The 119735-nt window shown below is 46.4% G+C and overlaps 4 protein-coding genes across 6 annotated transcripts; 3 read left to right on the top strand and 1 right to left on the bottom strand.

Annotated features, from left to right (window-relative positions):
* The first annotated feature begins 39146 nt into the window (after window positions 1–39146).
* Window positions 39147–47408, top strand: Aqp2 (aquaporin 2). The gene is made up of 4 exons (XM_048364782.1): window positions 39147–39619; window positions 42174–42338; window positions 42713–42793; window positions 44186–47408. The coding sequence occupies exons 1-4, from the start codon at window positions 39260–39262 to the stop codon at window positions 44393–44395; spliced, it is 816 nt and encodes a 271-aa protein (XP_048220739.1). The 5' UTR covers window positions 39147–39259; the 3' UTR covers window positions 44396–47408.
* Window positions 47409–50383: 2975 nt separating this feature from the next.
* On the top strand, window positions 50384–54115 carry Aqp5 (aquaporin 5). The gene is made up of 4 exons (XM_048364797.1): window positions 50384–50891; window positions 52013–52177; window positions 52603–52686; window positions 53395–54115. The coding sequence occupies exons 1-4, from the start codon at window positions 50529–50531 to the stop codon at window positions 53578–53580; spliced, it is 798 nt and encodes a 265-aa protein (XP_048220754.1). The 5' UTR covers window positions 50384–50528; the 3' UTR covers window positions 53581–54115.
* Window positions 54116–62316: 8201 nt separating this feature from the next.
* Window positions 62317–66019, top strand: Aqp6 (aquaporin 6). 2 transcript variants are annotated; one of them, XM_048364760.1, is made up of 4 exons: window positions 62318–62908; window positions 63542–63700; window positions 63951–64031; window positions 65651–66019. In XM_048364760.1, exons 1-4 carry the CDS (start codon window positions 62519–62521, stop codon window positions 65846–65848), a joined length of 828 nt encoding a protein of 275 aa, XP_048220717.1. In that variant the 5' UTR covers window positions 62318–62518; the 3' UTR covers window positions 65849–66019. The 2 variants fall into 2 exon arrangements, with proteins under 2 accessions (XP_048220728.1, XP_048220717.1); XM_048364771.1 differs by lacking the exon at window positions 63542–63700 and having other exon boundaries at window positions 62317–62908.
* Window positions 66020–79920: 13901 nt separating this feature from the next.
* On the bottom strand, window positions 79921–110674 carry Racgap1 (Rac GTPase activating protein 1). Of its 2 annotated transcripts, none has more exons than XM_048364747.1 (17): window positions 110534–110674; window positions 102621–102705; window positions 98247–98449; window positions 97215–97351; window positions 95799–95868; window positions 93793–93846; window positions 92851–92931; window positions 92365–92482; window positions 91764–91894; window positions 89799–89963; window positions 86941–87036; window positions 86656–86854; window positions 84788–84893; window positions 84510–84642; window positions 84213–84348; window positions 82347–82452; window positions 79921–80577 (listed from the first exon to the last, which is right to left on the bottom strand). In XM_048364747.1, the coding sequence occupies exons 2-17, from the start codon at window positions 102703–102705 to the stop codon at window positions 80502–80504; spliced, it is 1896 nt and encodes a 631-aa protein (XP_048220704.1). In that variant the 5' UTR covers window positions 110534–110674; the 3' UTR covers window positions 79921–80501. The 2 variants fall into 2 exon arrangements, with proteins under 2 accessions (XP_048220704.1, XP_048220695.1); XM_048364738.1 differs by having other exon boundaries at window positions 102621–102709; window positions 110534–110662.
* Between the last annotated feature and the right edge of the window lie 9061 nt (window positions 110675–119735).

The raw sequence follows: 119735 nt of genomic DNA, 5'->3' as shown, positions 1-119735 counted from the left end.
GAAGCCACAGCCAATGCTTGACAGCCTTCCAGGGCTTCTCCCCATGTACATGCACACCCTACCTGTAGTGCACACCCTACCTGTAGTGCACACCCTACCGGTATGTGCACACCCTGCCGGTATATGCATACACTACCTGTATGTGCACACCCTACCTGTACACTGTGTCCAGCATCCTGTCATACTAGGGATCACAGAAGTCTGTGGAATGCCCAGAAAAGAAAACTGAGGGCCAGGCACCAATGGCTCATACCAGTAATTCTAGCTACTCAGGAGGCTGAGATCTGAGGATCATGGTTCAAAGACAATCCCAGCAGAAAAATCCATGAGATATTTTATCTCCTATTAACCAACCAAGTAATTTTTATCTCCAGTTAACTTCTGGCTTTGTTGCCAGAATGGAGGCGTGACACAAGGGGTAGAATGTCAGCCTTGAGCAAAAAAAGCCAAGCAAGAGTGCAAGGCCCTGAGTTCAAGCCCCAGTACTGGCACCAAAATAGTAGTAATAGTAGTAATAATAATAATAAATTGAGGAGGAGGAGGAGGAGGAGGAGGAGGAGGAGGAGGAGGAGGAGGAGGAGGAGGAGGAGGAGGAGGAGGAAAAACAGCAGAACTGGAGAATCCTGAGAGCGTTTGGGCTCTAGTTTGCCTCAGGCATCTGGACCACATATGAATCCCTATGGGATGACAGACACTGTGCCAGGCTCCAGGAGAATGTTGAAATGCAGACATAACCTCCCTCCATGCCCCCAAGACACTAGGGAGGAGGTAAAACAGGCCTGTATCTAATTCAGCCCTGAGCACTATATAGCAATGCAGGCAGAGCCCCCCCCCCCCCCCATAGCCCTCAAGGGAGCTGTCTAAATTACTGGTCTCTGAAGAACAGGTGGGATTTAAAATATATCTACAGCTCTATGGAGTACTTTTTCTAATCACAGAAGAAATGAAGTACATTTATAATTTTAGGAAGTTTAAAGAGGCTGGAGGTATAGCTCAAAGCATGTGAAAAACCCTGAGTTTAATCTATGGTACCAAGTGGAAAAAAAAAAAAAAGGATTTAAAAGAACACAGAAATGTAGAAAGAAAAGCTGGGTGTGGTGGTACACAATTGTAAGTCCAGCACTCAAAAGTCTGAGGAAGAAGGATTGTAAATTTGGGGCCAGCCTGAGCTACATAGTGAGTTACAGCATAGCCTGGGTTGCAGAGAGACCTTGTCTTACAAAGAGAATGAGAGAGGAAGGAAGGAAGGAAGGAAGGTAGGTAGGTACTCAGTTCCAAAACCCAGGAAAAAGCATAGTTAAAACCCAGGCAAAAGCATAATGGAAGTACAGGTGTGTTTTCTTCTTGTCTTTTCTTTATGTGGTACTGACTTCTTTGTTGTTCACTGAGTTTTGTTTGTTAGTTTGTTTGTTTTTTGGCCACTCCTGGGGCTTGTACTCAGGGTCTGGGTACTGTCCCTGAGCTTCTTTTTCTCCAGGATAGCACTCTACCACTTGAGCCACATTCCCAGCCCTGTTCACTGAGTTTTGTAGCAAAAACATTTTGCAAGGTAGCCCTTTGGCAGATTCTGTTGAAGGAGGGGTAGAAAGGCACTCCAAATGAAGGTGACTGAAGAACAAGGTGGAGGTCTCTGGGCTCTACCTGTGCCCACATCAGGAGTGGCTAAGGAAACCGTGTATACAGGTATTAGAACTAGGAAACTGAAAGGGAATACCAAAATCAAGAGACACAGGGTAAAGAAGACAAACTATTACAAAAGCAATACTTGCAAAACTGTTTAGTGTAAATCTACTGAACAACTCATGGGGGGAAAGGGAAAGGGGGAGAGGGAGGGGATAATGATGGAGGAGGTAACAAACAGTACAAGAAATGTATCCAATGCCTAATGTATGAAACTGTAACTGCTCTGTATATCAGTTTGACAATAAAAATAAAAAATAAATAAAAAAGAAAGAGCTTTAACAAAAAAAAAAAAAAAAAGAGTGGCTAAGCCTTCAGGCATGAAGGGACCCTTGAGCCCCCTGGGCTTTCAGCCCTTCAACTCTGATTGGTCAATAGTCCCCAGCTTTAGTGTCAGTGAGCCTCTGACTGCTTGATGGTCCACACACTTAATTGAGCACTATGTCCAAAGAAAGCCTTGTGCTGGTGGCTCATGCCTGTAATTCTAGCTACTCCTGGAGCTTGGGGAGGAAGAAAGTATTCAGCTTGACATCCTCTGCCCCTACTTCCAGCCTGGGCCCCACCCTTACTCAGTTCATGGGTCAGCAACTCTCAAGAACACTCTCTTCACACACCTTGAGTCTCAAGGTGGGGTCCCATCGACAAGTTCCCACAGTCCTCACCTTCAACGAGCTTTTTCTGACCCAGTATCAGGGCAAGGCAGTGATGCAGCAAGATCAGGGAGGGCCTGTGAATACAGAAAGGATACCAGCATGGCTCAGATGGGTGGATGGTCAGCTCTGCACACCGACAAGCAATATGGAAGTAATATGAAAGTACCCAGCAATATGGCAGGCCAAATACCTACATTCAAATCTCAGCTCTTGCCAGACCCTGATGGCTCGAGTCTATAATCCTAGCTATTCAGGAGGCTGAGATAGGAGGATCTTGTTTTGAAGCCAGCCCAGGCAGACAAACCCGAGACTCTTATCTCCAATTAACCACCAAAAAAAAAAAAAAAAAAAGCCAGAAGTTGGCAGGTGTTGTTGGCTCATGCCTGTAATTCTAGGTACTCAAGAAGCTGAGATTTGAGGAGCACGATTTGAAGCTAGGCCAGGCAAGAAAGTTTGTGAAACTTTTTTCTCCAATTAACCACTGAAAAGTCAAAAGTGGAGATGTGGCTCAAGTGACAGAGCATTAGGCTTGAACAAAAAAGCTAAGGGAGAGTGCCTAGGCCCTGAGTTCAACCCCAGGACTGGTAGATACACATACACACAGGAAAGCCAGAAGTAGAGTTGTGGCTGAAGTGATAGAGTGCTAGCCTTGAGTGAAAAAGCTAAGAGACAGTTAGTTACCGGGCTTGAACTTAGGTTCAAGCCCAAATACTGGCACAAAAAGAAAAATCACAAAATATTATTACATTAATCATGCCAAGTACAATGGCTCAAGTTTGTAATTCTAGCAATTTAGGAGGCAGATATTGGAGAATCACAGGTTTAAAGCCATACCAGTCATAAATGTTTGTGAGACTCCATCTTAACCAATGTCTGGAAATAGTGGTGCTTTCTGTCATTCCATAGACAAAGGGAAGCATAAATAGGAGGATTGAAATCCAGGCCACCTAGGTATAAAATGAGACTGTATCTTGGAAATAACTAAGGGATTGATAAATGGTTCAAGTGGTAGAACACTTACTTAGCAAACATAAGGCCCTGAGTTCAATCCCCAGTAACACCAAAAAATAAACTTATACTATCATGATTATACCCCCCAAACGAACAATGGTTTGTTAATATCAAAATACCTTTCACTGTCCCAATTCATACCTTTTCTCGTTTCTAAAATTATTTGTTTAAATTGGATTCCAAATAAAGTCCATAGGTTGCTAATGACTGATGTCTCTAAGTCTTTTTTTCTTTTTCTTTTTGTGCCAGTCTTGGGGCTTAAACTCAGGGCCTAGGCACTGTTCCTGAGCTTGTTTGCTCAAGGTTAGAACTTTACCACTTGAGCTCCAGCTCCACTTTCAGCTTTTTCATGAGATAAGAGTCTCACAGACTTTCCTGCTGGGGCTGGCTTTGAACCATGATCCTTAGAACTCAGTCTCCCACATAGCTAGGTTACAGGTGTGAGCCACCAGCACCCAGCTTCTGTAAGTCTTTCTAATGCAAGTTTCTGTTTTAGGGTGTTTTTTTTCTCATTTCTTTCCCCCTATGATTTATTGAGTGAAGAAAGCAGGTCATTTTCCCTGTAGTTTTCCCCAGACTAGAGTCCATGGGGTGCCTGGACGCTGCCTTTGGGGTGAGCCCTCTATAGGGAAGTGGTGTTCTTCTGTCACAAGATATTTGTAAGCAGTGTTTGAGACTGAATGTGGGTGTCCATCGTTTCCTTAGATTCTGCCACTCCCCCGAGTATGGTCATCAAGAGAAACTTCCTCTCTCACTGATTTAACTTGTGTGACTTAACATTTTAAAGTTATACAGGAAAAGACCAAGTCAACACTCCTTCTCCTTTATTTAGTTTTCTGATTAATGAGTCATTTTTCTGGCTAATTGCAGATGGAATCTCAAGGTGTTTTTTTTTGTTTTGTTTTTTTCTTTTTGCCCAGGGTGGCTTCAAATCTCAATCCTTCCATTCTCAGCCTCCTAAGTAGCTAGGATTATAGGCGTGAACCACTGGTGCTTAGCAGATAGAATGTTTTTATTTTTTTTTTTAAATGGCTCATGCTTTTAACCCTAGCTACTCAGGAGGCTGAGATTTGCTGAGGATCACAGAGTGAAATGAAGTGTAAGCATGGGACCCTAATTTGCTTTAAGGCAAGGATGCCTGGAGTTTCCCGGTCCTTAGGTCACAGTTGCCTCTAAACTTAAACAGTTCTCAGAATGTCCCATACCTACCCTACCCATGTCTCAGTTTCAGGAAATTTTGCAACTCCTGTGGATTCTGGGCAGGACCTCATTATGACCCCCTGATCTATCACCAAGTGGCCTGCCTGGAACCCATCCCCAAAATGGTTGATAGATTTCGGCTGCACAACAAAAGGAGAAAAACAGGTTATGACTACACACGTTCTATGTCAGGATAAAGTTAATCACAACCTCTGGCTTCTCTATGCTTGCTTGCTTGCTTGAAAAATTACTGCTAAGTTCTTCTGTAAATTAGCTTGCTTGTACCTGTTTGTGATTTTTGCCTTTATAAACCCCCTGCAACTGAAGCTCAGGGCTACTCACTCCCAAGCTGAGTTAGCCCTCGGCTGGTCATTTTCTCTTAATAAATGAACCTTGGGCTGAAACAAAGCTTAGTCTTGCTCTGTTCCAGGGGTGTGTGTGGGGGGGGGTCGCTCCATTTCAATGGTTCAAAGCTAGCCTGGCAGGAAAATCTGTGACTCTTATCTCCAATTAACCACCAAAAAGCTAGAAGTGGAACTATGGCTCAAGTAGTAGAATGCTAGCCTTGAGCAAAAAAAGTTCAGGGACAGTGTCCAGGTCCTGAGTTCAAGCCTCAGGACTGGTGCGTGCACAGACAGACAGACAGACTTTCTCCAGCCTTACATTTAGGGAATGAAGGTAATAAAAATAAGGAGCAGCACCCAGAAGCCAGAAGTCTGACTTTGCATTGACCCAGTCCCAGGTGGGAACCCAACTCTGCCTCTCACAAGCTACGTGGCCTAAGTCAACGAACTTCTCTGTCCTTCTGTTCCCTTATCTCTCAAATAGAGAAACAGTTTATAATAACTGAGGCTTTAAAGATAGGATGGCATTTAATCAGCTCCATGAAGAAGGAGCTATTATTATTTTATTTTCAGTAGTAGGGTTTGAACGCAGGGCCTGGGCGCTGTCCCTGAGCTCTTTGTGCTCAAGGCTAGACTCCATCACTAGTCACCACAACCCCACTTCTGGTTTTCTGGTGGTTAATTTGAGATAAGAGTCTCTTGGGGACTTTATTGCCCCAGTTGGCTTCAAACCATGATCCTCAGATGTCAGATCCTGAGTAATTAGGATTTCAGTCATGAGCCACCCATGCCTGGATTTTTACACTTTTTATGAGTGCTGGAGCAGGGACTTGAATGGTCGGTGGTTTCATTCCAAGGCCCACGGTTCTCTTGAGGTGACTATGATTCAAAAGAGTGCTGATAATCACTTGTCATGTGCCTGATGGGCACTTGCCAGGCCCATGGCCTAACTCCATACCCTATACATGCTTCACCAATACTGGGTGAACAGAGCATCAGCCCATAGCTGGGGCACAATTATATACCAGTTAGTTGTAGAGGAAGCACTATGCAAGTGAGGGCTGGGACAAGTGGACTGACTGAGGGGATGAGCAGAACAGGGCCCAGGGCCCCTCAGGATAGACTATGGTTAGACTAGGCTGTCACCCATGGCATGCATATAACAAGCCCATGAAATGCAGCCTCCTGCCCTCCCCACACAACTCTTTCACCTGCTATGACTCTGTCTCACCTGTCATAGATCCCTGTTTCTGCAGGAATTTAAGGCTATTTCCATTATTGTTCCATCCTAGCAACCCTGGCCCAGTAGGGCTGATTGTAACAAAGTTCCTCTGCTTTCCTGGTTAGTTGAGAAGAATTCTTTGGATGGTTTTACAGGGCAGAGATACTGGTGCCCAGGGGAGGTACTGAGAGGAATCCCTAGAGCAGCAGAACAGCCATGATATTCCTCAGCCCTTCCCGGGGTCCTCAGCAGCAAAGCCCCTTCTTTCCTTCCTTTCTTCCTTCCTTCCTTCCTTCCTTCCTTCCTTCCTTCCTTCCTTCCTTCCTTCCTTCCTTCCTTCCTTCTTTCCTCCTTATGTCCCTCCTTCCCTCCCCCTTCCCTCTCCCCTCCCTCCCTCCCTCCCTGCTCTTTCTTTCTTTCTTTCTTTCTTTCTTTCTTTCTTTCTTTCTTTCTTTCTTTCTTTCTTTCTTTCTTTCTTTCTTTCTTTCTTTCTTTTTCTTTCTTTCTTTCTTTCTTTCTTTCTTGTTGATTTATGGAGCTTGAACTCAGGGCCTGGGCGCTGTCCCTAAGCTCTTTTGCTCAAGGCTAGCACTCTACCACTTTGAGCCACAGCCACACTTCCAGTTTTCTGGTGGATTAAGTAGAGATAAGAGTCACCCAGACTTTCCTGCTCAGGCTAGCTTTGAACCACAATCCTTAGCTCTCAACCTCTTGAATAGCTAGGATTACAAGCTTGAGCCACCAGTGCCTGGCTAGCCACTGCCCCCCCCCCCCGCCTTAATCTGTCTTTATCCTCTCCATACTCCTAAGAAGTGAGCGTTGGCATGTTACCTTCTCCAAATTGCAGATGAGAAAACAGACTTGAGAGGGGTTGAGCAAATGTGCTTGATGCACTCAACCAGGAGGTGGCAGGCAGGGGTCTAAAGCAGCTGTCCAGCTTCAGATCAAGTACTGACAAGAGTAAGGTGGTGGTAGCTCACACCTGTAATCCTGGCTGTTCAGGAGGCTGAGATAGGAGAATTGAGGTTCAAAGCCAGCCAAGGCAGGAAAGTCTGTGAGACTCTTATCTAATTCATTACCAAAAAACCCAAAAGTGGAACTATGGCTGAGGTGATAGAGCACTAGCCTTGAACAAAAGAGCCCAGGGACAATGCCCTAGCCCTGAGTTCAAGCCCTAAAACTGACACACACACACACACACACACACACACACACACACACACACACCACACACAAACAAGAAAGCAGGGTCTGAGGCTGTGGGGTGAATCTGGGTTCTGCAGCAGCGGGAGGGAGGACAATCACAGCCCAGACAGAGGGAACGGTTTGTGCAAAGGTATAAGGTGTGGGTGGTGACTAATTGCAGCTGCAAGGAAGGGTGTGGGCAGAGGAGTGGCAGCAGATTTGAGGAGTGGCTGTGGCCAAGGAGCAAGAACCTGGAGTTCCAGGCCCAAGAGCTAGAACTTTGTCCTTGAGTAGAGGAGCATTAGGTAAGTGGTCGGCTGACAGTGGGATGTGGATGTAGGGAACATCCAGAGCTACACCACAGGGCTGAGAGGGTGGGGAATCCTCCTGCCCACCCGTCTCTAAGGTTAGCAAACTGATTCCCCGTGCTCATGAGCCTTGTTTGCCTCACAGAGCCATAAACAGCTCTAGACATAGCAGGACATTGCTTCAGAACTCAGGACATCTTTTAGTAATTTCTCCAGCCCTGCTCAGGCTCAGCCTTAAGAGAGGGAGGGGGATGGAGCCACCCAGCCCCTCTGTTCACCAAGAACAATAAGTCATAAGCAGGCTGAAACCTGAGGATTGAGCTTGGAAGCTAACATTCATGAGACTCTTCAGTTAACCAGGAAAAAAGTCAGAAGTAGAGCCAATTGCTCAAGTAATAGAATACCACCAGCCTTAAGTAGATAAAGCAGGGTTGAAGGGATGGCTCAGTTGGTAGCATGCTAGCCAGTGAGCAAATCATCAGGTACCAAGTTCGAGTCCTGATCTTGAACAATTCTTTTTTTAAAGGAAGAAAGCAAAATAGCTAGGAGAGAGCATGAGGCCTTGAGTTCAAGCCCCTAGTACTAGCACAGAAAACAAAAAACAACCAACAGGAGCTGGGCATGTGGCTTAGTAGTAGAGTGCTTGCCTAGTATGCATGAAGCTCTGGGTTTGACTCCTCAGCACCACATAAACAGAAAAAGCTGGAAGTGGTGCTGTGGCTCAAGTGGTAGAGTGCTAGCCTTGAGTAAACAGAAGCCAGGGATAGTACTAGGCCCTGAGTTCAAGCCCCAGGACTGGCAAACACACACACACACACACACACACACACGCACGCACGCACACACACACACACACACACACAGCAGTGAGGAATGAGAAGGAACATGCATTGAGTTGCAACTGTATACTAGGCCCTGGATTAAGAAAAAAAATCAGGGGCTGGGGATATAGCCTAGTGGCAGGAGTGCCTGCCTCGGATACACGAGGCCCTAGGTTCGATTCCCCAGCACCACATATACAGAAAACGGCCAGAAGCGGCGCTGTGTCTCAAGTGGCGGAGTGCTAGCCTTGAGCGGGAAGAAGCCAGGGACAGTGCTCAGGCCCTGAGTCCAAGGCCCAGGACTGGCCAAAAAAAAAAAAAAAAAGAAAAAAAAAAGAAAAAAAATCAGACAGGTCAACAGCCTGGGTGCTGTCTGTTATCTACTATTATGAAAGGAGAGTTCTTCCCAGGCTGGAACAGAAGGTGCCCCCCCACATCTGACTGAGGAGTTAGAACAGGCTCCAGTTGGAGAGAAGCCGAGGATTGCTGGCTGGATCCTGAATAGGCTGTGACCCTAAATGGGACAGGCCCTGCTGGGATGCTTGGCTAGTGAGGCCACTGTCCTAAGCCAGGGGCCTCAATATCGGACATCTGGGAGAGCTAGTGCAGGAGAGCTGACTCAGGTGGCCTATGGGAGGGACTCTTGTTAGCTTGTCTTTTTGTTGTTGTTTTGTGCCATCTTGGAGCTTGAATTTAGGACCTGGGCACTGGCCCTGAGGGTTTTTGTGCTCAAGGCTAGGGCTCTACCACTTAAGCCACATCTCCACTTCCAGCTTTTTAGTAGTTAATTGGAATAAAAGTCTCACAGACTTTCCTGCCTGGGCTGGCTTTGAACCACCATCCGCAGATCTCCGTTTCCTAGGATTATAGGTGTAAGCCACTGGCACCTGGCTGGCTTGTATTTTAACAAACCCCAAAGAAAACTCTGGAAACACACTGATTAGAAACAGCTGGATTACCTAGGTTCTTTCACATTCAGTTCAACGAGTCCAATACACAGTCAGCAAACAAACAAGAGGATAAATAAAGTTTCTAGTAGTTAAAGGTGGTGTGGAAAGAGGAAAGTGGTATGGGGTCAGGTGATTCTAAGTGCAGGGTGGGGATAGCTTGGTACTCAGGTGATGGGGCAGGGTGAGGGAGGTAGCTGAGTGGACATAGAGGGGAGAAGCGGTCCAAGCAGTCAAGGACAAGGACAAAGGTCCTGACAGACACATACACATAGGTGGCCATTAGGACTAGAGCCAAGTGGCCTAGAGTTGGGGAGGGTTAAGAGGAAGGGACCAGCTTGGAAATGAGAGCAACATGCTTTGGTTTGAGACTACCTTGAAAATATTTTATTATTATTTTTTAAAATCTGAGACTGGGACTCTAACTCCACATCTGATGCTTGCTTCCCCTCATTGGCTGGCACTCAAAGGCCTGAGCCACACCCCTGACTCCTGCCTTGAAAATGACTCTTGACTATGACTCTGTTCCTGTGCTTGGCCCTTCTCTGTCCCCTCCCCCGCTTCACCTTTCATTTTAAGGACCCACCCATCACAGTAAATGCTAGAACAGTCTGTGTCAAAACAATGTTTGTAAAGGTATGTCTGTTACCTCCTTAATCCTTGGAGTCTTCTGCCTCTCTTAGTCTTCTGACCTACCCAAGTATCTGCCCTGCCCTTCCGGGTTCCTTCAAGGGGGATGGGGGACGGGTACTTGGGACCTGGAGGAAGAGGAGTAAGCAGCTAGAGAATAGGTGGCTGGTGTCTCCCCTTTATCTCAGGTTGGCAGTGCCTCATGCTGTAGCACAAAGCAAAGTAGGTGTCTGTCCATGACTCTCCCTGTAAGTGCGCTCCCTCTCAGACTGTCCTTGTCCTCTGGAGCTCCCAGCCGAAGATGAAGGAGTGAAGGAGGTAAACACACATCCAGAAAATTTCATACGCCCAATGTCTTGTGTGGGATTTTTGAGCATTGATATGGTGGAGTACATCACACACACACACACACACACACACACATGCACACCTGCCTAGGGTTGTTGTAGGACCTCTCTACAGGTTGCTGGGCCCTGTTGGGATCCGTGGACTGTGAGACCTTGAAATCACTGACTCAATACACAGTTGCTAAATGAATGCACTACAGTGTCTTTGCCTGTCAGATGGGAATCATGATCCTGATAATGTCACGTGCTGGTGGCTCACACTTGTAATCCTGGCTACTCAGAAGGCTGAGATCTGAGGATCACCAGCCTAGTCAGAAAGATCCATGAGACTTTTATCTCCAATAATCATCACAACCCCCCCCCCCAAAAAAAACCCCAAAAAGCTCGAAGTGGAGCTGTGGCTCAAGTGGTAGAACACCAGCATCGAGCCCAAAAAAGCTAAGGAAGTGCTCACACACACATACATTCCCATAACACACACCAGTAATGATAATGCTGAGTGAGGGACTCTCAGAGCCCACCCACCCCTCCTCATCTTCCGATGTTCCCCCCAGCCAGCTCACACATCCCCTCTCCATTTGCTGTGATGCCAAGTATTGCTGTCAGGCCACACCTGTTGAAGGAGCATCATGCCAGCTAGCAGCCATGACCTTGCCTGCAAAGGACACACAGCTGATGTAATGACCAGTTAAGTGTTCCATAAATGTCCTCTCTTAATTTGTGATGGATAATCAATGGTTAGGGCTGCCAACTTTAATGAATAAATACAAAAGACTCAGTTACATTTGAATTTCAGACATACAGCAGATAACTTTTAGGGTAAGTATGTCCTTTGCAATATTTGGGACATACTTTTGCTACCAAAGTACTCAGTGTACATCTGAAATTCAGATATAACCATGTCCTAGATTTTATCTAGCAACCTATTGATGGGATCATATTGATTGGCTGGGGGATGACAAGGCTTCGATGCCAGAAATGGCTCTGCTAAGGCTGACTGTCTGGAGCTGAATCGAATGGGAGGGTAAATCAGGGTCAAAACTCCACTGGGAGCCAGGCACTGGTGGCTTATACCTATAATCCTAGTTACTCACGAGACTGAGATCTGAGGACCATGGTTCTTAGTTAGTCCAGGTAGAAAAGTCCACTGGAAATCTTATCTTCAATTAATCAGCAAAAAACAAAGAAAACAAACAAACAAACAAAAACACATAACAGTAGGTGAAGGTGTGTCTCAAGTGGTAGATCACCACCCTGGAGCAGAAAAAGCTAACAGAGAGGGCCCTTGCCCTGAGTTCAAGCCCCAGTTCCAACATATAAAACCAGCCAGCAAAACCTCCATGGGGGCCTGGTTTTATGTGCTAGTAAACACACTTTGACCTTCCCCCTTCTAGGTTTGAACAGTCTGTCCTGTAAAAATCTACCTGCATGCTGTCCACAATGAGGTCTCAGTCACATCAAGAATGTACTGAGTGTTGACGGCCACACCATTTCCTGTATGTTCACCATTAGCATCATAGGTGTGAGCCCAAAGCCAAGATCTCTTTCCATCACTTAATTTCCACTGTCGCACAGAGAACGAACTTGACAGGATTTTTATGATAACCAAATGAATCCTTTTATTTTATTTTGGGGGAAGAGGCATCCAAGATTTGGGCTCACGGCCTCTTGCATGAACTCTACCACTTGAACAAAGCCCCCAGCCCTTTTTGCACTCCTTTTCAGATGGGATCTTGCTAACCTTTTGTCTGGACTGGCCAGGAACCATCAACCACAATCCTCCAGATCTCCACTGCCCTAGTATCTGTGATCTTGGATGTGAGACATCAGATGGTCTATTTGATAAATTCTTTCAAAAGGGTGGGCTTAGTGGTAGAGTGTTTGCCTAGCATGCGTGAAGCCCTGGGTTCCATTCCTCAGTACCACATACATAGAAAAAGCTGCCAGAAGTGGTGCTGTGGCTCAAGTGGTAGAGTGCTAGCCTGGAGTAAAAAAAGCTCAGGAATGGAACCCAGGCCCTGAGTTCAAGCTCCAGGACTGCGGGGAGGGGGGGGGGGGGGGCTGTGCAGAGAAAACTGTCTAGCCAGGGAGGCGCTGGTGGCTCATGCCTGTAATCCTAGCTACTCAGGAAGCTGAAATCTGAAGATAGTGGTTCAAAGCCAGCCTGGATAGGAAAATCTAAGCTTCCAATGGAGCTGTGGCTCAAGTGGTAGAATGCCTGCCTTGAGTGAAAAAGCTCAGGGACAGCCCGCAGTACCTGACTTCAAGCCCCAGGACTGGCACCAAAAAAAAAAAAAAAAAAAAAAGTGGTGTCTAGAACTCCATAGGATGTCTACTTATCAGGAATTTTTTTCTCTCCTGAAGACTTCATGTGTTTAGTTTTTCCACATTATGATACTCACATAAAGCATTCTATTTTTCTTTTCTTCCTTGTCAGGAAGCTCACAACCATATTTGGTGATCCTCTATTGTAACACATAACTAGAATAGCATCTGACTTCTCAACTCAATCTAACCTCATCTTAGCTCTCTTGTTTATTTGTTTGTTTTCTTTTCTCTTCCCCCCTTCAGTATTTTCCTTCCTTCCATTTATTTAGTTGTTTGTTGTGCTGGTACTGTGGCGTGAACTCAGGTCCTGGGCACTGTCCCTTAGCTTTTCACTCCAGACTGGTGCTCTACCACTTGAGCCACACCTCCACTTATGAATTTTTTGTGGTTAATCAGAGATAAAAGTCTCATAGACAGTCATGCCCAAGCTGGCTTCAAACCATGATCCTCAGATCTCAGCCTCCTAAGTAGCGAGGATTACAGTGTGAGCCACCCGTGTACACTTTCCACTTGCTTCGTAGTATTCTAATTCTTATCAAACATTATTATTGGAAATGTGTGTTTTATGGAAACTCTTTCAAAAGGTTTTGGAGGCAGGTGAGGAATAAGTCATAAATAAATGGTCAACTCCCCTTATTTTGTACATGAGAAAACTCAAGTCCTCTAGAAGCTAAATGATTTACTCCAATCTGTTAATTAGCACTTAATCTGTATGCACATGTCATGCTCCAGCTATATTTTAAGCTACTTAGAATCATATTTACCTCTGAGACTCTGGCAGTCAGTTCTGAGCGAGGTATGCAGTAGATGCTCAATAAATGTACATTGGCTGAAAACCTTGTAAGAACTAGAAGGAGAGAGACACTTTTGCATGATAGGACAAGGTCTGGTAGGAACTGGTGTCCATGAAACCAAATTAGCAGCTGGACCTGACTTCATTCAGCTTCTGGCCTCTTCCTACCACACCCTGGGCCACCAGCACCCAGGAGTGATGGGCCAGGCCCTGCACAGTCACAGGCCCTGCCTTTGTCTTTACTCTTCTACCCCAGCCTTCTTGCCTGGTCCAATCAGTTCCTAAATATTTTGGAGTTTCACACTGAGATGCCTGGAGGCCAGGGAATGGCCTCACCTTTTGACCCCGGTGCAGTACGTAGTGAGGGCTGCTCCATCGTGATGAGGATGAGGATGATGAAAATGAGGATAGGAAGAGGAGATCTTGGGGTTCTCTATCCTGTGACCCTCCACTAGTGCAAGTTCCCATGCTCACGATTAGGTAGAGAACAGCAGAAATGGATAGGTTGCTCTTTGCCCCCACTTTCCTGCTCAGCCTCCTATGATGGGAGGAGAAAGAGGAAGACCTAGACAGAGAGAGGTCAAGCTGGACACAGAGAAGGGGGTGGGGCTTCCTCAGCCTTTTCCTACCACACCAGACATTAAAATGGCCTTCTATTGGCTTCATTTCCCCTCTCTATCCTAGCTCTTCTCTCCCTCTTCTCCTAGGCAGCTTCTAGAAGGAAAATGAAAACCCAGGCAAGGCTTTCTGACCCAGATTTCCTCGACTTCTGGGCAGCCAGGGTTGGGAAACTGACCAGGCAAGGCAAGCTTGGTTGCCACACCTGCCAAGCCATAGGAAACCTCAGGCTCCAGAAGTTTCCTGAGCAGACACGGCCTGGAACATTAACCTCTTGATTTGGATGAGCCGCTTCCAAGATGATCCTGCCCAAGAGACATGCTCTGCTCATCTCTCACGCACAGGACTTCAAGTTCACCTCTGCAACCTCCCGTGATGTTGCTGGATAAGAATGGTCCTGCTGTTGGCATGCTTCTGGGATCCACGAGAGAAGGCTTTGAGGCAGGTGCTGCTGGCTCATGCCTGTAACCTAGTTATTCAAGAGACCGAGATCTGAGGGGTGTGATTCAAAACTAGCCTAGGCAGGAAAGTCTGTGAGACTCTAATTAACTACTAAAAAGCCAGTAGTGGAGCTGTGGCTCAAGTGGTAGAGCACCAGTTGTGAGAGAAAAAGCTCAGACTGCCCAGTCCCTGAGTTTAAGCCCTAGTACTAGCACACAAAAAAAGAAAAAAAGAAAGAAATGATGATTGTGGCCACAGGTGTAGATACAGCCTTAATTTCTGTAGGACCCAGGCAAGTTCTCATACATGTGATTGGATATCGAATGGTTATTAACCACAAAGTGTTAAATAAAAGATATCCTATGTATCTACCTTTGCTAATTTCCTTGTTTGTTTGTCAGAGTCTCACTAGGTAGCCCAGGCTGTCCTCAAACTCACAACCCTCCTGACTCCCCTGCTTACTTCTATCTTCTTTCCTTATCAATATACTTTCTATTATTTTTTTCTTTAAGTAGCTAAGGGACTTCAATTAAACAAATCAGTTTATAATTACAATACATTTTAATCAATGTCACCCCTTCCTTTGTTTCCCCCTATCTTTGCCACTAGTCCCCTCAGGTTTCTTGGCCCTATTTTCACTTATGTACATTGAATGTAATAACTACATTTGCCCATCCTTTATCCATCTGTCTGCCCTTCTTCTCTTTGACCTACCCCCTCCCCCAACAAAACATGTTTCAACTTCCTGGTATTCATTTTGTTAAATGATTCCTTAGTTGTTCACAGGAGTTACACCATTGGAACCTCCCCTGAGTAAATCATCCTTTAGTCAATTTGTTTGTGTATGTGACCCTGTGTTTGTTTATATTTTAGATCTGACTTCCACATAATGAGAGAAAGCATGCACTTTTGTCTCCCTGAACCTAACTTACTTTTGCCTCTCTGAACCTAATGTACCTTTGCTTAACATACTTTTTTCCCAGGTCTATCCATTTTCCTGCAAAAGATATAATATTAATATTATGGTTTTGTTATGCCAGTCCTGAAGCTTGAACTCAGGGCCTGGTCTCTATCAATGAGCTTCCTTGTTCAAGGCTAGTGCTCTACCATTTGAGCCATGACTCCACTACTGGCTTTTTGGTATTTAATTGGAGATAAGAGTCTCATAGACTTTTCTGCCTGGGCTGGCTTTGAACGAGCAATCTTCAGATCTCAGTTTGCTTAGTAGCTAAGATTACAGATGTGAGCCATTGGTACTTAGATTGTTTTTTGTTTTTATTTTTATTTTTTGGTGGCTGTGGGGCTTGCACTCAGGGCTTGGGCGCTGTTCCTGTGTTCTTTTGTTCAGGCTAGCACTCTACCACTTTGAGCCACAGCATCACTGCCCATTTTTGAGTGGTTAATTCAAGATAAGAGTCTCACAGACTTTTCTGCCCAGGCTGGCTTTGAACCATGATCCTCAGATCTCAGCCTCCTGAGTAGCTAGGATTACAGGCATGAGACACCAGCACCTGGCCCCAGATGATTTTTGTTATTTTTTTTCTCTTTGATGGTGCAGAGGTGATTGAATCCAGCCCTTGTGTTTTTTTTAATTATTTGTTTGTTTTTGAGACAAGGTCTCAGTGGTCTTGAACTCTCTGTCATCCTATCTCTGCCTCCCAAGTATGTCACCATGGCTGGCATCCACTATACATTCTTGAGAGAATTAGTATGAAAAGGGCAAAAGATGGCTTTGAAAATGGCTTTGACTCTCAGATCCTGTGGAAGGGCTCAAGAACCGCCAGGAATTCCCACACCAGTACTTAGAGCACCGCAAAGGACTGGTAAGGTGCTTTTGTTATGTCTAGACTGTAGACACACAAACGTAAGAATTATAAGAATTCATCTTATGAAACATTCCTCAACTGCCACACACAACTGTGAATACTGCACTATAATTCATGATTAGAGCCAGGAGCATGAATTAGAACTGAAGAGAAAACTATGAACATTTGGCATCTCTGAAAGATGATAATTAGGACGAAGTCGATAGCATTCATAGCCATGGGAGGAAGGCTTGAATGGATGCAGTAGTGGGAGGCCCTGGGTTCCAGCCTCAGCAATGAAAAAATGAAACACAACAGTAAACTAGTGTTTCAAAGGACATCATTCAAACCCAGGATAGCTAGTTTCACTGGCTACTCAGGCTGACCTCAGAGCCCCAAACTCCTGGAGCTCAAGTAACTCTCCTGTCTCAGCCTGAGGAGCTAATATTCAGGTTCTTAAAACAAAAGAGCTCCCCTCAAATTGAAGAAGTATCAGGGCCCTTGTTACCTAACCCTCTGTTACATGGTCTGCACAGTAGAGTTTTCTTCTACTCAAACTCTGAAAGGAACATTAACCTTGGAGCCTAAGAGCTGAGTTTGAGTGTAAGGTTGTTTGTTTTGGTTGGTTTGGCTGTTGTTGGTTTTGGGGTGTGTGTGTGTGTGTATGTGTGTGTGTGTACTTTTGTGCATGCATGTGCCAGTAGTGGGGCTTGAACTCAGAGTCTCTACTTTCCCTTGGCTTTTCTGGTCAAAGCTGGGGTTCTACCACTTGAGACACATCTCTATTTGTGGCTTTTTCATGTGTATGTGCCTGTCCTGGGACTTGAACTCAGGGCCTGAGTGCTTGAGCCACAGTTCTACTTTGGGCTTTTTTTGGGTAGTTTCTTGGAGGTAATAGTCTCAGACTTTCTTCCCCTGGTTGATTGGCTTTGAACTACGATTCTCAGATCTCAACCTCCTTAGTAGCTATCTCTGGACTTTGAGCTCTGGTGTGCTAGGCTCAGACATCAGGAACTGGGTGTTTCAAAACAAGAAGAGAAAGCAGTGGGAAGATATTACAGATAGTGGGAGGCTGGGGTGCGTGTTGCCAGTTTTAGGGTGCTAGCAGACCTTTAAGGGCCCAAAGACCATTTGAGGCCACGCACAGGACAAGGAGAGCTGTGAAGAGATCTGGCTTTAGATGAAAGCCGCTATGGGGAGGATGCAAGTAAGGCACAGTCCTTCACTGGCCAAGCCAGAACTTGATTTGTAATAAATCTATCTGTCCATAGGCGAAGCTGCATGCCCAGCACTGTGAGTAATAGTTAACATCAAGCAAACACTCTCTATGTACTGTGTGTTAAGTGCTTCACTTAAATGATCCTACTGAATCCCCTGAGTAGTGCTAGGAGAGCCATTGCTTCCGGATTGGGAAACGGCGGCATTTCCACCCTTACGGCTGACCTCCAAAGCGCAGATCAGCCCCGCCATGAGGCATGTGCTCACCTACTCCACACTTGAGCTGCGGGCCAGGCAATGGGCTGGGCGCTTCGGACACAGGTGACTAAGGCAGGCCCGCCCTCCAGCAGGTACACAACCCAGGTGGGGAGAAGAGCTGAATGTCAACCTTTGCTGCACCCAAGGGAAAACTTGAAGAGGCCAAGAGGCAATCTTGAATTTTCTACAGGATAAAGCATGTCAGAGCCCACAACAGTGCCTGACCCGTGGGAAAGTGGCTCAGGGCTAGCTGCTGTTAAAAGCTAATCTCAGAGGCACAGGTGCTCTACCACTTGAGCCACACCTCCACTTGAGAACTCCTCTAGGAAAGCTCCCTGACTTTCCATTCAGGCTCTGCCTTTCTCTGGACATCTGGTTAGTAGTTCTTTTACAAAGTGTTGTGTTCAAGTTAGGCTGCTGGGATTACCAGTCTCAGCAAGAGATAAACTCTGAGCTCGGGGATTTCATCTTATTGGAAATTATTTCCCATGGCCCAGGGCATGGTGCCTGGAGCTGTGACACAGTGGAGAATATACTGAATGAATGACTGAGTGGATAAATAAATGAATGCCATTGAGTCATTCATACAGTTCATATTCTGATCAGAACTTGGGCAGACATCCTTAACAAAGAAAGACTTGGGAAACACATTCATTAAACTCATGGTTACACCTCTATTGACAAATAATAATCATGGGTTGTTTCACCTTAGGTTTCTTTAGTTTATTGTCATCATTATGCTCATCAATACGGGGAAAATCGTGTGCAAATAACTTGAGGAATTAGGTATGAATTGCACAGTCAGGCATTCTATGGGCAGGGCCCAGCCTCAATCAATATTGTAATCCAATGACAATGCTCATCCAAGCGTTGGATTTTGCTTAAGCTGAAAGATTATTCACCTTCGATTTAGCACTCCAGACAGAACCCCCAATTAATCTGCTAATGATTTTCTTCGTGTTAAGTTCTAGGCACAATGCTAGTATATGTTCCCAGAGCTAGATGCACACATTTGTCCCTTAGACAGTTCTGAATGGGGAGCTGGGGTAACAACACACATGCTCTAGTAAGTAGACAGAGCTCACATTTAACCACCCTTCAGAGTCATTGGGCTGACTGCTTGTTCACTGTGGTTTAGGGAGGAGGGGGATTTGCCTGAGCAGTGGGGGGAGAGAATGGGGGGAGAAGGAGGTGTCAGTCCCATCACACCTGTAAACTGAGCCTTCAGGCAAGTCCAGGATTTTGCTGGGAGTCCAGAACTGGAGGCCAAGGCAGAAGGAACAACCAGATCAAGGGTGAGCACATGAGAACAAGATAGCACCAGCACACATCCACACACTCAGGAGCTTCTGCTGGGAACTGGACCAGTCTGTCAAAAGAAAGATGTCAGTATCCACCCCCATGTTGCCAGGCCCATCAGTCCTGGGGTCCAGGAGACTTTTTCTCAGGAGAAAAGGAGCCTGGGCTCTGTCCCAGGCTCCAGTCCAGAAACCCCCCTAGTGCCCTTCCACACTGCAGATTCACGTGGGCTCCAGTCCTGGGTGCCCCCAGTGAACTGAGCTGGAGCTCACTGAACCCGATGAAGCCTGGCTTGTGACACAGGCAGAATTTTCCACCTGCCCCACAAAGGCCTTTGGCTAACAGGGAAAGCCTCAAGGAAACAGAGGGCCCACCCAGCCCTGTGGACTGCTGATGGCAATGCCACTGTGTGCAGAATTTAAGTCTTTGCTTACAAACATCCCCAAGGCCAGGTGCCAGTGACTCACACCTGTAATCCTAGCTACTCAGGAGGCTGAGATCTGAGGATCTCAGTTTAGTTCAAAGCCAGCCTGGGCAGGAAAGTCTATGAGACTCTTATCTCCAATGAATCTCCAAAAAGCTAGAAATGGAGCTGTGGCTCAAATGGTAGAGTACCAGTCTTGAGTGAAAAAGTTCAGACTGCCAAGTCCCTGAGTTCAAGTCCCAATATTGGCACACAAAAAAAGGAAGAAAAGGAAAGGAAGGAAGAGCTCTAAGATGCTTTCTTCCATCAATCAATAGTTTATTTATCACTTCAACTTAGAATTTTTACTTTGGGCTTTTTTTGCAAGTACTGTTTTGTTTGGGCATTATTTGTGTTTGAATTATAGGGTCTTGTGCTTATCAGGCAAGTGCTCTATGACTTGAACCACATCCTTAGTCAGGAATTAGGAGTGTGTATATGTGTGTGCTAGTATTGGGGCTGAACTCCAGGGCCTTTAGCTTTTTTGCTCAAGGCTTGTGCTCTGTCACTTAAGCCACAGCTCCATTTCTAGTCTTTTGCTGGTTAATTGGAACTAAGAATCTCATGGACTTTCCTTCCTGGGCTGACTTTGAATTGTGATCCTCAGATCTCAGCCTCTTGAGTAGCTAGGATTATTATTGGTGTGAGCCACCAACACCAGGGTTGGAATTTGAAATTTTACTTGAAGTATACAAACATTTATTGCAATACACTTACCATTAGTATCACACTGAATACAACTGAGTAACCAGAGGCTCAACCCAAAACTAAAACATGACCAGTACCCCAGACTTAATCTCCTCTCTGCCACTACTGCCCCCCCCCCAAAAGGGTAGGTAATATTGTTCTGTTTTATGACATAGAACAGTTGCATTGAGGGTTTTTTGTTGTTGTTTTTGTTTTTTGTTGTTGGTTATGGGGCTTGAACTTAGGGTCTGGGTGCTATCTCTGAGCTCTTTTGCTCAAGGCTAGTATTCTACCACTTTGAGCCACAGCTCCACTTCTGGTTTTCTGGTGGTTAACTGTTTCACAGACTTTCTTACCTGGGTTGGCTTCGAACCGTGATCCTCAGATCTCAGACTCCTGAGTAGCTAGGGTTACAGGCATGAGCTTCCAGCCTTTGGCTTTCATTACGTCTTTTTTTTTTTGCCAGTCCTAGGGCTTGGACTCAGGGTCTGAGCACTGTCCCTGGCTTCTTTTTTGCTCAAGGCTAACACTCTACCACTTGAGCCACAGTGCCACTTCTGGCCATTTTCTATATATGTGGTGCTGGGGAATCGAACCCAGGGCTTCATGTATAGGAGGCAAGCACTCTTGCCACTAGGCCATATTCCCAGCCCATCAATGAGTCTTATATGAGCAGATTCTTGACCGTCCTCCTCTTCTTTTTTGAGACAGGGTCTTGCTATGTAGCCCACACTGGTCTCAAACTCATAAGTATCCTGCCTCCACCCTAGTGCTGGGATTAAAGATATGCACTACCATGCTTGGCTTTGACATTTACATTTCTTTGACAAGATAGATGAGGGAGATTGCTCTCATGAGAAAAAGGGACTTACAAATGTAAAATGCAATCACCCACCTGTCTTGAAATCTTGGTGGTTCCAGGGAAACTGGAGAGAGAAGATGGCCTGGTGAAAAGTGCTATAGTCAAGGACTGTGTTCAGATTTCCTATTTATCCACAATACCACCTTGGGAAAATTTCTTTCCCTCTCTGAACCTTAGTTGCATCCTCTGCTGGGTTTTCTCTGTCTTCACCACCAAAGACTCCTGTGACTTATCCCCACTTGCTGCCACGAATACCATTCTGCTACCTGCGCAATCCCTTTCCTCTGAGCTCTACAGACCACCCAGCCCAGCACTATGCAATAGACAGCTAGTTCATTCAACACATTGGGGCGTGTGTGTGTGTGTGTGTGTGTGTGTGTGTGTGTGTATGTGTGTGTTGGTGTGTGCCAGTCCTGGGCTTGAACTCAGGGCCTGGGCACTGTTGCTGAGAATTTTTATTCAAGGCTAGTGCTCTATTATTTGAGCCACAGCTCCACTTCCAGCTTTTTGGTGGTTAATTGGAGGTAAGAGTCTCGTGAACTTTCCTGGCCAGGCTGGCTTCAAATCTCAATCCTCAGATCTCAGCCTCCTAAGTAGCTAGAATTGCAGGTGTGAGCTAGCTGTGCCCACAGCAGGAAGGCCAGGGAGCAGAGATGGGTGCAGTGCCAGGGTAGCCTTGTAATAGAGAAGTGGAGAGCACACCAGGAAATGGTCAGTTTACAGGACAGTAGGCACTCGCACATGGTAAGACCAAAGGAGGATACTCTTAGGAGAGGAACACCACACGCAAAGGTGCAATGCCTACATGCATCTAATCATATAAAATGATATTTATGGAAATGAACTCTAGGAAATGGAAATGAGTTTTTCTTTCTTTGTTGCTGCTTTTGTTTTCTTTTCTTTTTGTCTTATATGTTTGTTTAGCTGTCCTGGGAGGATAAAGGAGGCGTAGAAATGGAGGGACAAAGGGTAAACCAATGCAGCAGTGGTACTCACTAGACACTATGGTGAAAATGAACTATACAACTTGTGGGTGGGGATGAGAGGGAAAAGGTGGGAGAAAGGGAGGAAGGAGTGACATTATCCAAAAAGAAATGTACTGTTTACCTGACTTATGTAACTGTAACCCCTCTGTACATTACCTTGAAAATAACAATTTCAAACAATTTACAAAGAAGAAGGAGAAGAAAAAGAAGGAGGAGGAGAAGAAGAAGAGGTAGAGAGCACTCTAGGAACATCCAGGAGGTTCTAACCTGATTCAACTGGGGAGGCTTCCTGGAGGAAGAGTAGGCTAGGGCAGGGAGCCAGCCAGAGGGTGGAGCAGGCCTCCCAGGAAGGAGCAGTCACCACCCGTGCACAGCTTGGGGGCAGGAGAGAGCAGGAACCGAAGGGGGGAGTAGAAGAGGAGGCTGAAAGGAAGGACAGGAGTCTGAAGAAGAGGTGGACCTATTGGGGCACTTGTAATTCTAGGTACTAAGGAGGTTGAGATGTGAGGATTGTGGTTCAAAACCAGCCCAGGCAGGAAGCCCATGAGACTCTCATTTCCAAATAACCGTGAAAAAGCCAGAGGTGAAAGTATGGATCAAGCACTAGATTAGTCTTGACTGAAAAAGCTAAGGGACTAGGCCTAGGTCCTGAGTTTGAGCCCCAATATGGTCACAAAAACAAAAACACATAGAGAAGAGAAGAGAGAAGTCCCCTTGCATTTGTTCTGGAAACCTTATTTCCAGTTAGCAGCACTGCTCCACTTGTGCACCTGCATGACTTTTTCCTGCTCTGCTTCCGGCCATCTCTCATGTGAGTCCTGAGAGCAGCCTTCCTTCCCTGTGTCATTACGGGACTTCCTCTCCACCTCCCGGCTATACACAAAGCCTTGCTGTCCTCCTGCTGGGGAACTTCCAGACTTTTCTCTGTTCTAATGGCCGATCCTTGGCACCCTAGTCAGGGTCTCCATGGTTTTTGTCCTGGAGCTCCTCTTGCCTAAAATGCCTGTGCAAAGCTCCAACTCCCCAGCCACGTCCTTCTGCTTCCTCATCCTCCCCACTGCCAGCCTGCCAGTCCCCACTCTGCCACACCCACAGGCCCCTGGACACCTTCTCTACACCCCCAATCCCTTCTGCCCACCTCCTGTTCCCTGGGGGCCACCCCTTGTCCAGCTGCCCACTCTCCCCCAGTGTCCACTGAGTCCACCTCACCCCTGCCCTGGGCACGACAAGCTACTCTGCAGGTACCGCTGTTCTGCCTTCCCTAGGAAGGCCTCTCCCAGCCTCTCTCTGACATGACAGCTGACCCTCTTCCTCACTCACAAAGAAAACAGAAGCCCAAACACGGAAGTCCCCTCCATGTTCTGCAACCCCACCTTCCCATTTCACCATCACGCACACACCTGCTTTTCCTCGTTCCTCCCCAGGCACAGGCCTCCTTCTTCCTCTTCCTCTTCCTGCCTATGGTGTGGAGCTCTCAGCTCCTGTGTCCTCCCTCTCTCCTCTCTCCTGCTAGCACCCTTCTCCTGCTGCCCCTCCCCTGTCTCATCTCTTCTCTCCCACTGCCTTTCAGCTCTCCCTCCCCTTCCCCCACTATCTCTCCCTCCCCCCTCCTCTCTCTCTCTCTCTCTCTCTCTCTCTCTCTGTGCCAGTACTAGGACTTGAACTCAGGGCCTACGTGGTGTTCCTGAGCTTTTTCACTCACTCAAGGCTAGTGCTTTGCCACTTGAGCCACAGCTCTACTTCTGGCTTTTTGGTGTTTTGTTTTGTTTTTGTTTTTGTTTTAGTTAATTGGAGATAAGAATGTCACAGGGGCTGGGAATGTGGCTTACTGGTAGAGTGCTTGCCTAGCATGCATGAAGCCCTGGGTTCGATTCTTCAGCTCTACATAAACAGAAAAAGCCGGAAGTGGCGCTGTGGCTCAAGTGGCAGAGTGCTAGCCTTGAGCAAAAAGAAGCCAGGGACAGTGCTCAGGTCCTGAGTCCAAGCCCCAGGACAGGCAAAAAAACAAAAAAAGAAGAGTCTCACAGACTTTCCTGCCCAGGCTGACTTTAAACTATGGTCCCCATATCTCAGCCTCTGAGTAGCTAGGATTATAGGCGTGAGCCTCCACAGCCTGGCTCAGAGTCTTCTCTTGCCTGTCCCAGAAACACATCAACATTAGGACATGCAGAATTTGTCTCCTTACTTCTCGCCCAGGCCTCTCCCTAGGCTTCCCATCTCATCCAGCGCTCCCCACTCTCCCTCCAGCTCAGTCTAAATTCCCTTCCGGTCCCCACATCCTCATTATTGTCCCCAGAATCCATTGCTGTGCTTCTGATGTGGTCCAGGCGTTACCCCATGTCATACTGACTCCAGTATTCGCTCAGTAGGCATTCACTGGACAGCCCTCCTGGACGGTGCTGGTGTAATCGCCGACACAGTTCTGGCTCACACCTTTGCTCCACTTGGTACTTGATGTCGCTCATCCTGATTCCCTTCATTGCCCTGGATTTTACCCTTCAACTCTGTCTCAACTCCTAAACTGCTCCTCTTCATTGCCATCTCCACTCTCTCAAGTGAGGTCTGATGGTGGTGAATTTGTGTGTGTGTGTGTGTGTGCACGCGCGTGCATATGCATGCACAGGTCAGTACTGGGGCTTGAACTCAAGGCTTGGCCCTGTCCCTTAGCTTTTTTGCTCAAGGCTGGCACTCTACCACTTGAGCCACACAGCTCCACGTCTAGCCTTCTGGTGGTTAATTGGAGATAAGACTCTCATGGACCTCTCTGCCTTGGCTGGATTTGAACTGTGATCCTCAGGTCTCAGCCTTCAGAGTAGCTAGGAGCTAGCATCTGGCTTGATGGCTTCACCATGAGGAGAAGTCACAGTGAAGGATCTCCGGTGACATGGTGGTGGGGGAAGCCGCTAGGAAGAGCCTGCAGTGAGGAGGAAGTCTATTAGAATTCCTTTAGAGAAGGCGATTTATGTGTTGAGGAGGAGACATTTATTGAGCATCTACAATGTTACCAGATGCTGAGTTAGGCCCTCAGGATACATCAGGGAGCAAAGCATGCAAGGTTTGTCCTGGAGCTCACAGTGGAGGGAGGGGTCATGCACCATATAAATACCATAATCATGACTGCACTCTGCTGGGTGCTGCGTGGTGCTCTGAGTGTAATACTGGAACGAGGTCCTCCCTGAGGAAGTGAAGGTCACGTTCAGGTCTGACTAAGAGATGAGATGAAGGACAAGGGCCCTAGGGAGAAGGACCAGCACGTGCAAAGGCCTTTGGGAGAAGCAGAAGCAAATACACAGGGCAGGAAATCCAGTGTGGGTAGAGCCAGCATTGGACACACTTAAAAAATAATGCTAGGGCTTGAACTCAGGGCCTCATACTTGCTAGACAAGCACTCTGTCACTACCAAGCACCCCTAACCTTTAGTGTTTTGGTTATTTTTCAGATAGGGTCTCCCATTTTTCCCAGGGCTGGTCTCAGATTATGATCCTCCTATTTCTGACCTCCTGCACAGTTGGGAAGAAAGGCATATACCACAATGCCCCCACTTGTCGGTTGAGATGGAGGGTCTCATTAAATTTTTGCATGGACTGACCTCAACCTGCCATCCTCCTGGTTTATGCCTCCTGAGTAGCTGGGATTACAGATTACAGGCACAAGCCACTGTGCAGCAGCTGCTGCTGTTCCTCCCCCTCCTCCTCCCCCTCCTCTTCCTCCTCCTCCTCCTCTTCTTCTTCCTCCCTCTCCCTCTTCCCCTTCTCCCTCCTCCTCCTCTTCTTCCACCTTCTTCTTTTAACTCTAAGGTTAGTACAACACAATTTTCACCATTTCAACTACCTCAAAGTACACCACTCAGTGAAATTCAGTAAATTCACAACTTGTGTAATCATCACCCTTACTTAGATCAGTACCCCAAAAAGGAAGTCCTGTGCTGGGTACTGGTGGCTCACATCTGTAATCCTAGCTACTCAGAAGGCTGAGATCTAAAGCCAGCATGGGCAGGAAAGTGTGAAATGCTTATCTTCAACTAACCACCAAAAAGCCAGAAGTAGAAGTCTGGTTCAAGTAGTATAACACCAGCCTTGAGCAAAAAAGAAAATGCCATGCAAGGGCATGAGACTCTGAGTTCAAGCCCCCAGAACCATCACAAAAATAAAAACTAAAGAAAGGCCTGTGCCTGTTATGCACTCGCTCTCCTTTCCCCTCAGCTGTGGCCACCACTCATCTATTTTATGTCTCTGTGGACTTACCTATTCTGAACTCTCCATCTAAATGGCATCATATGAATCTGGTTTCTTTCTCCCAACATAATGTTTTTAAGGTTCCTCCATGTTGCACCTTGTATTAGTACTTGATATTTATTTATTTATTTATTTATTTATTTATTTATTTATTTATTTATTTATTGCCAGTCCTGGGGCTTGAACTCAGGGCCTGAGCACTGTCCCTGGCTTCTTTTTGCTCAAGGCTAGCACTCTGCCACTTGAGCCACAGTGCCACTTCTGGCCATTTTCTGTATATGTGGTGCTGGGGAATTGAACCCAGGGCCTCATATATATGATGGAAGCACTCTTGCCACTAGGCCATATTCCCAGCCCTAGTACTTCATTTTTTTTAGCTGAATAATATTCCATTGTGTGGAGCTAGCATGCTCATACTCATCTATTCATGTACCAATGGACATTTGGACATACTGACCCTTGACTATTGTGAATAGTGTTGCTATGACTATGTGTATGTGTACGAGTTATTGTTTGAATACTTGATTTCAAGTCTTTCCATGTCTACCTAAGAATAGAAATATGGGCATGCATACTAACTCTGTGATTATCGTGTGTGTGTGTGTGTGTGTGTGTGTATGTGCGCGCGCGCACGCGCGCTGGTCAGAGCCTGGCCACTGTGCCTGAGCGCTTTTGCTCAAGGCTAGCACTCAACCACTTGAGCCACAGCTTCACTTGCAGCTTTTTGGTGGTCAATTGGAGATAGAATTGTCTCACAGACTTTCCTGCGCAGGCAGGCTCCAAACCTCAGTTTTCAGATCTCAGCCTCCTGCATAGCTAGGTTTATAAGATGAGCAACGGGCACCCAGCTTTGTGATGATCTTTTCCAAGTGCAGCACTCACTTTGAATTAGATTACTTGAATGTAAGCTGTAATTGTAAAGCAGGAGTGAAGGTTAGCAATGTCTGAGAATAAACATGGTTATTTCCCATTTCCCTTCCATCTCTTTTTCACTCTGGCTATTCAAAAGGAAAAAGAAGAGGCTGAGAGGAGCCATCTGAGCACCTGCTCCATACACTGACTCTGAACTTACTGTACCAACCCACGGCCTAGTACCCTGAATATGGACCTACTGTAAAGTGCCACTAAGCCAGGGAGCTGTCAATTTTGTTCCCTGGTGGGTCTCAGCCAGGAATAAATAGTTCTTGGCATATGATTAGTGTGCAGTAACTATTTGTCACAAGGATAAATAAACATAATAAACTGTTTTATTGCCCTAAGAAAAACAGGAAAACAGGCATCCACTAAGTAGAAACAGTGAGAATGAGCCAACATTGCTACCAGAACTTGGTGGTTAGGTATGTTAAAGGACTTCACAGAGCCACGGGGCCCTCAGCCCTTGGGAAAGCCTCAACTCACTTTTGTTTTTTCTTTCTTTGGTTATTGTTATTTTCTTTTTTCTTTCTGTTTGTCTTTGAGACAGGGTCTCTCAAGGTAGCCCAGGATGGTTTAGAATTCTCATTCCTCTTGCCTCAGCCTCCAGAGTGCGGGGGTTATAGGTATGTACTGCCACACCCAGTTCACTTGCAGTTTTTAGCACCTGCCATGTGTGGGGACTTCATCATCTATTTACACAGAAGCTGGCAGAGCCTGAGTGGCTTTGGTCCCACAGCCAGGACTCTGGGGAGGTGGGACCAGATCTCCCCCCAGCCTCAGGCATGGCCAGGCCTTGATCTGATGAGGAGGACAGTAGCCCCTGCATCCCAAGGCCAGTGCTCGACCCTGAGCAAGCCTGCGGGATGAGGGCATCCCAGAGATGCCTCCGTGTTGCTATAGGAATATAAAGCTCCTCAGGCCCCCAGTAGCAGGAAGAGCAGCAGCAGAGCATGAAAATTGGAAGCTGATATTGAATTTCCACAAAAGGTGCAAAGGATTACAAGTGCCCCACCTGGACCTATCCTGGGAGAACACCAAGGGCTGGGCTGGCGGGCCAGTACCCAGGGAAACCAGGACTAGCCGAGTGAGGACAGGCAGGGGAGAGGTGGGCTCTCAAGCACAGTTCACCCTTACTGTATCTGAGGCTTTGCGTTCCCAGCCTCCTTAGCCTCCTGTCCCATCATTACAGAGTTAGGGGAAGGTATTCAGAGCTCAGGGTTCTGAGGGGCGGGGAAGGGATGCTGTAATGTAAGTCAAGGATGGCTTACTGGAGGAGGGTGAAGGGAGGATGCTGGTTTGGGATCCAGGAAGGTCTAGGTTTGAGTTACAGCTACTTCCTAGCTATTTGACCCTGGGAAAACATGTAGTCCATTCTTGATGCAGCAGGGTGTGGTGGCACACACCTGTAATCTCAGCACTAGAGAGGCAGAGGCAAGAGGAGTTCAAGTTTAGTCAGACCTATATAGTGAGATCCTATCTCAAAACAAAAATATGTAACTGTAACCCCTCTGTACATAACCTTTAGAACAACAATTAAAAGAGGAAACAAAACCTCTGGGTGCAGTGGCTCACACTTATAACCCAAATTACTTAGCAAGTAGAAATTCTGAAGCCATGTGGAGCAAAAGAAAACAGAAGAAGAAAAAGAAAAGCTTGCAAGACCTCCATCTTAACCATTAAAGACAGCTGGGCACAGTGGTGTGTAGCTGTATACCTGTCATCTCAACTATGTGGGAAAGGCGAATAGGGCAGAGTCCAGGCCAATCCCAGCATAAACATGACACTGATTATATGAAAAATAACCAAAGCACAAAATGGCTGGGGACAACATGGCTCAATGATACAGTACGTGTCTGGCAAGGGTCTATATAGTAGACAGTCCATTTCATGCTGGTCATGTGGGACATCTTAGGTGAATTTGACATGACTCCTGTCCTCAGAGCTCAGAGCACGAGGTCCTCACTATGGCAGAAGGTAGACAGGCTGTTTGGGTCAAGGCAGAGGAGGAGCTGGTTTCCTCAACTTCCCTTTCCCTAATCCCTAAAGTGGCATTTATAGTCACTTCATCCTAAACTGAGAGGACAGAGTGAACAGAGCTCAGTGCCTCACCTAAGGAAGGGAGCAGGCCCAGGAAGGGCTGAGGCCATGGTGGCTGAGGCCAGATAGGAAGCGAGGCTAGGGTGGTGATTTGGGGTGGCATAGTGGGTAGAGAGGCCCTGGCTGAGTCTGAGCAGATCTTTCAAAGATGCTGAGGCCTTTGAACCCACTGATGCTGGAGTCAGACCCTGGGGAGGGGAGGCAGGGGAGCCCAGCCACCGCTGTGCTGAGGGTGAACCCCGCTTTGGCCATGACCTTGGCGCTGCCTGGCTCTGACATTCACAGCTCACTTCTTCCCCTATAGAGTAAATGCTGGTGAGTGCCCCTCCCCCTCTTGCCTGGAGGGGAGGATCCCCAACGGACACCCAGATCAGAGGGGTAGGCAGAGGCTACCTCAGCCCATTGGGGTTCCCAGCCAGTCTAGCTTCCCCAGATTCAATGGTGAAGGAAGCAAGGGACTAGGAAGAGTTTCAACAGTCCAGGAAGGAAGTGACTAGGAAACCGGCCCTCCTGCAGCTGCTTCGTCTCCCCTCCTGCTGGTGTTCGCCTTGGCTCCAGTGATCCCACCCTCACCTGGTGCTCAGCCTCCTGCCACAACGCACCCTGAGTTTGCTCAGCCTGTCTAGACTCCTCCTAGCCAATAGCTCATTACTTCGCAAGGCAAGGGTAGTCCAAAAACTAAGCCCCTTGCTCATGCCTGATCTCTGCCATCTGTGAGCAAACTTGTCCCTAGTCCCTCCCTCACCCCACCAAAGCACATGCATGTGTGCTCATGTGCACATGTGCACCCTCCCCACACACACATGCACACACACACTCACTGTCTAGCTCAAGCTCCAAGAATCAAGTTCTTCCTCTGAATCAGGTCCCTGAGGACCACTACAAGGTGTCTATATAACGGACAGGGGTCATGGTGGGAGGGACTTGATGGAAGAAAAGGCTGTTGATTTGCTCATTCATTCACTCACTCATTTATTCATTCCATCAGGCATTGTGCTAGGCACAGAGGTACGATGGTGAGCAAATGAGATACGGTCCCCACCCTCCAGGAAGTCGTAATGCCAAGGGGAAGCCAGGGGCTGAACAAATCTCTGACAGCACAGAGGGGCAGAATGAACCGACTACTGGGCAAGTGTGTGTGTGTGTGTGTGTGTGTGTGTGTGTGTGTGTGTGTGTGTGTGATTGAGGCTACAGGTCACCCCACCTCCACCTCCACCTCCAGGGAGAACGCGCTTTTTCAGCCAGGATGTTGAGCAACATTTTCAAGCTCTGAGTGACAACCCATCAGTGGGTCATTAAATCCATTTAGTCACGACCTTTTCAGTGAAACAGAATTTAAAATAGGACACTTAGGAAACACTGTTTGGTGGAATGTTAGTTTAACTTCTGTCTACATCTTGTCTGAGGATTGTGCTTATGGGTTAGGATAGTTAATGGATTTCTTATGACAGGTCCCAATCGAAATGGTATGTGCTGAGCACTGGTGGCTCACCCCTGTAATCCTAGCTACTCAGGAAACAGATCAGAAGATCAGAGTGCAAAACTAGCCTGAGCAGAATAGCCCATGAGACTCTTATTTCCAGTGAAGCAGCCAAAAGCTCAAGTAGTAGAGCACCAACCAACCTTGAGTAAAAAGGGCCAAGTGAGGGCATGAGGCCGTAAGTTCAAGTCCTAGTACTGAAACACACACACACACACACACACACACACACACACACACACACACACACACACACGATGTGAAAATCCCTAACTTTGAGTTTGAGGAAGATTCTGCCAAGAGAAGATGGTAAAGACACATGTTCCAGGCTTGGAGATGAAAGTAGAAACACTGAGTCTAAGGTCTAGCCTAGACCAGGGGGCACTGAGGAGGTAGGTGAGTCCCACTGGTCTCCTTCCCTCTTCCACTGGCCTCACTGCGGGGATCCTGAGCTTCTCTAGGTAGGGAATGAAGAAGTCACCAGTCAGGGAGAAAACCTGACTTTCAAGATTTGTCTCTTGTCTCAGCCACTTCAGCCTCACAGACTGTGATAATCTGGAACAAAAGAAGACTACCCCCCCCCCCAAATCCTTGTGAATTTAGGAGAAATACAGCTTAAATAAATATTGCTTTGAAGACTCACAAGTTTTTTGTTTGATTTTTTTTTAAAACCCTCACTCATTGGTTCAACAAAATGAATACCAGAAAGCTGGAACTTGTGTGGGAGCAGAGAGAGGTCGAGGGGAGAGGGGTGGATGGATGGTGAGAGGGAGGATGGGCAAAGAGGGGTGTAATAGCCAGTGCACATATGTGAGCATGGAATCAGGCAAGTGGAGGGGAGGAGTAGGCAAGTGGTCGAGTGGGGAAAATGGGGGAGAATGATTGAGAGAGGTGACAGTGATCAAGATGACATTGTACCCACAAACTGACATATTGAATTAAAACCCTATCATATAACTATTTAAAAAAATAGTTTGTTGTTCACCCGAAGTTCAAATGAACCTGATGTGCTGTATTTTATCTGGAAATGTTTTACAGACATCGAATTATTATACCCTGCAGGGGGCCCATCTTTACAATAGGTCCGAAGCTTCCTGTGGTCCTAGCTCTTTGGGAGGCTAAGATCCAGAGGATCTGGGGTTTGAGGCTAGCCCAGGCAGAAAAGTCAGAGGGACTCCATGTCCAAAATAACCAGCAAAAAAGCTAGCTTGAGATATAGCTCCAGGGGTAGAGTGCCAGCTGAGAAAGCAAGCCCAGAAAGTGAGAATCCTAAATTCAAACCCAGGCATCAATCAAAAACAAAAAACAATGGTGGTGCCACATCTATAATCCTAGAGATAAGAGCATTGCAAGTTCCAAGCCAGCTTGGGCTGCCTAATGCATCCCTATAAACAAACAAACAAACAAGCCAGCCAGGTTCTAGTGGCTAACACCTGTAATCCTAATTACTCAAGAGGCTGAGATCTGAGGATGAAGGTTTGAAGCCAGCATGGACAAAAATGTCTGTGAGGCTATTTATCTCCAATTAATCAGTAAAAAGCCAAAAGTGAAGATATGGCTAAGGCAGTAGAGTGCCAGCTTTGAGCAAACTAACCAAATAAGAACATGAGGCCATAAGTTCAAGCCCCAGTACCTGCTCAAACATAAGTTCAAAAAACAACTAAAAATTTAAAACTGGCCTGATAACTTCTGGTTTGTAGGATGGCTATAGGATTTGAGAGAACTAAATCTTGCTGGAATATTTAGAACAGTGTATGTTTAATATAGTACCTGCTGTACTCCATCATTCTTAAGGTGTATCTGTTTTCATTGTGATGTCTCTTACAATTATGGCATCCTCTAACAGCTGGGAGTGGCTGCTATGTCTTGTACAAACTTAACCTTGCTCAGGTGAGTTTCAAGTGCCTTCTCTTTCCTGGGTAGGTTCAGTTTAATTGCCATTTCAAATATCTTCAATTTGGGTGTGACAGTGCAGGCCTGTAATCCCAGCATTATGGAGGCTGAGGCAGAAAGATTGAGAGTTCAAGGCAAGCCTGGACTACAGACAGACAGACAGACAGAGACAGACAGATGATAGATAGATAGACAGATAGATAGATAGACAGACAGACAGACAGACAAACAGACAGACAGACAGATAGATAGATAGATAGATAGATAGATAGATAGATAGATAGATAGATAGATAGATAGATAGACAGACAGACATGATAGAGATAAATAATGAGACTCTATTTCAAAAATGAAGTAAAATCAATGAAATGAAATATCTTCTAAAAGGTTACACTGTGGTTTAACATTTAAACAGTTATTGTGTTTCCAGGAAGGTAGGAAACAGAGCACAGAAGGAATTTGAGATTGGTGAAGCAAGAAGTTGTCATTAAACAAAACTAACAATTCCATATCTTCTTGCAAAACAGCAGCCAAGGGTTTCTGGGAGCTGTAAAAGGAGGAACCCACGGAGTGATGAAATGGATGTGCTGTGTTTTATTACAGGAAAAAATGAACTCTGATCACACATGATTCGGAAAGACACCTTTAAAACAGCTTACAGGATCTTATGCTGGGAAAGAATAGTGGGAAATACTTTAAATACTCACCTGGGAGCTGGTGGCTCACACCTGTAATTCTCGCTGAGCTCTGAGGTTCAAAGCCAGCCTGAACAGACAAATCAGAGAGACTTCTCTCCCAAAACCTGGAACTAGATCTATGGCTCAAGTTGTAGAGTACTAGTGTTGAGGGGGAAAAGCCAAGTGAGAGCATGAGGCTTTGAGTTCAAGCCCTTGCCCCCACACACACGTGGGGGGATGGCAGGGGATTCAAGTCCTGCACAGGATGGGGCCACGTGAGGAATTGCTCCCAACCCTTCCAAGGCTGGGTGCAGGGCTGAGGTGTTCGCAGACCCTGTGGAGAAAGGTGTCATCCGTGAAGAATAAGAAATATGGAAGAACACACCTTTTCTATATGACCTGGTTATGACCTCTGCTCTTCAGTTTTACCATTCAATGGCTTCCTTAAGTGACAAATGGAAGGAGAGGACTGGGCCCTTCCTTGGCCTTCATGGTTGCTCCAGTTCAATTCCCAATTATGATGCACACTTTGATGGTTTGTGGCAATGACATGGGTGGGTTCGGGTTCTGTAACAAAAAAAGATTGAATGTGAAATTACAATGAATCATGAAGAATTAAGCCATGCCTGTTAAATGCTTCAGAATTCTTACATTATTGCTACAAAGCCACCATCTTCTGTTGTGTTTGGTTTGGGATACACAAAACATCCTGCTAAACCTGAATGGAATCTCAATCTTACATTAAGTTATAACTAATAGGGAAACTCTGGTCTTCCTTCCTACCTTTCTCTCCCTCCCTCCCTCCCTCCCTCTCTCCCTCCTTCCCTCCCTCCCTCCCTCTCTTCCTTCCTTCTTTCCTTCTCCTTCTTCTTCTTCCTCCTTCTCCTCCTCCTCCTTCCTTCCTTCCTTTCTTTTTTTCTTCTTTCTTTGTTTTGCCAGTCCTGGGGCTTGAACTCAGGGCCTGAGCACTGTCCCTGGCTTCTTTTTGCTCAAGGCTAGCACCTTACCACTTGAGCCACAGCGCCACTTCTGACTTTTTCTATATATGTGGTGCTGAGGAATCGAACCCAGGGCTTCATGTATACGAGGCAAGCACTTTACCACTTGGCCATATTCCCAGCCCTCTTTCTTCTTTCTTATTTGTTCCAAGACCAGGACTCAAACTTGCTACCTGATGCTTTGCTCATTGGCTGGCATTTTACCAACTGAGCTATGTGCCTTTAACCCCTTTTCTGTGCTGGTCCTGGGGTTTGAACTCAGGGCCTGGGTGCTGCCTCTGAGCATTTGTGCTCAAGGCTAGCACTCTACTATTTGAACCACAGCTCCACTTCTAGTTTTATGGTGGTTAATTAGGGATTAGGAGTTTCACAGGCTTTCCTGACCAGGCTTTCAACCCCAATCCTCAAATCTCAGCTTCCTGAGTAGCTAGGATTATAGGCATAAGCCACCAGGGCCCAGGCTGTGCTAAGAACTTTATAAACATTGTTTCATTTTCTCTGCCAGTGGCCTTTTACCATTTTCTGTTAATTATCAATCCCACTTAATAGAGAATTGGAGGCACAGTTGCCCTTCACACAGGTCATAAATGATGGAAGTAGATCTTGCACCAGGCACCTGCTTCCTTCTCTGATTTTCAAATATATATTTATTTTGTTTTATTTTTGTCAGCCATGGGGCTTGAACTCAGGGCCTGGGTGCTGTCCATGAGTGTTTTCACTCAAAGCTAGCACTCTATCACTCTGAGCCACAGCTCTACTTCCAGTTTCCTGTTGGTCAATTGAAGATAAGAGTCTCATGGACTTTCCTATCTGGACTGGCTTTAAACCACAATCCTCGGATCTCAGTCTCCTGAGTAGCTAGATTTACAGGCACGAGCCACTGGCATCCAGTGAGATATTATTTTACTTGTAGTAAAATATATTTCACATAAAACTTATTATCACAGCCGTGTTTAAAAACACAGTTGCAGGGGCTGGGGATATGGCCTAGTGGCAAGAGTGCCTGCCTCATATACATGAGGCCCTGGGTTCGATTCCCCAGCACCACATATACGGAAAATGGCCAGAAGTGGCGCTGTGGCTCAAGTGGCAGAGTGCTAGCCTTGAGCAAAAAAAAAAAAAAAAAAGCCAGGGACAGTGCTCAGGCCCTGAGTCTAAGCCCCAGGACTGGCCAAAAAAAAAAAAAAAAAAAAAAAAAAACACCAAAAAAAACCAAAAAACAAAAAACACAGTTGCAGGGGACTGGGTACTTGGCTGTTGGTGTGAATCCATGTCCAATAAAATGTTTCTTTTTCTTGGCAGTACTTGGGTTTGAACACAAGGTCTCAGGCTTGCTAGGCACTCTACCACTTGAGCCATACCCCCATCGGTTTGTTTTTTTTTCCTCTGATCATTTTTGAGGTATGTTCTCACTTTTTTCTTGGGCCAGCCTGGACCACGATTCCCTATTTTCCTTTTCCACTCTAGCTAGGATGAACACCACTCTACCCAATTTTATCTATTGACATGGAATTTCTTTTTTTTTATTTATTTAGTCTTTTTTTTTTTTTTTTTTTTTTTTTTGCCAGTCCTGGGCCTTGGACTCAGGGCCTGAGCACTGTCCCTGGCTTCTTCTTGCTCAAGGCTAGCACTCTGCCACTTGAGCCACAGCGCCACTTCTGGCCGTTTTCTATATATGTGGTGCTGGGGAATCGAACCCAGGGCTTCATGTATACGAGGCAAGCACTCTTGCCACTAGGCCATATTCCCAGCCCATGACATGGAATTTCTTGAACTTTTTACTCAGGCTGTTTGGAAACCATGATCCTCTCCATCTTACCTTCCCTCACAGCTGGGATGGCGTTTACAAATCACTGCATCCAGCTCGCAGAAACCATTTCTGTCATATTCTAGTGAGCAGTACAACAAAGACAAGTAGTTGGCACCTTGGATTTCCTAAGCCCTGAGCAGTAGTGGGTGTAGACAAAATGCAGCCATCCCTTCAGGGAAGGGCTGCTGCCCACCCAGACCCACAGCCGGTGCCCTGGGTACTGGGACAGGAACACCTTCTTCCTCCTTGGCACAAAGAGAACACCAAGTGGAAAGCCCAAGCATGAGTGGGACGCAGTCATGGTTGACCTCCACCTCCTTCCTGGCTCACAGCAGGGCCAGAATGTCGAGCTGTGTGACCCTGAAAGTCATAATCTCTTTGGGTACCATGTTCTTGTCTGTATACTGAGACCTACAGCTGGATGATCTCTAGGGTCCCATAAGACCCTTTCTTTCCCTTTCCTTTCCTCTCCTTTCTTTTCCTTTCCTTTCTTCTCCACCTCTACCTCTTCCTCCTCCTCCTCTTCCTTCTTCCTTCTTCTTCTTCTTCTTCTCCTTCATCTTCTTCTATTTTTGGTGGGACTGGGGATGGAACCCAGGTCCTCATGTGTGTTAGGCAAATGCTCTGCCACGGAGCTATCCCCCTCTCCATGGTTCTAAATGTACAACACACACACACACACACACACACACACACACACACACACACACATCTTGGGTTGGGACTAGAAAGAAAAGCCATAACACCTCTTCTGGGGTTACTAGAATACTCAACTGGTTGAAGGACAATTGCACTCAGAATCAAAGGTCAGGGAGCCACTCTCTCAAGACCACACAACTTGGACCAAAAAGGCAACAACCACCAAGTGCACACATCAACTCAGCAAGGGACCATGGAACCCCTGTCCCAGCTTCACTCATGGAAGGCATGATGGGAGTGTCTTCCAAGGATTTCTGAGGCTCAGGCTGGAGCATGGCGTGCTAGTGTGCACAGCACAGGGAAGGATCAGAGGTGACATGTGGACACTAAAGGAGGGAGTAGGAGACACACACTCCCTGGATGGTGCAGAGACATAGCTCAGCTGGACAGTTTTGAGTCCTTGTTTCTTGCTGTGATTGGAGCCCCAAACTCTGGCATAAACCCACAGGAATCCCTGCTCTATTTTGTGTTTTTGTTTGTTTGTTTTTGTACAGTCCTGGAGCTTGACCTCAGGGCCTGGGCACTATCTCTGAGCTGTTCTGCTCAAGGCTAGCACTCTACCATTTGAACCACAGCTCCACTGCCAACTTTTTGGTGGTTAACTGGATATAAGAGTCTCATGGACTTCCCTGCTTGGGCTGGCTTTGAACTGTGATCTTCAGATCTCAGTCTCCTGAGTAGCTAGGATTGTAAGTATGAGCTGCTAGTATCTGGCTCTTCTTTGTTATTTTCTTCCTCTTCATTCTCTTTCACAGCAAGAGCCTAAGTCGGTGTGTGTACATGTGCATGTGTGTATGTGTGTGTGTGATGCATTCTTAGTTGCACAATACTTTCCCATCTATTATCCTACTGCATTGTGAGGATAGTTTTGTGGAGAAGGAATTATTACTTCTATTGTCCAGAATAGGGGCCATAGAAAGCTCGACAGACCAATTTCCAGTCCCTACTCAGCCGCTAACTTGCTGGGTTCACCTTAACTAAGTCACTTGCCCTATGTGGGTTTCTCTGTTTCCCCTTACAATGCAGACATGTGGGAGCTCTACTCCACAGTCTCTGACCCCTCCCAGAATTCCCTTGCTGGTACTATGACCTGCCTAGGGTTGCATTCGCCAAAGCCCCTCCTTCCTCCTGACCGCTCATGGACCCCAGCAGCTGCAGCAATACAGACAGCAGGGGAGGGGGTGGGGTTTCCTGGACATTGGCCAGTCCATGGCATGAAGGCTAGAGAATTACTTATCTGGCATCATGGCCTTTCTGAACCTACACAGCTCACTGCCCCACAGAAATGTGTTCCCCCTGTGACAAAGTGGCTCCAGGGGGTGCCTAAAGCCTGTTGAAGTTTCTAGAACCCTGATGTGTGTGTGGAACTGTTCTCCTCAGAGCATAAGCAATACAGTGAGTGGGCTGATGGAAGTGACCACTTTCTGTGGGCCAGGGGCTGCTCGGAGGGCTTTACGACATGATTTCATGTCGTCCAAACCCCAAGCCTATGAGGTAAGTTCTGTTATCACCACCTACAGAGATGGACAGAGGAAGTCCCATCTCTGAGGTGGAGCAGGGGGATGCTAAGTGGGAAGAAGCCCTCAGTTTCCTCTTTGACCCCAGTGACTCCATCACCCGGTGCCATGAAAGCTACCGCTGACTCTAGTATATGGAAGCTGCTATCTGGACAGGGTTCCAGAGGGGAGGGGAAACTTAATGACTTATGGGTGATTAACTGCAATAAAAACAAGCATGGAACACAAGAGCTTTATGTGTTGGAAATTTGTGACAAGCCAACCAGTTGTTTTCCATTCCCCTTCAAGAAGGAATCATGGCAGATCAGACAGCAGAAAGAACTTCCCAGTCCCTGAAAGGAGAGCTATGACATCTTCTCTCATGGTTCATGGGAGGCGAGGTGTGACCCCCTTTATCCACCAGCAGCTTGAGCCAGAGAGAGGGGGCTCTGAATGCCATCCCCTGCTTCACCATGGGGTTTGGAGGAGGCCCTGGGGTGGCTGCCCTGGGGGACCTGGGGGAACAAACACGTCAATCCTTATCTGGAGCCCATTAATGGGGAACATTAGTCAGCTGTGAACGCTAAGATGGGGTGATAGGCATGCAGGTGGGCAGGGAAGGGCGGAGGGGAGGAGAGGCAAGGCCGCCATGGAGAGAAGAGGTATTGGCGGAATTGGTTAAAACTCCACCTCTAACCCACGTGCCTAAATCCATCCGGGACCCTATAAGTATCCATGGCCCAACCTCCCCCAGAGGTCCAGAAAAGAGGGAGGGAGAGAGAAAGCGAGAGACAGCAAGCCACAGCCTCCTGGCCCCAGACGGCTGGGCCAGGGCGCCAGGGCTGCACGCAGCATGTGGGAGCTCCGCTCCATAGCTTTCTCCAGGGCTGTGTTCGCAGAGTTCCTGGCCACTCTCCTCTTCGTCTTCTTTGGCCTGGGCTCAGCTCTCAACTGGACTCAGGCCCAGCCCTCTGTGCTACAGATCGCCATGGCCTTTGGTTTGGGCATTGGCACCTTGGTGCAAGCTCTGGGCCATGTCAGCGGGGCCCATATCAACCCCGCCGTGACGGTGGCCTGCCTGGTGGGCTGCCATGTTTCCTTCCTTCGAGCCATCTTTTATGTGGCTGCCCAGCTGCTGGGGGCTGTGGCCGGGGCTGCTCTGCTCCATGAGATCACTCCAGCAGAAATCAGAGGGAATCTGGCCGTCAATGCCGTAAGTAGCCAGAGCTTCTCCCTTCTGTGGGAGTAGAGACTCCATGGAAGTCCTCTTGGAGGATGAGATACATGGAAGGACTGGACCTAGCTGGGGGCCTAGGCAGAGTCAGGGACAGAGATGAGAGGTTGGTACCAGGAACATGCAAGAGTCAGGGTAGAGGGGCCACGATGCCAAAAGAGGGGCAACACAAGAACAGGGCTGCAGGGCCTCCCAGCCTCATGAAAGAAGCAGACTCAGATTTCTGTTGAGCTCAATGCCAGTGTCACAGTGAGGACTGGGCTAGATCTCTACAGGAGTCAGCATCTCAGGGATGAAGGCCTCAGAGCACAGTCACAAGAGCCTTCTGAAGGAAGAGGGACCAAACTTTGTCAGTGTGTGTGTGTGTGTGGTGTGGTGTGTGTGGGGGGGGTGGTACTGGAGCTTGAACTCAGGGACCATGTACTGTCCTTGATCTTTTTCCGCTCAAAGCTGGCACTCTACCACTTGAGCCACAGCTTTTTGCTTCTAGTTTCCTGCTGGTTAATTGGAGATAAGAGTCTCACAGACTTTCCTGCCTGAGCTGGTTTTGAATCTTGAATTCTCAGATCTCAGCCTTCTGAGTAGCTAGGATTACAGGTGTGAGGCATTAGCACCAGGCCACACATTTCTCCAGCATCCTTTGTATGAGAATCCATGACAGTTGCTCTTCCCAAACCCCGTGAGGGACAGAAGGGTGAGCCAGGCTCCTTTCTTCAGGATGTGAGAACTGAGGGAAGTGCCCAGTCCTCAAACCCAGGCTTGACTATAAAACCTATGCTCCTTCTTCCTGACCAATGGTCCCGAGCCACCATGTAAACTTTGTCTTACAAACCAAGAGCCTTGGGGAAGAAAAGAGATGGCCCAAACGTTTTACAGTTTGTTGATAGCAAAGAAAGCATCAGTACCTAGAAGAAGGCTGCAGGAGCAAGATATCTCCAGACCTAAAGAAGGTGTTCTCATAGTGTGATTGGCTAGCTGAACTCCTGGGCCATTTTGAGACTCGTGATGTCATGGTTCTTTCCCTCTCTGGGTTGGTGCAGACCTAGGGATCAAGAGGTATAGGTGGGGGGCTGGGGATATGGCCTAGTGGCAAGAGAGCTTGCTTCGTATACATGAGGCCCTGGGTTCGATTCCCCAGCACCACATATACAGAAAACGGCCAGAAGTGGCGCTGTGGCTCAAGTGGCAGAGTGCTAGCCTTGAGCAAAAGGAAGCCAGGGACAGTGCTCAGGCCCTGAGTCCAAGGCCCAGGACTGGCCAAAAAAAAAAAAGAGGTATAGGTGGGGCATGTCTTCTCCATACATTTGCACTCTGCTATTCTTATTCATTATTATTTGGTGGTACTGAGGGTTTGAACTCAGGCTCAGGGCCTCACCACTTCCTCAGCTTGCTTACTTGGCTGGCAATCTATCACTTGAGCCACATCTCCAGTCCTTGATTTGTACTCTGTACTTCCACATCAAGCCAAAAGAGCAATTCTAGTCCTCTCACAGTCCTCCATAGTCTGCTTTGTCACCCTCATTTTCCAGAAGGAAAAACTAAACCAGAATAATAAATAGGGCTCCCCAGCAAGTCAGAAGCCTCCAAAGTGCATGCCTACTGGAGACTGTCACTAGGTAACAACTGGAGAGACTGAGGCTCGAGGCTAGAAAGACATGGGGATGCGAGCCCTGCTATGCAGAACCCAAGGCTGGGGGGATTCAGAGGCTGGAGAAGGAGTGTGGGAGTTGAGAGCTATCACAGCTCCACCCAGAACAGGTCAGTCCCAGAGGGCAGGGTATAGGGTACGGGATGACAAAACCTGGGGAGAAATCCAGTGCTGTGTGGGGCCCAGTTGTGAAACTGCTTCTTTGCTCAGCCTCAAGTTCTCTCCTTACCCAGAGCAGGCTCTGGAGGGTCTAAGCGCAGCCCATATGGGTATGGGAGAATTACACTCCAGTGCTCCTATGCCCCCACCCCAGACTTTACATGATGTGCAGGGCAGAAGAGAACCTGGAGTTGCAGTAGGGGCAGGCAAAGGGGAGGACAGCTGCCATAGGCTGGCCTCCTGGGTGGGGGAGGGGGAGCACTATAGGATCATCTTAAACCCAAGTCTCTAGACTCCGTCCCTGGGAGCCATTTACTAAAAGGAAAGACAGACACCCAACTTCTTGTTGCATCCATAGCATGCAAACTAGAGAGAAAAAGCGTCACCTAGGCTCAAAGCTCCCGGCTGCAGTAGGACTGCTTTCATATGTACTCTCAGGACCAGAATTCGGGACCTCAGCATCCACATGTAGCAGGCTATGGTGGATTCCATTCCTACCTCTGGCTGAGGGCCCTGGGCAGTCCTGAGGTCAGGCCCCCGCTCTGGGGCCAGCCTCAGAAAGAAAGTGGCAGGACTCTCAGCTAAGGTATCAGATGAGCCCAGGTGTTCTGGCTCCTGGCCCAGAGGTTTCCCTGAAGCCAACTGCAGGTGGGCAGAAAGATGGAGACAAAGAGGGGAGTACGATCAATACTCACTCCCCTTCACTTATTCCTTCGCTGTTTCCAGCTCAACAACAATGCAACCGCTGGCCAGGCCGTGACGGTGGAGCTCTTCCTGACCCTGCAGCTGGTCCTCTGCATCTTTGCCTCCACTGATGAGCGCCGTGGGGACTGCCTGGGCAGCCCTGCCCTCTCCATTGGTTTCTCTGTGACTCTGGGCCACCTTCTTGGGGTAGGTCATGTCCACAGGTTCTGCCTCCCTGGAGGAATCAACCAAGGCTTAGACTTTCCCCCAAAGAAACACATACACAGATCACTCTACATCCTTAAAAAACGATAGACACAAAGCCACATAGAGGACAGATACACAGAGCACCCAAGGGGGACATGCAACCCAGAGACTTCTCCCAGACACCCCAGAGTAGCAAACCCATTACACCAGTCCCAAGAGGATACAAAGCCCAACGATGAAAGCATGAAGACACGTGTTCACTGAGTGATTCTCCTGAGGCTGAGCATTGGGGGGTGGCGGGGACAAGGACTCCCTGTCCCTCCTCACCTCCTCTTTCCTTATCACCCGCTCCCTGCTCCATGCTTTTTATGCAGATCTACTACACTGGTTGCTCCATGAATCCTGCCCGGTCCCTGGCTCCAGCCGTCGTCGTTGGCAAGTTTGATGATCACTGGGTAATGGCTGAGCCCCCCCCCCCAGGCCCCTCCCCATCCCTTTCTTCCCCTTCCTTAGAAACCATCTGAGAAGCAGAAAAGGGGCTACAATAGACTCCGGTGGGGGCTGAGCAGTGATGCCCCAAACCACTCCATTTCTCTTCCTGAGGCCCTGGGTTCCACCCTTCAGAGCTTGTACTAAAGACTCAGTTTCCTCCTCCTTGTAAATGAAGCTAACAACAGCTCTTACGTTCTTGGGAGAATGAAGTGAGGTTACCTGTTTAAGACAGGTAACACAATTCTGGCACTTAGAACTCAGTAAATGGCACTGTTTACACCAGCTAACACATACTTTTATGATGTAGAGCTTGCTATGTAAGGCTAGGCTTACAATTTATTCTGACTGCTTCACAAATATTAATTCATTTAGTTTCCACAACAACCTGTCAAAGTAGGCATTTTGTGTATGTGTAATGTGTGTATGTGCTGGTCCTGGGGTTTGAACTCAGAGCCTGAACACTGTCCCTAAGTTGTTTTGTTGTTGTTGTTGTTGTTGTTGTTGTTGTTGTTGAAGGCTAATGCTTTACCACTTGAACCGTAGCTCCATTTCTGGCTTTGTTGGTGATTAATTGGAGATAAGAGTCTCACCAACTTTACCTACTTAGTTTCTTTCTGAACCACCCTTTGGCTCAAAAGTTCCTCAGATCACAGCCACCTGAGTAGCTAGGATTACAGGTATGAGCCATCAGCACCTCATTGTTATAGGCCTTTTTTTTTTTTCTTTTTGGTGCCAGTCCAGGGGCTTGAACTCAGGGCCTGGGCACTGTCTCTGGGCTTTTTTGCTCAAGGTTAGCACTCTACCACATGAGCCACAGCACCATTTCTATCTGGAGATAAAAATCTCATGGACTTTCCTGCCTGGGCTGGCTTCAAACTGACCCTCAGATCTCAGCCTCCTGAGTAGCTAGGGTTACAAGCATGAGTTATTGGGCACCCGGCTATGGGTAGGCTTTTTTTTTTTTTGCCAGTCCTGGGCTTTGGACTCGGGGCCTGAGCACTGTCCCTGGCTTCTTTTTGTTCAAGTCTAGCACTCTACCACTTGAGTCACAGCGCCACTTCTGGCCATTTTCTATATATGTGGTGCTGGGGAATCAAACCCAGGGCTTCACGTGTATGAGGCAAGCACTCTTGCCACTAGGCCATGTTCCCAGCCCCTGGTAGGCATTTTTAGAGTGAAAGGAAACCCAGGCCTAGAGAAGGCGAATGGATTTGCAACCAGATGATGATCAGTTTGCTTCAGAATTTGTCTCCTTACCTCCCCCACCCCACCCCCCATATACCCAGGAACAAGGGATGGCTACCTGCATGGGTCAGTGTGCGGTGCCAGGCAGCGCTCTCTCCCCTCACCCCCAGGTCTTTTGGATCGGACCCCTGGTCGGCGCCATCCTGGGCTCCCTCATCTACAACTACGTGCTGTTCCCGTCGGCGAAGAGCCTGTCGGAGCGCCTGGCGGTGCTGAAGGGCCTGGAGCCCGACACCGACTGGGAGGAGCGCGAGGTGCGGCGGCGGCAGTCCGTGGAGCTGCACTCCCCGCAGAGTCTGCCGCGGGGCAGCAAGGCCTGAGCGCACGCGCTCCTGCCGCGGCCCCAGCGTTCCGGAACGCCCACCCGGCCCGTGCTTTCCCCTAGGCCCCAAGGTGGCCCCCAGTACAGAGTAGCTGCTTCCTGGACCAGCGCTGTGAGTGGCAGGATGAGGGGCACAAGAGGGTGGCCCCCACGCCCGTGATCCTGATAGATCCCCTGTCCTGAGGCTGGGGACCCAGGGCACCCCGGCTCCTGGCAGGGTCCTGGGGACCTGGGATGGGGAGGAGAGGAGCGGCTCAGTGGAAAGCCTGCCCCGGGGTATGTGGGTAACGTATACAGGCAAGTGGGTGTTTCCATCTGGGAATGATGCACCCCGTTCTGTGTTCATCCCCCTGCCCCCCACCCCCACCCCCGCCCGCATTGCCTGAGCCTGTGCAGGTTCACCTGGGGTGGCGTAGCTCGGGGGGACTTCTCACTTCCCTAGACGCCCCTCCTCTTGCACCTGCAATAAAGCCACTTATCTACAGCAGATGAGTCCACGGCAGCTAGCCCCAGGAGAAGGGGGAAAAAGATCTCCACACCCCCCTACCTTGTCCCTTCTAGAAAATCTCCCCCCCACCCCAAGCTGCCACCATGGGCCCCCAAAACTTGCCAGGACCCATTGCTGGAAGTAGAGAGGTGTCAGCCAGAGGACAGCTTCCTTAGAAATGGCCTCTGGAAAAAGGAGGACTGGGTGGCCAAGGGTTTCCTTTGTGCCCCGAGGGAGGCTCTTCAAAGGGGGAAGCAGGCATATGTAGGCACATGCATGCATATGTGTACAAGAACCTCCTTGGGGGGCAGGGGGGTTGGCAGACCCAGGGATTAATCTTCCACTTGAGTAGAGAAACCAAAAACCCTTTGTGGGCCCCCAGCTTTTGTCTTGGGGAAAGGGGGAGATTTGCAACTAGACACTTCTTGAAAGGAGACACTCAGTTTCGCAAGTGAGCCCTCTGGCCAAGCCCACACCTATGGCTGGCTGGGCAAGGCACTCAGGCATGCAGTCATGGACACCAGACAACACCCCTCCATCACCTGTTCCCCTCTCCTCCCCAGCAGCATTCCTCCCTCCCCCTTGTTCCTCCTCCTTGCTCTGCCCCCCCCCCATCAGCTCCCACCATCTAGAGTCATCCTGGACCTCACAGCCTGCTGCTTGTCAGGACCAGTAAAGGGAAATGGCTTGTCCAGGCAGAGGCAGATCTTAGCCTAGAACCCCCGCTTCTAAATTTCCAGCCTAGCACAATGATTCTCAAGTGAGATTAACTCAAGTGAGCTGAAACCATGCATTTTAAAGATGCTGTCATTCTTAATACCATTATATGCATCACTAGGATTTAAAAAAAAATTAATTCTGCTTCCTCAGAGGCTGGGAAGGGCAGCCTCTCCTCCTTCTTCCTTTTGTTGGTGGTCAAAGTAAAGGAGAATTCCCTGGGAGTCCCAAGGTCCAGGCAGAAGGAGATGGATTTTGAGGATGGCTTCATCCTGGTCTAGCCTCTGAACTTTTTTTACCCTAAATGCAAACTGGCAATTCTATTTCCTTCTTCCCCTATCACCCAGATCCATCCATTCCCTCCCTTCTGCTCTAACCTGCTGTATAACTAAGTTAGGGATCATGAGCCTTGTTCTCCATGCTTTCTGATGTCCTCTGGCTTTCAAGTCTTCTGTCTGTGTCTGTCCCCTACTATCCCAAGCTCCCAGGATATCAGGCACCAGGGCTCTAGCTTTTCCATCAGGCACCCCCACCCCAAACCCAATGCACTATGGCTGGAATATCTTTGTTAGTATGCTTCTTTCTTTGTCCTTGAACAAAACTCTTTTTAGAGGCAGGATAAAGCTGTAGGTTCTCCCCAGACCCAACAGCTGGTAACAGGTCTCACCGTTGGGGGAAAGATAGGGTCACAGACCCCAGTGACCTCTGAGGCCGTCCTTCTGGTAGCTGAGTGTTTTGTTCTGGAAGTTCAAAAGCAGCAAGGCACTCCATCTTCATTCCATTTCACCCCAACACATGGCTCTGGAAGGTGTCAATATTTCTGGTTGTATCTAGGCCACTTCCTGGATTTGTATCTTCTTCAAAACAAAATGTGAGATTCTCATCACTTCTAGCCCTTGTCCCATATTGGGGCCAGAGGTCAAAGCAAAATTCCAAGAGATGGAGTAGAGGGAAGTGGACAGTTTCTGGGCAAACCTGGGTATCAGAAACTGAGCTGGCTGTCTTACGTGCACGAGCTTATCTACTCTAAAACCTCACAGATTCAGGAAAAACAATGGCTTCCAGCTGTGCAAAGTTTTTACTATTTCCAAAGCACTTGCTTAGCATTCCTGCGACTGACCTCCCAATCTTGTGACAGAGAGCAAATATTATTCTCCCCACCTTACAGATTGAGAAAGTGAGGCTGAGCAATGGCCTACAGTCACATAGTTTGTATACAATGGAGCCAACCTTTAGACTTGAGTCTTCTCATGTTAAATCCATAATCTTTCCACTGTGGCAGGCTCTCAGCTCCTCCTGGAAGCCCCCGGTGAAACAGAACACTCAGCTGGGCTTATCTAGCCCACTCTAGTGTCTTGTGGTGGTCACAGAGCCTTGAAAAGGGTGGTGGCAAGGTAGAAAGGAAATGACAAAGAACACAGGCTGGTTTCTGCCCTTGAAGAGCACCCAGTCTGGAGGAAGGTGGAGATGAGACACACCCAGACCAAATAGTGGCAGAGCAACATGGGGGCAAGGTGGGGCTCTGAGCTGAGAGGAAGAGGTGACTGATCACCAGGACCCAGCAGCATCCATGTGCATACCCCTAAATTTGTAACAGATGACATTGTGCTTGCCAAAGTTACTTTGATGTTGCGTGTGCCTCTAAGCTGTGACTTACTGTATATACACACAATGCCGCAAGCCCTTTGGAAGTAGAGCTCCTTATAGTTTTTGGATGGCATCTCTCACCTACCTTTCCTTGTGAGTCTTAGCAAACACAATACTCTCCGCTTAGTAAGCACTCAATAAATGTTCATTTGTCAGTAAATTCTGTTTATTCTATAACTTGAGGTGGTCAATTCAGTCCAGGTGACCAAGACAGGTTGGTCTCCCTACATTTCTAGCCCAACCCTCAGCACTTCTCAGAAAATCTAGATACTCTAAATCAAGAGAAGAAGCTCTCTCCCAAGAGATTCTGCCTGCCATGAGACCCATCTTCTGGCCCAAAACATGCCGGGGACATGGAGCTGGCAGGATAGGACCTTGAATATGCAAGGGAAAGACATTCCTGAAGATCATGGCTCTGGTAGTTAACTGTAACAACCCGGAGACAAAGTGACTCTGGTAGTCAAAAGAAATGGAAGTATTCCAGACATGGGCCTGAGAAACAGAATCAACTGTCCTTGTGAGTGACCTTGGCAGATGAGGAGGCCTCCTTTGGCCTTATCAAGCCTACTATGTGGCTCTCATCTCTGGTTACTGTGTGTTCCTGAACATGTAACTTCTGAGTCTGTTTCCCACAAGGTTACTTGGAATTAAATCATACAGTGGAAGCCCATTGTGAAAAATGGATAGTTTTGTAGACTACCTTCTGAACCCATAAAATGCTAAGAACAAGCTCTTGAACTGTAGTCCTTATTAGCTGGAAGGGACCAAACTTAAATCTGCAAGCAGGAGCTTCCTCTGGTGGCTCCGTCTCCTGTGAGCACTTGTCCTGCCCTGTCCTCAAAGGTGGCTTATGAGACCTATGGATTCATGAAGACTAGATCTAGGGAGAGACCATGGGGAAGAGGGTGGTGGAAGGGTACAGACTAAAGCAAGTACGGAGTGAAGGTATCTGTCCTCAATGCTTCTAAGGTCATCAGGGTCATTGTCCAGTTAGTTCCAGGCCCAGAAGAAAATCTTGCCTATGGCTGCCATGGGAGAAAGGACTCTTGCATTAAAGGAGACAGGGGGGAGGAGCTGCTCCAGCAGGAAATGCCAGAGCAAAGCAGGGAACAAAGGTGGGGTTTCTTTGGCCCCTGTTTTCTTTGGCCTCTTAGCTGCCAGGGAGCCCAGAGCCTGCCCCTTCAGGTCTTAGATTTCCTATGGGCTCCTCCTCTCAGTCCCTGCTGGAGAAACTGGCTAGAGGCACCTGTTCTCTCCCTCTGCTACCCCTGAGGTCTCCAACCCTCAGGGGGCTTTAAGTTCATCACAGCAAGAGGGGACTTAGCCCAACACTGTGCTCAGTGTTTCTCAAGTACATGTCAAGCCCTGGAGAGAGCCTTCCAGTGTCATTCCCCACATGACAACCCTGGGGAGGAGGGAGACCAGCAGCAGAGAGAAGCTGGGAGCTCGGAGGGGAAGAGACAAGGCAGGGGGCAGGGTAAGAACTGGAAGAAAATAATACCTAGTTCAAGAATGGAAGGTGTTGACTTTGAGGGGTGGGGAGGAGGTGTACATGCGGGGGCCCTGGTGACTCACACCTGTAATCCCAGCTACTACAGAAGCTGAGACCTGAGAATTGGGGGGTAAAGCCATCCTGGGCAGAAAAGTCCGTGAGATTCTTATCTCTAATAAACTACCAAAAAGCCAGATATGAAGCTGTGGCTCAAGTGCTAGAGTGCCAGCCTTGGCCATAAAATGGCTCAAGGACAGTTCCCAGTCCTTGAATACAAGGCCCAGAATCAGCACAAAAGAAAAAAAAAAAAAAAGAAGGTAGAGAAATCAGAAATTAAGAGGCTGAGGAAAGGTAAAATAGGAGAGACAGACTGAGAGTACGGAAGAAAGGTTTGTAAGGTAGCTGGAGACACAGAAAGTGACTGGATTGATTTTTTATTTTTATTTTTTAAGAACAATGAAGAGACTGCTGTAGGGTGAAGTTGAGATAGCCATGACACACGGAGACATAGAGGTTGGTAGATGGAGTCTGGCAAAGGGCTAAGAAGCAGACAGATGGCCACAGGGGGGAGAAACTAAGACAGAATGAGGGTATAAGGGAAGAGACTAAGGAGGCTGGCGGAGAGGGAGGGGGCGAGAGGAGAGGGGACAAGGAGGAGGAGAAGAAGGCAAAGGTGAGACCTAATGTGGTGGACTTGTAGCAGGGAGAGGCCAAGGCCTAGCTTCGGGACCCCCAGTCTCAAGACCTCTCTGTAATCCTAAGCAAACATGAATTGGTTATTCCTCCCAACACCCAAGGGTGACTCCAACCCCCCACTTCCTACAGAGAAAGTGGGGGAGCCACAGGATAGCCCCTTCCACCAGGGCTGGCTGCACCCTGGAAGGCGCCCCCCCGGGGGGAGGGGGTCAGGTGTGTCCAGTCTAACTGCCCGGCATGGCGTCGAGGATGGCTAACAGCCGGGCCGGGCTGGCGCGGCGCCCCGATCCCAAACGCCCCCGCTCCAGCTGGGGCTGGACTGGGAGAGGCCCGGGACCGGACCGCGCCCGCGCACCACCGGCGGCGGCCCGGGAGCGAAGAGGCGCGCTGTCCCCGAGGGAATCTCATCACTCGGGGCCCAGCCGCGAGCGAGGCCGGGTCAGGATGCCCGGGTGGCGGGAAGAAAAGGAGGAGGAGGAGGAGCTGGAACGAAGATCCGCGGAGAAGAGCAGCAGAGAGCGCCGGCGGAGGTGAAGGCGCCGCGGAGGTCGAGCTCCCCATCGGACTGGAGAACCCGGACCTGGCCCCGTCTCGCCGGGACACCGGGACGCGCGGCGCCGCCGCCTCCGCCTAGGCGAGCTCGGCCGCCGGCGCCGGGAGCGCACGATGCGCGGGGCCCCGGCCTCGGGCCCCGTCTACGCCGCCGCCTCCTGGGTCACGTGGCCCGGGCGGCCCCGCCGGTGCGGGGCCCGCGGCGGCGGGGGCGGCGGGGGGGCGGCCTCCCGGAGGGGGGCGCGCGCGGCCGGGGGCCGGAGCGAAGCGCCCGCGGCGACCCGGCTCATTCCGTGCGTGCTGCCCTGGGCCCCGGGCTCGGGAGCCGCCCACTGCCCCCCCGCGATCGCCCCGCCGCGGGGCGCCCGCCCTCTATATAGCGCGCCCCTGCCCGGCCCGCACCAGGCCACCGGCCGCGGAGTGGGCGCAGCGCAGCCAGCGGCGCCCTGCCACGCCTGCCCCGCCGCCCCCGACGCCGCCCCCGACGCCCCCACGGCCGCCCCGCGCCGCGGCCGCAGCCGCCGGGCCCCCCAGGCCACCATGAAGAAGGAGGTGTGCTCCGTGGCTTTCCTCAAGGCTGTCTTCGCTGAGTTCCTGGCCACCCTCATCTTCGTCTTCTTCGGCCTGGGTTCGGCTCTCAAGTGGCCGTCGGCGCTGCCCTCCATCCTGCAGATCGCCATGGCCTTCGGCCTGGCTATCGGTACTCTGGCCCAGGCCTTGGGTCCTGTCAGCGGTGGCCACATCAACCCGGCCATCACCCTGGCCCTTCTCGTAGGCAACCAGATCTCGTTGCTCAGGGCTCTCTTCTACGTGGCAGCCCAGCTGGTGGGCGCCATTGCTGGGGCAGGCATCCTCTACGGCCTGGCACCACTCAATGCCCGGGGCAACCTGGCAGTCAACGCGGTGAGTGCCCAAGAGGTTGAGGAGGGGTGGACAGCCTGCGCTGGGGGCACACGCAGCACCAGCACTTTCCCCGGCACATCTTGAGAATGGGTGTAACAGAGTGTGCCAGGCAAATCCCAGGACAGGACAACAAATCTCCTCCCTACTGGCCACCCTCCATCGTTCCTTCTGCCTGCACCCCTCCAGCTGCTCCAGTTGAACCCTTCCCCGTGCTTCCTGACCCTTCTTTCTGCCTCTTCTTCTGTCTTGCCTTGGAGTTCTTGTTCCCCTTGGGCCCCTCACCTCTCTGTCTGCCCCTCAGTGGTGCAGTTTTGATGGAATCATCTGAGAAATGACTTGGAATCCCTGTTTGGGGTGACCCTGGCCTCTCTCCATGCTTCATCCCCACCCCCACCCCCCCGCCACCCTCCCAATCCATTACCCTGAGATGGCAGTACCATGGAAGGTGTCATGGGATTACATTCAGAAACCATTTTGTGACCCCTCTAATGTAGTACCTGTGCACAGTGGCCTTTGTGGAATATGGCTACCCTCTCTCCTCACCCCTGCTCCTGCCCCCTGCTGCCTTCCTGCTTCTGCAGCCCCAGAATCATCCCCCTGTCCCATGCAAACTGGGTTCATTAATCAAACACAGAGGAGGATTTTCGTGGCCATTGTCAAGCTGTGAGTCAGCCACACTGGAGAGACGGGTTTAAGGTTGGCACCAGCCAGCGGGTCAGGCATGGGTAGGAGGCCGGGGGCAGTTTGCAATAAGCAAACTGGGCAGCTGCCCACAGGAGGGAGGGTAAATGCCAGCTCGTGGAGGCTGGGGGTTGGGCAGAGCCGTTGACAGGACAGTGTCCAGGAAAAGCGCCTTTGACGTTCTGCCCTTGGGCTTCAAGCGTGTGTGTGTGTGTGTGTGTGTGTGTGTGTGTGTGTGTGTGTGCTCATGCACTCCTGAGAACTGCAGTTTCTTCAGTAAATCATCTCACTAAGGTGGCTTGGCTTCCAGATTCCCTGGGGCTCTAGATGTCCTTGGAGGAGGAAAACTCTGCCCTTCCCCCCCCACACCCCCAGCCTCCAGCCCAGCCATCAAGTTTGAAGGCAACAGGGCTTCAGTCTGACTCAGTCTCCCCTTGCAGCTGAACAACAACACATCGCCAGGCCAGGCGGTGGTGGTGGAGCTGATCCTGACCTTCCAGCTGGCACTCTGCATCTTCTCCTCCACGGACTCCCGCCGCACCAGCCCTGTGGGCTCCCCAGCCCTGTCCATTGGCCTGTCCGTCACTCTGGGCCACCTCGTGGGGGTGAGTGGGGCTGACACTTAGTTGGGGCACCATGTGGGGAAGCCACTCAAATGAATGGAGTCCTCAGAAGAGTGCCCCCTCCAGTCTGGTGAGACCCGCCATCAATTGAAGCTTGATCTTGGTGCTGCTGATCTCTAGCTTTATTTAGCCCCTAACATTTTCAAAAGTTGGGAATAAGTGAAAGATGGGGTGAGGCCAGGGAATAAAGCCTGTGTAGAAGATGGAGAAGAGAGGAGGACCGGGGCAGGGGCCCATGATTAAGTGGACAGCCAACATTCAGGAGGGGAAAGGTCAACAGCTTAGGATTCAGGAGATTTGAGGTGGAGAGCTGGCTGACCCCTGGACTACTGTGCATCACTGGGAGTCCTGGTTCTGTGGGCGCCCATGGGAACTTTGTCTTCCTCACTGCTGTCCCTTCTGTCCAGATCTACTTCACCGGCTGCTCCATGAACCCAGCCCGCTCCTTCGGTCCCGCAGTGATCATGAAGCGGTTCAGCCCCTCCCACTGGGTGAGTCTAGGCCCTTGCCTAGCTTCCATGACAGCCTGGAAACTTAGCAGTGGCAGAGAACAGACTAGGCTTCTGGATCATGTGGGCCCAGAGTTGGGGATGAGCCTGGGATCTGAAGAAAGAAGGGGACACAGAAAGGCAATGCAGCCAGGCAAGGGAAGGAGTTATGTGGCCTGAGATACTGGGGACAAGGGACCCCAAGGCTCTATCTGCTGCTCTAGGGAAGGGATCTGGACTTCTCTAGAAGGAAGAAGAGCTCTTTGCTGAACTCAGCATTTCTTCTGTCCCTCTGTGCAGCTGTGTGTCTCTTCTCAGTGATTTACCTATCTGTCCCTATAGATGGCTTGGGAGAATATTCCTGTGAGTCTGTTCCTTTGGACAGCCTGTTGCCTCCTCTGAGAGAGGCTGTCCTGAAATGAATGGGAGAGTTCTACCCATCGCTGTCCGTCTCCTCAGAAAGCTCACTGTCTCTCTGTAGGGTGGTATTGGAGGCGCCCATCAGCCCTGGACTCTGCCTCCCTGAGAGGTTCTCAGGCCTGTGATTCACCAATGGCAGTGGGCCATCTGTGTATCTGTTAGAGTCTTTCCTTTTAAGGTCTGGAAGTCTGTATGTCTGTCATCGCTCAAGGCCCATGAGTCTGTCCTCTGGTGGGGAAGGCTGTGGTGGGCCTTGGGCTCAGCCTAACCTCCTTGGTTCTGTCCCCTCAGGTCTTCTGGGTGGGACCTATCGTGGGAGCCATCCTGGCTGCCATCCTCTACTTCTACCTGCTCTTCCCCACCTCCCTGAGCCTCAGCGAGCGTGTGGCCGTCATTAAGGGCACCTATGAGCCAGAAGAGGACTGGGAAGAGCATCGGGAGGAACGGAAAAAGACCATAGAGCTCACTGCCCACTGACCAGCATGTGACAGGGGCCGGCCCCTCAGCCCTGGAAGCACCGGAGAAAGAGAAGAATACTGACAGCAACACGTCTGCCCCCCCCCCCCACACACACACACTGCAGGTCTTCTTGGTTGGGGAAGGGTGCTGGCTTCCCAGACGCCACAGCTGGAAATGGAAGCCCAGCGGCATTAGGACACTTGGGTGAGGGCCAGGGGCGGGGGGGCTGGTGGGGGCAAGATCCCTCTGGGACAGAGCAGACTGTGCTGCCATAAGCTCAGAGATTGTGAATACAGTGCCAAGCAGTGATTGTGAATACAGTGCAGGCCGCCCAGGGCCAGGCGGGAAAGCGATTGCTGCTGTCTTCTTTCCCTGCACCCAACCCAGCACCTTAAGATCTGGGCAGGCACAGGGGGACCCTCCCTCCACAGCTCTTCAATGGGAGACAGACTGGTTCATTGAATGCCACCTTATTTATTTCTGGTCAAGGATATGAGGGGTGGGGCTGCTACTATTTGGCTTGGGAGCTTCCCAATAAACTGCTGCTCTTCATATTCCGTCTGTGCCTCTCTCTCTAGAAGCCTCTAGGGACACTCTGGCCTGATATATCTCCCCTTTGGGATCCCATACTGATTACCCCCCCCTCCCCTGCAATGCTCTCCATAGGGTACAAAGAAGCCTAAGGAAAGCCCTCTGAGAAGAGAGGGAAGCTGAGGCTACAAGAGGCAGCATTGGGAAGAGAGAAGAGCAAATATGGAAAGAGGAGAGGCCAGGAAAGAGGGGTCACTCAAGTCACCCCTCCCTCTTCAGCTATGTCAAGTCCCGCCACTTGAGGAGCTTTGGCAGGCAGGGTGTAAGTGAGGGGAACCAACTGCAGCCCTCGAGATGCCAAGGAGGTGACCAGCCAGGATCTACCACCACACACTGTGACAGAGGCACAGTCCTGAGCTCCCATCTCTGCGTCTCAGGATTTCACAAAGGTGACATTTGAGCCATGCATTGGTGGTTCACACCTGTAACCCTAGCAACTCAGGAGGCTGAGATCTGAGGCTCATGGTTCAAAGCCAGCCTGGAGAGGAAAGTCTGTGAAGCTCTGTTTTTTTGTGTTTTTTTTTTTTTTTTGCCAGTCCTGGGGCTTGAACTCAGGGCCTGGGCATAGTCCTGAGCTTCTTTTGCTCAAGGCTAACACTCTCTACCACTTGTGTCGCAGTGTCACTTCTAGCCTTTCCTGTTTATGTGGTACTGAGGAATGGAACCCAGGGCTCCATGCATGCTAGGCAAGCACTCTACACTAAGTCACAGTCCCAACCCTCTGTAAACTCTTATTTCCAATTAACCAGCAAAAATAGCTGGAATTGGGGCTGTGGCTCAAGTGGTAAAACAGCAGCTTTGAGCAGAAAAAACTAAGGGACAGTGCCCCAGCCTTGAGTTCAAGCCTCTAGACACACACACACACACACACACACACACACACACACACACACACACACGTGATGTGGTGGGAACCTGCATTTGGAGGTTGCAGCTCCCATCCTTCCCACAGAAGCCACTTCTGGCACCAGCCTGCTGCAGTTTCTCCACTCCTGCCCCTGTACCTCAATGTCCTCTGTCCCACCATTCTTTGCCCTGCCCTTGCCTGCTCTTGGCTTGTTGTCACTGAAACTCCTCAGAAAGCCTCCTTAACCTCTCTGAACCACTATCTCTTCATGGGAATCAGATGGAGAAAAGAGCACACGCCACCCCAAAGAGCAGCTCAGGACACAGCCCAGGGTCAATTACAGTCTGAAGGGGAGGCAGGTGATCCATGGCCAAATCTAGATGGCAAGGTTTGGTAACAATGTCTCTGGGCTTTACTTACCTCCTCTGTAAAACAAGAATACTTTTACCTACCTTGTGGGTTGCTGTGGGGTGAAAAGGAGACAGCAGCACAGGGCAAAATATGGCCAGGTACCTGGTGAGTAGCCACTGCAGTGGTGTTGAAAGAAATCAGCAGAACCCTTATTTCAAACCCCAGGATCTGCTATAGACATAGCCCAAGTGGCATACCTCCAGCTAAACAAGCAAACTGAGCAAATGTGAGGCTCTGAGTTCAAATCCCAGTACGAGAGACAGAAAGACAGAGAGACAGAAACATAGAGAGAAGAGAGACAGACCAGCCTGGGCTCTCAGCTGCAGCTGCTCAGGCGCCTCTGCTATGAAAACCTCTTCTTTGCCCTTCAGTTTTGCTCCAACAGGGCAGAGAGATGCCCTGAGAAAGGATTGGGGGGAAAATGCAGACCCAGGCTGGATAGTCCAGACCACCCTATCCTCCTCCAAGCTGTAGTCTGGGAGCAGACATTTCAGCCCCCTCTCACCCCACCTACCTGCCTCAGGCTTCCTGAATGTCAAAAGGGGAGACACCATCCCCCCAACCCCCACCCGTGATCCCATCCTCACCTCTGTATTTCTGTATTTCCAGCAGCCTCTCCAGCCTGGGCAGCTTGGTTGCAAGCCACATTTTAGCCAGCAGGGGGAGGCCTACCCCACTGAATCCACAGCATGTGTTCTTTCTTCCCTAATCCTAGGGCTGGGCTCTGGCTAGGTGGGAGTGACGCTGGGGGCTGGGGGCCTCCAGGACCATAGCAGGGTTCCAGGTGCTGCCAACTTTGGGTCTGTCATAACCTTTCAGCCTTGGGTCCCCTGGGCTACCAGGAAGCAATAGGCTCCTAGTCAGCCCATCCCACCACTCCGGGCAAAGAGAGGGGAACCCTTCCCCCTTGACCCTCAGAAAACTCAGGTTAAGGGCACAGTGGTGACTAAGAGGCTGGCCTGTGTCTTCTGCTCAACAACTTATGATCCTCTCTATGACAGGTCTCAGGGAGGGGGATGTGACCGAGTGAACACTTGGCCAATAAGAGACAAACTCTCTAGGTGGGTGGAGCATCCAGGCATAAGAAGTTACAAGCCTTGAACTTCCTGCTGTTGACATTGGCATGGCCACCCGCAAGGAGTCCAAAGAGAGATGAGAGGACAAAGTCGTGGTCATTAGGGCTGCTTACCAGCAGGGGGCACTGTGTTTCCACACCTGATCTTCCATGAGCTGACAAAGACCTGAACACATGAGCATACTGAAAGCTAACCCTGCCTGCACATATCTTGGATTCCTGCTCCTCGCCACACACTGACCTTCAGCTATGGCCCAGGGGCTGTATCTTCTGGCTGAGTCCCTTCCCTTGGCATAGTCATGTCACTAAGCTGGTGTGTACAGCTACCACAACCCTCTGGCAGGACCACAGGAGACCAGACCTATAGACCTATCTTATGTGTCCTCAGGCACATTCCCGTGCAGTTATGACCCAGCATGTACAAGCTCAGTCCCTTCTCTGACCTTCTGATCTTCCTCAAGGCAGACTCCAGAAAGAGTCTAGATTCTCCCTTTGAAGGCGTCTCATGCCCTTCTATTCAAGGTGACCAGGGAAGACAGAGGCTCTAGGGGATGCCAGTTGCCACAAGGGACAAGTGGACTTGGTGGCATGATAAAGAGATGGAAGAGGACTGGGACTAAATGTAGAGAATGGACACAGGGTGGATGTCCTGATGGATGGACAGAAGGGACTGCTGGGAAGATTCAGTCTCTCAGCTCCTCTCAGCCCTGGCTCCCTTCTTCGTTAAGTACAACCTTTCTAGTTTGTAGAGGTCAGAGAGGTGGTTCATGAGAAGCTTCCTCAAGCTCCTTCCCATATCATGTTTTTGTTTGTTTGTTTTTGGTCAGCAGTGGGGCTTCAGCTTTGGGCCTGGGCACTGTCCTTGAGCTTTTTCACTCAAGGGCTAGTGCTCTTCCATTTTGAGCCACAGTGCTGTTTCCAGTTTTCTGGTGGTTAACTGGAGATAAGAATCTCATGGACTTTCCTTCCCCAGGCTGGCTTTGAACAGTGATCCTCAGATCTCAGCCTCCTGAGTAGCTAGGATTACAGGCCTGGTGCCTGGCTCTTGCCATGTTATTATTCTCTTCTTTCTCTAACTTCTCAAACCCTGAGAGGGTCCCAGTCAGAGTTTACACTGACAGGCAGCCAGGCATGGGGCCTTGGCTAAATGCCATGAGTAAGTTCATAGCATGACACTAGAACCCAGGAATGTCTAGGTCCAGAAAAGTCCTGGCTGAGGCAGGCAAAACTAGATTGGCACAAGCCCTGATCAATGCCCACTTGCCCTCAGGGGATAAAGGACCTTGTCTCAGGCCAGACAGGGCCCAAGTCTAGCTGGGGCAAAGAGCTGCCACTGGCCTTAATGCTCTGGTACTCTAGGGACATAACAGGGCTGGTGCTACTGCCAGTCGTGGACCTGCATAGCAACCAGGACCTTCTCATCCCAGCCTGGTCTACGCAGCACTCTCCTTAGAGGGAGTAGAGAGTTACAATCCTAATGGTGAACATTGTGTGCCTGGAGGCACTTCCCTAGGTGTGAGTATCTTTACCACCATTGCCCAAACAGGTCATAGTTGTCCTCATTTTTTTTCCCGCCAATTATGGGGCTTGGACTCAGAGCCTGAGCACTGTCCCTGGCTTCTTTTTGCTCAAGGCTAGCACTCTACCACTTGAGCCACAGAGCCCCTTCTGGCTTTTTCTGTTTATGCAGTGCTGAGGAATCGAGCCCAGGATTTTGTGCATCCTAGGCTCTACCACTCTACCACTAAGCCACATTCCCAGCCCCCTTGTGTCCTCATTTTATAAGCAGGGATGCTGAGACCACAGCCATTCAGCAAGTCAGGAGCACAATCTACATGGCCTTGTAGCCAGCATGGTATTTGGGGCAGTGAAGGTACATAGTGTAGAGAAACAGAGATGCCATTGTGATCTGAGAGCCCAGTAGGAAAGCTAATGAACACAGTTATTCTGGGAGAAATAAGGGCTAGATTGGGCCTGTGGCAAATAGGGACAAGAAGACATGTCAAATGTGAGAGAGAACACCCAGGAACCTGGCCACACATTGGGAGGAGGCTGAGGGCAGGGGAGGCATGTGGATTGTCCCTGGTTCTGGCCTGTGCAGAGCCACTCAGGAGAAAAGGGACGTGGAGGGACAGCCACAGGAGCAGCGAGGAAGCCGTATGGGGCTGGAGCCCTGGAAAGAGGCCCAGAGCCTGTGGAAGATATGGAGGCCCCGGGCCCAGGCAGTGTCATGGCTAGTGAGCAGAGCAGTGGACCAGAAGCAGACAAAGGCTGAGCTTGAGGGTGAACAGAAAAGGAGCCAATGGGAGATACCCCGAGTCTCAAGTCTGGGTGGAAAGAGCCCTCAAATGGGCATGCCTCATAAGTAGGCCAGGAGGAGCTTCAAGCACACATGGCAGTCACAGTGGGCCAGAGAGGAGGCACAGGGGTGGATGGCTCTCAAACCATGATCTTCTACCCCTGATCACCAGACATGGTTCTGGAAAGAAGCTGAGGGGAAGGAGGAGAGGGAGGGAGACAGGAAGAGCCAAAAGCCAAGAGCAGGCTCCGGTCATTCAACATTCAAAGGAGCCAAGGCACAAGTACCCAGGGAAAAATATCTCTTCTTCAAAGATATGGGGGGCTTGGGGGGGCCCAGGCAAGTTGTGGGGGGAGGAATTCCGGATGGGAGAGGCCTTGCTGGTAGGCTGTCTGTCTGGGTAGTATGAGAGGCGCAGTTGGTGTGATGCTACAAGAAAGCCAGAGGTGCTTGGTGCTTGGCTCATGTCTGTAATTCTAGCTTCTCGGGAGGTTGAGATCTGAGGATCACTGTTCAAATCCAGCCTGGACAAGAAAGTCTGTGAGACTTATCTCCAATTAACCATCAGAAAACTGGAAGTGGAGCTGTAGCTCCAAGTGGTAAAGCACTAGCCTTGAGCAAAAGAGCTTGGGGACTGCACCCAGGCCCTGAGTTCCAGTCCCATGACCAACCAAAACTAACTAGATAAAGCCAAAAGGAACAGGGTGTTGGGGGTGGGGAGAGGAGAGAGCTTGAAGACCCTCATGGGGAAAAGGGGACCAGAGACCATGGAAGGAGTGCTGAGCAGGGCTGCGGCCCCTGCTGAGGACAGAGACCATAGTCTGTGGCCACAGCCTGCCTGGCTGGCCAGTTTCTCCAGTAGAGCCCAGCAGCACAGATGGGACCAAGAGGTATGGAGGAGAATGAAAATGGAGTCATATTGAGAAGAGAGCCAGAAGCTGAGCACTGGCAACAATGTGCACCGGGTGAGATGCCAGGGGTTCTCTGGGGAGGGCAGGGTGACGCCAGGACAGCGGGAAGAACACAAGTGGGAAGGTAAGATTGTTTTCTTGTTTTGTTTTGTTTTTTTTTTGTTGGATTGGGCATTTTGTTTTGTTTTACATTTGTGTGTGTGTGCCAGTCCTGGGCCTTGAACTCGGGGCTTATGCACTGTCCCTAAGGTTCTTTAGTCAAGGCCAGTGCTGTATCATTGAGTCACAGCTCCACTTCTAGCTTTTTTCAGTACCTAGTTGGAGATAAGGGTCTCATGCCTTTCCCATCCAGGCTGGCTTTGAACTATGATCCTCAGATCTCAGCCTCCGGAGTAGCTAGGACCCAGCTTAGGTTTGAGACAAGGTCTTGCCTGTTGTTCAGGCTAGTCTTGAACTCTTTTTTTTTTTTTTTTGGCCAGTCCTGGGGCTTGGACTCAGGGCCTGAGCACTGTCCCTGGCTTCTTTTTGTTCAAGGCTAGCACTCTGCCACTTGAGCCACAGCGCCACTTCTGGCCATTTTCTGTATATGTGGTGCTGGGGAATCAAACCCAGGGCTTCATGTATATGAGGCAGGCACTCTTGCCACTAGGCCATATCCCCAGCCCTAGTCTTGAACTCTTAATCCTCTCATCTCTGCCTCCTGAGTGCTAGGATTAAAGGCATGAGCCAATATGCTTGGGTAGGTGAGGTAATTTTACTGGGACTAAAATGGGGGAAGAGTTGCGGTAGGGGTCATCCAAACAAAGGACACAGGAGACGCTCTGGAAGGAGAGGAGAGCCAGGCAGAGGACTCAAACCACTAGGCCAAAAGGCAAAGGACAAGACAAGGAAAGGGACAAAGAGTTGAGGGAGGGGCGAGATCACAGAGGACCTGTTTGAGCCAAGCCAGGAGCTTCTGGAGGGATGGGAAGCCTAGCAGGGAGTTCAGCAGGGAGCAGCAGGATCTGCTTTGTGTTCTGGAAAGATCACACTGGCTGCAGTGTGGAGAATTGATTGGAGCAGCGCATGTGGATAGAAAGACAGTTAAGGGCATAGCCAAGTCATGTGCAGGGTGGGGGAAGGAGGGAGGTAGAAAAGGGGCCAGGGACCACCAACTGAGTGGTAGACAAGAGGGGTGTCTACTTTGACTGAGACCATAGCTGGGGAGCCTGAAGACATCATGGTGACATCTATGGACAAGTAGGTATAGCTGGGGAGGAGGTCAGGGCCCGCCCTCCCTCCCCCCCCCCATGTGGACATGATTTTATTGGCTCTGCAGATTCCCTCCTCCTCCTCCTTTCTTCTTTTTGAATACTTTTTATTATCTTTAAGTAGTTGTACAAAGGAGTTGTCATTCAACAAAGCAGTTTATGAATACTGTGCATCTTGGCTGCAGCTTCTGAGAGGGAACACCTTTGAGAAAATGCCTTCCTATACTGTTGGGGGTGCAAGTGGAAAACCTAGGCATAAATAACCTTAGGGCCAGCATAGCTAAAAATGTGTGTGTGTGTGTGTGTGTGTGTGTGTGTGTGTGTGTGTGTGTCCCCTGGGGCTTGAACTCAAGGCCTGGGTGCTATCCCTGAGCTTTTTTCTTTTTTCTTTTTTTTTTGCTAGTCCTGGGGCTTGAACTCAGGGCCTGAGCACTGCCCCTGGCTTCCTTTTGCTCAAGGCTAGCACTCTACCACTTGAGCCACAGCACCACTTCTGGCTTTTTCTGTTTATGTGGTGCTGAGGAATCGAACCCAGGGCTTCATGCATGCTAGGCAAGCACTCTACCACTAAGCCACATTCCCATCCCCTCCCTGAGCTTTTATGCTCAAGTCTCGTGCTCTGCCACTTGAGCCACTGCTCCACTTCCTAGTGGGGGTTAATTGGAGGTTAGTCTCACAGGCCTTCCTGCTCAGGTTGGCTTTGAACTGTGATCCCCAGATCTCAGCCTCCTGAGCAGCTAGGACTACAGGCATGAGTCACAGGTGCCCAGCTTCAAAATAGATAAGCTTTAAGGAAAGGCAGAGACAGAAGAGGTGAGGGAATGGGATGGAAATTTCCACCAGGACACAGCAGAGTTACCCACTGCCACATTGGCAGCTGGCACAGTTTAAATTACTGCGGAATGAACCCCTCCTCTATGTCCCCTTCCACACTTCCTCTCCCCCCATACAAGCCTGTGTTCTTAGTGCAGTTGATTCTATTCACATCTAGGACCTGCGAGTGGGGTTGTGGGTGGGAATAAGGGACAGAGCTTCATTTCACATCTGGGTTTTGAGGACGCAGAATCTGCTCAGCTCACTGACAGGCAGAGCCTGGGGGTGGGGGGTGGGTGTTGACTAAGTGAGCAGGAGTCCCTGTAAAGGCTCTGGCCTTGGACTTGGGGAGCTGTGTGAACTTGCTCCCCCTAAGCAGACAGACACCAGTGATTCGTCTACAGCCCACTGCCTGCCCTTCTACTGCCGCTTGCGTTTGGTCCATTTTGCGAGTTCCAGCCCAGTGCTCTGGCCCCGTCCTGTCAGGTGAGCTCAGGGTGGAACAGACACGTGAGCACCACCCCTCCTCCCACCCCCATTTATGCATAACCCCATCCCTTCCTCAGCCCCCTGCCAGTCACACCAGCTGGTTCCTTGGGAGAACAGTGGGCAGAGGAGCTGCAGGTGGGGCCAGCAAAGTCCTCCCCAGACAGCGATAGCCAGAGTCCAGCAGAGACAAGAGATCAAGTGGGACAGAGGACCAGAGCGGAAAGGCACCTCAAGAAACCGAGGTGACAGCCAAGGCACAGGCGTGAGGACATGAAGCCACTGTGCAGCAGAATGTACATGCTGGTGAGCAGGCTTTGGGCTGCCATCAGCAAGGCGCTGTTTGCCGAGTTCCTGGCCACGGGGCTGTACGTGTTCTTCGGCGTGGGCTCAGTCCTGCGCTGGCCCTCCGCACTTCCCTCTGTGCTGCAAATTGCCATCACCTTCAACCTGGCCACTGCCACAGCCGTGCAGGTCTCTTGGAAGACAAGCGGGGCCCACGCCAACCCTGCCGTGACATTGGCCTTCCTCGTAGGCTCCTATATCTCTCTGCCCCGGGCCATGGCCTATGTGGCTGCCCAGCTCGCAGGGGCTACGGTGGGGGCGGCTCTGCTTTACGGACTCACACCCGGGAACGTCCGAGGGACCCTGGGCATCAATGTGGTAAGCACTTGTGCAGGCAATGGGCACGGGCACCAGACAGGACTAGCGAGGAGGGTGTTCAGACCCAGAGCAGAGGGAATGAATGGAGAAGCAAACAACTCAGCCACATGTTCGACTCTCCGAGCTCGGCCCTGGACCCCACACTTGAGCTTTCATCTAGGCTGAATAGGAAGGGGATTGTGGTGTAAGGAACAGACAGAGAAGGAGAAGCCATGGGAAGGGGAAATGGAAGGACTAGGCAGCTAAGAGCAGGCATAGCTGAGGGAGGGCTGGGACTGGGGGGAGGGAACAGAAGGGGCTTCTGCCCACATTTGGTTCCCCCGCCCCCCCCCCCCCAAGCTCTACCTCATTCCCTCTGCTCCTCTGTCTTCCCCTGGCCTCACTCCCGCTCGCCCTACTCACCTACCTCTGGACTGTCCTCTTCAAGTCTAGAGCTCCTACCCGCCTCTGATGGGATGGAAGAAATGCTGCTCACGCCCCCCCGGGAGAGGTGTGCAGGGACTTTATGAACTAGGTCTTAGAGCTGGGCTCTGTGAGGTGTTTCGTGATTACTGTTGAGGAAACTAGGCCCATGGGATTCACCACACTGTGGGCAGAGCCCTTATCCACTCCAGTGTAACTTCCTCTGCCAAGGTCCAAAACAGCACCTCGACTGGCCAGGCGGTGGCAGTAGAGCTGATTCTGACCCTGCAGCTAGTGCTCTGTGTCTTTGCTTCTACGGACAATCGTCATGCAAGAGGCTCCCCAGCCGCCATGATTGGGACCTCTGTGGCTTTGGGTCACCTCATTGGGGTAAGGGGCAAAGGGAATACTGTGGACATGAATACACGGGAGGGTCCTCCTTGGGTAAACCAGTTGGCACAGGACGTGTCTCTTCCGGAGCCCCTCAATGCCTTGGGACCATAGCAGTGTCTGGCTCTCCAGCTCCTGGATACAGGGCTGTAAAGTGAGGTAGGGTGGGCCTCGGAGGCAGGGCCGAGGGTCTGATTCCCCCCAGCTGCCTCAAGTCTCTCTACATGCTGCTCCTGCGCTTGCTCTCCAGATCTACTTCACTGGCTGCTCCATGAACCCAGCACGCTCCTTCGGTCCTGCTGTCATCGTGGGAAAGTTCACAGTGCACTGGGTGAGACTCTCAGCCATGGGGAGGAAGGAAGAAAGGGCTGAACAGAAATAATAAATATGGCAGTTAATGGAGATGAGTGCCAGGAAGCCAGGCACTGGTGGCTCATACCTGTAATCCTAGCTACTCAGGAGGCAGAGATCTGAGGATCATAGTTCAAAGCCAGCTCAGACAGAAAAGTTCATGAGACTCTTATCTCCAATTAATCACAAAAAAACAAAACAGAAATAGAGCTATGGCTCACTAGCCTCGAACACAAAAGGTCTCTGACAGTGCCCAGAGTCTGAGTTCAAGCCTCAAGACTGGACAGAAAGAAAGAAAGAGAGAGAGAGACAGACAGACAGACAGACAGACAGACAGAGAGATGGAGAGAGTCAGAGACAAAGACAGAGACAGAGACAGAGAAATAGGGAGATACAGAGACAGATAAGGAGGAAGGGAAGAAGTAGGGATGAAGGAAGGAAGGAAAGGAGGAGGGAGGGAGGGAGGGAGGGAGGGAGGGAGGGAGGGAGGGAGGAAGGAAGGAAAGAAGGAAGGAAGGAAGGAAGGAAGGAAGGAAGGAAGGAAGGAAGGAAGGAAGGAAGGAAAAAGGGGAGCTATGGCTCAAATTGGCAGAGTGCTAGCCTTGAGCAAAAGAGCTCAGGGACAGCGGCCAGGCCTGAGTTCAAGCCCCATGGCTGACAAAAAATAAAAAATAAAAATGGAGGGGAGGGATAGAAAGAAGGAAGAAATGAAGGAACAAACAAAGGAAGGAAAGGAGAAAAAAAAAAGAAATTAGAGATGATAGGTTTAGCAGTGAGGGTCCACAGAGACTTGGGAAGATATAAACTCCTAGCTGGACCATTTAGACCTGGAAATGGAAGTTTCCTAATTGAGGAAGGACAGAGTGAATATTCTGGCTTATATATTATATCCTTTCCAGCTCTGATCGCATGTGGCACCCAGTGGACTGACAAGAAATAGGCCATGACAGGAGCTGCAGCCTTGTCCCAGGCTTTATATTCTGTTTCCTTCTGCACTTTCTCCAGCTGGACCAATTTTCAAACTTGAATAAAGAAAAACAGAAATAGTCACACGCACACACCAGCAGAGATAGAAATGGCAAGAGCTAGAACTTGGCTGAAACAAGAGAGGGGAGAGGAAAGGAGCGGGAGTAAGTATAAGACTAGCCTCAGGTCTCCCAGCCCAGGCCATGCCTGAATAGCTGGCCCCACTCCACACAAGGCAAGATCCTCTCCCCTCGGGGGCCCTAGAATCAGGATTCATAGCTTTCAAATAATCACCTTTAAAGCCAGGTACCTTTGGCTCATGCCTGTAATCTTAGTTCTTAGGAGGCTGAGATCTGGAGGATTGCAGATTGAAGTGAAATTCTTATGTCCAACTAACCAATAACATGCCAGAAGTAGAGCTGTGGTTCAAGTGGTAGAGCATTGGCCTTGAGCACACGAGTTTAGGAACAGCACTCAGACCCTGAGTTCAAGTCCTAAGACTAGCATAAAAACAAAATACATCACCTTTGAGAGTTCCTGGGAGACCATGTCAGCACTCGGGAAGTAGGCAGGATCCCAAACCACTCCGATTCAGATAGCTCATGGGAGTGGTGTCTACTTGTGTCTTCTCAGATCTTCTGGGTGGGACCCCTGACAGGGGCTGTCCTGGCTTCATTGATCTACAACTTCATCCTGTTCCCTGACACCAAGACCTTGGCCCAGCGACTGGCCATCCTCATGGGCACCACAGTAGAAGAGAAAGTGGTGGAGGTGGAGCCTGAGAAGAAAGACTCCCAGTGTAATTCAGAGGACACTGAAGAGAGGGTGTGACCCAGAATAGCCCTTGGCACCTCAGGCACCATTATATCATGGACTTGTGATCTTCCTAGTGGGGCAATTACCAGAGGGAATAAGGAGGCTTGGGAGTCTTGGGGTGAGCAGCAGGAAAGAATGTGCTAGCTTCCATCCCTGGTATCACATGCCTGGTCCTCCCTCCCTCCCTTCCTCCCTCCCTCCCTTCCTCCCTCCCTCCCTTCTTCCCTCCCTTCTTCCCTCCCTCCCTCCCTCCCTTCCCTCCCTTCCCTCCCTTCCTTCCCTACCTCCCTTCCCTACCTCCCTTATTTTATTTATTTTTTATTTTTTGGATTTGAGATGGGCCTTGATGCATTGTCCAGGCTGGCCTTGAACTCACAGTCCTCCAGACTATGGGCTCCAAAGTGGCTGGGACTATAGGCACACACCATGCCCAGCTTCTACATTTGTATAGAGAGCATGTGGGATCAAATCCATCCAGTTCATTCTCCCTAGGCCTTCCCTTTATTAGGAAGACAAAGCAAGGGAGTAAGAGGATGACGCTGTCTCCCTTTGTGGCACTCAGCTAGACTCCAGTGGAACTCCTGGGCCTCCAGATCCCCATCTTGGGAGAATAATAATTGGAGCTCAGTCATTCTGTTCCCACTCTGACCAGGAACTCAGGGAGCCCCACTTCACCCATCAAGGGAGAAGGGGACAGGCATCTTAGCACTGAGCCCTGGGACAGCCTCTGAGCTACTCAGTTATTTTCCTGCCCAGGGGGATGGTTTTAGATGTATGAAGACTCACACTAGGGGCTTCCTGAAATCTGAGACTGCCCTTCCAAGAGATCTATGCCCCTCATTTTCTCCACCCCACCTTGGGAAGAGCAGACATAAGGAATCTTTTCTTAGGCTGGCAAAGGAGTAGTATAAGGAAGAGAGCTTTAGACCAGACAGGCCTTGTCTCAGGTCTGGCTTTCCCTAAGAGCTTGCCCTCATCCATCCCCCCAGACCACGTAACAGAACCATCCTGAGGGGGAACACCCATCTCCCACTCTCAGCTCATCACAGTACCCCTAAAAGTGCGGATAATTAAGTTCTTAGAATGACCCAAGACACCAAGATTCAAGGGTTAGTGCCTCTGAAGGATGCCAGGCATCCATACTGGTTTGTGAAGATTTAAAGGATACTCTAAATCTCCTCTGCCTATATGACTTGAGGGCTGGTCTGGATTTCTGCATTCCCAGCTATACAATGGGTATAATCTTCCCCCCTAGGGACTGCTATGAAAATAATGTGATTAAAAAGTACTTTAGGAAGTAAAAATGCTGGTAAAACCATCCCAATAAATGATGATGATTGTTGCGGTTATTGTAATTATTGGGTTTGAGGACAATTACTGTTGGTAATGGGAGGGCGGAGGGAAGAAGGGAGAGAGGGAAGATTGCAGGTTTTCGTCTACTCACTAGGGACTCTGCTCTCTTCTCTCTTGGGGCCACTGCCCTGGGAGTTTTGTGGCTGTGGGGGCTTGGGGGGAGGGACCCTGGAATGAAGAGACAAGCCAATAAAAGTCAGTTCTTCTCATCTCTATGGAGCCCATCACCATGGTACCCTGAGATGCAGCAACCAAATCCATAAAAAAAAAAAAAAATTAAAAAAAAAGGCTAAGTCCCTTTCCATGATGTTTCCCAAGGGGCTGGAGATGGGGGAAGGGCTGCCAAAAATCTTCCAAGGACAACCGGCCCAGCCTGTGACCACCACAGTAGCGGAGTCTCCAGTGCCTATGGCTCCAGCAGCTGTGCTAGACATTCTGTCCTATTGTCAGTGCTATTCACATCTCTCCAGCAGGGTTCCACTCATCCATTTTTGCAATCTTTCAGGGCCCAGGGCTTCCGGTGCCCTTTTATGAGCGGGAACAGCTGGATATGCCTATGTATATTGTGTGTGCATAAGTGTGTGAAGAGGACATGATTGACTGCTAAAGGTCACTCGCTCAGTTGCATAGACCCCTAAGGTCTCTCCAGATCCTCACTTAGAATATTCCAAAATAGAGTTGGGGGGGGGGGGGCTTACATAAGCTTCAGACCCAGGAAGGAAGGAGGCAGGAACTAGAGGGGGGTGGGGCTCTACAGTAGGCTCTTGAGCTTCCTGACAAATTATCTCTGCATCCCCAGAGCCAAGCACACACTCAGTGCTCAATAAAAGTTTGATGAATGAATGACTGAGGCTGGGGAAGGAGAGGCGGCAGTAATTGATCAAGAGGAGGAAAATGCAGGAGTTACAGCTGCAAATGAGCCCAAATGACAGCAGCTGGGAAGCCTCGGCTTGCAGGCAGGGGCTGGAAGAGGACCGTGGCCAGACATCTGAGTGTCTACTCGCCACTTCAGAGCAGCCACATCAGTCTGGTCCCAGAACTTACAGGCCTAAAGGGCAAGGGGTAGTTGCCTGAGGGGAAAGAAAGTAGGGGCTATTTTCACTGATAGTTCTTTAGCATTTGTCTTGTCAGGTCAGACTAGAGGCAGAAATTAGCTTCTTGAGAAGTGAGGAATTAGGTTAGATACTGAAGAGCATCGAAGGTTAGATGCAGAAGCAACCAAAGGTTAGCTTCTCCTTCTCTCGAGCCCTTTAATAGGACAGCAGGCCATCTGTTGGGATGAGGGAAGGGCTGGCCTTTGGCAAGCTCAGTCTCAGCAGCCCCAGCTGGGAAAGCAGGCTTCGCCGCCAAAGTCCCTGGGTCTGGTTGGGAGGAGGGGGTCTGGAGAGAACAGAGACCCAACCAAGAGACCCTTGGTGTGTACTCCCTGCCTCCCATTTGTCAGGGGAAGTTTTTAATTAATGGTGTGTAATCTGATCTGGCCCTTCTCCCTGCTGAGCACTGCCTTCAATCAGTGGAGCCATCTGCAATTGCAATTCACAATTCTCCCGAAAGGGAGGGGGACCTGGGATGGGTGCCTTGGTGATTAATACAATTAGCCTTTTATGTTGATGATTGTCCTAGCAGGAGCAGATGATGGGAGCATGGAGCCTAGGTGGTCACTTCCGATTGGCTGGCAGGAAGCCCCTCACCACTGCCCATTGCCACTGCTGGTTTTTAACCTGCTACCTGCAGGTATAAAGTGGACAGGCCTCATTGGGAACCAAAATGTGCAAGAGGGAAAGGCCCAAGAAGGGGCCAGGCTCTGGGACACAGTACCTCACGACTGACAGAAAAGAATCAGCAGCACAATGATCCAGACTTCCACTTCCCAAAGAAAAATCACACGGACATAGACAATTCTGTGCAACAAGGTTAAAAGGGGTAAGTATAAGAATAGAAGTTGACAATATAGTTTTAGGTAAGGGTGTGTGTGTGTGTGTGCGCGCGTGTGTGTTATGTGTGCGCGCATGCACACGCGCATAACTCGGGGCTCTGGGTGCTGTCCCTTAACTAAAGGCTGGAGCCACTTGAGCCACAGTTCTATTTCTGGCATTTTGTTTGTTAATGGGAGGTAAGTGTCTCCTGATCTGTCTGCTCAGGCTGGCTTTGAACCAAGATCCTCAGATCTCAACCTCTTGAGTAGCTAGGATTACAGGTATGTGCCTAGCAGCACTGACCGTTTAAAATACAGGTTCAGGCACTTATCAGATGGGGGACTTAAGCAAGTTAAGAATCCTGAACCTCAATTTGCTCTACTGGAAAATGGGGCAGAGTTAAAAGGTTGCTGAAGAACATGAGCCATGGGGGCTGGTAATGTGGCCTAGCGGTAGAGTGCTTACCTAGCATGCACAAAGCCCTGGGTTCGATTCCTCAGCACCACATAAACAGAAAAGGCCGGAAACGGCGCTGACTCAAGAGGTAGAGTGCTAGCCTTGAGCAAAAAGAAGACAGGGACAGTGCTCAGGCCCTGAGTTCAAGCCCCAGGACTGGCAAAAAAAAAAAAAAAGAACACGAGCCATGTTTATTTAGCAAGATCAGTCACTTAATCACTCCATCATTACCACAGTAGATTCCATTTCACCCACCATGAGTACGGAAGGCAGTTTCTATTCAGGCCAAGGCTGTTACTAGACATTGCATCCTTCCCATACGCAAGGCTTATTAGCAGATCCTCAGTGCACACAAGCGAATGTGTTTAACAAGAAGCAGGGATAGACTCTCAGGGGCAGAGAAGAGTCAAGAGTCAACCCCAAGAAAAGAATTAACAGCCTTCTCATAGAGAAGCAAAGTCGTGAGGTGACTGTAGCTGGGGAAGGTGGTTTGGAGAGTAGGCAATAAGGATAAGAGGCCGAGTGGCATAGTAATAAAAAGAAGCATAGCTTTGAGGATTTGGAATTTCATAGGAAAGCAAATAAAAGAGAGCCAACATCAGAGCTGAGGTTTTAGGTAGAGCTTAGACCAAAGATCACTGTAATCTAAGAGGTCAGGGAATGTGGAAGCAGCTGTTTGCGGTTTTGATGGGAGACTTACCAGGTCAGGAGACAGCATTACCCACACATTGGTCCTATGACACTGCTCCCTATGACTTATAATAGCATGGGGGAATGCAGGGAACAGGCCCAAAGGGAAAAGAGCTTGAGATTACCCAAAGAGAAAAGCATTTGAGACTACAACAGTAATAGAGCTGGGCAACAGTGGCTCACACCTGTAATCCTAGCTACTCAGGAGGCTAAGGTCTGAACCGGGCAAGAAAGTCCATGACATTCTTATCTCCAATAAATCACCAAAAAGCTGGAAATGGAGCTGTGGCTCAAGTGGTAAAGAGCTAGCCTTAAGCACAAAAGCTCAGGGACAACACTCAGGCCCTGAGTTCAAGCCCCAGGACAGGGGCGGGGGGGGGGGGCGGCGGGGAGAGTAACCAGGAAATTTAGGGAACAGTCCTGTAAGACAAAAGAGCTTGATATTAAGAGAGTTGTGACATACGTTTAGTGCTAGGGCCCAGGAATGCCAGAGAGGAAAACAGGAAGGAAATTAAGAGCTAATCAAGATGAAGCATTGGACCAAGCTGTGGGCACTTGGGGAGCCGCTGTGGCAGGGGTCAGCACAGCCTAGATCTGTAATCACTTCTCAGGGAGAGCCACACCAAGGCTCAGCCACATACTTAGCAAAGCTGAGGAGGCAGGACATGGTTCGTGATGGAGGTTTACAGGAGTCCAATGGCACTAATTAATAGGCTGCAGCTAATCGACAGAAAAAGGGGAAATGAAAAAACAATGTTTCAGAGCTTTGATTAAGGCAGATAAAGGGGCAATGATTGTCAGAGAAGAGGGAGAGGAGGCCAGAGACAGGAAAAGACCAAGAACTTACACCCTAGCCCCAGGAATACATCAAAGGCCTGGCCTGTGATCAGGGAAGTAAGAATAATAGTCAAGGGTGTCTGAATCTGGAGCTACAGGTTAGATAGGTTTCCTCCATCTAGGAAAATGTTCCTAGTCCCTTCCAATCTGCCGTATTCACTCTGAATTCCAACTTTATGACACAACCTCTGAGGCTGTATGGCTTCAGTTCACTCCTGAGCTCCCACATATGCTGGGTTCACCTCTACCCACCTTCTTCCTTGACCATTAGAGCACAGTCACTGTCCAAACCAGGCTTTCTTAAGCAAAATTAGCTTTAGCCTACTTTACATGGCAATGGTTCCCATGAGGCTTCCTTTTCTCATTGGTTCCCTGAAGTCACAGCCTTTCACTTTAAAGGGAAAGTTCTGGATTTGGTGAGCAAACTGAGCAAGATTACAATGAATACGCCCAACCTCCTACCCATATAGAACATTGGAATACCTCTCAAGTCTTTATTAAAACTTCCTGACCTCCAGCAGGACAAACACTGATTCACAATGGCCTTTCCCCACTCCTCCAATCCAGGGGCCACATGTACTAGTCCTGGGAATCACAACTGGCAGGGTTTGATCTTGCCCTATACTTGCTTGTCTGTTTCTTTATGCTGTTTTGGTTGAGTCTTAGTTTCCCTGCACTTCCTACAGCAGCTGTCCTCAGACCTAAGGAAACTCCTTGGGTTTGTTTTTGCATGCACTACTGGGACTTGCTGGATGTGTGTGTGTGTGTGTGTGTGTGTGTGTGTGTGTGAGAGAGAGAGAGAGAGAGGGGGGGGGGTCCTAGGGCTGAATTCAGGGCCTGGGCTCTATCCCTGAGCTGTGTTTTGATAAAGTTAGCACTCTACTACTTGAGCCACAGCATTATTTTCAGCTTTTTGCTGGTTAATTGGAGATGAGTGTTACAGACTGGCTTGGAACTGTGATCTTCAGATCTCAACCTTTTCATAGCTAGGATTACAGTTGTAAACCACCAGCATCTGGCTGGAACTTGCCGTTTTACTGACTCTTTGACGATACCAAAATAACAGCTTACCTGGCCTGAACCTTTGATCCAGACAATAGGCTTTTTTTTTTTGCCGGTCCTGGGGCTTGAACTCAGGGCCTAGACTCTGTCCCTGAGCCTCTCTGTGCTCAAGGCTAGTGCTCTACCACTTGAGGCACAGCACCACTCTGGCTTTCTGTTTATGTGGTACTGAGGAATCAAACTCAGGGCTTCAGGCATGCTAAGCAAGCACTCTACCACTAAGCCATCTTCCCAGCCCCCAACAGCCTTTCTGATGTAAACAGCTAACACTTCCATTGAAAATAATGATTATAAGAACATGTACGCCTATTTTTTTTTTTTTTTTTGCCAGTCCTGGGCGTTGGACTCAGGGCCTGAGCACTATCCCTGGCTTCTTTTTGCTCAAGGCTAGCACTCTACCACTTGAGCCACAGCACCACTTCTGGCCATTTTCTGTATATGTGGTGCTGGGGAATCGAACCGAGGGCTTCATGTATACGAGGCAAGCGCTCTTGCCACTAGGCCACATCCCCAGCCCACCATGTACGCCTATTTTATGAGCCACTAAGAACAAACACTGCATTGCATTCACAAGAAACCATTGATTGTAAGATGCTCCAAGTCTTATTGCTATTAACCCCATATTTCTAAAGCACATCTTACAATCAATGAAATGATCACTTCTTTAACTCTTGGCTCTTTAAGTCAGTGTTTTATAAGAGAAGGCCACAGCGAGCTTTACTAGGTGGCTTCATCTTCTTCTCAGGAGGGATGGCTGTCCTCTCAACCCCACCCATCTGCTGCTATACCAGCTTTTAGGTATCAGGATATGCCTCATGGGTAAACACATCCTCTCCCTCAGTGACAGAGTTCAATGGAGAGAACCCCACTTTTCCCATAGAGGCAAAACAAAATGTAAGCCATGTCAAGCTGGGATCACAATTTTGAGGAGATAATACGCTGATACTCCAACCCCATTATCCAACCACTCTCCAGCCCACCAGGCTATCTTCCCCAGAGCCTCCAGAGCAGTGTCAGGAGAAGATGCAGAGATTAGTCATTTCCTCCTAATCGGGCTAAGACAGCTCCCCTAAGCTGCCGACTGCAGGCGGTTCCCGTTAAAGTAAAGCAGCTGGAAAGGGCTTAGCCCTTTAATGCCAGCAGCTGTATCACCACAGTGCGGCTGCTCTGTGACGGGCTGGACCTTGTCCAGAAGCATCAGGCGTTTAGCCCCAGTCAATGTATATTAACCCAGAAGGAGAGAGCAGCCAGCTCCCTGGAAGGAGAGAAGGTGGTTCATTTAAGCATCACCACCCCCAAGGCTTTGCTCTCCAACGAGGAAGAAAAACCTCAACCCTTTTGCAGTTCTCTAGCTACTAAAATCTGCACAAACTGAATCACCTCACAGGCAGGCAAGAGCTTTCTCTGTGGTAGGAGCAACTCCACTTTCAAAGCTCACCTAAGGACAGAGCCATTTTTAAGTTTTGACAACAAAAAGACTTTGGTCCATTAACCACCCAGACTCAGTCTCCTTTAAGCTGATTTCTTCCCCCCACCCCCCCTCTGAGCTCTTAAGTGTTCAGGTATGCATATATGTGGTCTTCTTGGAGAGCACTGGGCCCCAGGGTTGATGAGGGAAAATGCTGAACAACCCTCAGAAAGCCCTGGCACAGAGCAAGCTGCTGAAGAGCGATCACTTGAAAACTTCTTACTCAAAGCCAGATGGTGAACATGAGACGGGTGAGAGCTAATGCCACTAGGGGGGAAAGCCAATAAACTAATCCGCTGACACGTTCCTCAAAGTAGGCTGATGGCTTGGCTTGGCTCAGAGACTGTCCTTGGCTTAGAGTGTCCCAGCACGGAAGCCATACATGGGAGGTCTGAAACAGACTACCACCTCAAGGGCTACCACTGGCTCATCATCCTCCTTTCACACAGAAAACAGCCTGAGATCACGAAGCCCAGGTTCTCTGCTCTTTGAACCACTAGAATTGCCCCAAATTCTCTCCCCAAGAGTCCAGACCTCTCTGTCAGCATGCAACTCCACCCATACACCATCCTCAATGCAAGCTTGGCTGTAGGTTGGTGTGATTTACAAACAGAAGTTCTTACAGAGCCAGAAGTAGTGGTATAAATCTGTAAGCCCAACCCTCATCAAGAGGCTGAGGTAGGATCTCTTGAACTCAGGAATTCAAGATCAGCCTGAGCAACAGAGTGAGACCCTGTCTCAAAAATAAGAAAAAGAAGTTTAATAATGGGGACAACTTCTGAAAGGTAAATGATCATCTTCAGCTTTGCTCATTTTGTTTTGTTTTGTTTTGTTTTTGTTGCCAGTCCTGGGGCATGGAGTCAGGGCCTGAGGACTGTCCCTGGCTTCTTTTTGCTCAAGGCTAGCACTCTACCACTTGAGCCACAGCTCCACTTCCGGCTTTTTTCTATATATGTGGTGCTGAGGAATCGAACCCAGGGCTTCATGTATATGAGGCAAGCACTTTACCACGAGGCCATATTCCCAGCCCCAGCTTTGCTCATTTTGTATTTGCTCACTTCCTTGCCTGGGATCTAAATAATACTGGGTCCAAGCGAATGTCACAGGATACCTATGATACATGATTAACAGATCCCACAAATGCTAAAAGTCTAAAATAGCAGGCACCATGACTGACCTCCAGATTAAGAGCTACCACCTCCAGGATCTAACCTCAGATAATGTAGACATTAGTTTGTGAGAGTTTGGGCCAAATCACTTCTGAATTTGCCAACTGGGACGTTACCTGTACTGCCTACCTCACAGGGATGTGATGAGATCAAGTGATGATAGCATTCCAAGTAGAAAACATTACATTTCCTAGAGGTTTTATGGAAAATCAGTTTTGTTGTTTGGTAGGTTGTGGGGCTTGAACTCAGGGCCTAGGTGCTGTCCCTGAGCTCTTTTGCTCAAGGCTGGAGCTCTAAGACTTTGAGCCACAAGTCCACTTCCAGAAAATCAGTTAAGTTTATCTGCAGTGATGACCAAAGACAGCAAGGGACAAGTCTTATTTACTACTGCAAGTCTTACTACTCATTTACATGGGTCTGAGCCTAACACATAGTTGGTGCCCACCAGCTGGGCACTGGCGGCTTATGCCTATAAGCCTACTCAGCCTGTAGTCCTAGTTACTCAGGAGGCTGAGATCTGAGGATGATAGTTGAAAGCCAGCCTGGGTAGGAAAGCCAGAAGTGGAGTTGTGGTTCAAGTGGTAGAGCTCCAGCCTTGAGCAAAAAAATCTCAGGGACAGTGCCCAGACTCTTTAGTTCAGGCCCCAGGACTATGGGGGGAGGGGATGAGTGGGGGAGAGAAGTAAAGCTTAATGAAACCTGGGAGAGTTATGGGGGAGAAGGTAAGGAAAATGAAAAATCCCTACTTCCAACTGTGAGTCTACCAAGTATGGTCTCCTTTCCCCTCCCACATGCCTGCAGAGGACAAAGCTCTCACACACAAGGTTATTCCTGGAGACATGAAACTGGCTTCTACCTGACTGCAGGAATAGAAACTATCAACAAATACAGCTCTGAGAGCCAGTGTCTGATGAAGTACACAAGTTAGGTACTTCTGGCCCAGCTCCTGCACTTATTTACAAAACATGCCAGCTACAGGAAGTATATTAAGAAAAAAACCTTTTTACCAAGTTCTTAAGGTTAAGTGACCATTCTCCAAACCCTGTTTACACTAGAAGCACAATGCAAATGTCTCAATTCTGCAAGGTATTTCAAATCACTGGCTGAAACCTGAGTCATCATGAAGATCATATCAAATATCAAAGCACATTGATTGAAAAATCTACCATGATGTGCCGATTTGAATACTGAACTCTGTCAGTCTCACTTCTCAAAAGTAGGCTTCTACAATAGTTCTTTCTTGGCCGTGGTGAGAACCCTAGAAAAAGTTACATACATATAGGAAAACCACTTAGCCTACCACTGAATGCCTTGTTTTCCAACAGAAGTCATACGTGCTGTGTATGGATATAAATATGGAGGTGCATGGATATGTAATGTGGGTATGGGTACACTAGCGCTCCCATCTGTGGTTTTGGTTACCTGCAGTCAACCATGAGCCAAAAACATCAAATGGAAAATTCCATAAATGGATGATTCATCAGTTTTGAATCATATGCAGTTATTAGTAAGCATGACTTTCTTGTGCCATTCTTCTCTGTCTGCCCTGGGATATATATGCCTGCCACCTGCCTGTTACCTATCAGACCAACTATCAGGTTTTCACAGTGGTTGTAGCCTTATTTTCCTAAATGGCCACAAAACACGAGTAGTGGTGCTGGTGATTTGGATAAGCCAAAAAGTGCTTCAAGTAAAAAAGGTGAAAGTTCATGACTTCGGAAAAAATGTTATGCCAAAGCTGCTAAGATCTACTGTGAGAACAAACCTTTTGCCTGTGAAATTATGAAGGAAAAGGAAATTTGAGCATTTAGCTGTCATACCTCTCAGACTACAAAAGGGTGTGGTGAGTGTGTAGTGAAGATGGAGAAGACATTCCATTTATGGAAGGCATGAACAGAAAATGTGTTTTGACTGCAGTGGGTTGCACTAGAAAGCAAAGTGCCTGTACAAAGGCTTTAGTAAAGAAAGCATGACACGGAGCTATTTACTGAAAGAAAGGGATAGCCACATAGACTGAGAAACAGGCTTGGATGGAAAAGTATAAAAGTTACCAAGAGACTGTCTGCTAACGAAGCTGCTGCTACATTTCCAACAGAATTGAATTTGATAGAGAAAGGACATCATCCATAGCAAGACTTCAGCTTCCATGAAACTTCTAGAAGATGACCAATAGAAGCTACATCAAGTTGGGTGGCTCCTATCTGTATCTCCAGCTCCATGGGAGGCAGAGATAGGAGAACCATGGTGCAAGGCAGTCATAAGCAAAATGTGTGAGACCCTATCTGAAAACTACAGCAAAAGGAAGTGAGGACATGGCTCAAGTGGCAGGGTGCCTGCCCAGCAAGTTGTGAGGCCGTGCATATAAAAATAAACCTACACAGGAAAAATGTAAAGGATTCACCAGGGCATAAAATGTGGAGACAGATTAATTCTGCAACTATGTGTTAATACTGCAGGCCACATGATAAAACTATGCAGATTCCACACACTTTCTAAAGCAAAAACTCTTGAGACTGCATAAACTTTTATTATTGTATATACTATATCTGATTTATAAATTTAAAATTTATCATGGAGTGTGTGTGTGTATGGTTCAGTATATGTACGGTTATGGTTTGCAGGCACCACTAGAGGATCTTGAAGCATATACTCTGAAAGTTAAAGGGACTACTGTACATGAATCTATTTGAAGTAGGTGGGTAGTCTCTATCATAACAAAAGCATCAATCCTTTCTTTGCTCCCTGCTCTCAGCTCTCTGATGTTATTTTGCACTTTCTGATAATTTAAGCATAAATATAAGAATACAAGAATACCTTCTCATTACCACAAGTTCAGTTCACAGCCAGAAAAATTTCTGGTAGTTAACTGTACCTACTGTCTTCTAACTGAAACTAAGATGCCTTCTATCTCAACAAGCAACAAACTTGTGTGAGTATGTGCATGTGTATGTGCATTACTAGGGTTTGAACTCAGAACTTAGTGCCTGCTAGGCAAGTGCTCTATCACTTCAGTCATGCTCCCCCAGCCTAAGGAAAAAACACTACACATCCAGTAATACATATTAATAGTGCTGGATCAGCCATGTAATGCTCATCCTGTTGAAAAAGCATCAAACACAGAGCCAGGCAAAGTAGCACTCAGGAGGCTAAGGCAGGACAATCCCAAGTCAGCAAGGGCTACGTAACACGTGCCAGACTAGCTTAGGCCTCATAAAAGACTTTGTCTCAAAAGAATAAAAAAAAAAAACCCAAAACTCACCAAACTTAGGATTCTTATATAAACTTGAGAATAGGAGAAAACACAATTTAGAGTCCTATTATTAGCAAATACAATAAAGCTAAATAGCATCAAAGGTGAACTGCTTCAGAAAGGGTTAGGACCAAGAGATGGGGGGCTGGTCACATCAAAGCACAGATAATTTAATTAAGGAATCCCTCAATAGTCAAGCTGTTCCACATGAAGCACTGTTAAGTTGAAAGTGGGTACATTTTTCCCCTTTGCTAAGATCATAATTATTTTCGCAGCTAAGGGTTCTTGGCTTAGCCCAAAATCTGAACAACTATGAGCTGCCAACATCTGACACACAGGACTATTTCCTTTTTCATTTATGGGCCATCAATTCCTGCATAGGGTAGTCTTGACTTCACTAACGTTACACAATCCATTTACTTCCTCTACATTAGTGACTTCAAATGTACCTTGGGGAGATGCTACAGAACAGCAAATATGGAGCCAGGCCAACTTAAAGCTTGCAAAGACACAAGAAAAGAGGTAGCATCTAGGACAAAGACACAAAAAAAACACTACAGCCTAGCAGTCATGTGTGTTAAGGGGGAGGGCTGGGGAGATGGGACCCATCCTCTGTCAATTTGCTGAGGCAGATGGGCCCTGCTGTGAGAGCTGCCCCCTCCTGGGAAAAAAGCCAGTAGGTTGCCTCCTCTCTCCACGGCTACATATTAAGCCTGCAACTGTTTACGTTCAATCTCAAATACATTCTGTTCACCAGCCTCAGAGTTCCAAGTGCAGGTGCCCTCAGTTAATCAGCCCGGCTCACTCCATAGTCACTCCCAGCAGTGAGGGATGGTCCAGGCAGCCAGCCAGCCAGCAGCAAATTTTTTCTTTTTGTTAAATCTGTACCAGTCTGGTCCCCAGAGACTAGTTTAAAAGTTTTTTTTTTTTTTTTTGGGGGGGGGGGTGTTTGGTTTAAAGTTCTTGCTTCAAGTAAGATGAAAACAGTTATACAATATCTAGAATTTTAGTTTGGACAAAGAAAGAATGAAAAAAGAAATAAATCTCTCCAAGTGGTGAGCTGAGGGGTGGCCACTGGGTTCAGAGAATGAGAACTGGAGATGCACAAGAGACTCGAAATACTTTGAGGATAGCTGTTCTCTAAGATGTGTTGAAAGGTACCATCCAAAACAAGAAAAGCAGCCTCACATTTTGAAAAAGCTATTTACTTTTCTCCAAATATTATTCCAAATATGAGCCTTATAGACAAAGGTCAATATAAGTCAAACATTCCACAGAAGAAAAACATTTTTACAGATATTGGGAATAATCTGACAGAAGAAAAAAAATGCACATTTATCTAGCTGTGACTGTTTCATGGGAAAAGTCAGCATCCAAAGTGCAAAAGCAAAAATGTGGCTTTTATTGCCACACGAAATATTGACAATCTTCCTTTACAAGCTAATCTTAATTGTTAGCTGGGATGCCAGACAGATAGCAAACTGACCTTTAGAAAATAGGGCTTCACTGGACAAGGGGTAAGAGGGTCAGCCATCAAAATGAATTCAACTTTAGAACAAACAAGCATTGACCCCAACCAAGTCCAAAGCCCAACCAGTAGTCCATTAGAGATAAATACAGGTTGTAGTATTACAAGGTTGTGCCATTTTATACTAAGACCTAATCAATCCCAATTAAAGCTAAACATTCTCCCACCACTAGTTCTGTCCTTAACCTATCCCATTTTTCTGCTGACTCCATACTACAGCTCAATTCAAAAGAAAGAAGGGACTTCAGTGGCTGTTTTGTTTTCTGCCAGTCTGGGGCTTGAACTCAGGGCCTGAGCACTGTCCCTGGCTTCTTTTTGCTCAAGGCTAGCACTCTACCAGTTGACCCACAGCGCCACTTCTGGCTTTTCCTACATATCTAGTGCTGAGGAATCAAACCCAAGGCTTCATGTATGCGAGGCAAGCACTCTACCACTAGGCCATATTCCCAGCCCCGGGACTTCAGTGTTGAGAGGCAACCATCCTACATCCTCCGCCTAATCCTTTCTTTACACTGCCCTCTCACTTCCTGCCCTAAATCGGTCTTACCAAAGATGTAAGGTTTCAGTCACTGTCTCATGAAAAAGTACCTCTATGTAGCATTTGGCTTAAAGTCAAAGAGATGTCTTTGCCCCCAAAAGAATCATTAATAAATTCCATATTATCCCTTCTTACCTACCCCTGCCCCTGTAGAAAAGATCTCTCACCTAAAAATTTCTAATAACAACCAGCACAAGGCGCTGATATTATGTTACTAGAGGAGAAAGAGAGGGAGATAGATATATATATAGTTTTAATAAAACCCTCATGCACAATTAAACTTGATTAAAAGCCTGGAGAATGCTAAAAGTAGTAATGAGTACAGGAGGCTGCAGAGCAGAGAGTACAGGTGCGTCCTTTCTTGCAGTCAGTAAACTCTGGCAAGTAGCAGGCAGGTGACTTCACTTGAGGACTGGAGAAGCAAAAAAGTTGCCTTGTCGTCCTAGGTTGGTGGCAGACTTGCTTTTACTCCCAAACCTACAAAAGAAAGGGAGGGAGAGGGAGGGAGGGAGAGGGAGGGAGGGAGGGAGAGGGAGGGAGGGAGGGAGGGAGGGAGGGAGGGAGGGAGACAGAGACACAGACAGAGAGAGAGACAGAGACAGAGAAAGAGACAGAGAGGGGGGAGAGGGAGGGAAGGAAGGAAGGAAGGAAGGAAGGAAGGAAGGAAGGAAGGAAGGAAGGAAGGAAGGAAGGAAGGAAGGAAGGAAGGAAGGAAGGAAGGAGGGAAGGAGGGAAGGAGGGAGGGAGGGAGGGAGGGAGGGAGGGAAGAATGAAGGGAGGGAGGGAGGGAGGGATGGAAGAAGGAAAGAAGGAAGGGAGGGAGGGAGGGAGGGAGGGAGGGAGGGAAGAAGGAAAGGAGGAAGGGAGGGAGGGAATGAGTCAGAAAATATTCCATGAAAATAAAAATTATAAACAACCACAATGTTAGCTAATATAAATGACTAAAAGTAGGAATCCTTAGACAATTATTCTGTGATGTATTCTTGGTACTACTGAAATGAAAATAGTAAAGATCTTCTGTCTTTTCTCTGTTGTGTGTGTGCGCGCATGCGTGCACACGCACGTGTAAGTGCACCAATCCTGGGATTTGAACTCAGGGCCTGAGAGCTGTCTCTGAGCTTTTTTGCTCAAAGCTAGCACTATACCACTTGAGCCACAGCTCCACTTCTGTCTTTTTGGCAGCTGACTGGAGAGAAGAGTCTCATGGACTTTCCTGCCAGGGCTGGTTTTAAATGAAAACACTCAGATCTCAGCCTCTTGTGTTTTTGGGTTTTTTTTTTTTTGTTCTTTTTAGGTGAGAAGGGGTTTTATTTACAAAGGATTTTATTTTTATTTATTTATTTTTATTGTCAACATGATGTACAGAGAGGTTACAGTTTCATACGCTAGGCATTAGATACATTTCTTGGACTGTTTGTTACCTCCTCCCTCATTCCCCCCTCCCCCATCTCAGATTCTTGAGTAGCTAGGATTACAAGGCATGAGCCACTGGTACCAGGCCTCAAGATTCTTTTTTGTCTTTTTGGGTTTTTTGAAATAGGGTCTCACTATATAGCCCAGGCTGGCCTGAAGCTCATATTCCTGCCTCAGCCTACAAGAGCTGGTATTAAAAAGCATGTACTACCAACCTAACCAGACTCTTATTAAGTAGGGATAATATGGCTCCAAATTTTTTCTTTTTTGGGGTATTGGGGTTTAAATTCAGGAATTCACATTTGCTAGGTAGGCAATCTACCACTTGAACTATGCCCACAGTCCTTTTTGCTCATTATTTTCGAGACAGCGCTCTGCTTTTTGCCCTAGCTATAGCCTGGACTGCAATCCTCCTATTTATGCTTCCTGCCATAGCTGGGATAACAGAGGCACACCACCACACCTAGCTTTTTTGAGATGAATTCTCAAGAGCTTTTTGGCCTAGGCTGGCTCGAGCTCCCATCCTTCTGATTTTAGCCTTCACCACAGCTGAGATGGATGACATGTTTGAACTAGAGCTCCCAGCTTTTTATTAGTTGAGATGAGGGCTTGCAAATTTTTTTGGCCTAGGTTGGCTTCAAACAATGATCCTCCATTTCTAGAGTAGCTAGGATTATAGATGTGAGCCACTAGCACTGAGTCTCTATGTTTCCTTTTAAGTAGTTTCTAGCTTAAGATCTACTTTAATTTTTCTTTCACTAAGTTCCAACATGCTAGGAAGAAGTCTAAGGAAACAGTCATTTTTTTATTTATAAGAAGATAATTCTATGTACCTGGGAGTGTTCTTGAGGGTGGAGCGTACTCTCTGTGACAGGGAACTTGATGAAGGAGTCTTGAGAAGCTGGTGCTCAGGTGTGGTCACAGGCCCTAGTAAGCTCACTTCAAACAAAGATCAGACATATTTTTAAAAGAGAAAGGAAAAAAAGAATACATCTTTGAAGATGATCAGTTTAAAGCTGACTGCCTTCAAAAGTACTTAAGAGCTAAGTTTAGATACCTAGCAACATCTCACAAATCATTTTTGTCATCATTTTGTAACAAACTGATGTTATATTTTAAACTATGCAGGTAACCACTCAGTGAATACTTAACATTCACTCCCATTCTCAAACTTCACATATATAACATCTAAACATTGATTTTTACATGAACTAGAATAATGTGCTTCCTTAAAAGGGAACCATACAAAACTGTTGGAGGAAAAGCTTATAAGAGGCAAATTTGGTCTATGCACTTGGTAGCTCCTGTCTGTAATCCTAGCTACTGAGATCTGAGGCTGAATCTGAGGCTTGTGGTTCAAAGTCAGCCCAGACAGGAAAGTCTGTGAGACTCTTATCTCCAAAACACTACTCAGAAAAAAAACTGGAAGTGGTGCTGTGGCTCAGGTGGTAGAGCACTAGCCTTTAGCAAAAGAGCTCAGGGACTGTGCCTAGGCCCTGAGTTCAAAGCCTCATGACTGGAAAAGAAAAAAAAAAAAAAAAAGAGGACTGTAAACTCAGCTAATTATCAAGAGGACTGGGGCTTGAGGTCAGCCTAGCAAAAAGTTTGTGAAACTCCATCTCAATAAATGGTAGGACATGCCTGTCATCCCAGCTATGAGAGAAGTTTAAACAGAAGGATCACAGTCCAGGCCAGTGTGAGCAAAAATGAGACCTTCTCTGATAAGCAAAAAGGTTACAGGCTTACCTACAACTGTAGCACTCCTAGCATGTGCAAGGCCCTGAGTTCAAATCTCAGAGCCACCAACCAAAATATAAAGTTTAATCAAGAGAATGTGGCTCAAGTTGTATTGCTCAACTGTAGAAGGCCACAAGTTCAATCCCCAGTACCACGGAAAAAAAAAAAAAGGAAAGAGACAAATCAAGTTGGTAAAAACACCAAGAAACATAAAAATGATCAAGCCCTTTAATTTCTATTCAGGAATTCATCACTAGATTATATACATATTATGTTGGCTGTAGCATTATTTGTAACCCTGAAAAACTGAAAATATTAATAGTTAACATTTCCGTAAATTGGCATTTACAACCAACAAAACAAGTTTATACAGCAACAACAAAAAAGCCCTGCCACAATATGCTAAGTGAAATTAAGAACAAGTTATATCTAACTATTGTCATATCAAAATTTAAAAATATATAGCTATAGAAGAAAGAAATATGACTGGGCATGGCTCAAGTGGTCGAGCAGGGGGCTGGGGATATGGCCTAGTGGCAAGAGAGCTTGCCTCATATACATGAGGCCCTGGGTTCGATTCCCCAGCACCACATATACAGAAAACGGCCAGAAGTGGCGCTGTGGCTCAAGTGGCAGAGTGCTAGCCTTGAGCAAAAGGAAGCCAGGGACAGTGCTCAGGCCCTGAGTCCAAGGCCCAGGACTGGCAAAAAAAAAAAAAAGGAAAAAAAGTGGTCGAGCAGTTGCCTATAGCAAGTATTAGACTCTGACCCTTAGTATCACCAAAAAGGAAAAAGGAAACACCAGGATAGTAGAAACATGAAATTTCTCCTTTAACATTAGAATTTTCTAGATTTAATTTTTATTGAAGAATATGAATATCAAAACAGCTAGCTGTAGCAACTAAAACACAGGGAAAACTGAAGAGGCAAGTTCCTTCTGAAGAAGCACAACCTAGGCCTGACCTTTAATATCTGGTGTCTGCGGTGTTGAAAAGGCATTTGAGTTTTCAATGACACGTAGAGGATCAATATTCTCTTGCTCCACCATCATGAACTGACTCCAGTACTCCAAAGGCAGTGAAAGCAGACGCTCTACTACCTGAAAGACACTAAATATGTTCACAAGCTTCCAAGCTCAGGGTCTCACTGTTCTCTCATGTTATTCCACTGCACTCTCTCTCTCACCCTCCCCATCCCTTTCCCCTTCCCTCTCCTTCCTTCCTTCCCTCTTTTTCTACCCCCCTTCTCCCTCCCTCCTACCTTGGGTTGGCGCTTGACATCCTGTAATATTGTCACTGGGTCTGGATTGGGCACAGCATGGGCAACTATCGTAGGACCAAAGACTTTAGCCAGATTGGCAACATCCATTTTAGTGTTTGGACTCTGAGCCACTCTAAACAGAGGAGTATTAAATTAGGAGACTAAAATATAAATTCTACAAGAAAGCAATTTATCCCTCACACTTTTAATATCCAACCTATGTTATCCTCTCCTTGGAAAATTCCCTAACTCCCACAAGAAGTATCTGCTCTACTCACCTCTGCAAGTGAATCATGAGGAAGGCTAATGTGTCCCTGTTGGCCTGGGGCAGTTCACTGACAGCCTGGTACATGGCAGCTATGCTGTTGTCTTCATCTGTGATTTCTGTAAATGAAAAGAATGCGCCAAGAGGTCTAGACTTCCTTCCCTTGACAGCGGGCTTCCAAGTTATCGACCACAAAGTCTCATCTATACAGTAAGCTTCAGAACAGCTCTGATTAGGTTCATGACTTCATCAGACTCCAGTTTCATTAACAAACAGGATATTGGCCAGCAGCTCAATATTAGAAGTCAGAACCTCTCAAAAATCACCCTTACAGTTTGGTAGGGAGAGTAGGAGGTAACCTATACGGGCAGGCATACAACCTGCAGTAACAATTACCAAGAAGATATTCACTCATAAGACATTTTAAAAGTGTACTATGGGGCTGGGGATATAGCCTAGTGGCAAGAGTGCCTGCCTTGGATACACGAGGCCCTAGGTTCGATTCCCCAGCACCACATATACAGAAAACGGCCAGAAGCGGCGCTGTGGCTCAAGTGGCAGAGTGCTAGCCTTGAGCAGGAAGAAGCCAGGGACAGTGCTCAGGCCCTGAGTCCAAGGCCCAGGACTGGCCAGAAAAAAAAAAAAAAAAAAAGTGTACTATGAACCAGACACTATTCTAAAACAAAATAACAACAAAAAGTGTTCACCTTACAGAACATATGTTCTATTAGGATGTTGTCCAAAAGCAAATACCTATCAGGTAGTGATAAATATGGGGCCAGGTGCTGGTAGCTCTTTCCTATAACCCTAACTACTCAGGAGGTAGAGAGCCTGAGGATTGTGGTTTCAGACCAATTTGGACAAAAAAGTTCATTAGACTCTATCTCCAAAAATAACCAGCAAAAAGCAAGACTGAAGACATGGCTCAAGTGGGGGAGCACAAGCATGGAGCTCTGAGTTCAAACTCAAGTACTGCCAAAAAAAAAAAAAAGAGAGAGAGAGAGAGAAGAGAAAACATGGTGGTAAAGAAGCTAGAAAGTAAAGGAAACTATTATTTTAGGAATGGTGTTTTAAGGATAAGTTAACTAAGGAGAAACTTGAAAGAAATAAAGAAAGAAAACAAGTATCTAGATGAAGAAAATTTAAGGCTGAGAAATAGAAAATGTTAAGGACTTGATGCAGGGAGTAAAACTGTTATGTTTTAAGAACTGTAAGAATTCCAGGGTAACAAGATGAGGAGCAGGGAAGGCAATGAACAAATGGCACTGGGGATGTAACAGGAGCCAAATCACACAGGGTCCTTTGAGCCATGTTAAAAGCTGGATTTCATTCTGAAGATGATGGCAAGTCACTGCAGGGTACTGAGGCCAGAGGAACATCATCTCTTAAATGTTAAAAGGACCACTCTAGCTCCTATATGAAGATCATACTGCAGAAGGCATGAGGAGAAGCAGGACAATCTGTTAGCACGTTCTTACCACATCCTGGAGAAAGAGTACATCCTGAGAGGCAGTCATTCTTCAACTACCATTCTTGACAAATACCAAATTTAAGATATATTTTACAAAGCTGCTGACAAGGTTTGGAGCAGAAAGAAAAGGAATCAAAGATAATTCTAACTTCAAAAGGACAACCTAAAACTTGACCCCCCCCCCCCACAAAAAAAAACCCACAAAAGCAACAACAAAAACACTTAACAACCCAAACAGTTTAAAAAGTAAAAGAGCAGGCATGTATGCAGTGACTCATCCACCAAATTACTGGTTAAGGCACCTACTTACTGTTTGAGGCTCTGTACTAAGCAACAGATAAAGCAGTGAAAATGGTGAAGAAGTTCCAGGCCTGGTGGAACTCACATTGCATACTAAGATCTGCTCTTACCTGCTGCTTCCATAAAGGCTTTGTTTAGCCGAAAGGTCAGGAGGGGTTCTTTGAGGTTTCGAAGGAAATCTTTTAGAAGGCTACAGATGGCATGGATATCATCCACTTTGCTGAGAAGAGGAACTGTTTTCACTCTGAGGAATTTCTCTTTCAGCTCTTTTACTGTCCGGTCACACCCAGAGATCCGATACAAGCCTGTCTATTATCAAGATGACACTTTTAAGAAATTCCTAAACATAAACAACACAAATAGCAAATCCACTCTTCCCCAGAGTTGATTCTTACCTCAGTCAGCCCTCTCTGTTCAATCTCATTTACACAGTGAACAACAATGGAGGGTATCATTGGAGATGTCTGGGACACAAAATCAGCCAACATTCCCTGAAAAAGAGAGCTTTGAATTATTTACACTATTTAGAGCAACAGAAGACCATGTGTATAAAATTATCTGTGAACTAATACTAATACTTTTTTTTCTTTTTTACTTTTTTTTGTGTTTATTGTCAAAGTGATGTACAGAGAGGTTTCATACGTTAGGCATTGGATACATTTCTTGTACTGTTTGTTACCTCCTCCCTCATTCCCCTCTCCCTAATACTAATACTTTTATATGCCTGTTTTCTTTTCTTTTTTTTGTCAGTCATGGGGCTTGAATTCTGGGTCTAGGCGCTGTCCCTGAGCTCTTCAGCTCAAGGATAGTGCTCTTCCACTTGAGCCTCAGCATCACTTCTGGTTTTCTAGTGGTTTATTGGAGATAAGAGTCTCACAGACATTCCTGCCCAGGCTGGCTTTGAACCACGATCCTCAGATCTTAGCCTCCTGAGTAGCTAGGATTACAGGCATGAGCCACCAATGCCCAGCTTAATGCCTATTTTCAAAACATCTATTAAAACTGAGATCTTAGGCTGGAAGTGTGGCTTGGTAGAACATTCCCAAGCCTTGGTTTAATTCCCAGTGCCTTGAAATGAAACAAAACAGATTCTTAGTTATATCTTCTACCTCCACACTAGGACTGACTTATAATCACATATTCCATTTTTACAGGAACAAGGACTAAGATCACCAGCTACAGCAGGATGCAAGCAAGAGATTACAGTCATGGCCTTCAATGTGAGCTAATTTACTACTCAAAAAAATAAAATCTTTGCTGTGCACATGCCTTGAAACACCAACACTCAGGTAAGCAGAGGAAAAAAAGGATCTTAGATGGAGACAGGCCTAGGCTATCAGAGCACAACTATCTCAATAAACAAAAATAAAAAATAAATCCTTTTATACTTCTCAGTTTAAAAAATTACTTCACACACCTCATAATGCAAATTACACAAAGGAGAGAACTCCATGGTTCTATTTGTATGTGGTGTGCATGCACATGTGCCCTCTGATCCTAGGGCTTGAACTCAAAGCTTAGGTGCTGTCCCTGAGCTTGTTTTACTCAAGGCTAGCACTTTACCACTTGAGCCAAAGCACTGCTTCTGGCTTTTTTTTGAGTAGTTTATTAGAAATAAAGAGCCTCATGAATGTTCCTGCCCAGGCTGGCTTCAAACTGTGATCCTTAGAGCTCAGCCTCCTGAGTAGCTAGGATTAAAGATATGAGCCACCAGAGCCCAACATCCACAGTTCTATTAAAACTTGTAAAAAGAAAAAATTGCATGCTTTGATAAAAATTGAAGATCAGGAGAGTGGCGATGAGGATGTGGCATAAATAGGGAGTACCTGATTAGCACATGCAAGGTCCTAAGTTCACACACAAATACTGCTGATAACATTTGGTTTATGGAGGGTAGCAACACAATCATTTTATTCTAATTCTTGCTAATGTTGCTTACATAATATTTTCTAGGTAATTTTTTTTTTTTTTGCCTCTACCAGAATTGGATCTTACACTTGGTTTGCTTGCTGGAATTCTACCCCTTGAGGCATACCTTCAGCCCTGTTTTTTGGCTGGTTATTTTGGAAAGGGAGTCTCAAAGACTTTTCTGCCTGGGCTGGCTTCAAACTGTAATCCTCCAGATTTTAGCCTCTTGATATCTTGGATTATCTGTATGAGCCACTGGCACCCAGCAATAGTCAGGATTTTTTAGTAATTATGTGGTGCTAGGATTTGAACTAGGGCTATTGACTGCTAAGCAGGTACCCTACCACTTGAGCTGTATACTTTGAGCCCAGTAACCTAACCTTGCTATGAAATATCTCTAACATATGAGAAAGAATATTCACAGATAAAAATTAATAACTCAAAAAGGGGGAGGGGGGAGGAGGGAGGAGGTAACAAATAGTACAAGAAATGTACCCAAGGCCTAACGTATGAAACTGTAACCTCTCTTTGACAATAAATAAGAAAAAAAAAAAAAAAAAAAGAAAATAACTCAAGAACTGGCATGAGGGGCTAGGAATGTGGCTTAGCAGTGGAGTCAGTAGAGTGCTTGGGTTCGATTCCTTAGCACCACATAAACAGAAAAGGGTGGAAGTAGCACTGTGGCTCAAGTGGTAGAGAGCTAGCCTTGAGCAAAAAGAAGCCAGGGACAGTGCTCAGGCCCTGAGTCCAAGCCCCAGGACTGGCCAAACAAAAAAAAGAATTGGCATGGAAGTTATAAGAACTCAGGGTTGTCAGGTACCAGTAGCTCATGCCTATAATCCCAGCTCAAAGCCAGCCCAAACAGGAAAGTCCATGAGAGTCTTATCTCCAACTAACCATCAGAAAACCAAACTGGCACTGTGACTCAAAGTGGCAGAGCGCTAGCCTCTAGCAAAAGAGCTCAAGGACAACTCCCAGACCCTGAGTTCAAGCCCTATGACCAGCCAAAAAAAAAAAAAAAACCCTCAGGTTAACTTGTGTATGTCTAATCTGTCTGTATGTCTGAAATTTTCCACAGCAGGATAAGATAAGACCAGAAGAGAAAATGAGAAAGGCAGGAAAGAAAGCAAGGAAAGAGAATAAAGAAAGGGAGGGAAAAAGAGTTTGATTTAGAAAGATCATTAAACAGACAAACCCCAACAACACTGCTACAAGTTAACATTTTGCTATTTCTATTTTTCAAGGAGGGAAATACATCTGGCAGCAATAATTTTAGAATAAAAGCTGACATTAAGTCTCCAAAAGGCTAAAGAAGCCCCACAACGACAAAGTCCACGAGTCATACCTCTCCGATCTTGACAGGTGTTCCTATAAGGGTAGGGATGCAGGGAAGGGGACAGCGGTCCCGGCATTCTGGATGAGAGACCACACGGCAGTCTCGACACTTCAGAGACAGCTTGCCAAATTTGATCCGCTTTCCACATGGAACACAGGATTCGGGTTTAATAACCTGAGGATAAAACAGGACAGAAGGAATAGAGTAAATGAATTATAAAATTGCCAACATATATTGAGGACTTGGTATGTTGTCAACTTTCCAAGCCATTTACATGCTTTTTAAAATGTAACTCTCAAAAACCAAAATGGTATTCAGTAGACACTATGTGGAAGGTGAACTATGCAACTTGTAGGCAGGGGCAGGAGGGGACCTTGGGGAATGCCAAGAAAAAGGTGACACTGTCCAAAACAGAAATGTACTCATTACCTGACTCATGAAATGGTAATCCCTCTATACAAAATCTTAATAACAACAATAAATAAACACACACATAAACACGCACACACACACACACACACACATATATATATATTTATATATTTAATGTAACTCTTAAAAACCAAAAGCAAGCACTGGCTGGCAGCTCACATCTGTAATCCTAACTACTCAGAAGGTAAGGCTGAGATCTGAGATTCACAATTCAAAGCCAGCCCAGCCACCCCACCCCCCAATAAAAAGCCTATGAGGGGCAGGGAAGGCCTAGTGGTAGAGTGCTTGCCAAACATACATGAAGCCCTGGGTTCAATTCCTCAGCACCACATATATAGAAAAAGCCAGAAGTGGCACTGTGGCTCAAGTGGTAGAGTGCTAGCCATGAGCAAAAAGAAGCCAGGGGGCTGGGGATATAGCCTAGTGGCAAGAGTGCCTGCCTCGGATACACGAGGCCCTAGGTTCGATTCCCCAGCACCACATATACAGAAACGGCCAGAAGCGGCGCTGTGGCTCAAGTGGCAGAGTGCTAGCCTTGAGCGGGAAGAAGCCAGGGACAGTGCTCAGGCCCTGAGTCCAAGGCCCAGGACTGGCAAAAAAAAAAAAAAAAAGAAGCCAGGGACAGTGCTCAGGCCCTGAGTCCAAGCCCCAGGACTGGCAAAAAAAAAAAAAAAAGTCCATGAGACACTTATCTCTAATTAACTATCAAAAAGCCAGAAGTAGAACTATTGCTCAAATGGTAGAACATTAGCCTTGAGCAAAAAAGCTCAGAGACAAGAGCCCGGGTCCTGCATTCAAGCCTCAGGACTGATACAAAAGAAAAAAAAAATGTAATTCTTACCCAAAATTCCATAAAGTACATTGTTTTCTTTAATCAGTAAAGCCACAGACTTACAATCTCAGTACTCAGTACTGAGACAGTTGACAAAATGTGAGGACCACCAGCCTACACAACATAGTAAGATCTCATAAATAAATATCTGGGCACCTGTGGCTCACACTTTTAATCCTAGCTACTTGGGTAGATAAGACTGGAATGATCACTGTTAGAGGTCAGCCTAGGCAGAAGAGTCCATGAAACTCCATCTCAACAGGAGAGGCTGAGCATAGTGGCATGTGTCTGTCATCATAGCTTCAACAGGAAGCTTAAAATAGCATGCACCTAAGCAGGAATTGAAACCCTATCTCAAAAATATCCAGTGCCTGCCAGATGCTGGTGGTTCACATCTAGCTACTCAAGATTTGCAGATAACAGTTTGAGGTCAGACTGGGCAAGAGAATCTGTGAGACTCTTCTCTCTCCAAAAGCCAGACAACAGAGCTACTATGGCTCAAGGAGTAGAGTGCTAGCCTTAAGCAAAAAAAGCTCCAAAGGTCAGGGACATTGCCCAGGCCCTAATTCAAGCCTCAGGATGGGTAATAAAAAAAGTGCCAAAAAGAGCTAGAAGACTGGATCAGTATAGATCATCTGCCTAGCTAGCCTGAGGCCATAAGTTTAAAAAAAAAAAGTGCTTGAAAGGAAATGAAGCCATCATATATTTACCGTCTTAGAGACAAAGTCATGTAGGCGCATCCCTCCATTTGTTTGTGGCGTGCCCAAATTGTCTGCCTCATTTCTTGGCTCCAATGGCCTGCTGCTAAGGGTGGAATCACTGTTCCAAGTTTGTAAAGTACCTAGAAAACAATCAAATTTAAGCCTTGTCTTAAGTATTTTGTTCCTTCTAAATTTCAGCCCCATTATTTAAGTAACTGACAAACAGTAATTTGTACTTTAAATTATAAATGAATACCACCAACTATTTGGGGGGGAAAAATACTTTTAAGAAAAACTAGTTATCCATGCTGGCAATCCAAAAGTAAAGCGTGTACAATCAACCAGTCCTCTAGTCTTGTATAGGCAGCAATAAAAAATGACCCAAATTTTAACCATCCCCTGACTCAAGAGGGTTCTAAAAAAAAAAAAAACAACTCTACTAAATTTTACCAGCTGTTTTATATATTCATTCACACCTTTATTCATGCATTCATTCACTTTTAATGAACTGTCTCTATGAGACAGGATGGACTCAAACCTCCCTTACCTCAGCCTCCCAGGTACTAGGATTACAGGACCTATACAAGCTGTTTAGTCAGATTTAACAGACCTGTTTTCCTTCGGCTCCTGGTCCAGTATGGCACCGTCTCAATAGTGGAAACAGCTTCAATGGGCCCACCATCATTGGGAACAGTCACTGTCGTTTTTGCAACTATGGATTCATTCGCCTGCAACAAAAATATGAGAAGAAGGAATACAAACCACCTAACTTTCCCACTGCTATACAATAATTTGGGATTAGATAAAAAACTGTTGAGCCTTAATCCAGGTTGTAGGACTAGCACAAAAACATTTTTAAGTTCAAATCTCAGACTTTAAAAATATGTATGACATAGTGGAATATAAATAAGCAAAAAAGAATCAGATTTACAGCTGCTTACTTAGCCACAGTAATTCCAATCATACGAATGATAAGGACCATGACATAGAAAAACTCCAATATTGTATCTTCTCAAACTAACGCTATAATGTTGACACAGACATTTCACTGCTTTTATGTGTTCAAGATCCCAATTCTCTTGACCTGACTCATTACCTGGTCTACTGTGGAGCCAATGGAACGAGTTTTCTTTATAGGCCCAGGGGGTCCATCAACAAACTGTCGGCTACTAGAGCGCTAGAGGAGGGGAGGGGACAAGGACCAAAATCTTTAGTATCAAGTAGGATCTGATGCACAGAAGATAAAATTATTCTATCAAGACAGCTGAATGTAAGCCCCAAGGACCAGGGCTATAGTAAATAACAAACAACGTGCTTTATCTTTTATAGCCCATTTCCACATGAAAAATAAGTTACATGAACCCAAAAATGTTCACAGCACTGTAGAAAAAGGAACAAGCTTTGAAGAAATTTAGATGACAGCACCAGAAGAGTAAAACTGTAATCCTATTCTAGGACATTAAGTCTTTGGAAACATATCAAATATCCTAAACAAGTACACACAAACAGGTCTTTATATCCCATTATTCACACATTTTTATCTGAACCTTGTATTAGAGCATAAAAGCCTTGCATACAATTTTATATGACAATTCACAACAAATTTAAGCATATCCTTTTCTAGCGCATGAATGAATTGAGATGCAGCCCAGACAAATGAAATAGGAGAGAATTCTGTCTTTAGTCACTATCTCAAAGAATATCAATATAGCTCTACAGTATGAATTTGTTTGTATATGAGCTTAACAATGGTAACATGTCAGAAGTGGTCTAGCTTGCCAAAATTTCCAAAGAAAACTCTTTGTAGGCTGGGCGCATGCCCCAAGTGATAGAGTGCTTGCCTAGCACAAGATCTCAAGAGTTCAAATCCCAGGGGGAAAAAAAAAGGAAAACTCGCTTTCCACTTGCATCTTGCTATGTAGGCCAGGCAGGTCCCACTCCATGATCCTCAGAATCCTGATTACGGGTGTAGGCCATCACACTAAGCAAGTAAACTCCTGTTGCTACTTTATACAAAAGCAAAACCAACCATACATACCCTCTTTTCTCTTTTCTTCAGTTTGAAATTCCTCACCATGGAAGAATCCCAGTCCTATTGACAATTACAGTATATTAATTTCTTTAGTTAGATCTCTCATAAGCACTATGCAAATACATCTACAGCAAACTTGAAATCCTTTGGGAGCCAAGCTACCTAAACTATTTGAGGACAGGGGGAACGGGAAAGCCTCCAATGTTGTAGCTATAGAGATATAGTAAAGTTAACTGGTTTTCTTTTAAAAATTGAAGCTATTATAATAGAATCAGGAATCAATACCACAGAGACAAGAAAAGGTTAAAGAATCAACATCTATCGTGATTATTTCTAGTGTCTGGTCCTTTATTTCTGGTTATTTTTGTAATTAGTTTTAGAACCTACAGAATGTTAGGTACTACACTAGTCATGTCAAGTGTAATTCTTGCCCTTAAGGGATTGTTGCTTTCTACCAGATCTTCTGAACAACACTGCCAATTCAAAAGTTTATGTCTTTTGATCATTCCTCTTCTTTGGACTCTAAAAAAAAGTTCACCTCTAGAAAATTATTTCTCTTTTTATGACCTAATTTCAATTCACTTATTTGCATTCATTTTAGTATGTACCTGTAATTTATTCCTGACTGTCCCTGAAACAGGGACATAGTATGTAGAAATAGTTGCATAGAGAAAATAGTAGCTCACCAAATTTGCCTAGCTAATTTAGATATTAGTTGATTCGGCTTTAGTTAGAAAAGGTATCATAGCACATGTCTACCTTAAAATCAGCTGATAGTATGCTTTATGTTGTTGTTTTTGCCAGTATTAGGGTTTGAACTCAGAGCTCTGAACACTCTTGCCTGAGGCTCTACCATTTGAGTCATGCCTCAAGCCTAGCATTTTTCTGGTTAGCTGGGGTGTTTGGGAGATGAGTCTCATACATCTTTCTCTCTGGACTGGCTTCCAATTGTAATCTTCTGGATCTTAGCCTCCTACATAGCCTTGTCTTATTATATAACCCAGACCTACTCTATATTTCTTTTTGTTGTTGTTGTTGTTGACTAGTCCTGGGGCTTGAACTCAAAGCCTGAGCACTGTTCCTGGTTTCTTTTTGCTCAAGGCTAGCACTCTGCCACTTGAGCCACAGCGACACTTCCAGCTTTTTCTATATATGTGTGGTGCTGAGGAATCCAACCCAGGGCTTCTACATGTATAGGAGGTGAGCACTTAACCACTAGGCCATATTCCCAGCCCCCTACTCTACATCTCTTATTTCCAAAAGGAATTGACTAAAATGGCCGTATTTCCCCCTCCTAAACATTGACTTTTGAGGAAATAAAATCTTAACTAAGTAATAAGTAATTGTTACTTGTTTCACTATGTCAGAAAAACAGCCACCAATAACTTCTTATGATTTGTTTGCTAGGAACAGCCAGCAACAGAAAACACAAATCAATAAATTTCAGTCTCCTAAATATCATAATTATCAGGAGATAACTTTATGAAGAAATACCATCATGAGATGAGGGGGTGCTACTCCAGAAAAGGTAGCAAAGAGTTTAGCAATGTTAATTGCCATTAATCAAAGCATTATTCATAGTCTAAAAATTCTCATCACATCTTTCTGATTGGAGTCCTGGAGTCCCTTAGTTTCCTTGTAATTATGAAGTATGGGTAAGATTTTCTTAAGATCCAAACTGATACAAAAGTAAGGCACAAGTCTATTCACTCCAAGAGCAGCAAATAACCTTTGCCTGCATATAGCCTTGCTAATTTTTTTATGGCTGGCTAGGGCTTTAATAAGTCAAGATACAATCAATTAGTACATGCAGCTCACAGAGAGCCTTTCAGTAAACTTAACCTCATGCAAGTCCTGAATTCTACATTCTGACATCTAGAAACTAAAGCTTGTGTGATTCACATTTTAAATTGCTAGCCCAGACTCTATAACATATCAACAAATAATAGTAAAGGGTGGCCAGAGGAGAGAATAGGGCCAACAGATAAGTCTCAAAGATCAAATTTTATTACCAGTGATTCATCAGTCTTGTCAAAGCTGATATCTGATAAAATGGAACCAGATTCATCAATGGTTGATAGTCTAGATGGACAAAATACAATGTTAGACGCAAAACTATAAGCCACCAAAACACCCCAAGAATCCCACTGGTCAGGTAACATGAGCAAGATCATAGCAATTATCTTCTCTATGGTGACAACTTCCAAGTTCAAACCTAGCTGTGGTGGGCTGCTTTTTATGAGAAGTATGTGGATAAGGCCAGGTGCAGCACAGTTGCTTTTTCAACAAAGGGCTCATAATACCAACTCAAAATTACAGCCAGAGCTATAGGTGTTACTCCCTGCTGAGTTTGTACTACAGGCTACTAAAAATTCACAAGGCAGAAGAGTGAGTTTTAATTTGATTCCCAATTGTGGCTGCTTTCTGCAAGAGAGGATTACCCAGCTTTGGCAAGAAATTAAGCCTGTACATCTTCTTAGTTATAAAGATACCCCATAAAACAACCAGGCAACAAAACAAATAGCTGTAAGAGTGCTGACCTTTCCCTACTTATTGTATTGGGAGTGCTAAAGTCAAAGCCTAGCTAAGACTATTTTTTTTTTAATTTCTATTGTCAAACTGATGTACAGAGAGGTTACAGTTTCATACGTTAGGCATTGGATACAATTCTTGTACTGTTTGTACCTCCTCCCTCATTTCCCCTCCCCCCACTAAGACTATTTTAAATAGTTAGTATGGAACCAAAATTATTGTCTAGTCTTGGCTCAGAGCAGCCTTTCTAAACCAGAAAAGCTACAAGAGCTCTCTGGAGAGCAAACATTGAAAGTATTGCTGAACTGTCACTTTCACCTTTAGCAATGTATTTCTTGGCAATGTACAGGATTCATTATTTATGTGTAATTTAACATCAACACCAAAATTTTACCCGTGGTGAAACAACATCTTGAGGAGAGATTTATAAAAAAATAAGGAAAGAATGCGCTCGGGGCCAGTATCCCATGCCCGTAATCCTAGCTACTCAGGAGACTGAGAACTGAGAATCACTGAAGCCAGCCCGGGCAAAAAAAAAAAAAAAAAGGCCTTTAGCCTTTTATCTCCAATTAACTGCCTTAAAAAAATGCTGGAAGTAGAGCTGTGGCTCAAGTAGTGGCATATTAGTTTTGAGGTTAAAAAAAATAAGCAACTCAGGGACAAAACCTAGGCCCTGGGTTTAAGACCCAGGAAAGGCACAAATGAATAGATAAAATAATAATAAAAGAAGAAAAAAAAAAGGGAGGGCCTTAATTTCGCAATACCCTTCCCCCAAAGTCTTGTTCTGCTTTCTTCAGCACACATTACAGAAGCAGTATATTGAAGAGTTCAGATAACAGGAACTTCTAACAGCTGTGTTGCTCATGATCAGATAACAACAGATGCAGTTCCCCCACCTTTTGTTGCCAGCATTGCCGCTGGATGGCTGGCCTTTATTGAGAAAAGCCAGAGCTGATTTTTGCTCCTCGCTTAGTTGAATGCTGCCAGATGTGTCACACATGAGCATCTCTCGAATCAGCTGAATTTGTCGTTCCTTCAGACCAAAGCAGAGTAAAACATCATAACTAGCCAGGGGAGAAAGCTTCACCTCAAATTTATGGGACAGGCAGAAGACATTAAAATACAGCATTATGCAAATGGGACTTCAGGAAGGCAGCTACACCAACAGCATATTAATTCACATCAAGCCCAGATTGTAGCTCTGATTTCTGACTGGTAAAATGAACTGTAGCTAGAATAGTGGGGTTCTGCTACAAGACTTTTAGATCAAACTGCTAATCCAAGAAGAGAGTAATGCAAAATTTGAGTTCTAAAATAGATTCCACATAGCAAAAATACTTTGTCATTTTATCAAGTCAATTATTGGATTCTTCCACAGATCAAAGCAGTCACCAACCTTTGTAAATGGTGGAGCAAAACACACTAAAATAGGTATAGAACTGTAATACAAAAGAATCCAACAATTTGAGCTTACTAAGGCATCCAACACTGAACTAAGATGGATTAGCCCCTGGTAATAAAGGCTTTCTGGCCCAGTCTGGCACATCAAAATGATAGTGCTATAAGTCAGTCACATTACTCAACTGGTTGAGTACATCTAGCTCTTTACCCTGAAATAGAGAGCAGTGATAAAGGGACGGGTTAGAACTGCCTTGCCTCTATCAATGTGGAGGAACAGCTAGTTGTGTACAGATGAAGATACTTTGAGTAGCATTTTAATTTCTAACTATGAAGAGGAGTCATAAGCTAGTTTTAACTCTAATCATGGGCAAGATGTCAAAGGATATGTTGCTTTCAGTTCTTTCATGAGGATGAAAAATGGGGTATATGTCTCAAGAGGAAATATCAGTCGTTTTTATGTTATTGTATAACACTACAAAATTTTATGACTATATAGCCATTGTTCTTATATACAAAACAATACAGACCAGCTTCTCACAGTCAGCCTCAGCTCGTTGTCTCCGTTTGATCTCTAGCTCCACTTGATTACGTGCGTGCTTCAGCTTAACATCAAGAGCGCTACGTTCAGATTCCGCTTTCATCAAAAGATCCTTGTATTTCCCCAGCTCGTGGTCTGTTCTCTGCCACTTCTTACGGAAATCCTCAAAGTCTTTTGCCAACTGGATGAATTCTGAGGAAAGGTGAAAATTTTAGTAATTCAAGTATCAAACAGAGTACAAATCCTCAAATAAATGGCTCCAAATACATAATTAAGGGACCAGCTCAACTATAGGCAAGCCCAACTGAAAATAACCAGAAGCAGATCTTAGATATATCTGTCACTCTAGACAAGAGCTTTGTGGGGAGCAATTCCTGATTCAATAGGCCACATACTTCTAGCTTAGCCAGTGGCATCTGCTATGGAATATGTAACTCATTAGTCACCTGGCTCCAGATGTAACACTAACACTGAAAGCTCCTGAACAGAAGGCAATCAAAGGGGGATACCTTTGGGGCAGCTGTCACACACCAGGACAGTTACAGCTATAAAACAAAAAACAGTCTCCTTTACAGTCACACATTGCTGCACCAGGGATGTTAAGCAGCAAATTCAAATGTAACTGCTGTAATATGCTCCAGTAGATGTAGATTAATATTACAGATGTCTAGACCTGCAATTTCATTCAGCTACATAATTATACAAATATTGATTTGAAAGTAAAGAGCCAATTTGCTTTTGCTGTTTAACACTGCCCTGAAGGGTATGTAAACATTCCACTTGGAAAAGCCAGAGAGATCACACCAGCTCTTGGAAAGTCACTGATAGAAGAATGTGGACTCTTCAAATGTCTGCAAGGATGGCGTCACTTCCCAAGCAGAACCTCATAGCAAGATAACCTTGATGGCATTCATTCTTATCACCTGATAATGGGGAAGACTGTTCTACAATATACTTGCAAAAGTGCCTTACAATTTTCTAGTTAACCTCAGTCTATCTCTAAGCACCCATTCACACTCTCTACCATAATGAAGGAACGGTCCAAGGTGCATATCTGATGCTGATCACACTAACCCAGTTTATAGCTGAAACTAGGCCATATTCACACAAAGAAGGTTCTTAGGTGGTAAGGGCATTATACATAGTGTAGCACAAGCCTACTATGTCACAAATATACAACAGGAACTTGCTAAATATTGTTATGCCTGTTCCTAATTCATACTTATTCATCACTATTTTTAAAAGTTCGGACAGCTTCTAACTAAAAAAATAGATTAAAAATGTGGACTGGGAAAAACATAACAAAATACTTAAGCTACTAATTAAAGTAATTTTATTTAGCTACTTGCATTCTCATCTTCCTTTAACCTTGGACTTAAAAACTTAAAACTAGGGCTGGGAATGTGGCTTAGTGGTAGAGTAATTGTCTAACATGCATGAAGCCCTCGGTTCTATTCCTCAGCACCACATAAACAGAAAAAGTGGGTACTATGGCTCAAGTGGCAGAGTGCTAACCTTGAGCAAAAAGAAGCCAGGAACAGTGCTCAGGCCCTGAGTACAAACCCCAGGACTGGCAAGAACAACAACAACAAAAAAAAAACACCTTAAAACTAAACAAAAGGCAGTTGTGACAAAAGGCAAGAATGAGAATTTAAGGGATATGTGGAAGAGGCAGTCCTAGAATTTGAGAAAATGACAAATACTGAGTGGATGCACAGAAGATTCTAGAGTACTGAATGACCTAATTCCAAAGTCAGAAATTTAGAGAGGAGACCAGGCACTGGTGGTTCACGCCTGTAATAACTACTCAGGAGGCTGAGATCTAAGGATTGAAGTTTGAAGCCAGCCAGGCAGGAAAGTCTGTGAGACTCTCCAATTAACCACCAGAAACTGGTGGGGCAAAATCTCTATTGCAAAACAGAAATCAATAGGAAACTACATATCTTGTTTTTTGGTGTGTTTTTTTTGGGGGGGGCGGGGGGTTGTTGAAATAAATAAGAAGCCAGATGGGTGTTTTTTTTGGGGGGGGGGCTGTTTAGGAGTTTTGTTTGGCTTCACAGCATTACTTCCCAAAGTATTTTCACAACTAGTACCTCAGTATATCCCCAAATCCTCACAGCAGTCACAGACAAGAGATGAAATGCTTAAATTCCTATTTCACAGATGGAAAAACAGAGAAACAAGTTAAATGCCAACACTAGCTACTGGGATTCTAAACCTGGGATTCTTCCCTTGGGCTCCACACCCTTATATCCTCCTAGAGGTCTTATCAATACAATCTCTTCTACCATTTGCTCCGTGTTTCCAACTCACAAACACCACTCCACCCAGGAATGGGATTCCTCTTATTTCTTTTTTTCCTGAGCTATGGCAACCATCTCCTTCCTAGTCAGACTCCCATCCTCCATCTCTACTGCAACCTTTACTTCTGCCAGATAAAATTTTCCCAAAGCAGAGTGCTGATCATCCCTACCCTCCACCCCCCACTGTCTCCCCTCACCTGTGTTGCATACTCTAAAGCTGTTGCCTGACCTCTTTCATCTCTGCCTATTGAGATCTGACCCTATATCTAAGATTCAACTCAAATCTTACTTTCTTTCAAGAAGCCATTTAGTTGTCCCTTTTCCTCAAACTCAACATGTACTAGAAGCTTTGATAGGCCCTCACAAAATATTTGTTAAATGAACCTGTGTCTTAAGATTTCTTATTCCCTATCTTTCCCACTAGACTCCAAAGTAATCCATTTTCTGAGATGATGTGACCTCAAAGGGAAGCCTGATTAGTATGCCATTGTGGTTACTGAGCTAGTACCAGATGACAGGGTCATGCAGCAGCTATTAGGGAGAGAAAATAGAATATTGTTCTGAAAGGCCTGTAAGTGGATAAGAGCTATTAAAAGCATCAATCAATTTAAAGAAAATACTGAATGGTATAAGCAAGATGCCATATTAAGTACTATGAAGGTAAAGAAGAGCTCAGGACACAGTTCTAGCATTACTTTTATGCCAGTAAGGCTGATTTGAGAGCAACACATACTAAATTGGTTATTACTGAAAATCTGAAATAGAAGAGAAATGGCAACACAAAGAGAAGCTGGCATAAAATAATTCTCTTAGACCATATACATCAGTGCTATCAGTCCCACTTTCTTTTCTAATTGATTTCCCGGATTGTTCCTTTTCCTCCCCAACCCTCTCCTTTATCATTACCCATGAATCTAATGTACAAAAGTTGGTAAAAGTATATGCCAATCCCTTTTTGAAAAGAAAGACTGTTTTCCCTCCTTAGCTATGTTTCATAGACACCAAAAGTCTGGGATAAAGAATAAAGGCAGGGGCTGGGAATATGGCCTAGTGGCAAGAGTGCTTGCCTCAAATACATGAAGCCCTGGGTTCAATTCCTCAGCACCACATATATAGAAAACGGTGGCGCTATGGCTCAAGTGGCAGAGTGCTAGCCTTGAGCAAAAAGAAGCCAGGGACAGTGCTCAGGCCCTGAGTTCGTGGCCCAGGACTGGCAAAAAAAAAAAAAAAGAATAAAGGCAACAAGCTAGGTGCCAGTGACTTCATGCTTGTTTAATCCTACCTAATAATAGGGGGCTGAGATCTGAGGATCACAGACTATGAGATTTATCTCCAAATAACTACCAAAATAAAAGCTAGAAGTGGAGCTGTAGCTCAAGTAGTAGAACCCTAGCTTTGAGCAAAGCAGCTCAGGCCTGATTTCAAGCCCCAGGACCAACCACAATTAAAATAATAAAAAATCTGGAAGTAGCGCTGAAGCTCAGGTGGTAGAACACCAGCCTTAAGCAAGAAAAAGCCCTAATTTCAAGCCCCAGAATCCCAAACAAAAAAAAAAAACAACAAAAGAAAAACAAACAACAAAAAAAGCAAAAAACTGGAAAGCAGAGCTATAACTCAAGTGGTAGGAAAAAACTAAGCCTGGAGGAGGAAAAAAACTAAGGTACAATGTACAGGCCCTGAGTTCAAGCCCCAGTAGTAGCACCAAAAAAAAAAGGACAATTACTAGGAAGAAAAAAACAACATCCTTGGAAATTCGTATTTTACCTAGTTCATGGTACAAATACGAAAATGCCAACTAATGTCAACTGCTGAGTGAAAAGATAACATTAATAATGAAAAACATCTGGGTAAAATCCATTTCAGGGCAACTACAGAAATAATTTTAGAGATGTTTAAGAATGATTCCCATTAATCTTTGATTATGGGTAAGTGACCACTGCATTCTTTTTAGGTAACATGAATGAAAAGCAACTTTAAGGCTGAAACATTTCCATTTTATAGAAAGCCCAAATGTGAAGTCTGCTTTTTCTTTTTGCACAGACCATCTCAGAATGACTTACGAAGTTCATTTCCTTCACTGAGAATTTCCACCCGGCGCACAAGCTGCTCAAACAGATTCCGCAAATTCAGCATTGTAGTATCCATCTTTCTGCCAAGAAATCAAATACACATTAGGGGTCCTGCCTTCTCGCCCTGACAAAAGATGCAGTAGCAAACATATAGTCATCAGTGACCAACATCTGGACTCTTCCATTTGCAGCTACCATTATAAGAATCTCAAGCCAACAATTGATGTTTTGTGTGATCCTCAATATAAAAACAAAATTGGGGGCTGGGGTGTAGCTCAGTGGCAAGCACTTGCCTAGCAAGTGCAATGTTCTGGGTTCGACCCCCAATGCCCAAAAGGAAAATACAAAAAATAAACAGTTAAAACCAAAGTTGGAATGTTGAAGATAATATCTACCTTCTGTCTACTTCTCTTCCCACCTCCACCCACAATTACCCTGGTGCTGACAAGAAGGCAATTAGGAATGAGCCTGTCAGTCAGTTGATTACAAGGTGACTACAAAATGTGGTTCAAGTCAAGCCTGATTAGTATAACACTTCTGCTATTTTAATTCCTTATGGACTTTGAAATCTACAATGTAACTTAATGTGGGTTTATCTTTAATTTCATTTTTAGCTAATGCCCTGTTGAAACTGTCTTTTAGAAAGCAGGACATGGTCAGCAGATTTCCTATCAATGACACAGATGACATCACATCACCAATTAAATGAGGAAATCACCAGCTCAGCAGCACAAGAATTATTTCTGTATTACAGGGTTCCCTGCTGGACTGCTTGCAGGACTATGTCTAAATTTATACCAAGAATAGGCAAAGGATTATGTTTTACCATATTCTGGCATCAGAGAGACAATATACCACCTTCACAGTTAGAAGGGCAAAGGAAAAATCATTTACTGGCATGTTCTGTATAGTGAATTTCAGGCTTTGTGCTTCCCTTCAAAGACCTATGGCTATTACATTAAAAATGCAATCACTACAGGCAGTTCTATTTCAAATAGTCTTTAACTGGAAATACCTTGAGGAAATAAGATCTTCATTTAACAGTTAGGAAGACATTCATGGGATGTTATGAAAATTATCAAGGAAATGAAATAAACTCAAATTTCACTTGAAAATAAAATGTCTTTAGAAATACCATTAAAGTATTGTTCCTATATTTCTCTATCTACCTCTCAACATTCTACTCCTGGTGGTTATTTCATGTCTCTAAATAAAAATTTCAGAACTCTCTTATGAATGTTTTGTGATTTTTCAATGTTTTTAAGAGTGTACGATAAGTTGTGATGGCAACAAAGGAAAAAATACAAAGGACAAAGGAATATATGACTACAAAGATATTCTCTACTAAATGATGCAAAAATATTCATTTGTACTTGTGACAATTGTAATAGCAAAAGCCTTCAATTGGATGAGATATATACCTGATTCTGGGCCAGAAACTAAGATCTTCAAATGGCAATGTATCTGTTCCAAGCAACATAATCATAGCAAGCTGCTAAGCAACCAGACCAACAAATTTATTACAAAGGTCTTTTACTAAACTAAGAACAAAACCAAAAGAATAACACTAAAACTGACAGGAAGAGATCTGGAAGTCATGGAAAGATACCTATGGACTTAACAAAACTAAACATACTCAAGTACCACAGTACAGAAGGAGGGAAGGATATTCAACAGTTGATTCAGATGACAATATCTTTTGACTCCCAGTAAAAACATAAGGTCCGAATAAGTACTTTCAATCTGAGCATTGATTTCTCTCAATTCAATATCATCTGTATATCTGCAGCATTAGAGCAGTAGAAAACTTATGTCCGGGAGTACAGAAAAGTGTCAAGTGTCAGTGGTTCATGTCTGTAACCCTAGCTACTCAGAGACCTGGAAGACCTCAGTTCAAAGCTAGCAGGGACAGAAAAATCTGTGCAATTCTATCTCCAATTAGGATTACAGGCATGAGCCACCAGCACCCAGTTCTTAATTTTTTCCCCCAAAGGTTTGTGTCTTAAATGACAATGAGACCTGACTCTGTGTGTGCATGTGTGTGTGCATGAGTGTGTGTAACACTGAAGTTTTAAACTCAGGGCCTTGAGCTTGCTAGGTAAGCACGTTATCACTTTAGACATACTGACTCTTGATTTCTTCTATGATTTGAATGTTTGTGTCCCTCCAAAGTTCTTGTTAAAACTTAATTCCTGGGCTGAGAATATGGCCTAGTGGCAAGAGTGCTTGCCTCGTATACATGAAGCCCAGGGTTCGATTCCTCAGCACCACATATATAGAAAAGGCCAGAAGTGACGCTGTGGCTCAAGTGGCAGAGTGCTAGCCTTGAGCAAAACGAAGCCAGGGACAGTGCTCAGGCCCTGAGTCCAAGCCCCAAAACTTAATTCCCAATGCAGCAGTACAGTAGGCTAGGTGCTGGTAGCTCATGTCTATAACCCTAATTACTCACTCAAGAGGCTGAAATCTGAGGATTGAGGTTCCAAGGCAGACCAGGCAGGAAAGCCCATGAGACTTATTTTGAATTAACCACCAAAAAGCCAGAAGGACTGTCTCAAGACATACAGCACCAGCCTGGAATTAAAAGGCCAACGAAGGCCATAAGGCCCTGAGTTCAAGCCCCAGTATGGAAACCAAACCAATCCCAAACAAAACAAAAAAAGTGATCAGGATATGAAATGGAATATATGCCCTTATAGCCCTTATAAAAGGGTTTGAAGGAATCTTTTTGCCCTTCTACCATGTGAGGACACGGCAAGAATGCCCTATCTTAGAAGTAGAAAACAGGCCCTGACCAGACAAAGACTCTGCTAGCAGCATTATCTTGGATTTCCAGACTGTGAAGAATAAATGTCCCTTATTTCCAAATTACTTAGGCTAAGATATTTTGTTTTAGCAGCAGGAACGGACTGAAACTTTCCCCTTTAAAGAAAATCTTCCCATTGTTCTCACATTCCTTTAATCCATTATTATCCTTATCTATGCATATTACTCTCTGAAATAAGACAGGCTCTTGAACACATCTCACGGCTGAACAACTGAGCATGCAGACAACCTACATAGAGACATCTCACCAGAGTAACCACTATACATACAACAAAGGGTAATCTGCATTGTTCTCCTCCGGTGATGCCTAGTATCGTAGCCAGGAGGTACTTAGTTAAGTAACCTCCTCATACTCTACTGTATACAAAGAGGCAGTCCTTAATTCTGACAGATCATCATGGTCTCCAAGTTCATAGTTTTACAAAAGTCTGATTATCAATTTCTATTTTTCCCTCATCACCTGACATTTGTGTCCCAGGCAGACTGTAAACTTGAGAGGAGAAATCTTGTATTTGGCACTGCTATGTTACACACACAAACATTCAGAATTTAAAATATAATACAAAACAAACAGATAATAAATAAATGTCAAAGAATACACACACTGTCATTAATACTTCTGTCAAAAGGGTTTCCATTCGACCTCAACATTACTTAATATAGAGCAGAACAAAAAGAACAATTAAAGAGGGATAGGGCAAAAGTCCTAAATTAAAGCTTTAACTCGTCTATGTACTAGTAAAATGTTGGTAATTACTTAAATTCTGAGACTCATTTACAAAGTACAAACAATAATACTTATGCTACACTTCATAGAAAAACTTAACATAGAAAAAACTTTACAATGCATAAGTTGGCTCTTACTATCAAAATACAAGGTATTATATATAAAACTATGTATGAGTGGGAGCTTGAGGCTCACACCTGTATGTAATCCTAGCTACTCAGGAGGCTAAGATCTCAGGACTGTGGTTTGAAGCCAGGTGGGGCAGGAAAGTCCATGAGACTTTGCCAGTCCTGGGTTCGATTCCTCAGCACCACATATATAGAAAATGACTGGAAGTGGCGATGTGGCTCCAGTGACTGAGTGCTAGCCTTGAGCAAAAAGAAGCCAGGGACAGTGCCCAGGCACTGAGTCCAAGGCCTAGGACTGGCAAAAAAAAATGTACTCATTACCTGACTTATGAAATGTGAACTCCTCTGTACAAAAGAAATAAAATTTAAAAATAAAATAAAATAACATACTATGTCATGTTTGTTACATTATCCAATGCCTCTCCCAAATCATGTTACACAAAGAATGAAGTTTATAAAAGCAGACTGTAAATAGAACCTAGACCAAAAAGAATCAAGAAGAAAACAAAATTTGACCAGGTGAAGAAACTTAAGCAAGCTGGTCTAGAAAAGCTTAATGCTACTGAAGAGAGCTTCTTTTTCCTCTAATATAGGTTTACTTTGGGTAATGAAAAAATTACAGTAGCAAACTATAATCCTCTTCTCTTTACAGGCTGGGGAACAATATATTTTTATTAACATCCTACAGAAGTGACTCTAAGGAATTATTTATAGGTGACAAAAATATCTTTCTGCATCACTACCGACTCTTGATATCTCAGCCAAATTGTAACTCAAAAAGCTAAAATTTACTCATCCTATTCAATGTCAATTGAAAATGGTTTTAATTTTCCTGCTGGGTCACATTTTCACCCTTAAGTTTATTTCCTCTCCCTTTATTATTTAGCTCCATAGCTAGAAGATACACTAATGTGGAAGGAAACAAAAAACAAAGTCATCTTGCAGTGCATTGCTTTGCAGCTGTAAAACAGCTGTTACTTTCCGCAAAAGAGGCTGCTGCCTTTCGGGAAAGCTGAAACGACCCCTGTGTGTGGCAAGGAAATCAGTTTGTGAGCACTTAAAACAAAAAGGTGCTGGAGAATCTCAGCTATTATTGATAGGAAGCCCCAGAAGTGGAGAAGTCACTACATACAGATTCCCAATCTGTGAGTATCCCTAAGGGAGCAATTTGGCAACACCAAGGTAGAGTCTCAGCTTGCCTTGATTGCTTTGAGCCCCCAATTTAATTTCAATCACCCAGTGAAGAAGACAGACAGTTCTTCAGAATAACAGACTATTGCAGACTGCAGAGTATCCTGGGAAAAGTCTGTATACTCTTCTACTTTCTATTACAATCAACATTATTATGAAACCTATATATCATTTCTTAGATACATAAAAGGTGTTAAATATTGTAAAACAAAGCAACAGAAGACTGCCTGAGTTTTTCATTGATGTGTCTTAATAAAAAAAAACACCCAAAACATTGCTGATCTGGAGAATCCCAAGAAATTAACAATATAGGTTTTCTGCTGCCAAGGAAAACCTTTTATTCCCAAAAACAATCTCAATGCTAAGATTCTTTCATGTAAGTAGGAAGCATTTCAGAACAATTCTTTTTCCCAAATGTCTGTATCAAATCCAAGTGGCAGGAAGAAAAATACTATTATGACAACGAATTTGCGTCCGTTTTTAGAGTGTTAGGGATCGAACTCAGAGCCTTGTATATGGTAGTCAAGCATTCTACAACTGAGCCAAATTCCCAGTTCCCAGCCCACCCCTAAAAAACAACAAAAAGGGCTGGGGATATAGCCTAGTGGCAAGAGTGCCTGCCTCGGATACACGAGGCCCTGGGTTCGATTCCCCAGCACCACATATAGAGAAAGCGGCCAGAGGCGGCGCTGTGGCTCAGGTGGCGGAGTGCGCAGCCTTGAGCGGGAAGAAGCCAGGGACAGTGCTCAGGCCCTGAGTCCAAGGCCCAGGACTGGCCAAAAAAAAAAAAAACAAAACAAATAAAAAACAACAAAAAACAAAACAAAACATTGTTCATGTGAGCAAATTAACTGCAGAATGAGTAAACAATATCTTCAACCCAACATGAAGAAATAAGAACTGAGAAATTATTTTTTATAAAAATTATTACTCAGCTTACTAATTTTTTCCCTGTGAACTCTGTCTTAACTGTTCTATTCATCAAGGTCTAAAATAAGTCTTACCAATTCAGTGAGCCCTTGTTTCAATCCACAATGATCTCCCTTATTATCTATGACACACATTGGGCAGAAACGCTGCCTCATAGTGCTAAATTTCTATGTTGAAAAAAAATTAAAGAAAAAGCATCATTAACCAACTGTTACGTGCCTCTATATTTAACCTTTGTCCACGAGCACTCATTTATCAGAGTTGCAATCACACATTACATATAGTTTTGTGCTTTGCTTTTTACCATCATGTCTTCATTAAATTCAAAACAGCTGATGAACAACTACTGTTTAATCATTCTCTTCATTTGATATTTAGATTATTCCATTTTTCAGTTACCTCTCTGCCTGGAATTGCCTAGATGGCCTCTTTCAAATCTTTATTCATGTCATTTTCTCAGAAGTCTTTCTTTACCATCCTTTTAAATTGGAGGCTTTCCCCGCAACACTTTTCAGTTTAATTTTGCCCCCCAAAGCACTTATCTTTATTATTTATTGTCAATGGTGTAAATTCTGAGGAAGCAAAGATTTGTGTCGGTTTTGTTCACTGCTGAGCCCCTGGTGCCTAAACAGTATAGACATTTGTTAGTGATTAGGCACTTAATGAATGAGTAACAAACAGTATTTTTCTTCAGGTGACTGTGTTCCTTACATAGATTTCCAATCAATATATTTCTTTTCTTTCTTTCTTTTTTGTCTGAGACCAGGACTTGAACTTGGTACCCGATGCTTCCACTCATTGGCTAGCACTCTACCACTGAGCCACACCTCCAACCCCATCCAATCAATACATATTAGGGTGTGAAAACTCTTCATAAAGACTGCCAAAAATACATTCTAAAAATGCCGTACTAACTGGGCCCAACGGCACTTGCCTGAAATCCCAGCTACTCAGGAGTAAAGCAGACACATGGAGAATTCAAGGCCAGCCTGGACTAAATAGCAGAGACCCTGCCTCCCCGCTCCCAACAAAAAAGCACTATACTATGTAGAGTACTCCAACAGTTTATAGATTCAGTACAGATATCCTTTTAAATTCTACTATCCCAAACAAACTGCACATTCTTTTCAAGCTGTGTAAGTTGGTGTTGAGGATTCACTAAAATTGTTTTAGAAAGGGGGGGATGGGTGGCTGAGGGGATGAATTTGCAACTTTGGTCGGAATACACTGGATGCACTTATGGGTCACACTTAGACACACATCCCTTGTGACATATGCTAAGAAAAATCTTTTTTTTTTAATCTAAAAATAGGAAGTGAAGATGTGGTTCAAGTGGTAAAGCGTTAGTCTTGAGCAAAAAAGCTCAGTGACAGCGCCTGGGGCCCAAGTGGCAGGACACACACACACACACACACACACACACACACACACACACACACACACACAAAAGTACCTGTTGGATGATTAAGCTATAGGAAGGCGCCTTCCCTAAATACCTTCAATAATTTTTTTTAAAGTATATACCCGACATATTAAAAAGAATACCGTTTTCATTTAAGGGCTTACCACTCACCCCACGTTCCTACACACACCCTTGGCCTACCAAAGAGAGATACTAATGAACTGAACTGGGCGTGAAAGTGTGGAAGAAAAAAAAAAAGCTAAGAATAAACTGTGGCTGTTAGTCAGGCTCAGAATGAAGTTGGGAAGGGCAAGATGTCATTGCCTCGGCCCAGCAGGAAAACGGGGCTCCCCTTCAGCACACCCCCCGCCGGCCCCCCAAGCCCCAGGGCTCCTCCCTTACTAATACCCCAAACGGGGTGGGGAGTGGAGGTTACCCCACCCACACTGGGTTTAGGTGGAAACAACTTTGGGGGGGCCGGTGAGGAACGGCTCCAGTTCTGTAATAAAAAATAAAAAATACAAGCTGCACATCAAAAAACAAAAACTTCCCTCAAAAGCCGCTGCCGAACTGAAAATTAAAGCAGCAGAGCCGGCCTTGCCAGGCCGCAGCCCGGAAAGCCACAGCGAGGGGACGGCGGCGGCCGGCCTCCCCCCCCCCCCCCCCGCCCCTCCCCGACCTCCGCGGAGGGCCCAACACTCACCACGGCGGCCGCGCCCCCTCCGTCAATCCCGCGCCCGGCGCCCCAGGTCTCGCAGCCCCCCGCGCTCCCTTCGCAGGGTCCGCCAAGTCCCACCTGGGCGGCCAAGCACTCGCCTACGCGACTCACCCAACGGCAGAGCCGCACCGCGCCGCTCCGCGCCGCCCGCTCGGGTTTGAAATCCGGCACCGGCCAATCACAGAGGAGTTTATTCCACTCACACAGCACCCCACCACCACCACACTATAGCGCATGCGTCAGGCCAAAGGACGGGGACGGACGAAAGTGAGCATGCGCGTTCCGCTTGCGTGAAGCTGAAGGAAGCCATTTTGACTAGGGTCAATAGTTTTGAGTTCGGAAGGATTTTTCCCCCCCCCCCCACTTCTGGTGCCCTTTCCTGAAGCCATTTTGGATGCCATGTTGACTAAGGGCAAGTCTCTCTCTCTCTCTCTCTCTCTCTCTCTCTCTCTCTCTCTCTCTCTCTCTCTCTCTCTCTCTCTCTCTCTCTCTCTCCCTCTCTCTCTCTCTCTCTCTCTCCCTCTCCCTCTCCCTCTCCTCTCCCTCTCCTCTCTCTCTCTCTCTCCCCTCTCTCTCCCTCCCTCCCTCTCTCTCCTCTCCTCTCTCTCCCCCTCCCCTCCCCTCTCTCCTCTCTCTCTCTCTCCTCTCTCTCTCCCTCCCTCCCTCTCTCTCCTCTCCTCTCTCTCTCTCCTCTCTCTCCCTCCCTCCCTCTCTCTCCTCTCCTCTCTCTCTCCCCCTCCCCTCCCCTCTCTCCTCTCTCTCTCCCCCTCTCATTCTCTCTCTCCCTCTTATTCTCTCCCTGTCTCCCTCTCCTCCCTCCCCTCCCCCTCCTCTCTCTCTCTCATTTCAACCATGTTTCCTGAGTTACATTATCCATTCATTCCTGCCTTTATTCAGCCTTTCAATTGACACACAGGTGTCAATAAACGTGGTGTGCCAATTCATAACAAATACTCAGCTAAGAATCAGAAAAAAATGAAAACTAAGTGGTTTCTTCTTTCCAGTAGCCACAAATGGAGGAGACAGTTCAGGGAAACAAAAATACTAAGTGAGAGGTGTTATAATTCCGTGCAATAAATGGTATTTGGAATTTCACATTGTGCTGGCACCTTACAAGAGGCTTTTATATTTTTTGTAAAATTCTGGACCCCCAATACTGGGAGAGAGCACGGAGAGGGGTGACTTTCCCAAAAGAAATGTACTCATTACCTGACTTATGTAACTGTAATCCCTCTGCACATCACCTGTACAATAACAAAAATAAAAAAATCTGGGCCCACATACTTAATACATTTTATATTTGAAGCAATTATTAGAGGACTATGTTCATTTTTGCAATATACTCTGAACTTTTCTGCTTCCCGTCCCATTTTGGAGTCCTTACCTTATTGAATATACTAGTCAACAATAATTGACTGTACTATGAAAGAATATTGCTTAGAGCATACAAGAAGCAGTAAGATTTAACAGAAAGATCACAGGTTGGAGAGATTATAGTCAAATAATATAAATTTTCAGTTAGAGGAATACGTCTAGATTATTATAATATGGTGACTACAATTTGTATAAGTGTATTGTATATTGAAAGCTGCTAAGGTTTGGGGGCCTTAGGGTTTTGGTTGGGGGGGGTGTTTTGTTTTGTTGGTGTGTGTGTGTGTTTGGCCAGTGCTGGGGCTTGGAACTCAGGGCCTGAGCACTGTCCCTGGCTTCTTTTTTGCTCAAGTCTAGCACTCTACCACTTGAGCCACAGTGCCCCTTCTGGGTTTTTCTACATATGTGGTGCTGAGAAATTGAACCCAGGGCTTCATGTATACAAGGCAAGCACTCTACCACTAGGCCATATTCCTATAATTTATAATTCCTATTTTTATAATGCTAAGGATGGAACTTGGGATCTCCTTCATGCTAACAGTAAGTCTTAAGTATTCTCACCACAATGTGAAATAATGCATATATTAATTATCTTGATTCCCACAGTGTATGTATGAGTGTATGCACATATGATGTTTCATTATCTGTGAATTTATACAGATGTATGTAGAGAGAGAGAGATACATCTATCTAGTAAAACATCATGTTGTACTTGATAAATATAATTTTTATTTTTTTATAATTTTTATTTCTTTAGTTAAAAAGAAATCAGATTTTATAACCAGAAAAATATGACTCCATTTTAACAAATAGCAATGGGGAACTGTTACATGGCATATATACCACTTAACCAGCTACATTATCTTCCTGTTGATACTAGGAATTGAACCAAGGAACTCCCAAGAGCCAAGAGCTCCATCACTAATCTCTACCTATCACCCTACATTATCCTTATTTCTCTCTTTGCCAGTTCTAGAGATTGAACTTGCTCAGCTTCACACACACACACACACACACACACACACACACACATACACACACACCCTGCAAACTCGTGGCTGGCTCTCTACCAGTGGAGCCAAGCTCTTTTTTACTTCCAGCTCTTTGCTAGTTAATTGGAAGTAAGAGTCTTGAGGATTTGTCTGCCCAGGTTGGCTCCAAACTGAGATTCTCATATCTCAGCCCCTGGGTAACCATTACCTCTTTTTAACTGTATGTACTTCACTTTCTTCAACTATAAATAATAATAGTAATACTATTTCTATCTTACAAGTTGATTCCCAGATCAATCCAGGTAGTATCTTAAAGCATATGATTGCAAAATGTAATACATATTGTTAGTATTATTAGGAAAAGGATGAAGAAAAATCAACCATATGTATATTGTCACATTTAATCTTCCCAGCCACCTTTCAGGGACAGGAGCATTTGTTGATTGCATTAGCCTGTGTTCTTTAGATATCCATAATACAATGAAATAAGTACTATTCTAGGACAGAGATACGTGTAAAGTGCCTTAGAAGCACAGACAAAAAAGCAATTAATCCTATCAGGGGAGTAGGAGTGTTACAAAAGCCTAGAGACTGATATCTGAGCTGAGACTTGAAGTGTGAATAGAAATTCTGCAGACAGAAGTGGATGGCAAATTCCTGGCAATGGAAAGACCATGTGACCTCTGAGGAATGGAGCAAGTGTCGTTTTTGTAAATATATAAGCACGCTGTTGATGGAAAAGCCTTAGGACTATGAAGGAACATTCATTTCAACTTGCAAGTGACATTGGGGGCTCAGTGGATGTAATGCCTCTTGGGAGCATTGACCTGAGAAGGGGAAAGAATAAACTCATAAAGGAGACTGGGACCAGATCAGATAGAGATTAGCCTTAATCTTGAAATACAGTCATTGTATTGTCAGAAAAGTGAGGCTTGGACCGACTTGACTGATTTAGAACATACACTAAGATAAGGTCAGGGTGGAACTCTACAACACATGCCTAGCATTCAAGAAATGCTGGGAATGGACAGCCCGAATACTGGGCTGTCCCCAGTGCTGCAAAAAAGAAATTGCTGGGATGGCAAAGAAGAAGGGATGCACGGCATGGAGAGGAAACCATCTGAAGGTGGAGAAACTTTTAAGCTAGGCCAGTAGCAGCGAGGATGAGGGGGACACACATAGAAGATATTTTATGAAGCAAGTGAGTAAAATGAAAGTTACCTATTAAATAACAACCTTTCAGGGCACCAGTGGTTTGTACCTCTAATCCTAGCTACTCAGGAGGCTGAGACCTGAGGATCACAATTTGAAACCAGCCTGAGAAGAAAAGTTCGTGAGACTCTTATTTCCAATAATTATTCCACAAAAAAAGCCAGAAATGGAGCCGTGGCTCAAGTGGTAGAGTGCTGGCTTTGAGCAAAACAAAAACAAAAACAAACACCAAGAGACCCTGGGACAGCACCTATTTCCTGGGTTCAAGCCCTAGGACAGGCACAAAATAAACTAAATAACTGGACCTTGGGGGTGAGAAACAGAAGGTCCTGTTTTGTTTTTTTCTCCTTCACACCCCAATCACTTATCTATTTTTGCCACCCTAGTCTGGCTCAGTGATCCAAACCCCAGTGAAATTGTATACTCCTCCCTTGTGCTGTTTACATGTTTGTTGTTTTTTTAATGTAGTCCTAAGCCAGGTGCCAGTGGCTCATACCTGTAATACTAGCTACTCAGAAGGCTGAGATCTAAGGATCTCAGTTCAAATCTAGTCCAGGCATACAAATCCATGATACTCTTATCTTCACTTAACCAGCAAAAAGCCAGAAGTGGAGGTATGACTCAAGTATAGAGTACCAGCCTTGAGAAGAAAAAGAAAAGTGAGTACTCAAGGCCCTGAGTTCAACTCCCAGCACGCGCGCGCACACACATACACACACTTCTAATCCTACCTCTTCCTTCTCTAGCTTGCCTCCATAAATATTTTACTTACATAACAAGGCTCTCCCCACCTGCCCTTGCTCAGTCTCTACCTGCTCTTTCTGACTCAGTCATTTACAGGTTCTCAGTAGCACCAGAGCTTCTCCTTTGATGTTCAATCTGCCCCCAAACATTCCTCCTGTCTCCCTCTGCCTCTTCACCTGCCTAAGTTCTAATCACCCTTCTAGGCAGTATGAATGTGCACTGCTTTCTTCAGGGAGGTCTCTGACACCTGACCTCATGCCTTTGCTATTACTCCTGCCTCAATGTTTCATTTCCCCCACCCTTTGTTTTTGTTTTTCTTTTTGTGCTAGTACTGGGGCTTGAACTCAGGGCCTAGGAATTGTCTCAACTTTTTTGCTTAAGGATGGCACTCCACCACTTGAGTTACACCTCCACTTTTGGCATTTTGGAGGTTAGTTGGAGATAAAAGATTATTCTACCCAGGCTGGCTTCAAATGCTGTGATCTTCAGGGGCTGGGAATATGGCCTAGTGGCAAGAGTGCTTGCCTTGTATACATGAAGCCCTGGGTTCAATTCCCCAGTACCACTTATATATAGAAAATGGCCAGAAGTGGCGCTGTGGCTCAAGTGGCAGAGCGCTAGCCTTGAGCAAAAAAGAAGCCAGGGACAGTGCTCAGGTCCTGAGTTCAAGGCCCAGGACTGGCAAAAAAAAAAAAACAACAACTGTGATCTTCAGCCTCTTGAGTAGCTAGGATTACAGGGCATAATCCACATATATATGTTACCTAATTTTTTTTTTCTTCCTGGTTCTTCTAGTTGCTCTCACATGGCCTTCCACATGCCAACTTTGTTTACACAACTATAAATGGAAATCACAATAATACTTATTTCATTTGGATTATTCAGAGGAATAAATAAAATGCCTTTGTAAAATAATGAATACATTTCCTGGCATATAGTAAACACTCAGTAAATATCCTTACTTCCCTTACTAAACTATAAAATTCTGGAGAAGAAATGTACCTCTTAAGCCAGGTATAGATGGCTCATGCCTGTAATCCTAGCTACCTGGGAGGCTGAGATTATTGGGATCCTGGTTTGTGGCCAGCCTGGACAGTAAAGGGTTGACTGACCCCTCCTCATAGAAGGGTTGGATGTGGTGGCCACAGCCTGTTATCCCAACTACCAGGAAGCTCAACATAAGAGGACTGAGGAAGGAAGGGAAACCGTATCTTAGTGGTAGAGTGGCTTAGTGGTAGAGTGCTTGCCTAGCATGCATGAAGCCCTGGGTTTGATTCCTTAGAACCACATAAACAGAAAAAGCTAGGAGTAGCACTGTGGTACAAGAGGTAGAGTGCTAGCTTTGAGCAAAAATAAGCCAAGGACAGTGCTCAGGCCCTGAGTTCAAGCCCCTGGACTGGCAAAAAAAAAATAATAATAATAACTGGCCAGAGTCAAGGTTTGAGGCATGGCTCTGGGGTAAGAGTACCTGCTTAGCAAGCAAGAAGCACTGAGTTCAAGAGCCCCAGGATCACTAAAGAGATCCACATCTTTCACTTGCTGCTTTATTCTCCTTTTTTGCAGCTCTAGTAAAGTTATTTAAGTTGGGTCTAATGGAAGAGTGGTCATATTCTACCCCTTGACCCCATCATGTTCCCAAATAATGGATGGAGGTGAGAGACTTGTTCCTCCTACATCTCTGTGCCTCCTAAGCATCCCTTCCATTTCACTCAACCTTCATTAACCGATGCAAAGCAAAGGACGTCTGTGTGTGTGTGTGTGTGTGTGTGTGTGTGTGTGTGTGTGTGTGTGTGTGTATCTTCTCTTGCCAAACTGTAGTTCTCTGGGTAACAAGAGACATCCTGGGGGCTCCTCTTCTACAGGAAAGAGCTAAGGATCTGATGCCAGAAAACCTGAGTTCGGTTCCCGGCTCTGCCACTTACTAATGGCCTGATAATTTAGTCTCCTTCGCCTAGGGACAAACAGTCCCTAGTCCACCAGTGCCAGACAGATAATAGCTATGAAAGGCTCTGGCTTGTGGGAGGGCTGCCCTGGGAGGACATGTCATTACCCGGAGGTGCCGCAGGGGGGCGCAGCGGGCCGAGCGCGGTCGGGGGGTGGGGAGCAGCCAAGGACATCCACGCTAATGACTGGACAGAGGTGACCTCAGGGTAGCCTCACTCCCTAGCCCGTGCACACATCTCCAGGGCCAGGGGGACCAGACTCTGTGGGTCCCTGAATGTGGGCGAGGACCGCAGGGAAGCAGCGAGACCCTGGCTGCCGTCAGTCTAGCCACCTCTCAATGCGTGTCTTCATGCTCGCGGCTGGAAGGGGGAACTCCAGATTCTTTTCATTGGCTCTGGGTCTCTGGAGGGAGCGCTGCCTCCCTCCATTCTTAGGTTATGGTTCCCTCTTGTCAAATAAACCAAGATGAGCTGAGCACGTCTACCTTGCAGGCAGTGCACTGAGCAGACTTGAGGGGTGGGGTAAAATGGAGGGGGGGGGAGGCAGATGCCAACAGCACAGAGTGCAGAGTCCGGACTGGGTTGTGGGGGAGAAGTAGGGCAGCCCCCTGCCAGCAGAGGCCCTTGGGCCGAGAGAGATCCGAGGGGTGGATAGAACCCCAAGCAATCAGGAGGAGACTGGGAAGGGAAGCTGGCAGAAGCACCTAGAGAAATGGAGAAGCCAATCTTTTGTGTGTGACTAGAGTGCAAGGACCTTGTTTGAAGTTTGAGGGGTAGTGCCAGGAGAAAGGATTTTGAGAGGGCAACGGTGTGAAAGACCTTAATACCAGATCAAATAAATGAAATGTAATTCCCGGGGCACTAGTGGGCCATGCAAGGTTTATATCCTCTTTCTCTTAAAAGAGAAGTGTTAAAAAAATATATAAAATAAAAAACACCTAGTTAGGGCTGGGGATATGGCCTAGTGGCAAGAGTGCTTGCCTCATATACATGAGGCCCTGGGTTCAATTCCCCAGCACCACATATACAGAAAATGGCCAGAAGCGGCGCTGTGGCTCAAGTGGCAGAGTGCTAGCCTTGAGCAAAAAGAAGCCAGGGACAGTGCTCAGGCCCTGAGTCTAAGCCTCAGGACTGGCCAAAAAAAAAACAACAAAAAAAACACCTAGTTAACTATATGGGCTCCAGTTCAGGCTCTACTTCTACCACTTATATCCTGTGTGATGAGCAACCAAACTCCTCTGTGCCTCCATTTTCATATTAAATGGGATTGGTAGTAACAGAAAATGGTAAAGGGCTGATGGAGATTTAAATGAAACCGTGTTTATAAAACTCTTAGCACAGGGCTGGGAATATGACTTAGCGGTAGAGTGCTTGCCTAGCATGCATGAAGCCCTGGGTTTGATTCCTCAGCACCACAAAAACAGAAAAAGCCAGCTGTGGCTCAAGTGGTAGAGTGCTAGTCTTGACCAAAAAGAAGCCAGGGTTAGTGCTTAGGCCCTGAGTTCAAGCCCCAGGACTGGCAAAAAGTCAAAAACAAAACTCTTAGCACAGCCTAGGTGCTGATGGCTCACACATGTAATCCTAGCTACTCAGGAGGCGGAGATATGAGAATCTCAGTTCCAAGTCAGCCCAGGTAGTAAAGTCGGTGAGACGCATCTCCAATTAACTACCAAAACAGCCAGAAATATAGCTGTGGTTCAAGTGGTAGAGCATTAGTCTTGAGCAGAAAAGCTCAGGGACAGCATCCAGGCCCTGAGCTCAAACCCCAGCCATGATGAACAAAAGAAAGAAAGAGGAAAGAAAGAAGGGAGAGAGGGAGGGAGGAAAAAGAGAGAGAGAGAGAGAAAGAAAGAAAACCAGAAGAAGAAGCAGCCAGAGGAGCAGCAACATGCATTCTGGGCAGCCAAGGACAATGGGACAAGTAGGAAGACTACCCTCCCCCTCTACCAAACACCCCCCCCCCCCCAGATCTAGCCTGTTTGCTCATCAGAAGTCTGCTTCCCTGGAACCCCAGGCCCACTTTTTCACTGATCACCAAAATCTTTCTCATTTGCTTTCACAGGGAGACCATTGGTCATGGCGTTGGGAAGGAGCTGGCTTTCCCCCAGAGACCTTCACATTCTGGAGAGCTTTCTAGAGGCCATTTCAAGTCTGAGATCACCACAGCTGCCCCATTGACAGCCTGGCCCCTGCGCCTCTCTCCCCCCTTCTTCTTTGTTCCTGAAGCTCCCCTATGCCTCCCTCCCAACCTTCCTGAAGCCTTCAAGGCTGGGAGGAAGGTCAGAATGGAGCCTTTCCTGGCAAAATGAGAAAGGATTAGAGCAATACATTTGCTGTCAATGGCAATAAGGCTGCCTGAGCAGGGGAGAAAGAATATTTGATTTCGGGCTCTCTGGGGGGGTCTTGATGAAGGGGAGCGCTGGCAGCTGCAGCTGCCCCAGGCCTGATAGAATAGGGAGGGCTGATCCCAGCCCTAGCCAACTGGGGACCCCGGAGTCCCAGCCCTGCTATCTCTGCATCGACCCCTATCCTCCATAGTCACCATAGAGTTCCAGCCCCCTCCTCCTCACCCATCATCTCTCCCTTGCCTCTGCCAAACTTCTTTCCTGAAGCAGTTTTTCTACTTGGTACAGGGTGATGGAGCAGAAAGAACACTGCTCTAGGGGCTGGAGAGGAGGCCACGGTTCTAACTTCACGACTGCTTGTAAACCCTGCAAGTCACTGAGCCTTTCAAAGCCATGGAGTAGTGTGGGTAGAGGGGAACACATTGCGCCCGGCATCTCGAGACCAGGGGATCAGCCAAGTCATTCACTGCTTTAGTCAGTTAACCTGTCACTTCCCACTTATTCATCTGCAAAATGGGAAGGAAACAAATAATAAGAGCTATGTGCCAGTAGTGAGTACTGAGAAACATGTGAATATAAA

The sequence above is a fragment of the Perognathus longimembris genome, chromosome 1, assembly GCF_023159225.1.
Source record: "Perognathus longimembris pacificus isolate PPM17 chromosome 1, ASM2315922v1, whole genome shotgun sequence".
Classification (NCBI taxonomy): Eukaryota; Metazoa; Chordata; class Mammalia; order Rodentia; family Heteromyidae; genus Perognathus; species Perognathus longimembris.
Note: the sequence above shows the minus strand (reverse complement) of the source record. Positions and strands in the feature narration are given on the sequence as shown.

Coding starts and splice junctions, on each gene's coding strand:
- Aqp6 (XM_048364760.1), top strand. CDS start 62,519: ATGAAGCCACTGTGCAGCAGAATGTACATGCTGGTGAGCAGGCTTTGG. Junction 62,909..63,541: donor GGACCCTGGGCATCAATGTG/GTAAGCACTTGT, acceptor TCCTCTGCCAAG/GTCCAAAACAGCACCTCGAC. Junction 63,701..63,950: donor CTTTGGGTCACCTCATTGGG/GTAAGGGGCAAA, acceptor CTTGCTCTCCAG/ATCTACTTCACTGGCTGCTC.
- Aqp5 (XM_048364797.1), top strand. CDS start 50,529: ATGAAGAAGGAGGTGTGCTCCGTGGCTTTCCTCAAGGCTGTCTTCGCT. Junction 52,178..52,602: donor CTCTGGGCCACCTCGTGGGG/GTGAGTGGGGCT, acceptor CCTTCTGTCCAG/ATCTACTTCACCGGCTGCTC. Junction 52,687..53,394: donor GGTTCAGCCCCTCCCACTGG/GTGAGTCTAGGC, acceptor CTGTCCCCTCAG/GTCTTCTGGGTGGGACCTAT.
- Aqp2 (XM_048364782.1), top strand. CDS start 39,260: ATGTGGGAGCTCCGCTCCATAGCTTTCTCCAGGGCTGTGTTCGCAGAG. Junction 39,620..42,173: donor GGAATCTGGCCGTCAATGCC/GTAAGTAGCCAG, acceptor CGCTGTTTCCAG/CTCAACAACAATGCAACCGC. Junction 42,794..44,185: donor GCAAGTTTGATGATCACTGG/GTAATGGCTGAG, acceptor CCTCACCCCCAG/GTCTTTTGGATCGGACCCCT.
- Racgap1 (XM_048364747.1), bottom strand. CDS start 102,705: ATGGATACTACAATGCTGAATTTGCGGAATCTGTTTGAGCAGCTTGTG. Junction 92,932..93,792: donor TGAAGAAAAGAGAAAAGAGG/GTATGTATGGTT, acceptor CCCCTCCTCTAG/CGCTCTAGTAGCCGACAGTT. Junction 92,483..92,850: donor TTGGCTCCACAGTAGACCAG/GTAATGAGTCAG, acceptor TTTTTGTTGCAG/GCGAATGAATCCATAGTTGC.